The sequence below is a fragment of the Eptesicus fuscus genome, chromosome 5, assembly GCF_027574615.1.
Source record: "Eptesicus fuscus isolate TK198812 chromosome 5, DD_ASM_mEF_20220401, whole genome shotgun sequence".
NCBI lineage: Eukaryota > Metazoa > Chordata > Mammalia > Chiroptera > Vespertilionidae > Eptesicus > Eptesicus fuscus.
This window is the reverse complement of record NC_072477.1, coordinates 39,960,767-40,104,945: the sequence shown is the minus strand read 5'-3', so window position 1 is coordinate 40,104,945 and position 144,179 is coordinate 39,960,767. Positions and strand designations below refer to the sequence as shown.

General features: G+C 42.4%; 1 protein-coding gene across 5 annotated transcripts; it reads left to right on the top strand.

The window, feature by feature from the left end:
- The first annotated feature begins 26,320 nt into the window (after nucleotides 1-26,320).
- On the top strand, nucleotides 26,321-106,833 carry FRMD6 (FERM domain containing 6). Of its 5 annotated transcripts, XM_054716071.1 has the most exons (16): nucleotides 26,321-26,437; nucleotides 27,722-27,817; nucleotides 27,957-28,039; nucleotides 66,363-66,606; nucleotides 74,665-74,755; nucleotides 77,745-77,848; nucleotides 78,826-78,902; nucleotides 81,767-81,953; nucleotides 85,512-85,667; nucleotides 88,973-89,038; nucleotides 89,821-89,889; nucleotides 92,461-92,635; nucleotides 96,957-97,292; nucleotides 98,714-98,845; nucleotides 101,728-101,819; nucleotides 103,958-106,833. In XM_054716071.1, the coding sequence occupies exons 4-16, from the start codon at nucleotides 66,508-66,510 to the stop codon at nucleotides 104,240-104,242; spliced, it is 1,869 nt and encodes a 622-aa protein (XP_054572046.1). In that variant the 5' UTR covers nucleotides 26,321-26,437; nucleotides 27,722-27,817; nucleotides 27,957-28,039; nucleotides 66,363-66,507; the 3' UTR covers nucleotides 104,243-106,833. The 5 variants fall into 5 exon arrangements, with proteins under 5 accessions (XP_054572046.1, XP_054572047.1, XP_027997575.1 ...); XM_054716072.1 differs by lacking the exons at nucleotides 27,722-27,817; nucleotides 27,957-28,039 and adding an exon at nucleotides 26,630-26,663; XM_028141774.2 differs by lacking the exons at nucleotides 27,722-27,817; nucleotides 27,957-28,039 and having other exon boundaries at nucleotides 77,745-77,824.
- The last annotated feature ends 37,346 nt before the right edge of the window (nucleotides 106,834-144,179 follow it).

Here is a 144,179-nt window from a genome sequence, read left to right as displayed (position 1 = left end):
GTTTTGCATATTTAGAATGAGGTGAATTTGTGGATGCTGGTTGTGGGGATAGTTACATATATATTAGTTTCCCATTTAGCAGCAACTAATTCAGAAGAACTTTGATAATTTCTGTTATTGCGTTGTTAGAGAATAAATGACTGAAACTGGCCCTGTAGCCCTTCTGGGGTTCACCTTACCATTTTTCCTTAATGATGGCAAAAAATAGACATATTTCTGCCCATGACAGGAAGCAGCACCTGGATAGCTACTCCCTGGACCCCGACTAGGATTTAATTTCTTTAGGGCCATGGGGGGCTGCCACAGGACAAATCACGATAGCATTCAAATCTCTTTGCTCCCCAGTACAACCCCCACCACATCCACCAGGTGGGGGTCCTCTCTGTTCTTCAAGGAAGCTTTGTCCATGCCCAGTTCCAGGTCTTTGCAGAATGCTCCTTTCTCTTCTTCCCCAAACCGAGCCTTCTGCCAGCTCGCCACGGCCTCACTCCATCTGCGGAGGCTTCTCCATTCTCAGCAGCTCATAACCAGGTCCTTCTCTACATTCCCCCAGCACTTACGTTCTTAAAACTTAATTCTGTTCTCCTTTTCTCTTTCCTGAATCATGAGCTCCTGAAGAACAAGGTTCGTGCCTTATTTTGGGGGGTTGTCATATCCTAGGTTCATGTTAGGCATTGAATAGGCAAATGATCATTGTTTGTTCAAGCTCCCCTCCCCCCGCCCCCCAAAAAATCATCTAATTCTTGGTGGTGCTCCAAGGATTGAGGAAGAGCAAGAGAGTATGATGAAAAGCACAGGAATTTCCAGTCAGACAGAATTTTCTAATCTCCCTTGGTTCCATTTTTGTTTTGTGTTTTCCCGAATATAGGAATAAGAAGACCTAACTGCCAGCTTATCAGGATTAGAGACAATAAATTTGAAAATGCCAAGTACAGTGCCTTTTCTCTAGTGGGCTTTCAATAAATGGAAGTTGCTATTGGTTACATAGCAAGGCCTGGGAAACGATTATCCTATTTTGTATTAGATTGTCAAGCAGATGAAAGGGTTTCTAGATTTCTCTTATTGGAGGAAAATACAAGTCTACTTGAACGCATGATCAGAGAACTATAGAGGGGAAGTGGGAAGGGTTGCAGTATGTTACCGGCTTGTCTGTGTGACTTTGTCTTTGCTTCTCATCCTCAGGGTCAGGACTGAGGTTTTCTGCATAGTAACTCTAGCAGCAGCCACATCTTCATGTCTGAAACGTGCCAAAGAGAGATTTGTAAGGGAATTTGATATATAATGATTTACCTTGAGTCAAATGACTAGTTTTAGTTACACGTAAATGTATATGCATTCTATCCGCTGTGTCATAATGTTCTTGATCCATCACCTCCTCTGTCTTTTCCTCAGTGGAATGAATGCCAAAATGTTTGCATTAAATGTAAACCAAACCAGGAGCTCTCCCCCTCCTGGGAGCACTCCCTCGCCTTCCCCTCTCCTCCCCTCTCTCCTTCCCCTCCCCCTCTTCTTCCCCATAGGCCCCTTACCATCACCTTCCTCACTCTCAAGCTCCAAGGGCCCTTCCTTGGCCTCTATAACTTGTTTCCTAAGCCCATTTCTTCTACAAATTCTTCTACCTCTGTGATTTCCTAGATAAATGTTCTCTTATTTTTTGAAAAAAGTCAACCAGCCCTAGCTGGTTTGGCTCAGTGGATAGAACGTTGGCCAGTGGACTGGAGGGTCCCGGGTTTGATTCCAGTCAAGGGCACATGCCGGGGTTGCGGGCTCCATCCCCAGTGTGCAGTGTGCAGGAGGCAGCCAAGATCAATGATGTTTCTCTCTCAACGATTTCTCTCTCTCTCTCTCTCTCTCTCTCTCTCTCTCTCTCTCTCTCTCTCTCCCCTCTCCCCCTCTCTCTAATCAATAAAAATATTTTTAAATAAAATTAAATTTAAAAAGTAACCAAACCACAGTGCAGTTAATTAGCTCTAACTTAAACATGAATGGCTCTTGTATTTTCAGCTCCTCCAGTGATTTCCAGCAGATGAAGAGTCTGAAATGCCCTGCTGTCTGGAGGACCTGTAGCTGGGATTCAGGTGAGCACCCTGTAAGAGAAGAGAGTTCTGTTCAAGTCTTAGAATAACCTGGTGAACAGTTTATTTTATTTTTTAATATATTTTATTGATTTTTTTTACAGAGAGGAAGGGAGAGGGATAGAGAGTTAGAAACATCAATGAGAGAGAAACATTGATCAGCTGCCTCCTGTACACTCCCCACTGGGTATGTGCCCGCAACCAAAGTACATGCCCTTGACCGGAATCGAACCTGGGACCCTTGTGTCCGCAGGCCAACGCTCTATCCACTGAGCCAAACCAGTTAGGGCAACAGTTTATTTTATAAAGCAAATCTTCAAAGAGCCGACTCATTACTTATTCCTAAATGAGTCAGATGCCCTTGTCCCCCTGTGGCTTCCCCATTTGTAAAAATGATGGTGACAGTTTTTACAAGATATTATCATGAGGGCTATCAGATGCACAGTGTGGTGACTGAGGACACCGGGTTTGGAGTCAGAAAGATCTGGGCTTGATCTTTCTGATCTGGGTTGTGCTGCTTATCCACTGTCACTTCGAGCAAAGAGCCTTTGTATGTCTTATTCTTCTCATTTGTAAAATGAGGGTAATTATCGTCCCTGTTTCATAGAGTCATTATGAAGATTAAATAAGGTACCTGGAATATCACATGAACTCAATAATTTTAGCTATTATTTGTAAAGTACCATAAGCTGCTTATTTAAAAGAAAAAACACCATATAATTCAAAATCCAAATTATTCAACTGGCAGATAGGTTTGGGAAAGCATTTTCCATTTTAAATACATTTTGAATAAACTTTACTCCAAATAAGTACTGTGCATCAAATTCTATGATATTTAGTTGACTCACTCAATTCTATAAATATAATAGAGAAATATGCTAATTAACCAGGACACTGTAACGGGTTGACAGGACAGGAGGAGTTTGCTCGCAGAGTGTCAGGGGCGGGGCGGCAGGGGCCTCCGTGCATCTGCGCTGGGGGAGGGCCTGATCAGCAGCAGCGGCTGCTTCAAGGGCCAGAGAGGGAGGCCTGCTGTGGCTGCTGCGGGGCCCGGGGAATGAGGCAGGGCCGGAACGGCGACTTGAGGGTAGGTGGTGCTGCACGATTTGAAATCGCCTACTGGGCTCCTAGTAGAATTGTAATCATCAGTATCAGGGATGTATCACATTTATCTGCATGATAATAGTGCTCCCTCTCTCATGATAATTTCACTCTGAAATACTGAAGACTAGATTAAGTGAAAGGGAAAATTATTGAGTTATCAAGCCCCGAACTAGTCAAACTTCACTACTCTTTGAGATTCTCACCCACATTCATTTTCCTCAACAAGGTAAATTGAAAATTAAGGATCTTAGCTTCTTAGGTATACGTTTGTCAATGAGACCTATTCATAACTGAACAATAATGATTACAAGATAAGATTTCCTTGGTTTGAACTGTTGCATACAGGGATTAAGACACTTCAGAAGAAAGTCAAGCCAGATAGGACACATTGGTGCACAGATGACTGTTGGACTAATAGATGGAGAAGCACAGCCCGGAGGAGATTGGAAATCAAGAAAAAGCAGAAATGGGAGAGGTTGGGGCGAAGAGAGACTACGGCCAAGACAGGAAATGGCAGGATGGGCATATTGGGTCCTGGTTCTCAAAAGATCCTGCCATGCAGGTGCCCTCCCATCTCCAGGCCTGATGTGGGTAAAGAAGTAGCTTTTGGCCTGCTCAGCTTCTCTCTGTGCCCTCTCTCCCATGGCTCCCATCATCCAATCCTGCTCCTCCCCTTTGCTCACTTTTCCATGCCTTACCCAACTGGGAGAGTGGAGCACTGAGGTTGTTTACCATCAGTCACAAAATAATGAATATCAGAATTGAAAGACAGATGTGTGCTTAATTCCAAGACCACAGCCTGATTATGATGTCCTCCAGAACTTCTGAATGCTACTGTTGATATGGAGATCATCTCATGAATTACATAATAAGCATGCTTTTAAAGAACTTTATTGAGGTGTAATTGACATACCATAAAATGTATCCATTTTGAGTATATAACTTAATGATTTTTAAATAAATGTATAGAATTGTATAATCATTACTGCAATCTAGTTTGAGAACATTTCCAACATCCAAAAAAGTTCTCTTATGCTTATTTTTAGTTAATCACAATCCCTAACTCCAGTCCCAAGTGACAACCAATATTCTGTCTCTACAGATTTGCCGCTTCTGTACATTTGAACAGAATTGTGCAATGTCTTTTGCATCTGGCTTCATTCACTTACCATAACGTGTTTGAGTTTCACCCGTGTTGTAGCTTGTATCGGTAGTTTGTTCCTTGTTATTGCTCCATAGTACTCCGTTGTCCATGTACCACATGATAGACATTTGAATTGCTTCCAATCTTTGCTATTATAAGGAATGCTGCTATGCACATTCACATATGTCTTTATGTGCATATGTTTTCATTTCCACATGGGTAGATTCTTAAGAGCAAAATTGCTGGGTGGGATGGTAGGTTTAACTTCTTAAGCAACTTCCCAATTATTTTTCAAAGTGAAACATAGTTTACATTCCCACCAGCAGTGTAACAGGGTTCCAGTTCCTCCACCTCTTTGCCAACACTTACTATTGTCTTTTTAATTATACCCATTCAAGCAGGATCATGAGCGTTCTCCAGTGACCAGAGTCCACTTATCAACTTGGAACAATCCCTTTGATGTCTGTACAAGCAGGAAAGGAATGCTTAGCTGCTGTTTCTTGTTTGGGCCAATTAGACTAAGTAAAAAAAAAAAATTAATAACAACCTATCACTTGATGTAGGCAGGGGTAGAGACTTGGTCTTTTTCCTCCAACCAACCGTCCATCTGGTTCTCCTACACAAGTCCTCCTCTGCTCCAGCAAATTGAACTGGATCCCTAGGAAAAGTCTCTCATGGTCCATGAGGTTATTTCAAAGAAAACCAACAAATTCAGGGAAGTTGTTTATTTTTTATTTTCTTCCTTAAACAATGGGATTTGATGATAGGCAATGGATGCAGGCAGAGGAGAAGAGAAGAAAGCAAAGAACCCAACTTCCCACACATTGGATAGGAGATAAGCATTTTCATATTTTTTTTCATATCATAAAATGCTCGTAACCCTTGAGAAAGTGCTATAGCCACCATTTCATAGGTGAAGAAGTGAAGGCTCAGAGAGGTTAGGGAAACTGCATAGGATCACATAGATAATAAGTGAAGCTGGGATTCAAGCCCATGTCCTCTAGTTCCAAGCCAATTTTATTTCACTATGACAACTGAGAAGAAATAAACAAAGGAGGAAAATTCGAATGAATGGAAAGGAGGAAAATTCGAATTTCATGTAAATGTTAACTAATGAAAAAATATAACAATTAGATTTAATAATGGTCAATTATACCTAAACTAGAGGCCTGATGCATGAAATTCTTGCAAGGGGCTCAGCTTTGTCCAGAAGGTTGTCCGGAAGGATGTCCGGTCTAATTAACATATTATGTTTTTATTATTATAGATCATACTGCCAACAATGATCTGGTGGTGCAGGCTTTCTGTTATTTCCACACTTTGGTGCCATATGCACATACCAAGTTCAAACCCTGGGACTAAGGGCCCAATTGGCAGCGTTGAAGGAATGAGGAGTTGTATTCCTGCTTGTTGAAAAGGCATTTTGATTTTCTCCCAGCTCAGAAAAGATTGTTCATTCTGAACACTCACCCAGATAGTGCAGGAAAAATCCACAGAGACATTTTTATCACCCAGCGTGAGCAACCGAGAAATTCCAGCATTAAACTGGTACATTGTTTGAGTACTCATTCTGCTTCCCTTGGGTAAGTGGAATCTTTACTGATGTCATTCCACCCACCACCCCCTAGCATCCCTGCCTGGTGGCTGTGATAGCAACTCACAGACGGAGTACAACATTAGGAGGAATTACAGAGCACTTGAAGGAACATTCTCAAAGACACACCTTCACAGATTTCCCAGTGGAGGCCTTCTTAATCTCTGAATTTAGGAATATTTGATCTGTGTGTCTCTTACTCCATTTTCCCCCCACAAATGTTTATATGGTCATCATGAAAGAAAAAGTGATAACTCGTGTTTAGGATATCTAGCTTTAAGAGAGAAATGATGCTGCTTCCCTATAGTTCTCCTATTTCTTAAAGCATTTAATTAGGGGTTGTTCATGCTTAGGTCGGGAATGTGGTTAAGAGAGACAGGGGATAGGAAATGAGGATGTGAGTAACATACTGTGACGTTACTTTTCTCTAACAACAGCCAGCACAAATGCTGGTAATTAGGGATTATTTGGATTTTTACCAACCAAGTCTTCAAATTTTAGGGCTTTAAATTAAATCCTGTCTCTGGCAGTAGCTTGTTACTCAGCTCATATTATGTACTTAATAGCACTTACCTTTGAATGGGAATAAAAATACCAGTTTTATACCATAGATCTAAGAGTGAGAAAAAATAACAAAAGTGATTACAAGATATTTGCCAGAACAAATTCTTACTGGTGTACCTACTACAATCAGTAATAATAATAGCACACATCAATGCACTTCCCAAACCATGTGCCAATAGATGTTAACAGGTGATCCTTGGTGGGGAAAACCCAACTTCACAGGTTTGGGAAACACTGAGTGAAATTTGTGCAACACCAAAGAGCCTTTAATAATATTAAATGTGCATTATGAGCCTCCAAGTGGGGGAGCCTCCAATATGGGGTATTTCCTGAGTTGCTTGAAAAGAACAACTTTTAACCTCAAGAATATTTTGTAAAGCATTATGGGGAAAGATGGCACAGAAAATTTGCAGTTGCTTTAGGAATATAGTTTCTTGTCTGTCTAAAGTTCACATACCCAGGCAGCTCTCTGCATCTCACCCACATCCTGTCCCTCTAATGTCTCCAATAAGGACCTAGAAACACAGAAGTATATTGAAAGAGGGGTGATATTTATCTAAATATGAGTTGTCTCCTCGAAGCCTAGGGGACCAGCCTGATTGAGGCACTCACTGGTTAATGGTGGTGTCATGTTAGAGGGGAATTCTTCATTAAAAAAAAACAACAAAACTAATGGTTGGTTGGTGTGGATCAGTGGTTGATCATCAAACCTATCAACCAGGAGATCATGATTTAATTCCTGCCTGGGTTGCAGGCTCAATCCCCAGTGTGGGACGTGCAGGAGGCAGTTGATCAATGGTTCTCTCTCATCATTGATGTTTCTATCTCTCTATCCCTCTCCCTTTTTTTTCAATAAAAATATTTTTTAATGTAGTGATGAACCTAGAAATTCAGTACATGCAGAATCCATGCTGTTAATCCATATCATCATACTTTTGAAATGTTATTGCAGAAGGTTCACAGAACATGCCTGGACATCATGCCTGAAGTTCATATAGTCTGCAGCGTGGCTAGCCATGTCCTAAGCTATAGTATCTGCTAAATATGGATTTGTGAGCTGTTTTTGGTTTTTCTAAAATGCATTGAAATCAATACCACTTTTTTTTTTTTAAGGCTTATCTGATACCGTCTAAAATAATGTGGCATACCACAAGCAGTACTCTTAATACACCTTGGGAGACATGAGCCTAATTTAAGAACAGCAAGAATATATTAGATCCTTTGCTAATAGAAAATAAAGGGTAAATTATTCCTAGAGGGATAGAAGTATGCTCTAATTATATTTGGATGACCTATACCTCGCATGGTGTCTAAAACACAATAGGCATGCCATATACATCTGTTTGAGTAAATGGATAAATGCTTATCATATGTCCGAATTATCTCTATCCCCTATTCTCAAAACCAATTATTTGTCAAGGTAAAGGCTTTAATCAGAGCTCTTAGCCCAGGAAAATTAAGTTGCTGAGCCTGCCTTTTGTAGGAAATGTAAAATCATGAACCTCGAATACGCTTGGGGAATCCCAACACATTTCCATTTAGCAATGTCTATAAAAAAATGTAGATAAAATGACTTAAATACATGGGTATTAGTTTGACATTTCTGAAAACACTGAGAAAGGAAATGGAAAGTCTCTCTTGTGAATTTGGAGGCAGCTTGCTGTAATGAACAAAAGTAGGCAGAAAGCCTGGGCTTGCATCTGGCTCTGCCACTAGATAGCAATGTATAACCTGGTAGTCAATCTCTCAGAGCGTCCGTTTTTTTATTTATAAAATGAAGGTGAGATTCAATTATCTGTGAGTTTCCTTTCAGCTCTAAAATTCTGAGTCTAGTTTCCAATTATCATTCCCCCAGAGGCTCCTGCCCAGTGCTTTGTGTTAAGCTTCGGGTCCTTTCCAGTATCAGGCCAGCAAAGTCTGTCATGGCCCTGTGCATGGGCCCAGCGCCATTCTGAATTACATGGGCCCAGGTGCTGGCAAACAAAATCTTTGGCATATAAGTAAAAGCTTTTGGTTATTCAAGTTTACACAGATTTATTTAGAAAAAGAGCTTAAATGCTCTCATTTCCTTTAACAGTTTAATAACAGTTATCACAGCACCTGATATTTAGTTGTCAAGAACATATGGGGTGGGGCAAACGTAGATTTACGGTTGTTCTGTGTGGAAAATAATACAATAATTTATAAATAATAATACAAGAATAAACTCCGTGTTTCCTGTACTTACAAGTGTAAACCTACTTTTGCCCCACCGTGCATTCTCTGTGGATTATTTGGGTTTGAATCCTGGCTTTAGAACTGCCTTAGATGTGTTAGGGATAGATGTGTTAACTAATCCTATGGTGGTAAACATTTCACTATATGTGTATCAAGTCATCGCACTTGCAATGTTATCTGTAAATATATCCCAATAAAGTTGGGGGAGAAGGGACTTCTGTATGACTTACTTACCTCATTTTTTCTAAGTGATTACAAGAAAAAAATAATAATGCTACCTACTTCACAGGCTTGTGGGAAGCACAAAAACTAAATTAAAAAAATACTTGTAAGGCACTTAGGAGAGTGCCTCATACCTAGTAACTGCTCAATTCAGCAGCTACAATTGATCTTCTCCAAATATGTTGTCTAGGGAAATCTTTTTGTCCTGCTAAAGAACACAATAAAAAAATTCATCTGGTATGTATGTAGCTCTTCACTCTGACCTATTTATGTTCACATTTGCAGAATAAGGAAGGAAGGCAGGATGCTTGGCCTGACTGCTCCCCATCACTTCTTCCCTAGAGTTCTCTTCAGCTCTCCCGTTGACTAAATTGCTTTAATTCATCAAATTTGTCTAAGGTTGACTGTTGTTCTGTCTGGCTGTGTGCTGTTGGCCTGTTCTGGGCAGCGGTGAAGCAGCAGCCATGTGAAATGCTGGCTCCTGTTGAAGACATTTCGGGAAGTTCCTGTACTGTTTTTGTGAGGCTAAAGAGATAAAGCCTGTGGTTTAAAAACTGCAAAAAATGCAGCTCAAATACAAATGTCCAATTTAAAGATAAAATCTAATGGGGAAGGGCCAGAATGTGGGCTGTGACCCCTAGAAGGTCTCTCATTGTGATAAGATACTCATTTCCCGTGGCTCATGGAGTCCAGTATGCACTGTTCTACACCATTTTTCACAGTCTTCCCTCATTATCTGCAGGGTGTTGGTTCCAGGACACCCTGTGGCTACGAAATACCATAGCTGCTCAAGTACCTTATGGGAGTTAAGCTTTGAGGAAGTCAAAGTTATACATGACCCGGCCCACGTGGCTCAGTGGCTGAGCGTGGACCTATGAACCAGGAGGTCAAGGCTTGATTCCCGGTCAGGGCACATGCCTGGGTTGCGGGCTTGACCCCCAGTGTGGGGAGTGCAGGAGGCAGCCAATCAATGATTCTCTCTCATCATTGATGTTTTTCTCTCTCCCTCTCCCTTCCTCTCTGAAAAATATATATTAAAAAAAAAAAAAGTTATACATGGATTTTTCAAATGCCAGAGGGTTGGTGTCACGCATCCCCATGTTCTTCAAGGATGAACGGTCATTGTTCTGTATGTCCTGATTCTGCACTCTGAGGATGGCCCGAGGGGGAAAAGGAGAGACCCTTCCCCAAGGGGCTGAGAAAGACAAGGCTGAGGCAACTGTAGGCAAGAAAAGGCCAGATTCATTCTGAACCATCTGCTCACATTTATAAACATTTAAAATAAATAGCAATTGTATTTTACATTAAAAAATACATTTTTGGTCTTTTTTCAATAATTAGGAGGAAATTTTATTTATATGATTATGTCTCCCATTTAAGGGAAAAGATAACATTTTAAATAACAGCCACTAAATCAAAATCCTTTAAAACTGTTTCTACTCTATAATTGATGTGTCCCCATTTAGCATGTAAATGAATGATGTTAAATATATGTGTCATTCCTTTATTTTAGAAAGACACATTTGCAATTTTTTTTTTTTTTTTTGGAAGTGTAACATGTAAGAGTGATGCCACTGGCTAGAAATAGTTGCTGGGGTGAAAAAAACTGACATAAAGCAAATGGCATGTTATCAGCACAGAACAGCACAATTAGTAACCACATTTTGCTCTGCCACACACACACACTTGCAATGCTGTGTAGCTAAAAACCAAACTTTCCAAAAGGGAAATGGAGAACATGGAAAACATTTTCTTCTTGTTAATTAGCATAACAAGTTACAAAGCTAAAGGGATTTTATTTTGAAGTAGGAATTACTAATAGTGGGGGCAATCTCAGGTGAGGATAAAGATAAAATACCCAAGTCAAGTTGATATCTTTATGAACATATTCCATAAATCCAGCTAAAATTTTAAAAGATCATTCCAATTTAACTCATCTCTCCCCAAATCTCCTAAAAGATTTTAAGGGGTGGCTCTCCTTGAAACTCAAGGAGGTTTATTTAAGAGTTCTCCAAGTTGCGAAAGTAATAGGGAAGGCTTAGATTTAAGAAATCAAACGTGTGCCAAATTCTTTGCTTGAGCAAGGAGCCGAGTGAGACGGCGTGGTGGCCAATCTTCAATGCCAGTGGGAATAGTAACTAGGTCCCTACCACCCCACTCAGCCGGGGAGCCTCCCGCTGTGGGTGGTTCTACATTGTTTGAATTCCTCGTGGAGACTCTCATGGCTGACAGCCACTGCTCCTGCTCCGGGAGCCACAGCTGACAGAGGAGGAGGCTCTTGTCACATGCTAGATTTTACAACCTGGCTCTAGCAATGATAAACAAAAACATAGAGACCAAAAGCTAAGGTGATTCCAGTGACTGCCAGTCACTTCCCCATAAATAACCTGAACTGTCTTATTCTCTCCTTTATGCCATGTGTATGGCTCAGATGAAGTCACTGGCGACTGGAAGGGGAAAAGCTGATTTGCTGATAGATGCAGAAGGTATACAACTTACCAGAGAACTCTGGTCATTCTTCCTTTAGTTTGATCAATTTTAAACACAGGCAAACGTAAGCTGTTAGAGTGGAAGGGGTATCATCTAGCGCTGCCCTGTTGACACCTTCTTGGCAAATAACCTCATGCAGTTCTTTATAATTATTCTTACATGCATCTACCACTGGAAACAGGGCTGAGAATTTTGTCCCCAGCCCTTCCTGTCCCGTATGCAAATCCAGGTTTGAATCCATTTGAGTGAGCACTTAGCTTGGGTACTTTTCAAAGTACTCTGATACCAGACCTTGTTGCCTGAAAATCAGACATTCTGCTAAAAAAGTGGACATACTAGTGTCAGATTTTTAAAAAAAAAATTATTAAATCTTGGTGTTTCCATTATTTTCATGTGACTTTTCTATTTTATTTATTTTTTTAACGATTTAGAAGCTCCAGTTTTAGTGGGCTATTTAAATTTGGGTACATTACCTGTGCCCTTGTTTGTTTGTAAAAATAGAAATTCTGATGGTACTTATCTCACAGGGTGGCTATTATGATTACGTAAGATAATGAACTTAAAACACATGATCAATAAGCAACCAACTGTCATTATTTTAAGAGCATTGCATTCCTAGGAACTGCTCTTTTGAAGTCACTTGTCATTCACAGAACAAAATGGTACCTATCCATGAAACCTCGCACTTATCTATGAGGTGTCACCTTGCAAAGCCCTGAATGGGTCAGCGCAGTGGGGATGAAATATACAGATGTTTATTAGGTAGCATTTAACAGAAAAAAAGCTAAGAAATGGGAAGAAGTAAAATTGGGATGCTTGCGCGTCCTATTCAGTCTGTATCCCATTTTCTCAGAGCTGCCCTTCAGCATATTTTTGAAAATGTTAAGACTGTGATTCATTTACACACGATTGCATTGATGTGGAAGTTTCTGAGGACTAGATGCAATTATATTATTCATTAAGACTGGTAGGCGCCATTGCTTTATCTTTAGTCGAATGGCTTCTTATTGACCAAATTTATCATCACAGTTTTAGTTACTACATTCATATCACAGAAAATTAAAAATAAGCAACCCTTCCCTAATTGGAATTGGATGCACTGACATCAATGTCCTGTTGTGATAAAGAGATTACTAATCACATCTTAACACATTCTCCCCCCAGTCCTCCTCCCCCTCACTTTTTATTTTTGTAAGAGAACATTTATTGGGTAAATTACAAGGTAGAAAAAGGAATTCCTAGAAGAAATGGGCTTAGGAAACAAGTTATAGAGGTAAAAGAAGGGCCCTTGGAGCTTGGGAGTGAGGAAGCTAATGGTAATGTGCCTGGGGCTGGGAAGGGGAGAGGGAAGGGACGGGTACTGGCGTGCTCCACTGAGGGAGAGTGAGTGGCGGGGGAGGGAGGATGGGGGGGAGGACCCTCCCTCATTTTTATTCATTGGAAGGAGATGGTAGCGTTACAATATTTAAAGCATTTTGGGGGCTCCAATTAAACATTTCAAAAGTATCTTTAATCTAGCCTCTTCATTTATAGCTTACTTTAGCATAGCATTAATAGAGCAACTACCCATATAGTCACAAGTGGGTGTCAGAATGATTTGGGGAGTTTGTTTCTGTTATTTCAATTTTCAATTCCCTGCCCTGTCGCCAGTTCTTAAATGGTTCTGATACATTTAAGTGTTTGGAAGCTACTACCTAAAATAAATCAGCTAATAAGTCTAAGTGGAAATCAGGCAATATTTGAAAAAGGTACTTAATGATGTACTTTTTTTTAAGATAACTTTTATTTAGAAAATCACAGAGGTAGAAGAAGTAATTCATAAAAGAAATGGGCTTAGGAAACAAGTTATAGAGGCAAAGAAGTGTAATGATGTACTTTTTATACCTATTCTTGGGTTTTGCTTTCATGAAAATTTGTATATACTTAATACATACTCATATATTCTTTATCATAAATGCTAGTAACATGAATAATGGAAATACAAAGACAAGGAAATGGCTCATCAATTTGAATGTGATAAATATGATTTATGAAAATGATTTTTCATAGCCGTATCAATCCTTTCAAAATTTATTTCTATATGTTTGGCAGTAGCTTAAAACACACATGGTTTAATCTATTAAATACATTTCTATTACACTACTTAAAAACAAAAGTTAGAAAATTTTTAAAGTAATTACAATTCTTATTCATTGTGAGAGTTAATGACGGGTTAAACTATACAGTTGACAATTTATTAACATAACTCTTCTTTAAGACTAACCTTAGTTCAATAAGTTGACTCTTCGCTTAGTGAAAAGCCTTAGTGTTTCTTTTTCTTCAACTTCACTATCATTTAACTCGGACGAAGACGTGTTCCAATACCTCTGGTGACAAAGAGGATGTGTTCTACCACATCAGAAGTCTTACAGCCAGAGGCAGGAATCACACCAATGAAAAAAATGCTTTTGTCAGATACTGGGACAATCCTATTTATTTTTACCAGGTGATACAGGAAGATATAAAATGTGCATCAAGTGTCTTGGGGCCAACAAAAAGATCCAGGTAAACTTAGGGGAAAAGTAGATGGATAAACTGAGCCCAGATATTACACACAATAGGTCCCAAATGATCCTTCACCTTCAGCAACTCTCTTCAACAGGCTCAGCCAACATTCCCAGATGAGACCCTCCCTTTAACCCAACTCACAGGGCTCCTAACTGTTCCAGTCAAGTTCTCCCTTTAGACCAGTGGTTCTCGACTAGTGGCAATGACTCTGCTATGAGATGCCCTGCACCGTAGGATATTCAGCAGCATCTCTAGACTCTACCCACTAGACCCGTGGTCGGCAAACTCATTAGTCAACAGAGCCAAATATCAACAGTACAACGATTGAAATTTCTTTTGAGAGCCAAATTTTTTAAACTTAAACTTCTTCTAACACCACTTCTTCAAAATAGACTCGCCCAGGCTGTGGTATTTTGTGGAAGAGCCACACTCAAGGGGCCAAAGAGCTGCATGTGGCTCGCGAGCCACAGTTTGCTGACCACGGCACTAGACACAACAGTAGCATTGTGTGCCCCCGCCCCCACCCTTTCCCAGGCACTTGTGACAACCAAACGTGTCTTCGGACAGGGTCACATTCCTTTGGGGACAAAATTACACTGCCTTTGAGAACCACTAGATTCGATGTAGCAAAATATGGGTTTGAAAAGTAATTTGTTTCACAAATATCCTCTCCCCCTTAAAAATGCTGAAATTCCTTTAATAAGGCCACATGTCTTTCTTTCCACAATCATAGATTACAAGGCTTAAACTGTGGGTATCAGTTTTAGGTAACTTTGGTGGGAACACATGTCAGCTAAAGTGAACTAGTGGTTTTCAGAACCTTCCCAGGCCTGCTCAGACAAAAAGGTAAAAGAGCTAAAGCCCACCTGAAATGCCCGCTTTTTAGAAAGAAGCCTAAGGACAAACTTCCAAACCTTGATCACCTTACCTGAAATAATGTATCCCTCCATCGAACATGTACCTCGTGCCTCATCAGGGTCGGTGCTAGAGGCAGTGTGAAATGTACGGTGACGTCAGCATTCTGTAGATGGAAAGAAGGGTCTAGGTCTAGAGATTGCTAGATACTGACTATTTAGAGGCAGAATGGACAATTAGATGGAGAAGACTAAAGCCCTAGTGAGAAAATGCCTGATCAACTCTGGCCGGAAGCAAAACAGTGTAGGGAGAAAGAGCATGAGGTTAGAGTCAGAGTTCCTGAATTCAGACCCATACACCACCATTTAGGTTCTTTAAGATCCTGGGCACCTGTAAACCAGAAATAATGGCAGTTGTGAGGATTCAAAGAGGTAATACTGATAAACCTTTGAGGCCAATGACCACCACGGAGTGAAGCTAGGTTGGGCCTTGAGCATGGCAGGGTTTCAGAGCTGGACGAAGGTCTTGAAGAGAGCCACCAAAATCTGAGCCGTCACTGTAGTGAAAGGGAGAGGGAGCCAACAAGGAATGAATAAAAGGTTAACTGAGCATCTGTGACTACTCCACCGCCGCAACTGTTGTCCTGGGAATGTGACTAATCAACTGCTTTATTTTCTTTAGTCATCCTTAGTGACTCTAAAGCAAAATGCACTAAAATGCCCATTGCATTGACCTGAATTTTTGGAACAGTAAGAAACTATATTAGAAGGGCATGAGACTAGGAGGGAGAGTATATTCAAAATGGTGAGCCCAGGTATTAAACGCAAAAGGAAATCAGTGAAGCCAAAATCAGCTCATAAACTGAAAGAACTGGGAGGGGTTCAGTGACTGAGAGTCTCAAGGTCAAACAACAGCTCTGGTGGGAAAGGCAGGGGGCGGATGTGGTGGACAGAGCAGTTACCAGTCAATGTGTTCGGAGATGGAGCAGCTTCGGGCAACACAAGGCTCAGCTCAGCTTCCCATGGAGGTGGGGGGACGGAGCAAACGGAAGAAAGACCCGTTATCTTCCTCTTGATCAACTCAAACCACTCCGTTCCCAAGGATACCTCATCAAAACGCTTTGTTGGCAAGGAATTCTATAATCTATTAATTGTCCTCCAACAGTCTTCTTAGTAGCTCAAAAGGCTGCAGGGTGAGTAGTTAAAGGTAGGGGAAGGCTGCAAAGAGAAATAAAATATACTTTAAGGAATATCAGTCGATACAGAATAGTAATAATTATAGCAGATATTTATACTTCAAATCTAAACATTGTCTGAACTGGCTGATACATAGTGCCCCATTCAAATTAACCAAAAGTCTTCTTAAGGGATAGTTCCTTTCTCATTATCACCTGGATGTCTGTCCAAGAAGCACCTCAAAATATGTCACTCCTTTCCCATTGTCACCTCAGTGCCTCTCTCTTTTCTCCACCCCACCCTTAGTATGCTCATGTGCGCACGCGCGCGCGCACACACACACACACACACACACACATACACACACACACACCCTCCCTACACATAATTTTTGGGATTTATTCATTTAACAAATATGTACCAGATGCTGTTCTAGATTCTGGGATTCACAGCAGCTAAAGAGATTGGGTCTGTGCTCACATGAAGCATGAACTAAAGGGAGAGACAGGGAACACTTGAGATCTTGCTTCCCGGCATGTGCTATCAATTTGGCTCAGATAAACTCTTATACAAATTCAAAAAAATAAAAATAATAAAGGGAGAGACAGTTAACAAACAAGTGGACATATTCATAAACAATTTCAGATAGTAAAAAGTGCTATGAAAGAATAAGTAATGTGACAATAAACTTTTTTATATTGATTTATATATCATATTAAGTCTATATGTACATAAAAGTATCATATATTAGAGATATATCCCTATTATCCTTTAAAAAATTAGGGTGTAGCCCTAACCAGTTTGGCTCAGTGGGTAGAGCGTCAGCCTGCAGACTGAAGGGTTCCAGGTTCAATTCCGGTCAAGGGCATGTACCTTGGTTGGGGCATATCCCCAGTAGGGGGTGTGCAGGAGGCAGCTGATTGATGTTTCTAGCTCTCTATCCCTCTCCCTTCCTCTCTGTAAAAGATCAGTGAAATGTATTTAAAAATAAAAATAAATTAGGATGTAAGTGATAAAATTATTATCCAATCAACAAGGAACTATTGGCTGAACAGAAAAATCACTGATTTGCTGATTCTGTATTTCTGCTCAAGAGATCACATAGAATGTTTAGCTCAATCACATATGAATCATAAATACATAATAACATTTTTAGAAGAAAGCATGTTCAAGAAGGTCTTACCTCCACCCCTCGTTTATCTTCAAAGCTAGAGAGCTCCCACACAGCACTTTTCGCTCCAGGCTTCTCAAAACTGAACATCTGGGGCTGAGGGCCTTCGAGAACAATCTCACAATCCTTAATTTCTAAGTCAAACTCCATGGTCTAATTACCAGTGTTCTTTCTTCAAAGAACTAGAGCATAGGATTCTGTTTAGGCTAATAGAACGGATCATTAGGCTACCCTTGGAAAAGGAAAATGTGACCACTGCCTTGCCTATAGAAGAATTTCTTAGGATTTTCTGGCATTTGGTTCCACAGCCAAGCCAAACAGGAGTGAATGTAGATTTTGTTTCTAACCTAGGATCAGGTGAGAGTAAAACAGGGACCTAGTGTGAGTGTTTATAAGTATTTTTTTCCTTTCATCCAGTCAGTTACTACAACCAGCACATCAGAACCTTGTGTTATAACCAAAATCCCAACCACCAGAGATGGTTGGAGTATCCCTTGGAGACCCCACCACCACAGTCCTACAGCCTCAGGGAACTTCCTGTGAAATTCCAAACTAGCACATCCTCTTTGCACTTTTCTTCATCATTCTTTAAGCAACTAAAAACAAGCTTACGTGCATGTTTGTGATGTGTACAATCTACTCAAGGTAACCAAATTCAAACCAAATGGAAGATTTCATAAACCCTCTTTATAAATGAAACTTTTGTTGTTGTTCTCAAGAAAGCCATGTGGGCCCGGCTGTAAGCCTGTGTTCTGGAGGATGGATGTTCACATCTTCCCCTTCAGTGTGCCTGAGGTACACATAGATAAAATGTCATAAAATACTTTAGAGAATTTCAGTGACATCATGTTATTGTTTGTGTCAGAAAGTGACGCTTCCTAGAACATCATTATCAGATAAATATAACCAGAGTGTGCCTGAGGCCTTAGACTAACCAGCTTATCTCCAGATTCCTACTTCCTTTCCTTTCTCTTCTATCTCCCCAAGGAATCTGAGCTGGAAAACCAGCTCAGTCCATTGTATAAACACACAAAGGGCACACACATCCTGCAGTTTTACACTGTTGGGGGTCTACCCCTTGTCTCATCCCTTCTGCTAGACATCTTCCTGTATGAGGACCCATCTACCTGTCCTCAATCTTCTTTCCTATAATGGGAAGCCCCGTGCATAAGACAGCTGTACAATTTTCACACTAAATTCCTCACCACATTTGAGTTAGCAGCAGTATCCCTCAACCTAGCACTTGCCTTTGACACTGTGCCTTTTTAAAAAAACAGATTTTAACGCAGAAGTTATTTTTTATATGCTTTTATTGATTTCAGAGAGGAAGGGTGAGGGAGAGAGAGAAACATCAATGATGAGAGAGAATCATCACTCGCATGCCCTCTACTGGGGATCAAGCCACAACCCAGGCATATGCCCTGACCTGGAATTGAACTGTGACCTCCTGGTTCATGGGTCGGTTGACCCTCAACCACTGAGCCACAGCAGCTGGGCGTCACCACGCCTTTCAACACCAAGACCTTAGTGCAGGCATTATCCAACCGTGTGCAGCTAACATCTTAGCAGCACCATTTAGAATTGTCTCTCCTCAAGAGGGAAGGGCCTGGTCTGGCGCACCCAGTCTTATCAAACCTTTTGTCTGGAGTATTAACGCCCTCAAAGAACTGGAATGTGATGTTTATGGTGAAATTAAAACTATAATAGAATGGAAAGAAAGTAGCTCTTCAAATTCATCTAGTAAATGTTTAACATGCTGTATTGAAACCAAACTTTGTCCCATCAAGTTATCCTATTTTTAAATATTCTCTCAACATTTGATGGCCAAGAGAGCTGAATTTAATTTTTTCAACTGTGTCCCTAATTTGGGTAAAGGTAGATCTTCCAGAGTTAGATTGCTACATAATATTAATCCCGGTGCTGTGTTGGCTCTACACAGCACAGGGATTAATGATTTGTATTCCTGGTTAGGGATTCATGGTACACAATAATGAGACCGATTAAATGGCTAATAATAAAATCTCCTGACTTTTCTTGAGCCTGAAATCTCTTTTTGTGTTTTTATTTTATAGAACATAGTAATATACCAACTGTGAACAATAAAAAGTACACTTTACTAGTAAATGTTATACTACGAAAAACTAGAACTTCATCACTGCACTATGAAGCTTTCGTAAGCGATTATTTTGTCTTTCAAAGTCTATACATTAGCTAAATGGACATTTATGACCTTAGAAGAGGACTTAAATGCATTTTGTTTTTCTTTTTCTTTTTTTAAAATATATTTTTATTGATTTCAGAGAGGAAGGGAGAAGGAAAGAGAGATAGAAACATCAAGGATGAGAGACAATCATTGATCAGCTGCCTCCTGCACACCCCCTACCAGGGATGACCCATAAATTATGCATGTGCCCTGACTGGGATTGAACAGTGACCTCCTGGTTCATAGGTCGACACTCAACCACTGAACCACACTGGCTGGGCTTGTTTTGATTTCTAAATGAATTTCAGTAATTGCCAAAAAGAAAAATGAAACTAATTTCTTTATTATGCTCTTCAGCCAAAATAATAAACAGTATTTATTTTGGGAAAGTATTCTTTAAAAGCCAGTATGTCAAATTACTGGCTTCTCTCTCTTGTTAACGTAAAAAAGCACACATTAAAACCTGTAAAGAATTTTTGTGAGTTTATTTGAGCCAAACTGTCAACATATGCCAGGAAGCAGAACCTCAACGAATTGAGATAATGCTCCGGAGATTGGTGGGTTACATCTGTATTTATACATTACAATCAAAGGAAAGGGACATAGGTGGGTTACATGAAATCCATTGGTGATAGACTAGAGAGGAGGGAGAAAGCAAAGTGGGGAAACCCCTGGGATTGGATAAAAAGTAAAATGATAGACACATACTTAGGTGGGTGCAGGAACAATTTACATGATAATGAAGGAATTTGTGGTATCTGTCCTGGCGCCCTGGTTGTGCCCCAACGGGTCCAGAAAAAGGGAAGTTACAAGTTACCCAGACTTTTCAAAGGGTATGTTATTATAGATGCAAAAAGACAGATAGGGCCCTGGCTGGTTTGGCTCGTCAGCCTGCAGACTCAAGGGTCCCGGTTTCGATTCCGGTCAAGTGCATGGTTGTGGGCACATACGCAGTAGGGAGTGTGCAGGAGGCAGCTGATCCATGTTTCTCTCTCATCGATGTTTCTAACTCTCTATCACTCTCTCTTCCTCTCTGTAAAAAATCAATAAAGTATATTAAAAAAAAAAAAAAAGACAGATAGGCTCAGTTAAGGTAAAGGTTGACCTTGTCAGTGAAGATACTGGCCTAGGATGTAACTGCCTACCATAACTGCTTTTAGTTAAAGTTTAATTTCAGACCATCCTTTGTGGTTACTTTAGGTCTCTGAGTTTGCAAGACTGCCATGCAGGCCTTCCCTGAGTTTGTCAGGTCAGCATGTGGCCCCTTTCGTCCACACTCTGACTAGAACTTACTAGTATATTTTAGCATTAAAACATACTCTGAGTCCCAAATAACCTTCAATTATGTATAAGAGATGAAAAAGAACTAACGTTTTTTCTTCTAATACATTGAAGTAACCTTAATTCTCAACATACTATTTGGTTTTCGGAAAATACTTGTAAAAGAATGTGAATTATAGCAGTTCACATCTCTTCATTTTCTATATAATTGTGTTCCTTATATCAAAATGTGTGTACATATCACCCACCAAGGATTAAGCCTCTTGAATTACAAAATGAGGCTATAATAGCAGATTTTGTAATCAAAGAAAACACGATAATTTCAAGAGAAACATCAAAAGTGCTTATTCAAAGTAATGTCTATCGCTAGCTACACATTTCCCCCATCTTTCAGGTAATTTGTGGATACCCTCCCAATAGAACTTTTCTTGTTTTGAGGCAAACCATTCAGAGACCTAATTTTCCACTTCTTTGTACGCTCTGAAGTGATGCTCAGAAAGTGCGTGTTCCATCGATCGGAACAAGTGGTAATCTGAAGGAGCAAGGTCTGGTGAATACAGCGGGTGGATTAATACTTCCCAGGCAAGATCTTTTAATGTGTCTTTAACTGGTTTTGAAGTGTGTGATGGTGTGTTATCATGAAGCAAAATTACTTTGCTGTGTCTTCTGGAACATTCTGGTTGTTTCACGATCAAAGCGAGGTTCAAATTGATTATTTGTTGTTGGTAGCAATCAGTATTAACTGTTTCACCTGGTTTTAGAAGCTCATAATACACCTCACCTTCCTGATCCCACCAAACGCAGAGCATTGTCTTCTTTCGAAGTGATTTGGCCTTGCAGTCGATGTTGATGGTTGACCTGGACCAACCCATGATTTTGTGCATTTGGGATTCTCAAAATAAATTCACTTTTCATCGCCAGTCACAATTTGATGCAAAAAAAACTTTCTTTCGTGCTGTTGAAGCAACGTTTTTCTGATGACTTTTCGGTTTTCCATTTGTCTTTCGTTCAGTTGATGTGGCACCCGTTTTCCTTCCTTTAAAATCTTTCCCATTGCTTGTAAATGACCGGAAATTGTTTGCTGAGCAATGTTTAATCTTTCTGCAAGTTGTTTTTGAGTTTGACACGCATCTTCATCCAATAATGCTTGTAATTTTTGGTCTTCAAACTTTTTTGGTTGACCTGGATGTTCTTTGTCTTTCACATCGAAATCATCACTTTTAAAGCATTTAAACCAGCGTTCACAAGTACCTTGAGATGGAGCATGTTCATCATAAGCTTCCCGAAGTATTCATCAGCACTTTTCTTCAAAATAAAGTAATGAATTAAAACTTCCCGCAAATGCTTTTTTTTTTTACATGAAATTTGTGTAAAATTTAATTGTAAAAATATCTATGATGTTAACACCTTCAGCAAATTTGACATAGGAAGTTTTGAAGCTTGTTGTCAATACAATAAAATAGCATACATATCAAATCGCTTATATGTTAACATATGTGTAACTCCATCTATTGAAAAAAATCCGCATTATTAACCGGCACACCTAATACTTTAAAAGCGTCTCTGTGCACTTGTTTATTCTGTGCCTTTTACCTGAGATACCATAACCCATGGTTCCCACCTGTGTCTCCACTTAGAATAACCTGACATCTTGAAAACATTCCCAAGTCAGGTCAGGTCCCAGACCAACGAAATCACATGCATAGGACACAGGCATCTGTAGTTTTTGAAAGCCCCCAGGTGATTCTAATATATGAGAAGTTTGAGAACTACCACCTCAACCAACTGGTTCCCAGGCAAACTTTTGTTTACCCTTCCCATCTAGTTGATAGGGAATGTCTGATCCCTCCCTGAAGGTCCTAAGGCTAGCCTTCCCACTATTTCTCCTGCAGATTTTTACCATACCAAGCATTAAAGTCTATTATAACTATTTACTTCCACACCTGGCTCCTCAAACTACTATAAGACTCAGCAATATTTTTATCTTTGAATCCCAGAATCTAACTCTGTCCCTGGTATATGGGTGTATTTGATAAATTCATAGAATGAATAACTTCTTCCTAAAAAAGCCAAAAGCAAAATTATAATTATGACTAGAGGCCCAGTGCATGAAATTAGTGCACTGGAGCAGGGGGAGGGGGTCCCTCAGCCCGGCCTGTGCCCTCTCGCAGTCCGGGACCCCTTGCTCCTTACTGCCTGCCTGCTTGCTTCTCCTTACCGCTCGGCTCGCTGCTCCTTAGTGCTGCCGAAGAGGCGGGAGAGGCTCCCACCACTGCAGCTGTGCTCGCCAGCTGTGAGCCCACCTTCTGGCTGAGCAGCGCTCCCACTGTGAGAGCGCACTGACCACTAGGGGGCAGCTCCTGCGTTGAGCGTCTGCCCCCTGGTGGTCAGCGAGCATCATAGGGACCAGTCATTCTGTTTGTTGTGCCTTAATGGTTGCTTAGGCTTTTATTATATAGATATTTATATGCCATGGAAAAATAGTTTAAGATGTGTTTAGAATGATGTTTCATTGATGGGCATTGTTTCATATTTAGGAAAATATCCCATACCAATAAAAATAAAACTATCTCAATGTCAAAAAATCATGAAATATAATTTTGCTTACAAAATTACATTCTTTTATATATTTACACAGAAAAACATTTCCTGTGATAAATATCTAAAACAACCCATTCTTGCCTTGCCAGTGTGGTTCAGTGGTGGAGCGTTGAACCATCCACCAAGAGGTCACTGGTTCCATCCCCGGTCAGGGCACATGCCCGGGTTGTAGGTTCAATCCCCAGAAGGGGGCGTATAGGAGGCAGCCAATCAATGTTTCTCTTTCATCGATGTTTCTATCTCTCCCTTCCTCTCTCTAAAAAAACCAATAAAAACATATTTTAAAAAATAAAAATAAAACAACCCATTCTTGCCATGGCCGGTGTGTCTCAGTAGTTAGGATGTTGGCTCCAGGACCTGAAGGTCTCAGGTTCAATTCCCAGTCAAGGGTGAGACTGTGAGAAACACAACCAATCCATGTGTTTCTCTCACATTGATGTCTCAATGTCTCTCTCTCTCTCTCTCTCTCTCTCTCTCTCTCTCTCTCTCTCTCTCCCACCCCTCTATTCTCTAAAAATCAATGGGAAAAGTATCTCAGGTGAGGATTAACAACAACAAAAAACACCCCAAAATAAAACAACCCATTCTTTCTCAGATCCACTTTCATCTTAAATGGAATTATGTTTTCTTTCATTTTTTCTTCTTTTTTTCCTCTCTCTCTCTGTGTCATTGAGTGACAGCTGCCATCAGCACACTCCCAGGGCAACAATGCAATAAAGGCTTTTTTCAGCACCACTTACCAAATCCCGGCCCCACTGACTGGGGAGGACCTGGGAAAGTGATAGTATGTGTTGTTTTCCAAAGCATTCCTTTCAGAATTTTATGATGTTTCAGGGGTTTATAAAACCGATGGTAAGAGTTTTAAAGTACTTAGTTTACTAAGTATTATGTAACAATCTATGTTCATTGTAGTATTCACACTGTACTACAATGTGAATACTCAGGTCCTCTGCTTCCTCGTCTCGGTAATATGATGATTATGATAAAAAACATTCACATAGTAAATTTTGCCACAATCTAATTTTAGACAATAAGCCCAATCGTGTTTTTAAAAAGGCTGTTTAAAAATATTTTGCTCCTTGGGTTGCCTAATTTAGTTTATATTGCAGCAATGTTTCCCAAGCTAACAATATGTTGCTTTTTATTCGCTAAATTTTTTTTTAAATGAGAGAAAAAAGTTCAATCCTCCACTTTTAAATGCCTACATTGTAATCAGCTACTGTTAACCAATGCTTAATTTAGGCTTCTAATTAACTACAACTAATTTAAAAAGCAGCAATTGGAACATAGTTCTTGTCCTTTCCATAATGAAGTCATGACTCCAAATCATAGGTGCAATATCCTTAGAAACCGCTCTACTTTATCAGAAATAAGCTCCAAACGTATTGCCAATTGTGAAAAGAGAAAAGATCAGCGTTCCTAATACTCAGTTCTAATGTCATGGTTCCTAAAATGTATATGCTGTGAATGAGACTATTCCAAGTGAACTTCTGTTGTAATGAACACAAAACTGAATGTCTTTGCCAAGAAAACAAGGTACACAGACTGGCGTACTTTAAACCAGTGATGTTCAACCAGCGTGCTGCAAGAATCTGTGAAAACATGCAATGCCTGACTAGTCAGTCAGGGCCATTGGCCTCTTTTTTCCTCAAAATGACAACAGCCAACACAGCAATAGCCGTCTGGTGTGAATGAATCAAATTTATACCTATTTCTTTTGTTTGTTAGATGGGCAAAAATATATATTTTTTGGTGTGCCGCATTATTTTAGTATTTTTTGGTGTGCCACATTATTTTAGTATTTCATTTATGTGTGCCATGAGATGAAAAAGGTTGAAAACTCACAGCTTTAAACCAATAAAGGCTAGTTTTACATATTTATGTTTTGACCAAAAGAGCGGGGCAGTTTTAAAGTTGGCTTCTATCAGCATAAATCTGATTTTAGGTAGTGTCCTTTCTCAGGTCCTCCTCTGTCTCCTGGTCTCTCTCCCAGTTGTCGTACCCTGAACATACACCCCTTCTCTCCTTTGGTGAGGGGCCCGGTGCGGCATGACTGCCCGCCCTGGCCAGGGGTTACAGGCTCCACCGTCAGCCCAGGAGCTTCTGTGGTCGCGGGCCTGGGAGCCAGGTCGGAGGCTGGCTCTCTCTCCCATGGTCTCCAGGTCCCTAGCTGTGGGTCCCAGCGGGCGCAGACTCACAGGAGAGGCTTAGCTCGCCACTTTCCCAGACCCAACAGATGGCAAAAAAAAAAAAAAAAAAAAAATCCTCGATTTCAGCGCCATAAAAACATCTTCCACTGGCCCTTTGCGTCATCCGTCGCTCTCTCCGGACACCATCTGGAGCGGGCAAAGAGAATTCGGCGGGGCCACAGGCACAGAAAATACAGCAGACAAGGGCTGTGTCCACCTGAAGAACCGGAGAGGCTGAGCTAGCCGGGGGCTTGGCTTCCGCGGCAGCGCCCCATCTAGAATAAAAAAACTCTCGAGGGTGCGGCGTCCCGAGTAATGAATGGGTGGGCAGGTGGGTGCGGGACCGGAGGGCAGACGGGAAGCTAGGAGTCACGAAGCCTCCCTCGCTGGAAACGCCTCCTCTGTGAGTGAGTGGCCTGCCCTCCATCGTTCCGAATTAGTAAGATGATGCTGAGGCCAAACAGCCACCCCCGGCCAGCCCGACGGAGCTGGGAAGGGAGCGTCCCGGGGAGCGGGGCCCGGGAGGCGGAGAGGGCCGCCGGGCCAGGAGAAGGGGCGCGCACAGGGTCCCCTCGCGCCGGGGTCCTTCGCGCGCGAGGAAAGGCCTAGATCGCCCGGGTCCGCACACCTTCGGCGGCTCCCCTCCCTCCCCAGGACCCCGGAGGGGCGCTTCCCTTCGCCTTTTCCCGCCCCCGGCTCGCGGCACCCCTCCGCGGGACGCTTGGTTGGGTCCGGGGCGGGGTCGGCAGGCGCTGCACGTGCGGTCGCGATCTCCTCGCTCCCCTCCCCGGGCTCCGCCGCCTCCCCCGCCCACCTCGGGGCGGCGAAGGAGGCGGGGCCTCGGGGGGCAGGGCGGAGGCGTGGGCGGGGGGCGGGCCGGCACCCCGCGCTCCCCTGGCTGCCCGGGCCCAAGGGCTGGGAGATCGGGGTGAGCGCAGCGCTGGCAGGAAGGGACCGATCGCTGTTGTGAGTCCAACGCCTGCTGGCTCCAGACTTTTCTTCAAGGTACGAGCCGGAACCCGGCGCCTCCCCGCCCGCCCCCTACCCGGCCTCTGCGCCCCGGCCGCCCGCTGTGCCCCCTGCCGGCCGGGCGACGGCGGCGGCGGCGGCGGGACGGGCTTTGGGAGGGTTTCAGAAAGTCGCGAGCTCTGGCGAAAGCCGTGTCCCCTTCTCCGCGTCTTTCTTCTTCTTCTCCAGGCTTCCTCGGCCCTGGGCGTCGGGCACCGGGCTGGTAGGTCGCCTTCTGCGAGTCAGAGCGCGCCCACGCCGGAGCGGGAGGTCGGGGCCCCGGGCAGCCGAGCCGGGCAGCGAGGGAGACGCGGAGCTCCGAGGCTGCCCGGGCGGCGAGAGCGGGAGGCCGGCCGGGCTGCTGGCTGCGCCCTGGGCTCCAGGCGTCGCGCTCCGCTCCCCAATGCACCCCGGTGCCCTGTTCTGGGGGCGCCTGTCCGTCGCGCGCCCCGTCTCTGTGACCGGGCGCCGGGGCCAGCCCCCGAGCCCTGCATTCCTGGGTGCGGTGCCTGCCGCCTGTTGTGCGCGCCTTGGGGCCGGGCTGCCGGACTGCGGGGCTGCGGGAAGGGACCCGCGCGCAGCATCTGTCCCAGGGTCCCTGAAAGTGCCTAGTCGGGGGAGCCGGACATTGAGTTGGAGCTCGGCTGCGCCAGAAGGGGGCCTCGGTGGGATGCGAGAGCGGGGCGCAGCCTGCAAGATTTTGGGTTCCTGGAGGAGCTTGTGGCGCGCAGGCCCGGCCCCAGGAGGCGGAGGGGACCCCGAGCCTCTCCTCCAGGATGGCCGGGGACTGTCAGGGATGGACAGCGGGGGCCCCCAGTGTGCGGTCCACAGGGATCAGAGCAGCACCTTGAGTCCCGGGACGGCTTCATCAAATGGTGAGGGCGTTTTCTTTAAAGGCACGAATAAATGGAAAGCTGTCAACATAAGCATATTTTAAAGTTTGAGTGAAAGCTGGCAGATTTTCAGGCCATGCAGTTGTTTGTCCAGGGAAATATTAGCTTCTTGACACCCTTTTCGTTTTTACTTTTTAGCACAAATCTGTTTGCCAGTATTTCCCTCAGGGGCTGTGCATTGCCCACAGCGGGAAAAGGAAACTTCAGCAATGTTCTCGGGTTGCCTTTGACTTCGAGCCCTGGCTCTCCAGTTTTTTTGTTTTGTTTTGTTTTTAAATGTTCAGAAAAAGTATCTCTTGGCGGGTCTTCCATGTATGATTCAGTCTCTTCTTCTCTGGAACCCGACGTTGTTTGTGTATGGGTTTTGTAAGCATCTCTTTAAATTTAGTTTTTGCAGGAAATACTCCCCTTTGCCACAGGGTGTAGTTTACGGATTAGAAAATACTGCTGGAGAAAGCTGCTAGTGGCTTCATTTTCCAAGAATGTAAGTCATTTCCTTTCTGTGATTTCAGGGAGTTGATATTTCACAGCATCAAAACTTTGAGGGGAAAATTTTCCGTAATACATCTGTCATTAAAAACACTTTTTTTTTTTTTTTTGACTTTGGGATTTTTCTCCTTTAGAGCAGCGCCTAAATTTAGGCTCAGCAATGATCAAGGATAAGAAGTTTTTCAGGATGAACAGCATTTTGAGACCACTGTAGAGAGTAAGTTTAACAACCACGGAGACCTGCAAACAGCCTGCAGGATGGAGAGTGGGGGAGGGGAGTCGAGAAGCGAGAGGCAGGGAAACAGATGCGTGTGCTGTTGTGTTCCTTGTCGTATAAAACTTCTAGAACTGAATCATTGTCCTTGGATGTGGTTTTGAGAAATAAAAGTACTGTGTTATGTTAAAAATGGAAATACTCCACAGTATGAGACAACTGACATTTTAGTATACTTGTAAACAGACTGGCTTTATATTTCATATTAAAAATGGGCCTTTGGGGTTATTGGATGAGGAGGGTCCTCCAGGGGATATCTCCTATCAAGTTATCTGCAGGGTATCTTCTCCAGAAAGCAGACTGACTGTAATATGAACTAATTTCCCCCTCTGTCCCCCGCTTTGAATTGCTTGTAAGAATGCCTGAGATCTGACACTTACGGACCACAGTTAGCCAGTTAGCCAAAACTCTTGCAGTGCTCAAAACATTTTAAGGAACAAGAACTCTTTCTCTATTTGCACCCCCTCCTTTTAGGAGGTCAACAGGGGTAACCTACCAGCTTCAAACACATAATTTCCAACTGCAAGATTTAAGATGCTCCTAGCTCCATAGGAAAACAATACAGGCCAGGGTAAGACGGCGTTTGAAAGCAAAATGTCTGTTAGTGTAATAATGTTTAGCTGCAAGTTCTTTAAAAACTCATTCAGCTAGGCTAGCTGAATTTGGGGGGAAGGGGAGGTTTGTAGAGCTTTGCTAGTTTCTGTACTTTGTTTCCACTTTTAACTTCACTTGTAAAGGTTTTGGCTTTCAGAACCAATGACATAATAGGCTGTGTAGCCTTCTTTGTGGCAGATGCTTGAAATGAAAGTTTCAAACAGAATTGTTTTTGACTGAGCTGTCAAGTTCAGAGTTTAGTGTAAATGAGTCCCGTCGCACAACTAACTTTTTTGATAAAGGAATTCTTTGTAGTTTTCAACTTGGATGTTGCACATTTTGATTTCTAAGCCTACGGGTTTACAAAAAAAAAAAAAAATCTAAAACCTGCAAACAATTATTTTATTACATGAAAGCCAGTACCAAGAAAAGATTAATTCAGTCCAGATGTGAAAATGTATGTGAGTTTTAGATTTGGATGATCTCAACAAGTTCCTCCTTCTGCTGATGAGGCTGCCTGGATCCCAGATGGCATGCGCACATTATCCTTTCGGTGGTTTTCTGGGTTCAGACCTAAATGTCACGGGCCTGTTCTAAAGTCATTTTAATATCGTCTTAGGCATTCCAAAGAACAGAAAGTTTTCTGCGTTTATGCAGAGATGGGTTTTTCCAATTACTCATTAATACAAACCTCATAAATGCTCTGGTTTGGTAGATGAAGCCTATTTCGTAAGTGAGGAAACTGTATCCTGATGGGCAAAGCATAGGTTTGGCTTTCAGTTATGCCAATTTCAGCTCTCTTCTTTTAAAGAAAAAAAAAAAAGTTTTTTAAGTGTATTTACAACCTTCAGTAGAATCCTGAAAGATTGTGTTTTCTGATATAGCATTTGGTCCTGGTATGATGATCTTCTTCCCCTCTCCTCTATGCCAACAAGAAACAATACACACAATTTATAAGAAAACGCCAGCATTTTTCAGCCTGTACTCCCAGCACCAGAGTTATAAAGGGTGTTGTGTTACACACTTAAAATTATATATATTTTGAGAAGTCTTCGTATGATGACATAATTACACATTTTGGGAGTTTGATTACATTGTGATTGTGTATAAAGCAATCAAGTGTAGGAGGGGGTGGGTAGGAAAGATGTAGTGAAAGAATTTTAAGAGTGGTGAAATTTTAGTTAAACTGTATCTTTCCTAAAACACAAACAGGAAAAATGGCATTGCTGGCCTCTGTAGTTAAACTTTGATATAGGGGTATTTGAGAAGGCTTTTGAATAGCACATTATCCTGAGGAAGAGGCTTTGGGGGCCTGTAAAAATAAGTAAAAACAAGTTAAAGGGATAATTTGAGAGGAAGGAGGAAGTAGAATGCTGGGCATTGAATTGCAAGGAAAATCTAAACTTAGAAGGATGAGTATTTAAAACAAGCCTGAAGTCAGGAGAACTTTGTATTTAAAAGTGGGAATTAAAGATTAAGATCTCTTCAGCTGAGAAAAAAGGATTAGAATTAAGGTTCTCTGTAAGGTCTGTATTCAACATGAAATAGTGCTAAGTGATACTTATCATGGAAACTTTGCCTGCATTCGTGTTGAACCACTAGTTTGGTGTTCACTAGTGTTCAGGAACTGGATGCTTATGATTGTGTCTCCCCGCCCCACCTCACCCCACTCCACTTCCCACTTCAAAGACTGGAAACATTTTTTTTTTTTTTTTTTTTGGCTAAGCTCTAATGATTCTGCAAACATTCAATTTGTGCCCCAGCATTTGGGAGAACTACAACTACCTGCCCCCATGCTCTGGGACCACAGGAGCTCTACAGAAGTAATGGCAGAAGTTACCACGGAGCTCTGAGTGAAAACAAGCAAGCTGTGCTCCCAGTTAGCTTATGTGAATTAGTGATATAATTACTTCTAATGCAAGTTTACGTACTATCACTTTTTATGTGTATCAAATGGAGTGATCGATCGTGCAGTATACCACGTTGATCAAAGAGGGATTATTGAACACTGGGAAGGGGAAAGAAATTACTGATCTGACAGCTGGTTGTATTACCCGAGGAAGAGAAAAAGGTGGTGCTGAAACAAATTCACAGATGAACACACACAAGCTGAAGGAGAAGGTGGGGTTTGCGGGAGCTTCCTTGTAGTTGTCTGTAACACCATCTTCTTTTTTTTTAATATTTTATTGATTTTTTTACAGAGAGGAAGGGAGAGGGACAGAGAGCTAGAAACATCGATGAGAGAGAAACATCGATCAGCTGCCTCTTGCACACCCCCCACTGGGGATGTGCCCACAACCAAGGCACATGCCCTTGACCAGAATCGAACCCAGGACCCTTCAGTCCGCAGGCTGACGCTCTATCCACTGAGCCAAACCGGTTTCGGCAACACAGCATCTTCTTGAATGCCTTTCCCCGCCTGTGGAGTTGGAGCTGTACAGCAGGAAACTAGGTGGAGATTTGGGCATTATCTAGGTGATTTTGTTAATGTGATAATTAGGATAATTCTGGCCAAAAGCATCTATTAAGAACCTCAATATTCTGGGATATCCTATATAATAATAAAAGGCTAATATGCAAATCGACTGAACAGTGGAATGACCAGTCGCTATGATGCACACTGACCACCAGGGGCAGATGTTCAACGCAGGAGCTGCCCCCTGGTGGTCAGTGCACTCCCCCAGGGGGAGTGCTGCTCAGCCAGAAGCCGGGCTCACAGCTGGCGAGCGCAGCGGCTGTGGAGGGAGCCTCTCCTGCCTCTGTGGCAGCACTAAGGATGTCCCACTAAGGATGATGGCTCCTGGAATGGGAGAGGACGCAGGCTGGGCTGAGGGATGCCCCCCCAGAATTTTACCTCTTCAAGCCTGCTCTACCTCTACCCCCCCCCGCAGTGCACGAATTTCATGCGCTGGGCCTCTAGTTTTTAGATATTTTCTAATAACTTTGCCTCTCTCTCTCTCTCTCTCTCTCTCTCTCTCTCTCTCTATATATATATATATATATATATATATATACACTAGAGGCCCAGTGCATGATTGAATCATGCACGTGTAGGGTCCCCTACATGCTTTCGCTTTCGATCTCAGGGGAGCTGGGTGCACCGGCTCGGCGGAGGCTTCTGAAAGGCCTGGTACCGGAGCAGACAGGCACCCAGCTCCCCCGCTTTTGATGGCCCGCGGTGGGACGTGAGCTCGCTGCCCCAGAGGCCCCTTCTGTTCCGCAGCACAGCCATGGCGCAGACGCTGGCCCAGTCGGCTACCCCGGCCATCCCAAGTCCCGCCCCCTGCGCCTCCCGCTGGCCCAATCGTGGGCGTAGCGGAGTGATGGTAATTTACATATTACCATTTTATTAGGTAGGATATTATAGAACTTCAAACAGTACTGTTTTACTTGTATATGAAGACAGGAAAAAGCAATATTTTAGACTAACTTTTTGCCATAGCTTCATGTGAAGGAGGAAATCATAAAAATCAAGCAAATTCTGGATTAATATATTAGGATATTAATGAGGTTTCTACTTAGCTTCTCAGGTGGTTCTGTGTCTACTTAATACTAAATGAAAAGGGATTATTTTTCTTCCTGGAGGTGGCTGTCTAGTTTTAGTAGATTGCTTTTTTTTGGGGGGGGGAGGGGGGCGTTTCCCATGGCATAATTTCTTTGAATGAACTTGTTATTGACTAGTTACATACACCAGAAAAATGCACACATTAGAAGTGTAAGCAAAAAGTGATCATCCCCAGGCATCCCGCATCCAGATCAAGAAACAGAACATTTCCAGCCCCAGAAGCCGCTCCTTAGTCAGAACCCCTGATGCGGCGGGGGGGTGAGGGGGGAAGGGGGGGTAGCCACTCTTCTGACCTTTATTGCCAGTGCTTGGTTTTCACCTGTTCTTGGACTGCGTTTACATGAAATCCAATATGAGTTCCGTTTTGAGTCTTCTTTGGCTCAACATAGTGTCATGTCCACATTGAGGCAGGTAGCAGTAGATGTTTTTTATTTCTGTGAATGGAGATGCCCAGTTTATTTATCCATCCTATTGATGGACATTTGAGTCGTTGGGGGCGGACGTAGTCGGGTGGGAACTTTTGATAGCTCAAGAAAAAACAAGCTATTCGGAGTTGAAGGAAGAGTATAGTCTTAAGATTAAAAGAGAAAAAATGCTTCAGAAATGTGAGAGGGGGAAAAAGGCAGTATCACGAAAACACTAAAGGCTCAACTCAGTCCACAGAACCCTAGTGTCTCAGGGCCTCAGTCTGCAGTATCCCACTGCAGAGTGCCAGATTTCAGTTGAGAACTGGGAAGAGGGAGGGCACCTTCAGGTGTTAGCTAGCCCCATCACCTTTAGAGGGATTGAGGTCCCTTGAGATTGAGTGGCTCATACGGAGTGACAGTCTGTCTAGTCTTGGCTAGTGCCATCTGCGCGCTGAAAGCCAGCCCCCAACTGTGCCCACTAGCCTGGAGGACAGGGAACCCTCCCCTGATTCACACAGAGGTGTCCTGTGGGCAGGTAGACTTAGACCTGCCCAGAGAAAATGGAGGGGTAGTTCAGCGAGGCAGAATTTTACCTCCTCAAGCCTGCTCTTCCTCTACCCCCATATACAACCCTTGGGACTTATTTGTCCCCCTTTCTCCTTTCTCCCTCTCTTCTAGGGCTCTCCAGCGAGACCTTCATTTATGAGTGCCAAGTAGGTGGTTTCTTGAGGTCCCTCCTGACTCACTGTTTCATTGATGCATAAATGATCAGGATGTGGACCCTAGAGGACTGCTTTCTAAATACTTTTAAAATAATTCATTTTTAAAAAATATACATTTTATTGATTTTAGAGAGGAGATAGAAATATCAATGATGAGAGAGAATCATTGATTGGCTGCCTCCTGCACACTCCCTACTGGGGACCGAGCCCGCAACCCAGGCATGTGCCCTTAGCTGGAATCGAACCTGGGACCCTTCAGTCTGCAGGCTGACGCTCTATCCATTGAGCCAAACCAGCTAGGGCTAAAATAGTTCATTTTTAAGAAAATGCTGCAAAAATGATCTCTTTTTTTTTTACCTCTTCCTGCCATTATGCCTCCTCCCCCTCCCCCAACCCCTCTCCCCATGTTATTTTAATTCTTAAATATCCCTGGAAACATCCGGTCTCTACCTAAAACAACAGTGACATTCTGGTGCTGAAGGCTGTGGCAGTCCCCAGGAAGCACTTACTGTAAAACACAGGATTATGACTTCACTGAGAAATCTAATAGATAAAGCAAAGTGCTCGGGAAGGATAACTTGCTATAGATCATTTTTTTCATGTTTCCCTAAAGAGGAAAAGGACGTTTACATGGTTCAAGAAAAGGCTCAGAATTTCAACCTAGGCTCATTAGAACGGTGAAAACCAGGTAAAACAGCAGACGTTTTATAAATGGGTAGTAAATAGATTCTGCTCAAATAAAATACTGCTTTACCAGCAAAAACGTAGCATGTTCAATCTCAGAAAATAAAAAGAATGTGTTCAGTATAGAGCCACAGTTCTGACAAGTTGCTCACTGAAGTTACTACAGAAAAGAGGCATGGGCTATGAAGACGACATGGGAGAGAGGCAGTGAAATATGATAGTCAGAATGAGGTCTTTTATTTTTTTATATTTTATTGATTTTTTTACAGAGAGGAAGGGAGAGGGATAGAGAGTGAGAAACATCGATGAGAGAGAAACATCGATCAGCTGCCTCCTGCACATTCCCTACTGGGTATGTGCCCACAACCAAGGTACATGCTCATGACCAGAATCGAATCTGGGACCCTTGAGTCTGCAGGCGGATGCTCTGTCCACTGAGCCAAACCGGTTAGGGTCAGAATGAGATCTTTTAGATCAGTCCTCTGGGGCCCAGATCCAGGCTCCACTGTCCTGCAGTGTGCAACCTTGGGGAAGTCACTTAACCTCTCTGAACCTTCTTTCCTCATCTGTTAAATGGAGACAATAATAGTAACTACCCCACAGCGTTGTTTTGCTTATGAAATGAAATAGTAGTGCAGGTAAAGCAACTAGCGTGGCCTCACACATAGTAAAAAGTAAAGTAATGTTAGCTCTTATTACCTAAGGCAGACAGAAATGATGTATAGAAGGATTTCAAGTTTTCCTGGGCTTCCTCTAGGCTTTTGTTAATAAGTGGCTGTTCACAAGATTTTATTATAAAGGGTGGGGCAAAAGTAGGGTTACAGTTGTGAGTATGTGAAACACAGAGTTCATTCTTGTATTATTATTTATTAATTATTGTAATATTTTCCATTCGAACAACTGTAAACCGGCTTTTGCCCCACCCCGTACTCTATTCATTGATGGCAGTAAGTAGGCAACAAAACCTAGTATTTCTCAGTTACAGTCTGTATTGCTGCACCAAGAACAGCTGGCCCATTCCACTGACCGCTAATTGATCGAGTTATTTTTCCTAATTCTCTTTTAATTCCTAGCTATCTCAGTTGCCCAGCTTCTACCTGCTGGATAATTATTTCTTTCCAGATGCCAAAAAGTAAATCTACAGATTTAGAAATTCTCTTTATGATGATTAATGTTATGCAAAGTAGTTTTAAAATTAAAAGAGTACCGGTGGCCCATGTCTTTTGCTCCTGTACCCTGTATATTTCACGAGTCCTTTAAAAGAAAGCCACTGTTATTGGTACAGTAGAAGGCAATTCCTCCCAGCTCCCTTCCCCACCGTTGGCAGTTTGTATAATATGGGTCAGTCCCCTTTATAATTTTCTGTTATGGGGCCCAGAGCTTAAGATTTTAAACCGTTCGTTCAAAGGAAATTAAGTAGTCTGAAAGTTTCAAAGGAAGTGTTTAAGGAAAACAAACTTAAGCACATTAGAGCACATTTACATCTAAACAGCATAATTACAAGCTCAGTCAACATAGACATAGGTTCTGAGTGATCAGATGTGTCATTCTGATCTGTTCATTAAAATGGGGGACCTATCCCAGATAATCCTGTTCCCTGTTATGTGTTGTGTAATATCTTGAGCTTTTAGTAAACTTAATGCTTTAAAAATGTTCACTTAAGTCCATCAAAAAACAGGTTTTACATCTTGTGACGTATCCACGTCTATGTTGAATACTTTGTGCAAGTCCTACCAATGTGTTTCTTGTCTCGGTGGGAGAACAAAATACGTGTGTGTGAAGACATTAGAGTTTCAGATACATACTAAGTGGAGTCCTGGTTTTAGGGAGCAGAATCAGTGAGGGCCCAGGTAGGATGTTCCTAGTTGCCCTGGGACCCCTGACTTTGTGTTGGGCCATGAGCGCAGGCTGAGACCTTTCTAGTCTTCAAGTACAAATGAGATTGTTTAAGAACAACAAAAATATTTATGATCTGGTAAAGGTCTCAAATATTAAAAGAAAACTATGAGATTGGAATTACTAAATGTTTAATTAAATTCATTTATTTCACATAATGTATGCCTCCTATGTGCCAGGCAGTGATCTAGGCCCCAGAGATAACACCAATGAACAAAGCAAAAAAAAAAAAAAAGTTTTAGGACCTTAAATCCGAAAACCAAGCAAATTTTGAAACAGTAAACATAACAAAACAAATTTTATATGAGTATAGGAGGTAGGAAGCAGGAGCATTGGTAATTTGAATTACAGCAGATTCTCAGATGTTTTGTTTAATGTCATTTCGTTATAATGTTGATGAGATGCCATTGGGATTTAACTTGTTTATATCAGTTATCCTATAGTAAGTTGATTTCATTATAGGTCTTTGCTTATATGTCTATTGACAACATTAAATGAGGACTTACTGTAGTGTGGTCAAGTTGGCCTCACCGAGGTGGCTTGAGGGAGGAAGTCAGCCATACAAGGACATCCGGGGAAAGTGTGTTCCAGCAGAGGGACTATCAAAGGCCTCAGGTGGAGGTGAGCCTGGTGTGTTCCAGGACCAGTTAGAAAGGCCACGAAGTAGTGGTAGATGCGGTCAAAGAGGTTTGGAGAGCAAATCATGTAGGGCCTGCATGGTGAGCCATGAGTGAAATGGGGAATCACTGGGGAGTTGTGTGCAGCGGAGTAAGGTGATTTGACTTTCATTTTAATAGAATCGCTGGCTACAGTGTGGAGATAGGAAAATGGAACAGGGTGGTCAAGGGTGGACCCTGGGATACAGGTTAGCAGCTGTTGCAGTGATCCATTGAGAGATGCCAGTAGCAGTGGAGGAAGGGAAGAGAAATGGCCAAGACTTATTTTGTCGGTTGTACCTGGCCAACTGTTTGAGGAGGATGAGAAAGAGAGATCCGAGTCAAGGATAACACCGGGGCTTTTTGCATAATTATGGAGTTGCCATGAACTGAGATAGGGATCTCATGGAAGAGCTGGTTTGGGAAACAACTACGAGCTGTTTTAAACATGTTATGTTCATCTTCCAAGTGGAGAAGTTGAGGAGGTTGTTGGATATAGGAACCAAGAGTTTAAAGAAGAGGCCTGGGTTGCAGATATACATTTGGAAGTCACCAACAGCACTCGGATGAGATAACTTGGGGAATGTGTGCAGACAGGGAAAGCAGTCCATGGATCAAGCTTTGGGTCATATCAGCATTTACAGTTTCTGGAGAAGAAAAGTAAACTCATAAGAGAATATCTTAAGCCTAAGGACTTATGCACACTTTTCCAACATAGTGGACATAATGGTCTCCATGTCCTAACTAACAGTGTCACTTTTAGAAGATATAGTTAATTCTGTTGACCCACACCCTGGGGAGAAGGAACTATGACTTATTTTTCTGTGATGAGGTACTTGGGCTGAGCCAGAGGTACTTCAGCCTTGAGAGGTTGAGCTGACAAGGAGGAAGTAAAGAAGACCGAGAAGGAGCAGCCAGAGGATAGGAGGGAAATTAGAAGGATATTCTTGAGGTTAAAGTAAGTGTCTCAGGGAGGAGAGAGTGAATCAGTGGTGCCATGGGCTGCTTAGAGGTCAAGTAGGATGAGGACTGAGAGGTGCTCGTTGGGTTTAGCAATGGAAGTCATTGGTGACATTGACCTGAGCTATGACAGAACACCTGAGCTGTATCAGTGGAGGATTGGAGACAAAAACCTCATTGGAGTGGACTGAAGAGAGAATGAAAAGCTTATGAGCCCGACCGGTGTGGTTGAGCATCGATCCATGAACCAGGAGGTCAAGGTTTGATTCCCGGTCAGGGCACATGCCCAACTTGTGGATTTGATCCCCAGGAGGGGGCATGCAGGAGGCAGCTGGTCCATGATTCTCCCTCATCATTGATGTTTCTGTCTCTCTCTCCCTCTCACTTCCTTCTCTGAAATAAATTAAAAAACATTTTTTTTAATAAAAAAGAGCTTATGAAACATAATTCTGATTTTCAGTTCAACTTCTCATTAATATTCATTGGATGTGAGTACATTTAACATGTCTGATAGAATGTAGGGTGGGACTTCGGAATGCTGGGGGCCATGAGGGTCTTCAACCGGCACTGACAGGGATGGGGAGCCTTTCAGCTTCCCCTGAGTTATTATTGGTAAAACTCTAGTGTGTGGATTGTAGTCTGTTTCTTCGAAATAGAAAAAAGTCCTACAGCAGGTTCTCTTCTTCTTCTTCTTTTTTTTTTAAATTGCATCCCTTTGGATAAGAACTACATAGTGGAAACACTGTCCCTTTGTTAAGACTTTCCTGTTTGTTTTGTTTTCTAGTTCAAGCCACTGATCCTTTATTTGAAAAGGATACAGCAGAGCCCCAGTGAGACATGTGCTTTGAGTTGGCTTCTGTTTCCGCAGTGGTGATAGGTTTGAGCCGAGGAGTCCCCGCACACATGGCAGTGCCCACAAGTCTGGAAGCCTTCATTCACAGGGGATGGATGGCTCAGGGCTGGGGCTCTCCAGGGCCAGAGTAAATGAAGTCATAGACACATCGGTTGCTTCATCTTTCTTTTTAACTTTGTGGATGACTTTCATTGTGAATATCATTTCAAAGCATGTGATTAAGCAATTTTCATAGCTCTGTATTTTATGTCATAATTATGCACCAGGACTTTGCCCTCCTGGGAATTACCTTTGAATTATAATGCTAACTTTCTATAATACTATCATCAGAACGAATCAGCAGGCCTCTGATACTAATTACCTTTTCTTTCCCTAAGCTGATTAAAATGCTAACACATAGGCCTTTAATGCTTAAATATTGTTTTGGGGTAGTTAAAAGCTTACAGTGCTTGTAGAATTAAAACTTTGTTACATGTGCTTGAGTGTTGTTTGGTAATAAAGTATAGTGATCGTTTTTAGAAAGTTGATAATTATGGAAAAATGCTGGAAAGAGCACGGGCTTTCATTGGCAGTGAGTTATGGCACGTTTTTTGAGAAGTGGAGCTCCGGTGTGTTGTGGCATATACACATCATGCCAGCATTCTCTTAGGTACCGCTCCGTCAACACTGTTTCATTGGTGTCATTCTGAATGTTTTTTCAGCTGAAACTTGTAAGTCACTCCACAGCTAGTTCAATGCACGTAATTGGCTTGTAACAGAAATACACAAGGCCAATGTGAAATAATTTGGCAGTGCTGAGCATTTTACACGGTAAACACTGGAGTGTGCGGAGGTGTAAAACTAAGCAAATTTTGAAATGCACGTTAAGTCTTTTAAGTCTGTGAGTGCAGGATGAAGTCCAGATCTCTTAGTGTGGAGTTCAGCATTCCAGACCAGAGTTGCAAGGCTGTGGCCCACCAGGAAGATTGGCTGCAGACATGTTTTGGTTTTTAACACAGCGTTACAAACATTTATTTGCCAACATTAAAAATTGAGAAATTTAGCCGAAACCGGTTTGGCTCAGTGGATAGAGTGTCAGCCTGCTGACTGAAAGGTCCCAGGTTCGATTCCAGTCAAGGGCATGTACCTTGGTTGTGGGCACATCCCCAGTGGGAGGTGTGCAGGAGGCAGCTGATCGATGTTTCTCTCTCATTGATGTTTCTAACTCTCTATCCCTCTCCCTTCCTCTCTGTAAAAAAATCAATAGAATATATTTAAAAAAAAAATTGAGAAATTTTATATTAAAAGTTTTTTTTGTTGTTGTTAATTCTCACCTGAGGATATTTTTCCATTGACTTTTAGGGAGAGTAGGAGAGGGAAAGACAGAGAGAAACATCAATGTGAGAGAAACACATCTATTGGTTGCCTCCTGCATGAGCCCAGGCCAGGGCCCCGGGCTCAAAAAGCCTGCAACCAAGGTACGTACCCTTGACCGAAATTGAATCCGGGACCCTTTGGTCAGGAGACCGACACTTTATCCATTGAGCCAAATCAACGAGGCTACATTGAAAGTTTTTAATTTTACACCTTCTTTTGAAAAACTGGAAGGTCTGACAATAATGTTTTGGAGCAACAAACCAACTTCCCCTTTATTTATTAAAAAAAATATTTTTATTGATTTCAGGAAGAAAGGGAGAGAGAGAGAGAGATAATAGAAACATCAATGATGAGAGAGAATCATTGATTGGCTGCCTCCTGCATGTCCCACACTGGGGATCGAGTCTGCAAACAGGGCATGTGCCCTGATCGAGAATTGAACTTAAACCTCCTGGTTCATAGGTCGAAGCTCAAACACTGAGGCAAGCTGGTGGGCCCAGCTTCCCCTTTCATATGGAGAGAGAGAGAGAGAGAGAGAGAGAGAGAGAGAGAGAGAGAGAGAGAGAGAGAGTGTTAGAGTTAGAATTCGAGTTCTGTAGTTGCCCACAGTCCCCAGCAGAGATCCTCTTGCTCCCAAAATTGAGACCAAGGGGCTGTTGGCACTTTGCATCCTGCAGGCTTCACTTCTTTGTTACCTGCTCCTGCAGGCAGGCGAGCTTGCTATCCCTATGTTGTACTTACTTGACTTATTTTCCAATGTCATCGCAAGGCTCCCTAAGTCTAGCCCAGTTGTTCTCCCCATTGTCCCATCAGGCACATACACGCTTAGCCTGGGTCACGCTTCCTGTCCTTCCACTGACCTGAGCTGCATGTGGCCTGTGTCACTTCATTGGAACGTAGCACATGCTCCTGTACACACATCTTTTTATATATATCATTTCTAGCTCCCCAACTATATTATAAGTTTCATGAGGGCGATGATTGTATCTTATAATTTACCAATGCCTAGCAGGTTTATTTTAGATTTACCAGATTGACCATTGTTTAGAATTAGCTTCCAGTGGACGGTAATCTGTTTTTATAATGATGCTATGAAAGAATCTATAATAATAAAAGTGTAATATGCTAATTAGACCAGACAGCCAAACAACCTTCTGGACGTCATTCCAGACGTCCTTCTGGACGAAGCTGCGGGGGCCAAGGCAGAGGTGGTTAGGGGTGATCAGGCAGGCAGGCAAGCAGTTAGGGGCGATCAGGCAGGCAGGCGAGTGGTTAGGGGTGATCAGGCAGGCAGGCAAGCAGTTAGGGGTGATCAGGCAGGCAGGCGAGCGGTTAGGGGTGATCAGGCAGGCAGGCAAGCAGTTAGGGGTGATCAGGCAGGCAGGCGAGCAGTTAAGGGTGATCAGGCAGGCAAGCAGTTACGGGCGAACAGGCAAGCAGGTGAGCAGTTAGGGGCATCAGGCAGGCAGGCGAGCAGTTAGGGGCATCAGGCAGGCAGGTGAGCAGTTAGGGGCATCAGGCAGGCAGGCAGAGGGGTTAGGGGTGATGAGGCAGGCAGGCGAGTGGTTAGGATCCAGCAGTCCCGGATTGTAAGAGGGATCCTGGATTGCGAGAGGGTGCAGGCCGGATTGAGGTCTTCCCCCCCCGCCCCCACCAACCCTCCCGTGCATGAATTTTGTGACTCGGGCTTCTAGTTGAAAACTAGAAACCTTGTGTAAAATCTAGTACTTCCTCAATAGGGCTTTCTTAATTTACTGCATCCATTCCTTTGTAGCTTCACAGTAACATTTATGTAATCTAAGTATTAATTTACTAAACACCTCATTTTTGCCAGTTCTCTGATTCGGTTAGTGGATGAAATTTCCAAATAAATGAGGCATTACTGCATACCATTTTATTATTTTGATATGCTTCTTTCTAATGGCTCATACTGTCTTAAATGTCTTATTTTTTCCCCATTCATTTGACAAATAGTTTTCTACAGAACACCTGGAGAAAGTATGAACTTGACAGGCATGGTAGTAACTGCTTTCCTGAAGCTTTTTACCTTTTAGCTGGAAAGGCAGATATTAATAACAGGGTATATCATTGTTCAGTTTCAACAATTATTACTAAAAAGTAGGGGGTGTTCTGAGCCCTTATGAAAGAGCGCTCTGGTCTGAGGGTGGGGGCTGTAGGAGTATAACACGACTAAATTCCAAACTCCTTGACTTTCTCATAATTCTGTAGCAGTTTGGAAAATATTTGGATTGTAAAAATTTAACCTTAGAGGCAAATAGATTAACAGATAATTTCTATAACAAAATAAGCTTTTTAAAACTTTTCCCAATAATTTACCATTGACTATACTCATTGTGTTAGTGATTAAGAAAGAATTATAATTTATAGCTCTAGAGTTTGGTGCCTTTTGCTTGGTACCTGAGTTGCACTCTGTTTAAATATGTGAACAAGAGGGAAATTGGGCTAGAAATTTCAGATATAGCTAACGTGCAAATCAACTTTTATTTTATGAAACTATAATTTTTAAAAAAGATGTTTGCAGTAAGGACTTTTCTTATGGCTCTAAAAAATAGGTTATAAAAAATAAACTTATTTCTTTAAGAGTAACTAGTGGATAGTACCTTTATTTTATACTACTAAGCCCATAACTGAAAAAGATTAATAGTTTATCAGTCTGATCCTGGAGTGATGTAATTATGGTGTCATAAGAAAACCTTAGCAGTGAAGTTGGTGACACATGTGAGCAAACCAAAAAATAGAGTGGAATTTTGTGTGGTTGCATATATTTTATCACAACAATCAGAATGCTTTAAGTATTCTCCCCCCCCAAAAAAAATAGAATTCTATACTTAACTAAACCCATCTAAATATAGTGTTAAAGTTAATTTTTTGCATAGTTTAGTGTCAAACTGAAACAAAGATCAGCTGCAGTCGTGCCATTTTTGAAATTTCTGTTGAGAAACTCATGTTACTTGTAATTATAGAAGGAGATTCACAAAAATTAACATAAGTAAGGAAGTTTTCAAATAAACCCAAGATTTCCAAATGTGATTTTAAGGAAATTTAAGATAAATTTAAAATAAATTCCAAATAAGATATTTTTAATCTGCAAAAAAGGATGTTGAACTGATGATTTGTAATATACTAAAGTATTTTACTTTTACCAGTACTGAGAGAAATGGAAAGAGAAATTTCCATGAATTTTATTTATTTATTTATTTTTAATGAGTTTTAGATATAGAGTAAAACCTAGCAGGGAAAGCTGGTATAAGTTATCTAATTTATAACATAACATTTTCTTTAATAATTGCCTTATGGATTTTTAAAATAAACTTATGTTTCTGACCAATAAATTTCCAGGAAATTTGTAATCAGTATATTATTGATATAGAATCTAAATTAATGCATTTTAATATATAATTTGTTTTCTACTGAGGAGATTTTGAAATATATTCTCAATTGCCAAGGGGATGGGAGAGGGTCTGAAATTTTGTTGGGGGCTTGGGTAGGCTGGTTCGTGGTCAACTGAATTCCATTTCCCAGTGCTTGAATCCTGACATGCTTTAGTGGTGACTCCTGATTATATATCTTTTCCTGGTATGATGTTGTTGTCTATGTTACGGAGGTTAGTCACATCTTCCCAGGTGGGCAATACTTATTAGCCATTTGAGGACACACCGAATGTTGTTTGTTTATTTATTTATTCTTTATTTTATTTTTTCCCCATCACCATTTATCCCCTCTATACCCTCTTCTACCTCCCTTCCGCCCCCCCAACCATCTACCTCTCCTGAATTCTTCCATAGTTCCTAGAAAACGGTTGGCTCTTGACTGTTAAGCCCAACAGTATGACAGCTTTATTTTATTCTGATCTGGCTAAGGTGACAGACTCGTCATCTAGATTTAGAACTAGAGCAAGTCAGTGAGGCATTTGACCCATAAAAGAAGTGACAGAAATGTGCTTACGAAAACTCCGATGCCTATCTCCCAAGTCTGTCGTATAAATAAAATATAACTCTTCCCATAACAGTAATATATATTCAGATTTAATGTTAGCATGGAAAAAAACACACTTTGTTGCTTAAATATTCAAAAGGCTACGAAAGATACAAATTTTGTTCCTTACACTCTCGAAAGACCCTAAGTAAAAATTGGAGTTTTGCCCTGGCAAGGTGGCTCAGTTGATTGGAGCATTGTTCTATACACCAAAAGGTTACAGGTTCGATTCCCGGTCAGGGCACATACCTAGTTGCGGTTCAATCCCCAGTCAGAATGGATGGGAGGCAAAAGATCGATGTTTCTCTCTCACATAGATGTCTCTATCTCTCCCTTCCTCTCTCTAAATCAATTAAAAATAAAAACATATCCTCTGGTTAGGATTAAAAAATAATTTTTAAAAGATTAGATTTTAAATATTAACATAGAACAGTGGTCAGTTTGCCACTCTGTTGCCTAATGAGTTTGCCGACCACTGCTGTAAGGCATTACCCTTACCAGTGGTCAGCAAACTCATTAGTCAACAGAGCCAAATATCAACAGTACAACGATTGAAATTTCTTTTGAGAGCCAAATTTTTTAAACTTAAACTTCTTCTAATGCCACTTCTTCACAATAGACTCGCCCAGGCCGTGGTATTTTGTGGAAGAGCCACACTCAAGGGGCCAAAGAGCCGCATGTGGCTCGAGAGCCGCGGTTTGCCGACCACTGACATAGAACATAACAGTATACTAGTAAATTATCTGTGATTTTTTTTTTTTTGGTTAATCCTCACCTGAGGGTATTTTTCCATTGATTATTAGAGAGAGTGGAAGGGAGGGGAAAGGACACAGAGAGAGAAACATTGATGTGGGAGACCCGTCCATTGGTTGCCTCCCTCACCCCCACGGGGGCTGGGGATTGAGCCTACAACCGAGGTATGTGGCCTTGACTGGACTCGAACCCGGGACTCTTCAGTTCGTGGACCAATGCTCTATCCACTGAGCCAAACAGGATGGGATTATTTCCTTCAACTAGATTTTCCAGCATCCTCATAACTTATACGTATAAGACATTTCATAGTTTTAAAAGGAATTTTTATATATGTACAAGATGTTTTGTAGTTTTAAAAGGAATTTGGAACTACAAAAATTTTTTTATTTGATCCTCAAAGTAATAGTCTGTATTTTACAGATGAGGTTAAATGACTTGTATGATTTGACACCTTTATTTGACAGTTTGTGACAAAATCAGAACATGATACTCTTATAACTGTGAGGCCTGTGCTTTTTTTCTTGCCACCAGTCACAGTTAACCTGTCAATAAAATATTTCTAGAGAATTTGCAAAGTATGGTGCAACACTGATGTTTTTTAGTGCCTTTCTAAGTCCATTTTAGTTTTTGACAGATCCTGAATCAACTTGTGTTCCTTAATTAGTTTACATTGATTATACCAGAGAATTTTTGTGTTAGTCTGAACTACACAGGGTCATCTTTTCAAACATATTGTACTTCCCAGGATAATGCATTTAACATGGCACAAAATTCCAGATTATTAGATTTTATCTGAAATAAGCAAGATTATGTATAAAATTTCACACTATCAATCCTTTGTTCAGAGCAGCAGTTACCTTGAAAAAGTCTCTTAATTGTAGGCTTGGTTAGTGAAATTAAAATGAAGGTGTTTTGTCCTAGCTGGTTTGTGCTCAGTGGTTAGAGCATCGGCCCGAGGACTGACAGGTCTTGGGTTCAGTTCCAATCAAGGGCTCAGCTTTGATTCCGGTCCAGGGCAGGTTCCTGGGTTGCAAGCTCTATCCCTGGCCCTGGAAGAAGCGCATGCAGGAGGCAACCAATCGATGTGTCTCTCACATCAGTGTTTCTCTCTCTTTGTCTCTTCCCTTGCACTCTCTGTAAAAATCAATGGGGAAAAAATGCCCTCGGGTGAGGATTAACCAAAAAAAAAGGTGTTTTTTAAATGATTTCACATTTAGAACTTTGTAATTTTTATTTTATTTTATTTTTTTTACAGAGAGGAAGGGAGAGGGATAGAGAGCTAGAAACATCGATGAGAGAGAATCATCGACCAGCTGCCTCCTGCACACCCCCTACCAGGGATGTGCCCGCAGCCAATGTACATGCCCTTGACCGGAATCGAACCCGGGACCCTTCAGTCCGCAAGCCGACGCTCTATCCATCGAGCCAAACCGGTTTCGGCAGAACTTTGTAATTTTTAAATTGGAATTAAGAAGGCTCTGAAGCTGTAATGAAATAGTGCTAATGTTTTATGGAAGTATATCTACCATAGCCCTTTCTGTAGGAAGTTTTACTTACATGTGGATTTTGCAGATGAAACCAATGTTAGCATGAGAGCATCCTCAATTCATTCTTTCATCCAACAATCATTAATGTGCCAAGCATTTTGCTGGAAATTCAATGCTGAAACAAGGCATGGACCTATCCTAGAGCCTGGTTGATGAGGGGGGACAGACAGACAAATGAACAATTATATCATGTGACAAGTGAAGTACTACTTATTTAAAACTCTGCTATTCAGTTTGTGGGTTTTTTAAAAATATATTTTTATTGATTTCAGAGAGGAAGGGAGAGAGATAGAAACATCAATGATGAGACTAATTGATCGGCTGCCTCAAAATGCCCCCTACTGGGGATTGAGCCCACAACCCAGACATATGCCCTGACTGGGAATCGAACCAGAGACCTCTTGGTTCATGGGTTGACGATCAACCACTGAGCCACACTGGCCAGGCTTTACTTAGTATTCTTTAAAGTTATAATCTTTTTCCAAATCACCATGAATTCCTACATTTTAATTTTGAGGTCTGGTTTAAACTTTATGAAGACATGGTTTTAGTCAGCTTAGCGGATATTTATCACTTGTGCTTATGTCCTTGTCATGCAGCAAAGAGCTTGAGGTAATGTGTTATTTAATATATAAGGCACTTAAATGAACATATGGGCTCATTAAAGTTTTTTTATATCAGATTTTTTATGGTATAAATTACATACAATAAAAATAAAGTTCACAAATTTTAAGTAGATAGTTTGGTGACTTGACAAATGTATATAATCATGTAAGCAGTGTCACAGACAAGATATAGAACATTGTTATCTTACCAAAAAATTTCCTACAGTCACTTTTTGGTCAAACCTCTTCTCCACCCTCACTTCCTCTTTCCTTTCCTTTCCCCCTTACCCCCCCCTCCCCATTCTTGACACTACTGCCTGTTATAGAATCCTATATAATAAAAGCCTAATATGCAAATTGTCCCCTTGGGCAGTCGTTCGACTGGGAATTCGACTGCTCGCTATGACGTGCACTGACCACCAGGGGGCAGCACGGAACATGGTGGGCATCAGCGATGCGGCGCTGGGAGTGGGTAGTAGTGAAGGTGCTGCCAGCCCTGATGGGCCCCGACAAAAGTGGGATCGTGGCAGGATGGTGGAGCAGGTGAGCCGGTGATGCCAGGCCAAAGCGGGTGCGAGCAGGGCCTGATCGCCCTGCTGATTGCCCCGCAGACAGCGACCAGCGGTGGCACTGAGGGAGCTAGGCAGAGCCTGGCCCCAATTGATCACCCCACAGACAACAACCAGCGGCCAGCAGGCCCTGATCGCCTGATCGGGGCTGGGCCCAGGCTGGGAGGGGAAGTGGGGGTGGGTGGTGGCAACCAACCTCCCATGGCGCCTGGGCAGGGGGCTGCGACCTCTCGCCAGCTACCTGGGGGTGGGGGTGATGGGGGCAGAGGTGCGGTGAGAATGCAGGGTGTCCGCTGAGCTTGCTCTCACTCCCCCTGCTACCCACCCCCAGGATGCTAGGGCTCATGCGCCAGGGGAACCCCCGCGCTCAGGTGCCAGGTGCCCATGAGGAGCCCGCCCCGCATGGCATCTTCCGGGTGAGCCGGGCCACAGCCACTGGGACCGCAGTGGGCAGTCAGGCTCCCCATGGGTTCACACAGGAGCCGGTCTGCGAGGCCGGCTGGGAGAGAGCGCGCTGCCCACCTGGCTTCCATGTGGTGCCACTGGGTGGCCCAGAGGCCCACACTGCTCCCGCAGCATCTAGCTGTGCTCACCACATCTCTGCGTGGGGACTCAGGCACCGTGACTCAGGTGGAGGGGGGCGTGTGAGGGCCCCAGGGCCCAGGTGCGGCCCAGGGCCCAGAGGTCAACTGGGACCTGCCCTTCCATGCCAGACGCTGGCACTTTGATCGCCAGCCAGGCCTAGTGACCACACCTGTGCATGAATTTCATGCACTGAGCCTCTAGTTTCATATAAATAGAATCATATAACATGTAATCTTTTATGCCTTGCTTTTGTATCTGGCTTCCTTTACTTAGCATAGTGTCTTTCTTTCTTTTTCTTTCTTCCTTCCTTTCTTTCTTTGATAAGTACGTTTTGTTGCAGTATCAGTAGTTCCTTTTTATTGTTGGGTAGTATTCAGCTTTCACAATTTGTTTATTCACTTCCATTTTTTTTTTATCTTGGGCAAATACCTAAGAATGAGATATCTGAGTTATATGATAAACTAATGTTTAACTTCATAAGAAACTGTCAAATTGTTATCCAAAATGGCTGTATCATTTAACTTTCCCTCCAGCAGTGTCTAAGAGTTACAGTTGCTCCAAACTCTCACCAAGACTTGGTATTACCAGTCTTTTTATTTTAAACACTAGAGGCCCGGCGCACAAAATTCGTGCGTGGGTACGGTCGCTAGGCTTGGCCTGTGATCAGGGCCATCTTCCCCGGCTGCCCCCAGCCGGCTCCACCCCCTCCACCACCCACCGCTGACTCCCCATTCGCCATCAGGAGATCAGAGCCTGCCGGTCGGTTGGGAGGAGGAACCGAGAGGTTGGCTATTCCATCTGCTCGTCAGCCCCACCCCCCATCGCCACCCACCCCTGTTCCCCATTCACCATCAGGCAATTGGAGCCTGACCACTGAGGGAAGGGACCGAGAGGTCAGCTGTTCCCGACTGCTCGCTGGCCCCACCCCTGCCACGGGTTGTCTTCTGTGTGTGGGGCGACTGGTGGGGCGGAGGCCTTGGCCTGGTGCCACCCGTGTCCCCCGCCACCCATCCCCCCGGTTCCCTGTTCGCCATCAGGCAATCGGAGCCTGCCGGCCGGGGAAAGGGACCAAGAGGTGGTCAGTGCGCCTCATAGTGGCTGGTTGAGTGGGCGTTCTGGTCATTCGGCCGTTAGGGTCAATTTGCATATTACCCTTTTATTATATAGGATTATAGTGGTATCTCACTATAGGATTTTTTATTTTTCTATTGACTAATGTTGAGCGTAATTTCATGGCAAATGATTATTTGCCATTTGTATATTTTCTTCGATGAAGTTGTTAGGTCCGCACTGAAAGGAGCTAGGCCAAGGGATGCAGTGAGAGTCTAAGAAGTTTTATTGCATTCTCTCACAGCAGGCGGAGACCAGTGTGTCCGTGTCAGCCCTGAGGGATGATTAGGTTCTCTTATTAATAAGAGTCAGGAAGTGGGTGCACTAGCAAGTCAAGCCTAGGGGAGGCACAAGTTGGTCAAGGGGGAGAGTGCCCAGGTCGGTCAGGCAGAGGGGAGTTCTTATCTTGCTTCTGCAGGCACTGGGTCGTCAGCCACAAGCTATGGGAAATGGTTTATAACAATATGTATTTCAGAAAGCATGTCCAAGCAGGAGAGATTAAGGGTAGTTCATCCTAACACAAGTGACTGTTTAAATCTTTCCTCCATATTTTTAAGAGATGTCTTCTGTTAGTTGTATATATTCTGGGTTGAAGTCTTTAATCAGGTAAATTTTTACCTTGGCACCTTTCTCAAAAATAAAATGACTGAGTATGGTTCTAATTCTTGATTCTTTCTTCTATTCATATATATATATATATATATATATACACACACACACACACACAGACACACACACACACACACACACACACACACACACATATATATATCTTTATTATACTGTTTTGATTACTGTATGTACCTTTAGAGTAAGTCTGAAAATCAGATAGTAAGTCCTTTGACTTTGAATATGAGTAGTGAGAGCAGGCATCCTTACACCATTAGGGGAAAACCATTCAATCTTTCACCATCAAGGGTAATATTAGCTGCAGATTTTTTGTTTGTTTGTTTTTATTAATCCTCACCTGAGGATATTTTCCCATTACTTTTCAGAGAGAGTGGAAGGAAGGAAAGGGGAGAGAGAGAGAAACATGGATGTGAGAGAGACACATCTACTGGCTGTCTCTCAACTGGTTACCTCCCGCACCAGCCCCATGAAAAGCCAGTAGATAACTTATAACTTTGCAAACCTTATCTGAAAACGAATTGTTATCCAGCTTTTCTTAGAAAATTCATGACTAGGATCAACACCATGTTTTCTTAACTTACTCTTCCAGGTGTGAAGGTCATAAGGAAAATTGGCACTCCTGAGTACTTTTTGAATACTTGAATAGTTTTGCCTTTGGACCTGAGATATGCTTCCGAGGCAGATGCTGGTAGGATCTAGCCTTTTGTGGTGGGAGTGAGGGAGTAAGATGCAGTGATGCACCCTTGGTGTTGGCCGTGGTCCTGTCTGAGGGATGGCTGACTTGGAATGAGACTGCTCCTCTGACTTCTCCAGGATGGAAGTCTGTAAGCCAGCCTCTGGACTGGCCTCCCCAGCATGCTTAGAGCCATCTGAAAAAGCAGGGCTGAGCAGGGGTAGGGTGGCTGCTGTTTTTCGTTTGATTGGTTTGTTTGTTTTTAACTCTAACCTTCAAGATTGAGCTGTGGTTCCATTTTTCATGGAGGATTAGCCCTGTTAGCACAGGGTAAGGTGTAATTCTGATTTCCTTCATCCACACCCTTGAAAACCAGACTTCAAGTCTCCCTGAAAGCATTAGAGGATGACTACTATCAGAAGGAATGCTGTCTTTTAGCAATATGCAGGGGGGATGTACAGCAGAGAACCAGAAAATCCAATGAGCAGGCAGGTCAAAAGGAGGCGACTTGACTGGGCTATTCAGTGACTCAGTATTGGATTTTGTTGACTTCACACACCAGGGAGCCCAGAGGTTCACTGTTAAATGGCCTTTATTTCTATTATCTTTGGAATATACATAGGTAACAATTGAGTTGACCTTGTTTTGTATCTTATTTCAAAACCCCTGTTGAGAAGAGTTCCAGAAATAAGACTGTGAATTGGTATATGGGAAATAGAATGCTACTGCATAAGTACCACTTGAAAATGAGGTTTCACACTTGGTGGAATTGTCAAATGTATGGTACATAGTTATCTTTCAGAAGTAATCTAAGGGAATTAAATACTGGATGGCAGGTAGGAGAGAGCCAGCTTCTGACTGAAGATTCCCCCTGGATCCCAGGATTGTTGCCTTAACAGATTGGATTCATGTTTCTCTAGAATAACACAAATCACCTCCATCTCTTTAGAATAGATTGGCTAGTGATTTGATGATGTCCCAAGGGAATGGGGGTTGGGTGTGTGTGTTGGGGGGGGGGCGGGGGGGGGGCATTGATCCTTAGGACTGTTGGTCTCTAGTTAATCTTCATCCAATTCTTTGTTTGGATATATGTGTCTTCATGGGTTGGAGTTGAATCCCTACATGACAATAACAACATTAAATATTTTGGAAAGCTATAATTAAAGAAGCCATATATAAAACAAACATTTTAATCATTTTTCTCAAGGGCTTTTAAAACTGTAAGGCAAAGTTCTAGGGTTTTCTTATGATTAAAAATAAACATTTTTCTCTCTGACTTTTTAAATGGATATTTTCAGATGTCTTCATAAGTTTATGAGACAACTTTGTCTTTAACTTATGTATTCACAGCAAACCCCCCCAAAAGGGTGTTAAATGAGGACTTTTACAGCATTATAAAGCCATGTTAGAATGTCCAGAGGAGTCTTTTACTTTGAAGTCTACAGAGTGTGCTTTTGATCTTTTACTGTGAAGAGTGCCTGCACCTTGAGTCTCACTTCACCCCATTGTGCACATTGGGCACATACATGCACAGTATGTGTATGTGTGAGGGTGTGTTCCGCGGCCAGCGCTACTCTTTTGGGTGTGTCCGGTTAACAAAATAATTTCAGCCCATAATTTTATGTGTGGGGGGGTAAAAATTGGATTCCTTGCACCTTAAAGGTTTTTCCTGGCTTCATAAACTTTTTTGGTTTTTGCATATAATTCTACAACTACCAGGGTAGGAGGCAGGTTTTATTAACAGTTGGGTATGTTTACTTTAGTATATCATTTTAGCATGTTTCTTGACTTTACTATTTAAATACATAACACATGAACTTTTTGAAAAGAGTCTAGATTCAGTTTCCTACCTGTGGGAATTTTTGAATAGAATTTAGAGAAGAAAAATCCTGGAAGGAACAGCACACCGGGTGCCTGCCTATAGCTAACTGGTGTCCTCTTGCCGGGTCACTGGCTCCAAGGGTCAGTTTCTTCACCTATAAAATTAAGGGGTTGGACCAGATCATCTCTAAGATCTGACACAGTGGTCAAGTTTTGATTCCATAGCAATTTATTATATTACTTTTCCATTTAGTAGTAAATAGAAAGCCAGGAATTCATAGATACACATGCCATTAAATTATAAAAGCTCCCATAAGAATTCATTAACACCACCAAAATATCTAAGGCTTTTTTTTTTTTCTCAGTTTCAGGGCCATGGAAATAATTGTGTATTAGGCAAAATAATACTTTATAAGGATTATTTTAATGTGTTATAGTTGATTTCATACTTATCCTATCTTCTGTATCTTTTTAAGTTTAATCAGTAGTATGTGGTTACAGCATTTTCAGCATCAATACATCTGATTTATTTTACTTTTTCAAGTTGTGAAGTACACACATAGAAGAATGATTATTGTGTCTCTGTGCATTTTAAACAATAATAGTAATAAAAGAACACCATTGTATTTACTGCCAAACTTAAGAAAAAGAATATTTCTCTAGCATCTTTGAAGCTCCTGCCTTTTTCCTAAAACCCCTCCCCTCAGGCGGCCCCTCCAGCACCACTATTGCACTTTTGAGATTAATAATCCCTTTGCCTTTCTTTATAGTTTTACCATATATGTAGCCCTAATTGGGTCATCACTTATAGTTACCTGTTTTTGAACTTTCTGTTCATAGAAAAGAATCGTACCGTATCCATATTCTTCTGCTTCTTGTTTTCTTTCCTCAACATTGTTTTTGAGATTTATGTTTGTCAGTATGTAGCTGTGGTACATTAATGTTCACTGCTGAATTGTTCTAATGTACCATATTTTAATTATATATTGTACTGCCCGTGGACTTTCCCATTTCCAGTTTGTACATTGCATCTCATCATTATTGTTGTTGTGAAGAGCCATTCAATGACATGGGAAAATCCTTGTGCAATGTTACAAGAAAGCTAGCAACTTTCCGAATGTTTAATTCAATCTTTGTTAAAGGCATTATGCACTCTCTGGAAAGAAATGTTTCATGGGAAACATAAGTAAAGTTAATGTTAATATTTTAGATATTACTGCCAGATAATGAGAATTTCACAGCAAAATCGTTACCTAGAAAACTGTCGTCCCTGTGTCAGGGAGTTGAGTGCAAGTCCCATGAATGAAGGAATCAAAGATTTCTTTGTGGAAATTAGAAGCAGATGCTTCTAAGTTGAAGGATTTTCCCCGAGAACAGCACTTTTTGTTGGCGATGTACTGCTAGAAATTCATCTTGGTTGAAAGGAATTTTTGTGCCTGGTTACTAAACCTGATATGACTTTTGAATACAGATGGAGGTAAAAAAAAAAAAATAGTTTCTCTGGTTTATTTATTTATAAAAACCATACTACAAATTTATCTTATTTTTTTATCATTTTTAAAAATTTCAATTACCGTTGACATACATTATTATATTAGTTTCAGGTGTACACCTAGTGATTAGACATTACATAATTTACTAAGTGATTATCCTGATAAATTTCACACCTATCTGAAGACAAACATAGCTATTAGAATATTATTGACTATATTATATTCCCTGTGCTGTACTTTACATCTCCATGACTATTCTGAAACAACCAATTTGGACTTCTTAATTCCTTCACCTTTTCATCCATTTCCCACAACCCCCCTCACATCTCTTGTTTGGGACTCTGCTTCCTGGACTTACATGTCTATTTCCTTCATTAAGTTAGGGAAGTTTTCTGTCATTATTTTTTCGCATAGGCTTTCAATTCTTTGCTCTCTCTTTTTTCCTTCTGGCACCCCCATGATGCAAATATTGGTATGCTTGAAGTTGTCCCAGAGGCTCCCTATACTATCCTCATTTGTTTTTATAATTCTTTTTTTTTTTTTTTTTGCTGTTCTGCTTGGGTGTTTTCTGCTTCCTTATCTTCCAAATCTCTGATTTGATCCTCTCCTTCATCTGCTTCACTGTTGATTCCCTGTAATGTGTTCTTCCTTTCAGTTAATGTATTTCTGACTGGTTCTTTTTCATGGTTTCGAGTTCCATTTTTATGTTTCCTATCTTTCTGTTGAAGTTCTCACAAGTTCATCTACTCTTCCCCTAAGTTCATTGAGCATCCTTATAACAGGTGTTTTTTGAACTCTGCTTCTAGTAGATTGCTTGTCTCCATTTTGTTTAATTCTTTTTCTGGAGTTTTGTTCTGTTCTCTCATTTTGGACATTGTTCTTTGCCTCCCTGTGTTTGTTTCTGTGTATTAGGTAGAGCTGCTACGTCTCCAGGGTTTGGTAGAGGGGCCTAATATAGTAGGTGTTCTATAGGATCCAGTGGCACAACCTCCCTGATCACCCAAGCTGGGTACTTGAGGTATGCCCCCTGTGTGGGCTATACACCCTTCTCTTGTAGTTGAGCCTTGATTGCTGTTGGCATGTCAGTGGGAGGGATTTGCCCCAGGCCAGTCAGCTGCAAGCCCGGCTGTGACCACTGATGTGGATCAGCTGTGCAGAGCAGGACTTATTTCAGCAGACCTCTGGTGCCCACTGAGTCCACTCCTCCTTGAATGGAGGGTACCAGGCAAGGCCAACCTGGGAGCCAAAGCCAGCTGCTGCTAGTGCTGGGCCTGGGCCACTTAGCAAGAGATATGGGCACACTGAGGCCAAATGCTGCTTGTTTGAGAGGTTTTAGGAAAATCTGAAGCTTGAGCCACAGCAGGCCATATGTATGGAAAAGCCATTAGAAACAGCTTGGGTGGGCCTGAAAGTTGGATGGAGAGGGCCTCAGGGAATCACCAGGGCAGGTCAAACAGTGTGAGCCAGGTTGATGAAGTCTCAGATAGGGCACTTGCCTGCCAGCTCTGTGGGGGAGGATTCATCAAAGGAACAATGGCCTCTGCCAGCACTTCTTTCTGGGAGAAAGCTTCCCCTCCACCCACCCCACCTCTGGGGTCTTGCCCTGATGCCTCTGGTGCCTTTAGAGCTGCTGCCCCAGCTCCGGAGCTCAGAGGGATGGAGCCTGAATAAGTCCATGCACTGGTCCTTGAAGAGGAACTGCCTGGGACTCCAGCAGCCTCAGCCTCCCTTAGCCTCAATCCCCACTGGTTTTTACAGCCAGAAGTTATGGGGATTTCTCTTCCTGGTACTGGAACCCTGGGCTGGGGTTCCTGGTGTGGGTCTGGGGCCACCTTTCCTTCTCAGGGGAGTCCTCTGCGGTCAAGATGTCCCTTCCAGTTTTTATCCACCGCATGTGGGTGTGGGACCAGCCCATTCCCCATCTCTGCCCTGCCTACCAATCCCAATATGACTCCTCCTTCAATTTCCTACTTGTAGGACTTCTATTCAGCCAGATTTCCGGCAGTTCTGAATGATAGTTGTTCTGTAGTTTAATTGTAATTTTGATGTGGTTGTGGGGGGAGACCAGTACCACATTTACCTACCTGCCATCTTGACCAGAAGTAGTTTCTGCGGTTTAAAACTCATGAATTTTATCATTGCCTTTGTTCTTGTTGTCTACCTAGCATTTTCCCTCATCTCCCAACTTTCCAGGGGTACCCAGGTTTTTGTTTTGATGTCCACGTACTTCAGGAGAGTTAATCCCAACTCTGGCTATAGCTCTAAAGGCGGGGCCTGGGCTGCAAAAGCTGACCTCACAATTCCATCCCCCAGTGATGGGCGCCTTAAGATCTGAGCCATCCAGCAGGGCGGGTTTCAGTTCTCTTGTTGATGTGACCACTCTCAGAGGCGTCAGCCTTCAAGTACAGTGATTTCAAGGTACCAGAAGGAAAGTAGGTCCTGGATGACACCGTGAGCTACCACATCAAACCACAAGCCCACCCATCGTTCTAGGCTTCCGGATACTTTGGTTTTTATAAATTTCCCTTATATCATTTTAACTAGTGTAACTGCTAATAGTTGGCACTTACATAGGGTTTGCCTTATGCCTTACAACATCCTGTAAAATAGATATTGCTATTATTTCCATTTTGCAGTTTTGGAAGCTGAGGTGTAGAGAGGTGAAGGAACTGTCCGAGGTCATATAGCTAGTAAATAGCTGACTCAGAGGCAAACCCGAGCAATTTGGCTCCAGAGTCTAACTTGGAGTTGACTATTTTTGTTCCTTTCAACTTACCGCATCCCAACCAATATATCTTTTTCTATGTTTGCTTTTACACAAGTTGGCTGAACCTGATATACATGGAGACTTTCCTAGAAACTATTTTATTGGCAGTGTTGGAGAATAGTATTCTTCCATTATGTCTGTCCACTAAATTTAAAGATAAGAAAAAATATACTCCCTTTTCCCCTGTAAATAACATGCAGAAAATATTCAAGAAGCTGTAGGATGGGGGAGTGCTTCTTAAAGAACATGATTTTAATCTTAATTGGCAGGAAATTTATTCACATTTCTGATGAATTTCCAAATAATTTATTCAGCACATCTTATTGGGTGCCTCTGACAGACCTAGGACTACCCCAGGATTAAAGGCATAAAGATGCTGATGGATCATGTTCTTGAGGAGATTCCAGTCCTCTGTGGGGAGACAGACTTGCCAGCAAGTACAACGATGATACGAGTGCAGGAAAAAGCATTAGACAGAAGACTCCCAGCAAGAGCCTATCAACTGTCCTCTTCCCCTCCCGCTCCCCACCATGTCCCATTATTTCCTGGTTGCCTAACAAAAAATAACCTGTCATGTATGCTCCACTCTTCCTAAATTACCTGCAAATCATGCAGTCATCCAGTTTTACCTCACAGTCCTTGACATTTTCATGTGCATGTGAATTCCCTGTGCACATGTATTAAAATTTGATTTTCTCCTGTTAAAAAAAAAAAAAAAAAAGAGTGCAGGAGAACTGTCCCTCAGCTGCCCACCGATGGGGAGGCATGCTTCGGTGGCTGGAGTTCCCCAGAGTGTACCAGGATCCTTAGCTCTGTGGGAGGTGGGTGGTGGGTGAGATAAGAGGCAAGGGAGGATATTCCAGGCGGAGGAAGCAGTGTGGTCAAAAGCATAGACATATGAGAGCAAGACTTGTTGGGGGGACCATGAGGGAAAGCATTGCAGGAATGCAAAGCATGAGCTGTAGAATGGTCACACTGAGACACGGAGGCTGGAGGGGACCCGGTGGTGAAAGATCGCTGTGCCTTGGAGGGTAGGTGTTACCCTGTGCAAGTGCTGTAGCCCTCAGCATGTGAGCGGGGTGTGACACGCAAGGTGGGAGGTGCAGTAGCACGAGGTCACGCTGCCGGCGTTGTGGGGGTGACAGATTTAAAGGACAAGACAAGCACATTTAGAAATCCAGGTGAGAACACAGTGCGGAGCTATGGGAGAGGAGAAAGCCACTAGGATGATAGACTAGGCAGAAGGATGGATTTTTTTTTTTTTCTTACTAAGATTGTTTCTAAAATGTATACACAAGTAGCAACTAAATCTATCCCAACCTTTCCGACCACTGAGGATCACTTTTGTTAGCCTTCCTCCCCTTCACCTTCCTTGGGTCTTGTGTTTGGAAAGATTGTCTAGCAAAATAAATTATGTCATTTGTTTTCATTTTTTTAAATCCGGCAGTAAAACTAAATGTGCTATCAGAGGAAGCATTTAAAAATGAGATGAAGTTACTTAGGCAAATGATATTTTAATTTCCCTTGGGGTGTCACCATGGGGAAATGTGCCAATTTTATCAGGCATTTTGAAATATTTACTAGTAAAATAACTCAGAAGACCCCCATTATTTCTTTTATGAACTCCAGCATGGAAGCCACTGTAATTGTTGATTAACAGAGTTATAGGCTTATTGCTGTCCTGCTTAGAGAGAGCATACCAGAGTTGTGCTTTGGAGAAATGTGTTTTTAATCTCAAGTGTACAAAAAGGGGTGGTTTCATTGCCCCGAGTACCACTGTGACCATTACCCTTTGCTTTGCTTCTATAACAGAGTGAAGCAGGTGAGTATGGTCATCGCAGAAAAAGAGCCAGAGAAGAGCAACACTTGGGAGACGAGGAGTCAGAGTCCCACAGAGTGCAGACTGTTGCCACAGCTAGAGAAAGGGATTGGTGAACTTAAACAGAATTTGGGGAAAATGCCTTTTTTTTTTTTTTTTTTTTTTTGCAGCTACTATAATATATGACAAATGGACAACACAGTGAAAGCACATTCTGTAAAAAAACTTTGTGGTCTTTACTAAGACAGCACAGCTCACCCACAAATTAGAATTCAAGATGCGATATTCTCTTGTTGCTGAAAATTTGTCATGAATTAATTGTGCTTTGTTTGCATTACATGAATTTATGCATTTTCCCATAAGTCACTTGCTGTGTGCAGTCCCCTTAGAGAACGGTGGTGGCTGAACAGCAAGCAACTCAACCACCGAAACGTTTCAGTTACTCAGATGTTTTTCTACCCAGAAGGTTTTTGCCATTGATGTATATTCATCAGAGTGATTATTCTGCTTTGTTGTAGAATGGAGAGAAACTTTAAACCTTAGAGCATTGTGGGGTGTTTTTTTTTTTTTCCCACGTCAATGTCAATCTTCGTAGCCAGTGATGGTAAACTTTCAATGAATTAATAAATAAGTGTGTCAAGCAGTAAATCAGCTTCTTGTTTGAATAAGCTCTGTTAGAGAGGACTGGGCTGCAAGTGGCAGAATTAGCGGAAGAGGACAGGCAATTCATTGGCCACCCTATGGGAATTCCTGGGAATGGTTTCTGGCTTCGGACACAGCTGGAGACAGGAGTTAAAATGATGTGATCAGGATTCTTTCGGAGCTTCACTTTCCTCTGTGATGTCTTCCTTCTCCAGGAAAATTCTTCCCGTGGAAAGATGATTGCCAGCAACCCCAGGCTCAAATTATTCGCACAAATAGGAATCCAAAAAGAGGAGCAGCCCTCTCCATCCCAACATTGTATAACAGATTTCGTGGAGGAATTCCGACTTTGCGTGGGTTAATGTGTGCCCCCTTTACACCAAGCACTGTGACGGGGGAATAGGGTACCTGTTAGGCCAGCCCTGGGTCCCATCCGTACCCTCCATCATCTCTCCGCCCATCCACGGTAGGAAACAGTTTGATGGAGAGCCGCCCTGGAAACCTGGGAGGGGAGAGGAGCACTCTCCAATGGGAAGATGGTGCCAAGTAGATTAAAACAGATGTCCTCTACGTTCCGGTCTTTGGTCGGCCAGCACACCTTTGAATGCACGTAGTCAGACACACTTTCTCTTTTTCATAAATTTCATAAATAAAGTTTCAAAGGAGTCACCACCTAACAATGTAACTGTCCCATTTACAACAACAATACATTTAACTTCCCCACCCCAAAGTAGACCCCCCCCCCCCCAAAGTTTAGCTGCTGCATCTGGCTCTTACGTTCTAGAGCTCCAGGTGAGATGTACAGTGTCCTTGCTGATTAATTGCAGATGTGCCTTCTCGTGGCCTGGCAACTCATGACTGTTACTTTCATGAGCCTTCCCTCAACAGCCTGATAGCTAATACTTCATGACCATTCTCTCCTGTAATCTTTCCCATAATCCTAGGAGGCCAATATTATAGATTTTCCAGCTGAAGCATCAGGCTCAGAGATTAGGTTACTTGCCCAAGGTTATAGAGCTAATATTGTGGAATCCGGGTTGGAACCCAGGTTTGACTGATTGGGGAGGTTAAGTCTGTCTTTTTAATTAATATTCTATTCATATTGTCTCTAAACACCTGATGTCCAACCATAAGAGAGGTGATCTTAAGCTTTTGGCAGTTCCTTATTTATCCACTAGAGCAGTGGTTCTCAACCTTTCTAATGCCGCGACCCTTTAATACAGTTCCTCATGTTGTGGTGACCCCCCAACCATAAAATTGCTTTCATTGTTATTTCATAACTGTAATTTTGCTACTGTTATGAATCGTAATGTAAATATCTGTGTTTTCCAATGGTCTTAGGCTCTTACCGGAAAACACAGATATTTACATTACGATTTATAACAGTAGCAAAATTAGTTATGAAGTAGCAATGAAATTAATTTTATGGTTGGGGGTCACCACAACATGAGGAACTGTATTAAAGGGTCGCGGCATTAGAAAGGTTGAGAACCACTGCACTAGAGCAATGGTTGGAGGGTAGGATGAGACAGTAACAGAGTCTGATGTTCTTTCTAGAAGGTTTGGCTCCAGAAGCTTGATAGATGTCAACTATTTTTTTTTTGGGGGGGGGGGGGGGGGGGGGTAAAACAGTAGCTGCAAAACAGGCCATGAAGTAGAAAGTGTTTGATTTAGTTACTCTGAAGAGAATTAATTCTGTGGTTCCAAAATAGCTCTAGTGAGCAAATGACCCTTAAGGAAAAAAGAAATCCTCATAATACAGAACATATAGACGATTGAAAATCAAGTGCCACTTGTTTCCAAGTTAATTTATGTATTTCCAGGTGCTCAAATCAAAATATAGGGCTGTCTAGGACAAGTCCCTGGCAATAACGTATATGTACTTATGCCAGGAGTTTGGCAATGAATGCACTGCATTATACTTTTAAGTTTCAAGAAGGCTAACCTTCAAGAGGTTGAAAAATTTGACTTCAAGATTCAAGCCAGATTTCTGAGTTTGAAATTGCTAATTTTTAGTTGGGAAATTAGTGTTTATTAAGAGTTGTACTGTTACAGTAAGTCCCCACTTAACATCGTCAATAGCTTCTTGGAAACTGCAACTTAAAGCCAAACAACATGGAATGAAACTAATTTTAGCATTGGCTAATTGATATATATAAGAGTTAAATTCCACAACATATTTCTGGTCATAAAAATATCACCAAACTTTTAAATAAAGGCCCAAAACACTTTTAATATTGAACATGAAATAAATGTAAGAAATGTTAATACAAACAAGTATGATCATTATTTTCCAACCTTATTCCAGTTCAGGGTCATGAGTGGCTGGAGCCTCCTCTGTCAGCTTGGGGCACAAAGTGGGCACCCACTCTGGACAGGACGCCCTTCCATCATAGGGTCACTCACACTCACCCACGCTCACTGAGACTGGGATGATGTAGACACACCAGTTTAATTCATGTGCACATCTTTGGGATGTGAGAGGACATGAGTACCCAGAGAAAACCTACCCAGAAAACCCTTGGGGAGAATGCAAACTCTACCCAGACAGTGGCCCCCAATGGGAATCATTTTTTTCTCAGCAATGTTGTAATGAAATGGACATTGAATGAAACATTTGAGGACATCCTGTACTTAAAAAACAGTTAGATGGTTAGAAGGAGCCCATAATGACTCTCTGTGGAAAGCTGTACAACAAGTATGTGAAACTCAAAGGCTAACAAGGGCCAAATAAACAAGGTTTAAGGTTGTGTGGGCCAGAAAAAACACCAAAAGCTTCAATTTTCATAGAAACGTAGGTTTATTTCGATAGAGACATGCTGAATACAAAGGGCTGAAATAAATGAGTAATTGTTAACATAAAATAATAGAACATTTTAATAAAAATTAATACTTTTTCTTGAACATTAACTTACCAAACACTGAATAACTGCACAAATAAATAAGCTTAATGCAAACAAACCTATTTTTCTTGTTCTCCGAACGCGAAATATTTCCTGTTGCGCACACCAAACAAGTCAGTCCAAGGCTAATGACGTGGCCATCGGCTGCTAAAATATTCGCTGCTGGTATTAGTGGGGAGAGATGGTGCGTAAGGCGTGTAAGGGAAATGAATGCAACATGATTATAGTAATCAGTCATTAGCGAACATTGTAGTTCATTATTAATAATTATGTATAACAGGATATTGTAAAAATTAAGTTACGAAATTTTTATTAAAACGTTTCTTACATACCGTTATATTGGCTGGGCCACAAAAATATTTGTTGTGGGCCGCATGTGGCCCGCGGGCCGAGAGTTTGACATGCCTGCTACAGTATCGGTTCTCACTATGGGTGGTTTTGCACCTGGGAACATTTGGCAGTGTCTGGAGGTATTTTGGATTGCCTTATAATAATCCTCTTATCAAATTATCATCCTTTCAAGTTTTTTTAGGTTGACAATCTCAAAGTTGAGAATCCCCTTTGCCTCCATTCAAAGTGAGATTATATTATGTGGGTAGGAAATTTCCCTTGACTTAATTTAAAAAAACAACTTTTTATTGTAGAGTACTTCTACACAGGAGTTGCAAAGATAGTACTGGGAATTCCTGTATACCCCACATGTACCCTCTCTCATGGCTATGGTACATTTGTCACAACTAATGAACCAATCTTGCTATATTACGGGGAGGGGGACAAAAGTAGTTTTACAGTTCGTGTGGAAAATAATACAATAATTAATAAATAATACAAGAATAAATACTGTTTCGTGTACTCACAACTGTAAACCTACTTTTGCCCTACCCTGTAGGATGAACTGAAGTCCATACCTTTATTCCAAGGTGACCCAGTTTTAAAGGTAATTTCCAAAAAATGGAAATCACCATTGAATGTCCATACTACGTAGTGGCTTCCTGATTCTTAAAAGAAATGAAGTAACTTTGTAATCAATGGTGCTTCTCCGGAAATAAGGGCTTTATAATAATATGACTTTAAAATCCAAGTGTGGGAATCTTATAGCTTAACATTTTATTTGTAAGTTGGTTATTAATAAAGATGGCAAGGTAGAGTTTGATCACTAGTAAAGCTGTTTTGTTGTTGCCTGGGAAATAAGATATTATGACATAGGATATTATGGTCTATTCTTTGTAGATAATCTACCCTAAGAACATTGGGCAGAAAAAAGGCTGCCCTGGAATAGGAAATGTGTCCCCCCCGCTCCCCCCCCAGGAATGAGCTGAAATTTAGGACACAGAATAAGTGGCCAACGAATAAAAGTCTTATTTCTACAATTCAGATTGGTATCAATTTATTCTAATTATTTTCCCCAGGACTGTCCAATTTAAGATTAAATTTTATACCAGAGCATATTAGAGATCTGGTAATTTTGCTATTTCAGTTGAACCTTTTAATCAGCTTTAATGCAGTCCTGGGTAAAGTAAAAACTTAATCCTACATTACTGCTTCTTAAATACTCTGCTTTTGTTAAATTTTCTTCAGTAAACCTCTTTTAGTCTTTTGTTTTTACTGCATTATTTGAACCAAGAAATAAATAAAAGTTGTACTCAAATGAAATTTTATTATTAATTAAGCTTTGGAAACATCCCAATCCTCAGAATATATTCTTTTTCCCCTACGTTTTTCTTTTCATTCTAGAAAGTAGGTCAGTAAAAATACCGCCAGTTAATTGGTTTAATTAGAAATGGAGAATTATAGGAGGAACTCAATTGGAAGTGTAGATTTAAATAAGAAATATACTGGGATTAATATCACAAGTGTTTGAATTTAAATAAGATTCATTAAGCATAGTTTATAATTTCTTCTTAAAAGATTTTAATAACAGAGAGGATTGTAATGTATTAATACAGAGGGAAAAATTTGCCATGAAATATAATCCTTGACAAGGAAATCATTTTAGAACTGTGTTTCTTAAACAGTATGCCTAAGAATTTTATTCTGCACCACCTTAATAGATATGTGGTGGGTGGGGGAGTATTCTCTGCCCAAGTAAGTTTGAGAAATATTAAGTTGAACAAATTTAAAAAGTTGCCTGCAGGACTTATCAGAGCTTTCAACCATTTCTGAATTTCTCTGAGAGACTACATCGAGGGTACCCTGCTTCGCCAATTTATTTATTCCTGCATCACCGAGTAACATTTTTCAGGAAAATGTTCTGAGTATACATATACATGTGACCTGTTTTAGGAATTATATACTTCAAATGTGTACTTCCTGATGTGTACTGTGGAGGCATTATATCCAACCCCGTGCTTCCTTCTGTTAACTGAAGTGTGATTTCCAAATGTGACTGTATGTCAGAAATAGCTGGGGAGCTTTTTTAAAAGATTAAGGTTTCTGGGCCCGATCCTGACCCTGGAGATCCTGATTGAGTAGAGGTGTCACTGTGCTCAGGATCTGTGTTTATTACAGATGTCCAGGTGACCCTGCTGCAGGCAGCGCTGGTCCTACCACGTGGGTGCTTTGGAACTGCTGAACTCAAAGTGCGCATGTTTTAGATCGGTGATGGGATTCGGTGCAGTGAGTTTGTGGTCATAGAACACATGGGTCAACCATCCCGGCCTGGAGAGAACTGCAGCAGGGTCACCTGGACCTCCATTGACCCTGTCGGGTGATGCTCTGGCTACAACCTAATGGGAAACAGTCGCTACTATCCTTTAGGAAAAGCAGAATACTCCGGAGGGAGCTTTGGTCACCGTCCCAGGGAGGGAATACTGTAAATAAGATTACCATTTGTTTACTTAGTTTGAGTAGCTCCCTTTTGGATAGTATATTATTTATACCTTAGACATCTTTTTTTATTGATTTTAGAGAGAGAGAGGAAAGGAAAGAGATAGAAACAGCGATTAGAGAGAAACATCTGTTGTCTGCCTCCTGTACGCCCCTACTGGGGATGGAGCCTGCAGCCGAGGCATGAGCCCTGACGGACCGGGAATTGAACCAGTGACCTCTTGGTTCATGAGTCAATGCTCAACCACTGAGCCACCCTGGCTGGGCATTTATACTTTAAAAGGAAATACTAGTTTATATTTACTCATGGTGTCATCTAAGAGTATATTCTCTCCCACCCTCCTGCTGATTACAGGTAGGCATTTAACCTTAAGAAGCAAATAGGCCAAGATTCTGTCTCATTTATGCTTTGATTTATGTGATCACTGATAATAGCTTTTCTATTAAAACTATATGGTTATAACTCTCTGCCTGGTAAAACAGTTCTCTACTCCTGGAAATTCTCTTTTGCTTCTCACAAATATAGGAACAGTGTAAATATAATGGTATTAAATAAGGAACACTATAAATATAGCTAATGGTTTGAGAGGCAACTAGTCTTAACATATCTTTGTTGACTAGTGTTATATTAGCAATAATGGATGAAATATTAGACACACTCCTTAAAAGTAGGCAATATCCACCGCTGTTTTGAAATTATTCTACAAGGCCTTGCCAGTGCAATGAGACATGAAACAGAAATAAAAAGACCATTATTGAAAATTGGAGAGGACATTTTCATTACTTGGAAATAAAGTCGTATACATTGAAAATCTGAGAGAAGTTAAAAAATAAAATTAACATGTTTAATAAACTGATTAGATGTCAGAGATATCCAAAATCCACATTTCTTTTGCATACAAACATAGTTTGATATATACAGTCTTGTTGTGTCTTTGTATTTTATTGGTTGGTGAGATAACAAATAGAAAAATTGTTTGCATTTTTTGTCAAGTGAGAGAATTAGGAGAGAGAGCAGTGCCATAAAAGGGAGAAAAACGTTGCAAGGAGGGCATGGCAGCCGTGGTTAATGTCAGAGAGGCATCCGTTACAGTGACTCCTCGGCTACTGCTGATGGTCTGGAGCAGTGGTCGGCAAACTCACTAGTCAACAGAGCCAAATGTCAACAGGACAACGATTGAAATTTCCTTTGAGAGCCAAACTTTTTTAAACTTAAACTTCTTCTAACGCCACTTCTTCAAAATAGACTCGCCCAGGCCGTGGTATTTTGTGGAAGAGCCACACTCAAGGGGCCAAAGAGCCGCATGTGGCTCGCGAGCCGCGGTTTGCCGACCACGGGTCTGGAGTCACTGGCTTCTTGGTGGAGCCAGGCAGGTGACGTGGAGGAGGGGAAAGCCAGACCAGAGTGGTTGAAGAAGGAATGCCATGCAAGAGCCAAGACGTTTATTTGAGTTTGTAATGGAAGAAAGGCGTTTAGAATTTCGTTGTTGTCGTGGCTATTTTGTCATCTTGCTTCTTTTCGGCGCCCTTTGTTATCTGTCCTGTGAGGCTGAAAACGCCTCCAAGGCGGCTCTGCCTCTGTGAGCCCTGCAGTGCATGGCTCAGCCTGGGATGTGAGGGCTTTGCGTTTAATTCATGATTGTGAATGAAAGTTTTACAATCATTACAGCAGCCGTTAGTGGGCAAGCTGTAGAATGAGTTTCAGGGCGTTCTCATTTATTCTGCTAGGCAGCCCTAGCCACGAGACACGCGTCCCTGTGCTGCTCCTCTCCCTGTCTCCTCACCAGTCTCACCGCCTTCATTCACGCCTGATTTGGGCTTTTTTGTTTTATAGCTGTGAAACCTCCATCGTGGCACATCATGATGCTTCTCCTACAGAGTGTGTGATGAGGAGCGGCGTTTGGCTGTGGAGTTCTCGGAACCAGCGGCATTGCCGGGGACTCGGAGCCCAGCGCTGACCACTAGAGAGCCCCCACACAATGAACAAACTGAACTTCCATAACAACAGAGTCATGCAAGACCGCCGGAGTGTGTGCATTTTCCTTCCCAACGACGAATCTCTGAACATCATCATAAATGTGAGTGGATCCCACCTTAGAGATCTTTAAATAATTGTGTTCCCACCAGTGACCACATTCAAGTTCTGACTTGGTTAATTAAGGGGTGAAGTTATTACAGAATGAGATCATTAATCACCTGGCGGGTTGGGGTGCTAAAGTAGTCCACACAGGTATGAACTCTGAATTATGGCTGAAGTGCAGCTGACTTCAATATTCTCTCACTTGGGGTAAAATTAGACAATTGTGGCTACTATATTATAGCAAAACCAACACTGCTATTTTTAAACGTTTTATAGAAATATAATTTTTATTGATATACTAGAGGCCTGGTGCACGAAATTCATGCGGGGAAGGGGGGGTGGTCCCTCAGTCTGGCCTGCACTCACTTGCAATCCAGGACTGCTGGCTCCTAATGCTCGCCTACCTGCCTGCCTGATCACCCCTAACTGCTAGCCTGCCTGCCTGATTGCCCCTAACTGCCTCTGCCTCAGCCCCCACTGCTGAGGCTTCATCCGGAAGGTCGTTTCGCTGTCCGGTCTAATTAGCATATTACGCTTTTATTATTATAAAAGATAATATGAATTTGCTTTTTAAATACTTTTGAGTTGTACCTACACACATGAAATAGTAATAAATTGCTAGCTTTTTAATGTGTTTTGATGATTGTTTTAATAGTAGCCTAAGTCTAGCCAATTTCATGAATAGGTTGTGCTTATGAACATTAAGCTGTTGTTTGTGCTTCATGAGTCAAAGTTAATTCTCTTTAGTTCACCTGGAGATTAAGGAATATGACACTTTTTTTTTTAATTTTAAAAATTGAGTTATAATTTACATGCAACAAAGTATAGGAATCTTAAGCATGCAGCTCAATGAATTTTTATAAGTGTATACATCCTTGAAATCATCATCCAACTTGAGATATAGTATATTTCCAGCACCCCAGAAAGATCTTTTGTGACTCTTCCTAGTCAATAATCTCCACCCAAAGGGTAACAACTGTTCCACCTCTATCGCCATAAAGTAATTCTGCTTGTTTCTGAACTCCATGCCCCTGAAATTATGTGCTATTAGAGGCCTGGTGCACGAATTCATGCACAGGTGGGGTCCCTCGGCCTGGTTGGTGATCGAGGCCTATGGGGGGGCCAGCTGGCGGGGGGAAGGGAACCCGGGAGGTTGGCCGGCTGGCCCCCCAATTGAGGCCGATTGAGGGGCTGGCCGTGGGGAGGGGCTGTGGGAGGTTGGCATTGGGAGTGCACTGACTACCAGGGGGCAGCTCTTGTGTTGAGTGTCTGCCTCCTGGTGGTTAGTGCACATCATAGCAACTGGTCGACCAGTTGTTCCAGTTGTTTGGTCGTAATGGTTGCTTAGGCTTTTATATAGATGTTCTCTTTGGTATCTGGTTTCTTTCACTCAACATTTGACCTGTGAAATTCATCTATTTTATTGCATGTAATAGTAATTCTTTCTTTTTCATTGTTGTATAATATTCTGTTGTGTGAATATGCCAATATCTTTAACTATTGTTGATGGGTATTGGTTATTTTAAATTTGGGACTATTATGAATAAAAATGTTCTGAACATGAACATTTTATGTGTATGCATATATGTATACATTTCTGGGCTTATACCCAAGAATGGAATCGTGGATCCCAAGGTATACATACATTTAGCTTTGGTAGAGACTGTCAAATATTTTTATGGTAATCAGTAGCATGCCTTGCATTTCTCAGTTCCTCTCCTTATTATCAACTTTTATTGATTGTATTCTGATGGAATTAAGGGGAAAAATTGCCTTAGCGCATGCCTTGAATTAGTTTTTTTTTTTTTTCTTTTTGCTTTATACTACTATATTTTAACCCAATTACTGTATAAAAGAATATTTCTAAATGTTATACTGAATACATATGGCATTTAAATAGCCTCATTAAGCAGTTTAGATGGGAAAAGGTTCTTGCTTATTAACTATTTTGGCTTTATCCTGACAATCACTACAGTTTCTTGATTTACTAATGTAACCTTGTTTTTGCTTATAGGGGTTGTCTGAAAATCAAACCTGCCTATTGAGTTAACTTTATCATCTGTTGGGCAGAATTTCTATTGATGAGGTACTACTCAGTGTACCCGAGCTGTTTTTGATGTGTGAAATGACAAACTATTATTTTTGCAGCATTTGGTTTTTAAAACCTAATAAAAATTGGCAATATATCTCTATTTCACTGTGGGCACTGGCAAAATATATTAAAATGCAATTTATTTATATATGTGACTATGCTATTTCAGTTCCTTTACACAGTTACATAAAAATGTACCCACTAAATTTTAAAAATATGCATAATCATATAGCATAAGCACTTAAGATACTTCTCTCAATTCCATTTCTATCATTTTACCTGTTGGAATATGTATACACGAGTTCATGTGTATTTATATACACACATACAGGAGATGGAACAAAACTTCACTGATCTCAGTTAAGTGGAAGGAAGACTAATCTGACTTCACGAGGAATATTAAAAGCTGACTATAATTTTCTAAGAAATTAATTTGTACTAAAATCTCAGGTGAGGAAGATAATTGTAGAGAACAGATCGGAAGATAGTCAGTCTGTTCATTGTTATACATCAGTGGCTTTAAAATTTTAATGTACATCAGAATTATTTGGTGAGCTTGTTAAATATTCAGACCACTAGGGGCCCAGTGCACGAATTTGTGTACCTTGAAAGGAACTGTGGGCCTCGAGGCTGCAGTGGGCACAGGGGCAGGTCTCAGCCCATCCTCCATGCCCCTGCCCGGCCCCTCCTGCCGCGGCCCCTGGTCCCCTGTCTGCAGGAGGCCCCGCTCCTGCCACTGCCGCTTCCACGTGCTGACAGCGCCAGCCCCGCTTACATCCACTGACTGCACAGAGCGATTGGGGCCAGCACCAGCAGTGGGTGTGAGTGAGGCCGGTGCCATCAGCTGGTGCGAGCAGTGGCTCCAGCGCCAGCTGTGGGTGCGAGCGGGGCTGTGGCCGGCAGCGGGTGCAAGAGGCGGCTGCCGGCCCTGATCGCCCCTCAGGAGCAGGAGGAGGTGGAGAAGCCCTGAGGGGCGATTGGGGCCAGCAGCCACCGCTTGCACCTGCTGACAGCGCCGTGCAATTGGGGCCGACACTGGGCACCAGCAGCGGGTGCAAGTGGCGACTCCAGTGCCGGCAGCAGGTGCAAGTGCCGGGTGGGACCATGGCATGTGGGAGCAAAGAATTTTCAGTAACCACCGGAGGCTCGCCCCGGTGACAGCAACCGGCACCCCGCCTTGGTCTGGCGCCCCTGCTCACCTGCTCCACCATCCCACCACAGCCAACGCCCACCATGTTCCGTGCTCTGCCACCTGCTGCCGACGCCTGCCATGTTCCCCACACGCCCCCTGGTGGTCAGCGCACATCATAAAACCGGTTGTTTGGTTGTTCAGCCGTTCGGTCTATTTGCATATTAGCCTTTTATTATATACTAGAGGCCCGATGCACAAAAATTCGTGCAAGAGTAGGCCTTCCTTCCCCCAGCTTCTGGCACCGGCTTCCCTCCAGCACCCGGGACCTGGGCTTCCCTCCTGCTGCCAGCAGGCACCCGGGACCAGGGCTTCCCTCCTCTGGCCACCAGCAGGCACCCGGGACCCAGGCTGCTTCCTTCCTCTGCATTTGACTCTACATTTTACTAGTTTTGTGACCTTTGGACAAGTTTCTTAAGCTCACTCACCTTCCTCACTTGCAAAAGCAACTTGCCCAGTACTCAGCACATAGTAGGCATTTGATTTATATTAACTCCCTTTCTGCCTTCCCTTTATGAAGAATAATTGAGGGGCAGTATGGTGGTGAAAAGTACTGAACTTTGTGAATGTACTGAACACACACTGACCTGAATTCAAATCCCATGTTTAGAAAATTTATCAAACCTCCCTCCGCTTCAACATCTTCACCTGTTATAAAATGAGAATAGTACCGGTGGTACCGAGTGATTGTGAGAATTAAGGGTTAACACATAGCATAATTTCTCATACATAGATGGTAAGCTGGTATTATTACTTTCAGTTCTTACTCAGAGATTAATTTTGCACTTCTTTAATTCCCTTCTTTTGCAAAACCAGCTGTGTGCCATATGTTGTCATAACAGGACGGTTTGAGTCACAGGGACCTAGGTAAAAACCCATAGTCCATGACTCGCTCTGCACCTTGGGCAAGTTCATTTTTTTGCTTCAGTTTCCTCATCTGTAAAGAGGAGATAATCTTACTCTCCTCACAGGGACATTGCAAGGATTCAAAGATAGAACCTGCATATACCCTAGCTGGTTTGGCTCAGTAGATAGAGCGTCGGCCTGCGGACTGAAGGGTCTCGGGTTTGATTCTGGTCAAGGGCACATGCCTGGGTTGTGGGCTCAATCCCCAGTAGGGGGCGTGCAGGAGGCTGCCAATCAATGATTCTCTCTCATCATTGATGTTTCTCTCTCTCTCCCTCTCCCTTCCTCTCTGAAATCAATAAAAATATATTAAAAAATAAAAATAAAAATGGAACCTGTATAAAGCACAGTGCCCAGGCACTCTGAGCTGTTTGTCTATTTCAGTTGGGGCGCCTTGTTAATGAAACTCACAGGGAGAGTCTGAACTCTGTTAGGCCTATTCTTCTTCCAGGGGGTGTAGATTCCTTGGCCGCGTCCAGATTCCTCTCCATCAAGCCATTGGACCCAAGGAGGGAGGGCCTGGGCTACGGCGTGTGGGAACTCCTCACTGCCAGCAACCCCATTGAAGGTTGCCAGAAAATAGCAGTTGATGTCTTAGAGTTGTGGTATCACAAATTAACTGTAGCAAAATCTATTTCATGAATGGTCTGATTTTTCATCATTTGTAACTAGTGCTTTACGCAGACAGTGTACTTCCTGACAGGCATAGCTGATACAGTGTTATCTTCTGCAGGTGGGATAAGTTTAGTGTCTTGATCATTCCGAATTCCCCATGAGTTGAACTGATAGGGGCTGTTTTAAATGACTTTAATCAGCAGATAAATATTAAATGTGGAAACTTGGAAAACTTGGGAAATAAAATCATGCCAAATGTAAGAGCCACAAAAGTTTTGAGTGATGTAAATTGTGACCAAGAGCTTGTACCTCTTCGCTAAGTCCAGAGTGAAGAGCTTTATTTAAAACATTTCTGCTCAAAACCATTGATATTTAGGATCAAATACTGTTTTTATTAAAAACTTTCATGTAGAGTATATCTTTAGATACTGCCTTAATTCTTACTACCTCATACTCTATAGCACTTTTTTAAAGTTTCCATTGCTCCCGAAGATTAAATAATGAAAGATTTCCCAACAGCTAACGTGTTGCCGTAGAAGACTCAGACTAAGCCAGCACGAAACCCAAGCTTGTTCTCACGGCAGGTGAGACTTCAGAGCACAGCGTTGCTAATTGCAGTTTTTAAACAAGAACACTGTGCTTACCTGCTAGTTATTAAAGAGCTTTATCAGTCGGCTCCAAGTGCTTGCTTTTAACATGCAGAACAATAATAATAATAATAATTATAGGGGAAGTACGGAGGAAATGTACAGCATTATTTGAACAGCAGTTACACAATACAACCTAGGTTATGTCCATGGACAGTTTGTGGTTTAAGAATTTTTCTGTGAACTTTTCATCACGTTTTTATCCTAAGTGCTCTGTGTCTGACATTTTTAGCTACAGTCAAAACTAAGAATTGGAGGTGCCCTAGACTGTATGACATTCTAAGTCTCAAATTTGTAGTATATAGTTCAATTTTATGTAACAACTGATATTTTTTCCTTTACCAGTCTGCTTATTGAAGCTTATTTTTATTTTTTTATTCTTTTAAATATATTTTATTGATTTTTTTACAGAGAGGAAGGGAGAGGGATAGAAAGCTAGAAACATCGATGAGAGAGAAACATCGACCAGCTGCCTCCTGCACACCCCCTACTGGGGATGTGCCCGCAACCAAGGTACATGCCCTTGACCGGAATCGAACCTGGGACCTTTCAGTCCGCAGGCCGACGCTCTATCCACTGAGCCAAACCAGTTAGGGCTTGAAGCTTATTTTTAAAGTGGAATTATGGTGCTATAGAACTCAAAATCCAAAGTCCTTTTAATGAATGAAGAGGATGATGGTTTCCTACTGGTACATGTGTTCTCCCAGTGGTGTTGGTGGGTTTGCATTCATACCTTTTCCCATTTACTACATGGTCTGCCTGCTTCAGTGGTCAGAGAGCACTCTGGAGTCGTGGGACAGAACTAAAGGAGCCCACAGGGAAATCAGACTCCTGGCTTTCATTCATCAAGTATTTACGGAGAGCCTACGGTATGTCCTGGATATAAATAGGACACCTTTCCTAAGCCCCCAAATTTGTCTCTGGCCTTAACATACAGACCTTTTTCGCTTTCCAGCGGATCAGGTGCTTTAGATTAGTTGCCGGCTAGTAATGGCTGTGGAAAAGAGTAGTGAGCCTACTTTCCTTCCTCCATTGGTCATTGTCACCATTCTGAACTGTTTGGCTGTCAGTTATTGAGGAGTCTCAGCATGTTTTTATTCTCCGAATCTGAGTTACATATTAAGGTAATGATAAAAAGTCATTAATTCAGAATGAACTAATTTAGAATTTATAGTAATTAAAACTCTAATTGTCATATTATCATTGAAGACAGAATTTGCAAGTTGTAGTACAAATGAGAAGTGAAATGCCACCCGTAATGGCTATAGCTGAAATGATAAACTATCACGTTACACATATTTTAACATACATGTATAATAGAATTACAGTACACAGATTAGCAAAAGTTGTGAATTGCTGCCTTTGTCACTTGACCTTAAGCTTTCTGGGTCTTATTTTTTTACTTCTATAAAATGAAGTAATGACCAATAGGGTCTCTTAAAGTCAATTCCAACTCTAATGAGCTTTAGTCATTCTGAATTCAACAAGGTTTACTCAGCACAATTTCTATCTCCCAAAACACTTCATTAAATATTTGAGAAGTTTTAAAACTATATCTTGTAAGGACTGTTTTATCATTCAACATGTGACTTTTCAGAATAATTTACTCCCAGGGTTTCAAATTAATGTGGTTTTATGATATTTGATTTATAGTAGAATTCAGAAAGGGAACCTGGTTTAGGTACCTAAAAGTATTTAAGACAATAAAATGATTAATTAAGATAAATAAGAGCTAGGCATTCATGTATTGTATAATATATGAGTATTTTGCTTAGGCCGTCACGAGGAAAACTTTCCTTATAAAGATACTTGCCAAATTTGATAATCTGAGTAGGCTGTTTTGGGTTCCTTCCGAAATACTTATCACATACCATAATGGGTTTAGACTAAGGCCTTGCCCATGTATCATAAGATTTATGAGTTTCCTACAGATTGCATTGGGACTTTTATTACCATGTTGTAAAAATTTGTATTGTGATAATCATTATTGAAACTCAGCCACAGATTAAAGTGGACGATTTTTTATATATCTATAATAATAAAAACATAATATGCTAATTAGACCAGATGTCCTTCCGGACAAAGTTGGGGCTGCGAGGGAAACCTGGTTCCCGGGTGCCAGAGGGAAGCCCAGGTCTCGGGTGCCAGAGGGAAGCCAGTGCCAGCAGCTGGGGGAAGACCTACTCTTAGACAATTTTCGTGCATCGGGCCTCTAGTGTGTGTGTGTGTATATATGTATTTTTTTTCTTTTTATTTATTTCAGAGAGGAAGGGAGAGGGAGAGAGAGGTAGAAACATCAATGATGAGAGGCAATCATTGATTGGCTGCCTCCTGCACACGCCCTACTGGGGATCGAGCGCGCAACCTGGGCAAGTGCCCTTGACCAGAATCAAACCTGGGACCCTTTAGTCTGCAGGCCAACGCTCTATCCACTGAGCCAGACTGGCTAGGGAAAAGTAGACACTTTCAATAAACCAACAGTTGTTTTGCTAGTGTCAGCTTATCCTTTCAAGGAATCTATTTAGAATGCATTTCATTGCCCAATTGTGGCTCACTGTGTGGACGTGGTTGAATTATTATCTCAAGTTGTATTTTTCCCCCCTGTAGGTTAAAATTCTGTGTCACCAGTTGCTGGTCCAGGTGTGTGACCTACTCAGGCTAAAGGACTGTCACCTGTTTGGACTCAGTGTTATACAGAGTAAGTCTTATCCCTTATCTCTCATGGATTCAGCCAACTATCCCAAAGGAAATGACATTTTATACCTATCGCTTACATTGGGCGTATATTATGAAATTGTGATTCCAGAAATACCCGTAAACTGGTCATCATTTTTAGTCTAGTTTTCATTTTTTAAACCAAAATCTTGTGTATTTTTTACAAGATTTTGAATCTTAGATCATGTATTTATTATAGTTTGAACTTAAAAATTCTTTCCTCTTTAGGAGTCTGGATTTTATGTGTTTGCTCCTTTATGTTTTAATGAACCAAGCTTGATTTTTGTTTCCCTGCCCAGAGGGAGCAGCTGGAGCTGGTAGGAAATGAGCTTGGATATTTTAGTAATTTAATTTCTTTTATAATTTTGGGCATGAAAAGAAATGTAGACACAATAAAACTGACTTTCCTCTATTCAGATTCACTTGCTATTGACTATATAACAAAGTGTCCTATTGATTTACTCTTATTTTCTGTTTGTTCCTCCTTACCCCTTCTCTTGTCTCCAGTCAGAATCTACAACTTTGAGAGACGGGATCGGTTTCCTCTGTATACTTTATGTGGAGAAGGTTGTCGAGGAAAGGGCTTCTCTACCCTGCCACCTTAGAGTTTAGGTCCCAGGGTTTACCTGCAGCCATTTCTTATAAACGTTCTTCTTTCAAATAGTAATTTAAAATTTCTCTAGGCCCTGGCTGGTGTTGCTGAATGGTTAGAGCTTCAGTGAGAATCGATCAATGTTTCTCTCTTACATTGAGGTCTCTCTCTCTCTCTCTCCCTTTCTCTCTCTAAAATTTAAAAGAAAAAAAAAATCCCTCTAATGTAATCTTCTAGGTACCAAAAACCTTTCATATCTTTGTTCAGTTTTTCAAGGAGAATTTTTTTGTGGAATGTTTTTGTATTTACACTTGGCTATGAATTATTTTTTGCTCCAGGAATTAGTTTAATGTTAAGGCTTATGATATCTTGAGAAAATGGTTAGTACCATAAAACGCTTAGATCTGTCAGATTGGAAAGTGTGTCGTGATTAACTGGTAAGCAAGGCTCTGCTTCTCCCACATGTGAGCTGTTTTCAGTGTGTTTAGGGGAGGCCAGAGCAGGGACCATGTCAGGAACCCACGAACCAACCATTTGCTCTTCACTTTCTTCCCAGGGTAGTTACAGCAATAAAAGCACAAACGCTCAGCTCCATCCCAGCAGTAGTACATACCTCAGTCGTTCTTTCGAGACAGGGCCTGGGCGGAAATAAGGCGCCCTGTGGGTTCTGAATAACTTCACGTTCACTCCGCACTGAGGGTCATTCTTCTTCCCGCATAAGCAGACTGTTGATCTTTGTTGTTGAACAAAGTCCGTCTAATAAAACCAGTTTACAGCTTCCTTCGGATTCGAAAGAAGGGTCTTTAAGGTGTTCTTTTTAACAGGGAGATTGTAACATGGCGAAAGAGCGTTGGAACAGGAATCCGATGACCTGGTTCTAATTCTGGTTCTGCAACTTGCTAACTATGTGGCTTTAGACATGCCGCTTGACTTCCTCCGTTTCAGTTCTCTCGCTTGTGGAATGGGAACTACTGTGCCACCTGCTTTGCAGGACCGGTGTGTGCTTGAGAATTCTTAAAGAACAAAGCTCCGGTCAGACTGTCAGATGGCAGGGGCAGTGGCACTTGAGAACTAGGCATGTGCTGTTATGGTGAGCAGCAGTCTCAGTTCTACTCATTGGGCTGCTTCTTCAGACGGGAACTCAAGCCAAACAAATCAGGTTCAACGGGAAGGTTGTCTGATCTTGTCCATTTCGTGTTTAATCAGTAACACAGGTGAGATGAGCGATGGTGTTAGTCAGTCTAAGTGGATTTAAGAAGCATCTCTCTCTTTCTCTGGGACCTTGTTCCTATCCCCGTCATTCACATTGGTTGATTTAATATGGCCAGCTATAGACAAAGAGTGGCTTCACCCTACCTGTTCTCTTCTGGCACTTTTCCAGTCGAACCCCAGCATTCAGCCAGGAGTGACAGTGTGGTCAAGTGTGTCATCCTTGGAGTGGTCCAAGAAATACACGTCCCTTTCAGAAGGAGTACATTTTTAAGTGGAGCTTCCCATGAGCCTGCCCCTTTGGTGAGGATTAGAGAAAAAGAAATAAGCTTTTAAGGAAAAAAAAAAAAAAGATTAAAAACTTTTGTGCAAGATAGGAATGCTGAAGGCTTTTCTTGTGAAATAAATCTCTCTTAAAAGAGTCTCCTGGAGAAGTCTGAAAAACTTTTATATTTTTATTAGCTTGTTTTCACATGTTTAGATCACTTTGACATGGGTTTTTAGCAGTCTTATTTTCTGCTCGTCTTGAAGAAATATTTTGGCATTCATTCTTGTTTTGCATAAGATTCTTCTCCTCTTCCCACAAGATCAATCCCAAAGGCAGTGTGAGTAATGGTTCATCATCTTGTCACGCTGTGTTTTATGGGGAGAATATACTCGAGGACTGCTCTTCATAAAGCACGGGTCAGGTCCCCCACTTGAAAATGTGTGATTATTATCAGCGTTATCTGATTTCTTATACAGCAGTGAGGATAGCGTTTCTGCACTGTTTCATTATTGTGCCCGTGTGAGAAGAGTCTTCTGAGAGCTAAACAAAAGCATGTTTTGGTAAAACCAAGTAACGTCCAGTATTAGAAGTTAGACTGTAAGCCGTAATGACCCTCGAAACTAACTACAAGTAGGAAACTGTATTTCTTCTGAATATTACATATTTTAATAGTTTATGTGCTGTATTACAAAAAGCAAAGTAATTCATAAAGGCCCTCATTAATGTCTAGCCCACAGGTCTTACGTCTTAGTATCTTGTTGCATTTTCTTGGTAGTATGTGAATTCAGAGTACATTCATAAATCTTGAGGCTTTCTTTGAAAAACCTATTTCTTTGTATATTCTTTTCTTTTTTTAAAAAAATTAAACATTTTTATCACCTGTCTCCTTTTTTTAATGTGCAGATAATGAGCATGTGTATATGGAGCTGTCACAGAAGCTTTATAAGTATTGCCCAAAAGAATGGAAGAAAGAGGCCAGCAAGGTACGACCATACGAAGTCTCTTGGGTGAGATTACATTTATGAGCAAAATTATTTTGATTTTTTTAAAAGGTTTATTTGAGCTATTCTACATGAAAAATATTGTAAACAACATTTTATGCAGTTGAGAATGGGAAAGGGAAATGCATTTTCAAAGTTCTAAAATGTCACATCGATGAAGTATTAATAGCTTACAGAATAGAACTAGGTTTGGGATATCTGTTTAAGTAATGCTGGACAATAACTTTTCAGTAATCATGGGATAATGCGTTGAAATGCAAAGTATGGAAAGGTACATGTTCCCTTTTGTGGCTGCGTTAGCGGTGCAAACCGATGTTCTAAGTAGTATTAGCAACTTTTGAATCTACTTTTACTATCCTTACGTTTGATACTTTGTTACTTCCTTGTGCTGGGGCCTTTTCTTCAGTAAACCTGAAATCTGTTGACACGGGGGAGCACTCACGGGGATTTACCTCGTGTTTTCAGGATCACCCTCCTAAGTCAGGAATAAATCCCCAGTGTCTGATCCTAGAGCCTCCAATTTGTATTTAAGAATTCTTGGGATAAACTGGAAGGCCACTTCAAAGCTAACTACAAAGTAAGGAGCATGAATGTCTAAATAAACAAACAGCATATTAGAATTTGGTATGTGGAATGTCAGAGGAACAAGAGAACATTTGTAATGAGGAGCAAATGGTCACCACAGGGGACAGCGCTGAGAAAGGAGCTGGATCTCAGCTAGAAATTTCCACTGGCATTTATTTTTATCTCCCCTTCTGTTGTCATTGGCATTACAGTGAATGAGTATCAGATACAGTAATGATGCTTTATGACTTCCTGGTTTTGCATGAATCTGGTATCCGTATGGGACAACTGTCTGCCTGCTGCAAGGCTACACTCACCAGGAGTAGATAAAACCTTTCCGTGTTTAAAACTTAGCTTGTAAATAGTGGTAAGTTATTACTTTTGAAAAATAGCTTGATTTTTATGTGACTTTGTTTTAGGGTATTGACCAGTTTGGACCTCCTATGATTATCCACTTCCGAGTACAATACTATGTGGAAAATGGCAGACTGATCAGGTATGAGGACAGGGAGAGAGTCTGAAGCTGTCTTTCCCATGGCACTCATCTTCCCACACAAACCAGCATACACACACACACACACACACACACACACACACACACACACATATAATTGATTTCTGAGATGAAGGGAGAGGAGAGAGAGACAGAAACATCAATGATGAGAGAGAATCATTGATTGGCTGCTTCCTGCACACCCCCTACTGGGGATCAAGCCCGAAACCCGGGCTTGTACCCTGACCTGGAATCAAACTGTGACCTCGTGGTTCATATGTTGACACTCAACCACTGAGCCACACCAGCCAGGCTGTCTCATAGGTTTTATTTTTATTTTATTTTTATTTTTTTGTTAATCCTCACCTGAGGATATTTTTCCATTGATTTTTAGAGAGAATGGAAGGAATGGGGAGAGACAGAGAGAGACAACATTAATGTGAAAGAGACATGTCAGTTGGTTGCCTCCCACATGCGCCCCAATCGGGGCTTGGGATTGAGCCTGCAACAGAGGTACATGTCCTTGACCAGAATCGAACCTGTGACCCTTCAGTCCTTAGCCCTGCCTGACGCTCTATCCATTGAGCCAAATTGGCTAGGGCAAGAGATTTTTTTTATTTTTTTAAATCTTTTTGCATGTGCATGTATCCCCAGGTCCTACAATAAAGGTACAGTTTACACTCAGCAAATACTTGTTAGATAAGTGAATGACTAGCTGACTCACATTCTCTGTACTCCACATTTTCTTTCTTTTTTAAAAATATATTTTTATTGATTTCAGAGAGGAAGGGAGAGAGAGAGAAACATCAATGATAAGAAGGGATCATTGATTGGCTGCCTCCTGTACATTGGACCGAGCCCGCAACCCAGGCATGTGCCCTAGACCGGAATCGAACTTGGGACCCTTTGGTCTGCAGGCCGACGCTCTATCCACTGAGCCAAACTGGCTAGGGCTGCACTCCACATTTTCAATAGCACATAAGTCACCAAAAAGATACTTCATTCAAGAAGGAACTAGCACTTTTGTGAAGAGGAGAGAAATGGATAAAAGGATTATATTCCTTTTTGTTGAGGGGGGGCGGGGGTTGGGGCAGCAGCAAGAACTCTCTCCTATAAAAACGCATGGGTGTTTACAGCCTGGTTTTCTTTTCACCGTGGGGGTCTTACTCTGTTCTTGGTAGTAGCTTTAAAGCTAAGATTATGCCCTGTGGAGTCATCTTGTGAGAATCTTAGATGCCCTTTGGCAAGGGCAGGTAATTGATTCTTTGTCTGGACATGGCTGCATGAGCAATACTATGCCCGTGATACAAACTCAGAGTTCACTATTTTAAAAGCAAGCTTAGGAGGAGTCAGTGCCAGAAACTTTCAGAGGTGATCTTGTTGGCTGATAGAAAATACTAGAAATGTGAACTCTGAGTTTTACTTATTTCTTATTAAACTTTGAGAAACCCCATGTAACAGACAACAGACACATTTGGCTAGTGAGTTACATGTGAAATTCGCTCTTAATATTTCTATCATCGCCATAGGCACATTACAAAGTAAAATATATTAGTCCAGAAAGAATTTTTTTTTTAAAGACTGAGAAAGTTTTTAGTTATTCTCAGTTTATATGAAGTTTATACTCAATTTACCTACTAAGTATGGAATGCACTTTACTCAATTTACTGACTAAGTATGGCATTAACCGCCTGGGGCTAATGAATGTTTAATTTATCCCAATACTTCTGCCCTTTCCCCCTGGGATGAACTAGTCCAAACACTGTGTGGTCAGCATTATAAAAAGAAGTGCTCTGAAAAGTACTCTGTGCCAAGGGGAAAAAAATTACATAAATGCTTTATTTTTATTCTCTTTTGTTTGTTTCTGTCAAATGCTTTATTTTTAAACTCTTCATACTTAAACACGATCTTGGTTAAAATAAACCCATATGTTTTTATTATCATCCGCTAATGAACTATGAATCTAAGGTAAAAACATTCAACCTACAATAATAAAGAGGCAAATAAGCACGTTAAACATACACCTACGTTTTTTCTTGCATTTCTACTTTGATCACAGAGTCCTGTGTGCCTGTGACATCTCTTGGAGCTAGACCATGTTCTCCCCAGTCAGCACTTCTTGCTCAACACGTTTAATGGGGACTATATTTATTTCTGACCTCAGTGGATTGTAATGAGCGCACTGCTCGTATTTCCATTTTTGAGGAGTATCATGGTTGTCATAACATGTGCCTATTAAAACACACCCATAAAGTAACACCCACTTAATAATAATAAAAAAAAAAAGATTTAAGGGAAGCATTTTTCAGTTCATTCATTCTGAAAGAGGAAAAAAAAAATCACACCATTTGTAGTTAAATTTTTTTTCTAGACAGTCTCATAAACATTTCTTAAAGGGGCCTTAGAGTATTTGTAATGTGCTCAGCTGAAAAACAAAAAAGAATAGCAAAACATGAAAGCCAGGGTTGGGTTGTCCCCTCGGATTTGTCCTTATTTATATTATGTGTACAGCATTATTGTAACAAAATTATTTTACCACAACAAATACCTAGGCTTCTATTATCATACTTGTTTAATGAAATATTACAGTGGAAGGATTCAGACCGTTTTTCCAGTCTCTGAATGAATCGACTGTTACAGGTCTTAGGAAATGTGATTTTGGCAGCCAGGGTAGTCTGACTGAGAGTTCAGTGAGGCAGCGATCAGGTGTTCCTACAACCTCCCCTTTTCTCAGTGCGTGGGGAAGGAGTGGGGAGCAGGGAGCAGAAACCGAAGAGCCCTTGTCAGCAGATGGATAGCAGGATTTGGGTTCTGTTTACATGCCATTGGATTATACCATCAAAATGTGTTTTCTTTTATTTTCCTAGTGACAGAGCAGCAAGATTCTATTATTACTGGCACCTGAGAAAACAAGTGCTTCATTCTCAGTGTGTGCTCCGCGAGGAGGCCTATTTCCTGCTGGCAGCCTTTGCCCTGCAGGCTGACCTTGGGAACTTCAAAAGGAATAAGCACTACGGAAAATACTTTGAGCCGGAGGCTTACTTCCCATCTTGGGTAGGCACTGTTTTCAAATTCTAAAGTGTTTTCTCCAGCTTGCTTCTACGTCATTGTGCGGTGACTCGCGCTGCTTCAAGAAATGGGAACCCAGGTGTTTTGTGGCCAGTGAAACCCTTCATGATGTACAAAATATAAGTCCGACTCTTATGAGCGTGATACACGCGCTATCTTCGTAGACGGGGCTGGCTTATCGTTAATGCGGAAGAAGATCGCTCTCCATTCTAAATATGCTGGGACGTGGCGTGTGCCAGCCCGCTTTTGGTGTTTACAGGGCCTTGATCTTATTTACTCTTAATTTGAGCAGCATTTTCTCCTTCCCAGTCAACCCCATTGTAAGTTGAAAATACGGTTAAGTCAAGATGCATTCAATACGCCTAACTTACCGAACATCATAGCTTAGCCGGGCCCACCTTAAATGTGCTCAGAACACTTACACTCGCCTACAGTAAGGCCGAATCATCTGACACAAAGCCTGTTTTGTAATGAAGTGTCGAATATATCTCCTGTGATTTTTTTGAATACTGTACTGAAGGTGAAAACCAGAATGGTTGCTTGGGTCCCCAGCATTAGTGAGCACAGCTGGAAGCCTGAACACAGCCTGGAGTGTGTTTGAAGCCTTGAACTAAAGCCAAAAAAAAAAAAAAAAAATGCTGGTGACACAGTGGGCACAGAGTGTCCATTGTTTACCCCTGTGACCCTGTGGCTCACCACCACTACCCAGCATCCCGAGAGAAGACTGAACTGCAGATCACTAGCTCGGGGGGGGGAAAATCATTCAAAATTTGAAGTTCAGTCTCTGCTGAAAGCATATTACTTTCACACCATAATCAAGAAATCATAAGTCGAGCCATCATGTAATTCAGGGCCCTTTGTCCCTGTGTGTGAGTAAACTCCTTGCTCTGACCACCATCTCCTTACTTCAGCAAGAAAATTTAGGTTATTCCAGCATGAACTATTCAACTGTACTTTTTCTACCCCAGCCAGTATGCTCTGTCCCCGTCCTTCCTCCAGGTCTGTGCTGTAACTTCTTTCTCTTACCTTTACCCTCTGCTCTTCAGTCAGAACATACACGACATGCTTGGTTTGCACCCTCATCCTGGAAGGAAGGAAGGAAGGAAGGAAGGGATGGAGGGAGAGGAAGGGAGGGAGGGAGGGAAATGCTGCCTCTCCTGCCTTCCCTTCTCAGTAACACTTCTTGAAAAAGTGATGTCTATTTGATTTTCTTGCTTCTTTGCTTCCCACATGAACTCCTCAACCCACCTCCATCTGCCTGTTCGCCCCACCGCTCCACTCATGGGCTGTCCCTCAGGTCACCAGTGACCTTTAAATGGCCAAATCCAGTGAACACTTTCACTTCCTGAATTTCCCAACTGCCCTTGACACGTCACCCCTCCCGATCACGGGAGATTTCATCCAACTGAATGCTTTTAGCAGCCACCTCTCCCCTGTGTCCGTGAGATCGCTGTTCACCCGGAGGCATCTCAGATTCAGAATGTGCCGGGTCAAATTCATCTTCTTCCCGCCACCTCAGTTCTGTTATTCCTGCCTCCGTGTTCCCAATCTCAGCTGGCGGCACTGCCGTCCACCCAGTCACCCAGAAACTTGAGAGTCACACAGAACTCCCTCCCTGATCACCCTTCCTTCTCCCCGTCCCATCTACTCAACCAGAACGTCCTCTTACATAAACAGCTGGTAACCCATCACCCAGCTTAAGAACTAAAATTCTCTTGTATTTTTGTTAACTTCCTACATGACTATCTATTGCGTCCCTTCCTCACCACTGTTCCTCCACCTCCCAGCTCTTGTGAGCACTCAACTATTGCTTTTGCTTCGAAGGACGCCTCCAGGGCTCCCAAGCATGCCTGAGGAGCTTTGCAGGCCATGGCCCCTGCCCGCCTTTCCAGATTCCTTTCTGACTGTCCCACGCCTTGAATTGTATGCGGTAGCATCGTCCAGTAATTCCCGTGTCTCCACACCTGTGGAGGCTCACACTCGGACCTTTCTTCCTCCAAGTCTTTCAGCCTGTGCAGCCCCTCTCCCTGTTTTACCTAGCTCCTTCCCACACTCAGCTCAGGGGTAGCTTCCTCTGGGCAGACTGGCCGGTGCCAGCACCCCTCCTCTGTGCTCAACAAGACCCTGGGTGGGGGTGTTTTACCTCTTATTCTCAAATAGCTGTTTATCTTTTGGCCCCAGCCCTAGTAAACTTAGTGTTTCTTGGTATGTTCTAAAGGTCAGACATGAATTTAACCTTTCCTGTTTCCTCAGCACCTCACATTAAGGTGCTCAATGTAAGTTTTTGTTGACCGCCTGACAGTTGATTGATTGTGCTTCAGTTGTTGGAAGAGAAACCACAAAAGGTGTCAAGCTTTTACATAGCAATGTCTGTTGGGCCAAAATTAGCCTGCCTTTGCATTCCCTAGTTGTCACCAGGTGCTCACTGAGCCTTGGGCATTTACGTCGGAGCTTCCCATCAATGCGCCGTGGCATCCAGAGTGCCCAGGTACCAGTGTCCTCAACCCTTGGGGTCACCAAAGTCACTGCTTCGGTGCCCTTACAAATACTGTTTTCTCTGTGTTCTCTGGCCTGAACAAGGTTGACAAATACTGACATAGATGATCTGCATGTAAAAGGCATCTAGAAAGAAAAATCTGTAATTTGAGTTCTCAGTAAAACTTGAAAATTGGCCAGCAATTTATCATGCTTAATTCAATAGAAAGAAACAAAATGTCAGTATCTATAAAACATTTCACTAGTAAAACTAAAAATGCTCTAGTTTTTTTATTCTGATGATTTTAAACATTACTCTAGTTTACGTTGCGTAATGCCACAATTGATAATCCTTATGAAACCAGGTAGGACCTTTAACTAATCGACACCTTTGTCTTAGCCTGCAGCTGCTAGATGCTGGGTACTTTTGACATCTAAAAGCTCAGGCTACTATCTGATGAAAATATAAGCCACAGTGAATTACAATGAATGTATGAAATAAATTGTTTTCTTATAAGTATTCCAATAGACTATTCATATCAGCCTCTTACGCAAAAACCACACGTTTCAGAGAATTTCTCGCAGTCCCCTGCCTTTTTTTTTTTTTGGATTAACATTTAGAGTCTCCCATGCTGTGGCTGTGATTTTGGAAGAGTTAAGTAGGAAGATGTGCTGACAGGAGATGTATTTCATGGTATCAGTAATTTTGCAAGGAGAAGCAATGATGTGTACAAAATTTTGCAAGTTTGCATGGTTTTGTTTTTGGTTCGATATTTTTTTTGGTTCTTGGTGAGTTGAAAGCCAAGAGAACATATTTTTCCCATTTCTTGTGATTTTTCTTCGTAGATACTCAATACTGCAGCTCCATTGACTTTGTCACTTGGAGTATTGGCTGATTCAGCCTAGTACTATAACCGATGGTGAAAACAGAGTGAAAGTGGGAATTTTCTAGTGGATGTTAGCTAGTTTATATGGTTTATTTAGGTCCCTGTCCTTCTGTCACTTCCGGGTGAGGGTATGTACACCCCCCGACAAATGTTGCATTGCATGCCCGTTGTATTCCAACAGGTTGTTGCCAAGAGAGGGAAGGACTACATCCTGAAGCACATTCCAAACATGCATAAAGATCAGTTTGCACTGACCGCTTCCGAGGCTCATCTTAAATACATCAAAGAGGCCGTCCGGCTGGACGACGTGGCCGTTCACTACTACAGATTGTATAAGGTACAGACGGCCGCGCGCCTGCTGCTTCCGAGAAAAAAACTCCTTCCCCATCACAAGGGGCTTTTACTTAACCTCTCATCTCACTGTTTAAAGGGCTTTCAAAAGAGTTTCACGTGACCCGCTGTTTGTCACCGCAGGCCATCTCGGAGCGGCCTGGGAGAAGGATGGAGGCTCTCCTGGTTCTAATGTCGCGATAACACGGGGGCTGCATATTGTGAATCTGGCTTTTCGGTGAAAAGAAATACCATGGTTGTTTTTCTCCTCTCCAAATCTGCATTTCTGTCTCGGGGAGTGACATTGGCAACTGCTTCGATCATGAGTTTTTAATATTCCCCAAAGCGAAGTCATACAGCATCGTATCCATTAGTGACTAGAGCATCACAGCGACAGCTAGTGCTTATTGAGTCCTGTGTTTATGGGGCACCCTTTCTACTTATCCTTTAAAAAAATCCTCACAATTCTGTAAGATAGGAACTATAATCTTCATTTCACAGACGAGGAAACAGACTAAAGGTCACAAAACTAGTAAGTGGCAGAGCCAGGATTCAACCCAGGTCTGTTTGAAGTCAGAGCCTGTGTGCTTTCTCCACCGAACTCTGTGATGTTTGTCACTCCCTTTGGTGTCCTCTGTATCCCTCGCCTCCTTGTTTCAGAGGTCAGAGGTCACACACCCAAATAACAATTGGGGCCAGGCTCTGCAGGGAATCCCTCACACTACATTTATGGGATCCTGTCTTCTCTCCTCCCCAGTCGTGGCCATATTTCACTCCTGAATCCCCACTTCTGTATCCAGAGGTATATTCTCCAACCGAATAGGATGAAGTGGTTCAGAGTGTGGTCTATTGAGCCTAACTTGTGGGATTGACTCCTAGCTTCACCTCTCATCGTGTGACCTTAGACAAGTTACTTAACCTCTCTGCTTCAGTTTCCCGTAGTTAGATGGGGATGGTAATGACCTACCTCTGAGGTTCATTGAATAGGTAAAGGACAGTGGGTAAAAGGTGCTTCAAGCAGTTGTTACCTTTGTCACTGTTACTATGCTTGGTATCACTCCATACCCTTTGCGGTAAAATTAGCACCACTACACCATTGGATATACTGATGGCGAGCATATTGCCTGGTTCAAAAACTTAGGAAGGAACCAATGGATGGTATTTCTTCTCTCTTCCATGTTTAAGAGGTGCACTGTTAATGCCCTGTCATCCTTGAAAGGCATAATTGAGCTCCATCGTATCTTTTTGGCTAAATTCCTAAAGGACTTAGCTATCTGTTTGTTTTTTTCCTTAAATTTTGTTTGTGACAATTTATAGGAGAAAATTCAAATAAGTGACATTTTTTACAATCAGCTTATAATTTTAAAATGTATGAAAAGTATTAATAATGCATTGAAAAGACTGTGGCTTTGGAATCAGATGTCCTATATAATAAAAGGCTAATATGCAAATTGCCCCCCCCTCCTCCCAGCCGGTCCTGCCCCTGCCCGCCCCCCATCGCTTCTCCTCCTCCCCCTGATCTGGGTTGGGGCCGGCCTGCCAACCTCACATGTCCCCTCCCCCCTGGCCGGCCTGGCCCAATCAGGGTGGGCTGGCCAGATCCAACCCCTGCACAAATTTGTGCACCGGGCCTTTAGTCACTTAAAAACCCTGTATTACCACTGATTATAACCGGATCCTAAGTAAATATAACTGTAATCCTGGGCCATCTATTAAGTGGGAATGATTCCATACATTTTCAAGGTTGGGAAAAATTCTATGAGATAATGAATCTGAAATAACCAAGTGGAGTGTCTAGTACATTAGTGATTCTTATTTGATAAAGAAATTTAGTATTTAAAAAAATCTTATTGGCCCTGGCCAGATAGCTAAATTAGTTAGAGCAGCATCCCCTAAAGTTATAGGTTCGATCCCTGGTCAAGGCACATACAAGAATCAACCAATAAATGCATAAATAAGTGGAACAAATAGATGTTTCTCTCCCCCCCCCCCCCCACTCTCTTTCTCTTTCTCTCTTTTTCTAAAAATCAATTTTTAAAATCCTATTAAGAACTATTTAGTGAAGTAGATAGCCTCAATTTATCTTGTATAAAAATCTTTCAAACTTAAAGTGCGGTACTTCTACATGGCATGGAAAATGATTCTAGTCTGCTTAAAATGAGATAATTAATCATAGTAATGTAACTGAATGAAGTGGGAAATAGATATCATTGCCTCATGGGCAGAAATTTTATTCTTCGGAGAAGTCAACTGGAAGCCACTGAAACTGCTTCATTTAAGGCCTGGTTACAAAATGGAAATAAGGTAGATGGAGGATAGGAAACATCCTGAAAAAGAATAAAAAAGAATTTTGTGCTCCCTTTCCAGCACTGCACACCTCATACATGCACAGCCAGTGTTTTTATGAGCACAGTCTTACTTCAGGAAACAATGAGAACGGCCTTGAAAGGGAAATTGGCCTAAACTCATAGTGATGGATTGGTTTCTCTTACTATATGTGCTTTTCGTGATGTAAAAATATGTTGGTTGGACAGAAACAACCCAAAGAGTAAAAATAGGCTATGTCTTTTCTTTTCTGTGCCTGGTGAGGATGCATTTTCAAAAAATACTTCTTAACCATGTTCATGGGGAAATGGCCCTATAATAAAGATCTGTACATATTTATTTTTTTTACTGAGAAATCTTATAGTGAGAATAGTTTAGTTACTTAATAATATTATGTCTCTTTTATTTTATACTCTATGATTTATATATACTTTTACAGATGAGCACTTAAAAAGATGTGGCCCAAGTTCTAAGTACATTTTTTTTTAAGTGTTTATTGTTGCAAGCATTTCATATGTCCCCTTTTTTTCCCGTTGATCCCTTCTAGCCCACCCCTGACCCCAGGCCTTCACCACACTATTGTCTGTGTCCATGGGTTATGCATAAATGCATATAAGTTCTTTGGTTGATCTCTTCCCACCTGAGTACATTCTTAATTGGAGAATTTTTTTTCCTTATGTAGTTATACTTTATTGTTTATAGTTTATGGGTTAGCTGGTAGAACGTATACCATTTTGGTAAGTAATAATTGAACATTTAAAAAATAAGTACTTTAAAAAAAATTTAACCGATATAAAACTTTTACAGCTTTATTATTTGTCCTCATGAGAGACCCTTAAGTATTTAGGCTTGCCTGTAATCTTAGCTTCTGAGCTGGGAGATTTACCCAGTTTTTAACATATAAAGTCTGGTGCATCTCAGAATGTAACTATGATTTTATACTCAAGGTTCTAACGTAGACGTTTTCGTAAAATTGTATTCCCCCAGGATAAAAGGGAGATTGAAGCGTCTCTGACCCTCGGGCTGACCATGCGGGGAATACAGATTTTCCAGGTGAGTGAAGGAGAGAACTGAGTGGCCAATAGGCACTGCTCTGTCTCACAGTGACAGTGTGCCTCTGTGGTCCTGTGATAGCTTCACCCGCCTTTGGTGGCCATGGATTGGTCGTTGCTTCCCGTTTGTGTGCACAGATGTGGACGATGTGGGATAGACAAAGGGATCCAGTCCAAACCATGTAGTAACAAGTCTTCCAGAACAGAAAACAAAAAGCCAAAGATTGGCCCCCGTTCATAACTTTTCCTGTGTGTGTCATTGACGTTGAATATACTCTAGTATATTTTTGTCCTCTGGAGCAGTTATAGTTCTAAAGATGACATACTCATTTTCTGATAAAGCTTGTCCCTTGAGTAAGTAGGTGGGATGGTGCTACAGCCATTGACAAGGGGGAGAAAAAGCCTCTTTCTGGGGGAGCTAGGAGAGTATCAGGATAGCTTTCCTTTGATGTAGGCAAAATATCCACAGATGAAAGTCTGAGTACCTTGTCTCATCTCCCGAATGCCCGAGTCTTTCGGACTTTTTATTTAAATTTAGGGATAGGCCAAAAGCGGAAAGATTGCCTTGAAAGGGCCAGTTAATGATGCAGTCACTCAGGAACCGGAAACTACTGAATCGTATCACTAATCTTTTAATTACTGTCTGCACATCTCCAAAGAGAGATGAGGACCTCTTTCAGATTTTAATTAATGTATTTTAGTTTTCTGGGAGATAAGTTAGAGTAATTTTAGTGTCTGTCTGTTTCATCAGTAACTCTATATGCATTATAATTCTTCCCACAGAATTTAGATGAAGAGAAACAATTACTTTATGACTTCCCCTGGACAAATGTTGGAAAGTTGGTATTTGTGGTAAGTTTAAAATAACTGGCTAAAATAAATTACTCAGTTGTTTGTTTTTGGAATTTTGTTGTTTCTTGTTTTTTAAGACAATATTGTCCCAGACCCAAAAGTTGATATTTTTAAGAAGTCAGCAGTGAAGATAATTAGATTTCTTATATCCTTTTGTCACTCATCAGTAGTACAGCTAAAATTAAAGAATTTTATAGCAAAATAAATTACTAATTTTAATTTGTGTGCCTGGTCTTCACCACACTACCCTAAGTTACTCTACTTGCAAAAGAAATGTAGTGAGAAAAGTACAAGATGAGTTCATCAAGTAGAATTATTTTAAAAGTGTACAGCAGAGGGATTAGAAAACAGAAAACCATAATCACAGGGTAAGTTCTCTTCGTGTGGGGCCGGCCAGTTCCTTTGGAAGTTACTTTCTTTGAAGAAGGAATAAAGAGTGATATAAAAAGATGTTTCTATTAATATCTGACTCTTTGAAACTCATCATTATAAAGAAAGGTCTATAGTTCTTAACAGGAAAAATACCTCTATTTTTAGAATATTGAGGATAGTGGCCTTTTTTCTTAGAGCAAATTCATGATTTTTCCAGCTTTTTCTTTACTTTGCTAGCTATCTCCATTTCTGAATAGAGTTCAAAGAATTACAGTTAATAGTGTGTCTGTCTAGTAGTCATTAAAATCCACAATTTTCTTTTGTTCAGAAGCTACTGAAAAAATACACAAAGGAAGGAGGAAGATAAGGATTTGTGCACATGGCCTCTCTCCCCTAAGGAAGATGGCCTATATAAATAAAGGGGTGTATTGCCAAATAGCACTGGGCACTGATTCCACACTGCCCTGTGAGTCAAAGACCTGTTCCTGACTTTACATTACTTTAATTACTTGGGCACAGTTCAATCTGATTTCACTTTACTCAGTGTTAAGCACGGCCTGCCTGCCTCCTCCCCACTGGCTCTCCTTTGTTCCAGCTCTTTGTGAAAGGATCTGAGCTGTTTGAAATGAGTGCATTATTGCCAGACTTGCCCCTTTCATGTCCCACACTAAGTAGTCATAACATGCATTTCTGAAATTGAGTGTTTTAAGGGTCCTGGACTCAGTGAATCTAGTTTTGCGTCATACTCATCTGAGGAACGTGTTGAAGTTATAGACTTTTGTGCCTCGTCCTCCTCTCCTAGAGATTTGTTTCGGTGACTGTGGAGGAATCTACTTTGACAGACTTCCCAGATGCAGCCAGCCCAGCCCTTGCCTAGTTGTGTGACCTTGAGCAAATTGCTTAACCTCTCTGTGCCTTAGTTTCTTCAGTTCAGATTGATGGTGAGGATTAATGAGTTACATCTGCTTACAGCTTGTTAAGTATCAGTTATTACTGTTCTAGCATTGGGATCCACTGGTGGTCTTTTAAAGAAGTCCAGAGGTGAAAAATTCTATCCCTGTCTGAGTTACACAAACCCATATTGCTTTGTACCAACTTCAAGTTAGAGTATGCGTTCGACTTCAAGTTAGAGTATGCCTCCCTCTTTGCTTCACTTCTCCTCTCCGGCTGAGAATCGTTGTGTCTGGAATACTCCTTTTTGTAGTTCTGCTGCTTTATTCATTATTAGGAAAGTGAAAGAAATTCAAAATATTCTAGAACTGTAAGGAACTCTGCCAGACTCTTGCCCTCAACTTCGAACTTTATGTTAATGATCCCAGACTTAAAGAATGTGATCCCTTATATCTCTATTGATAGACACTTGTAGCTCTTCTTTCTCTTTCTTGTCCCATCCCACCACTGTCTCTTCCAGCTAGAGAAGTTTTATATATATTTTTAAACCCTAAATAGGTAGCCAGTATTTTTCACCATCATAATTCTATTTATTTCCTTCCCGGAATTTATCATAAGCTATAATTATTCTGTGTGTTAATTTACCATCTGTCCCACCAGAATGTGTCTCCACGAGGGTGGGGAGCTTGTCTGTCCCATTCACTGTAGTTTCCTCAGTGTCTGTCTAGCGCAGGGTTCGGTACACGGCACGTGTTTCACAAATATCTGAATGCATTCTGCTCCTGGAATTTGTTTGCTGAGTTAAGTGTTGGGATTGCATTGGAGGATGCTGCATGATGGGCCCTTCTCTTCTCCATTGTATAAATGGCCTGACCAGCCAGAGACACCTAAGATCTTCCTCAGCTGTCGTACCCAGTCAGTGATTACCAGAAGACCCTTGCCAGAGCCTTTCCTGAATTTTGGGTAACCCTCTGTCTGTGACAGTTTTGAAAGGGAACACAGTAATTTATGTCTCAGCAAATTTTGAATGGAGCTTTATACACTAAGTCCTCAAAGTCATCCACAGGTACAGCGACTTTAAGCAAAATGACGTACGGCACAACCCATTGTACTGTAGGCTAATTGACAGAAGCAAGAGTTGCGTTCCCATAGCATCTCATCAACGCTGTGACGGAACGACGTTATCCGAGGCCCTGCTGCACATCTTGTTCTGAATCTGTAGTTTTCCTTACCAAGTAGACAACGAAGGGGACCTGGGCAAATCAGAGACTTTGCTTCCCGCGTCTGATTGATGCTTTCCCTCCCCAGGGTAAGAAATTTGAGATTTTGCCAGATGGCTTGCCCTCAGCCAGGAAGCTCATCTACTACACGGGGTGCCCCCTGCGCTCCAGGCACCTCCTGCAGCTGCTGAGCAACAGCCACCGCCTCTACATGAACCTGCAGCCCATCCTGCGCCACATCCGGAAGCTGGAGGAAAACGAAGGTATCGCAGGCTCCTGGATGGGGAAGCAGGTGGTGCCTTTGCCACCGTGACCCCTGACTATAGAGCTGCCATGAACTGGGCTTTAGGCTCCTGCGGGGTGGGATGTGGGGGCCAGGTCTCTCCAGATTCGGTGCAGCGTCCTCTTTCCATCCCAGCACGGTTCCCGAAGGCAAAGGGGTAGCCGTGGTGCCAGCAGCTGTACCCGCCCCAGATGCCGAGGTGATCCCTGTCATTTAGCTGCCCCTTGTGTGGTCTCTTTAACTTACCCCACGCTTGGCTTGAAAATGCTTGTGGAAAGCCACCATGTGAAGGTTCAGGCCAAGGTTTATCTGCCCCTCAGAGCTCCGTGTAGACACGGATCCACCTTGGTTCTATTATCCGCGGGCAATCTGAAGTTGCTTCCAACGAAGTGGGTCACAGAAATGGCTGTAGTCTCTCCTCTTGACTGCGGGGAGGCCCCCACGTCTGCCCTAGCAAGAATGACAAAGGAGGGGGAAATTTTCATCTGAGGAGTTTATCAGCCAGTCCTGGGGGGGCTGGGCCAAGACACAGACAGGACAGAGCAGTCTATTAGGAGCCCCAGAGTCCTGGGCCAGAGGAGACACATGGTGAAGAAGAGGGAGGCAGAGAGGGCCTCTAGGAGCAGGCTTCAACTTGACAGTATTAAGCTCGTGGTTAACCCTTGATCTTGAGTTATGGCACCCTGGGGTTACTCCACTTAACACTCCAGCTTCTGATCCCCCCAAAATGCTACTTTGCATATTTGTTTATATTTTAATGCCTTCCGTTTTATTTTGCAAATTCATGTTGTACTAATTCTTGGTAATGCGATTAGATGAGTAGATTTTAGGGGTTTGCATGATCATTAGGATGCAGATTCATATCGGAGGTCCATGTCTGAAACAGATTTTGACCCCTCAGACCCAACCATTCCCACAGAATCAAGGCAATCCCTGCTCTCTCTGGGCAAGCAAAAAACCTTATAGAGGTTTGCACATCTGATTGATATCTTTCCAAAGCTGCCTCTGTCTAAACGAGACCCCATTTGGAGATGTCACTGTCATTTAATTAGCGATTGGAACGTGAATCATCTCCCACTGTCTGCCACCACGCTGCACCTGTCTTCGGAGAGAGCGGGTAAAAGTGTCAGGTGTGTTGGCTTCCTCTGCTGCCAGGCTGCCAGTTCTTCTCCAGGTGACTCATCGGTATGACAAATATATCTCTCCGATGCTGACATGAATATTAAAGAGAATTCAGACAGGAAAAGGTGCCAACGAAACTTGCGAGAATGGGGAGGAGACTTAGTGGGGTGCAGAGCCCATTGTTTGCCGAGTCAGCCTCGTTCCTAATTGGTGCCTTGAGAAGTTCATTTACTCCACCTGCAGCCTTTTAGTAAATTCTTGTTTAGGGGACTGTAAGGGGAGCTCTTTAGAGCCCATAAGAGGGAATGAACCATACCGTCTAAGGTAAACTACCCAGCCTAGTACCGGGTGCATTTGCGGACTTACATGTACAGGGCAATGAAGGAATGGAAAAATTGTAAATTGGATCTTTTATTTGGGCAAGTGTAGATAGATTTGGAAGGGAAGTCTTTTTTTGTTCTTCTTCTTCTTCCAAAGAAAACACATTTAATTTCTTCTACTTAGAGATTTCTCCAGGTCTGAGGAAAAACTGAAACTAGTTCCTCTGGACCAGCCTTGGCCTGAATCCACTTCTCTCGCCCGCACTTAAAGCCCTTTTCCAATATTGGCTCAGCAAAAGGAGCAGCACAAAAAGAATCTTATTTTTCTTAATTACATTTCACTTAGAGTCACCTTGTCTGAAATACTGTTTTAGCGTTGTATAGCAGAAAATAATCACAAGAATTCTTCCATAGTATTTAGAAGAGAAGAAGTGCCTTTGTCATTAGAAATATGTTAAGCCAACTTTATTCAGTAGCTAGAGCTTATTCTTAAGACATATATACAGAAGTCACATCGACTGCGTTCTATTTTAAAATCATGCGTGAAAACCTTTGCGGTCGCTGGGCTTTTCCCACGGAGGGAATAAAAGCACACTGGCATGTTGACCATCTTCGCTGTGGATGCCAGTGATTGCTAGGGGGACGAAAAGTTGCATTTTGCACGCCTTAGAACAAATTTCTGCATTACTTCAGCATTTCCCTCACTTTGTAACTGAGTGGTGTGAAGCTTCTTAAATGTTTGCAGAGGGTATAAGTGATGTAACATTCGCTTCAAAGGAGACAGAAGCCAGCCTCGTGGTGCACTCTGATAGGAAGTATATGTACCCTAGGCTCCTAGCAGGATTGCAGACTGGCGACTGCTTGTACCCCAGGGCGTGTACTAGTGAGTATGGGAGACTAGGATTGGCCCCAAACCTACCGGGAAGCTGAGGTTAAAAAGATTATTTGCAAAGATATAGAAAAGCTTTTATTTTTATTTATTTAGTTAGTTAGTTTTTAATATATATTTTTATTGATTTCAGAGTGGAAGGGAGAGGGGGAGGGAGATAGGAACATCAATGATGCGAGAGAATCATTGATCAGCTGCCTCCGGCAGGCCCCACACCGGGGATTGAGCCCACAACCCGGGCATGTGCCCCGACTGGGAATCGAACCATGACCTCCTGGTTCAGTGGATCCTCAACCACTGAACCACGCCGGCCGGACTAGAAAAGTTTTTAAATGATCAGATCCACAATTCCCAATTGCCTCAGACCTCCAATAAATACCCTATAGAACTTTTCCCCTATTTTGTTTTATTACCTTTTTGCCTTCACTTGCCACCCTTCCGAGGGTCACGTGGCTATCTATTATTTTGAAAGTACAGTAAGTAGAAATTGTATGAGAATTTCGCAGACGCTTTCAGCTCTCATCTTCATGTCAACCAGTTGCCTGCAGAAAGCAGGAATCGTTAGAACCCAGGCTCACCGTAAAAAATGGGTTGGATGCACTTCTGTCTCAGTGGTGCGTGTTGGGCTGTGATGTCCAGTCCCACTCTGCTTTCTCTGTGGCCACACACACATGCCTTGGTGTCTCAGCCCGATTCCTTAGAATTGTCAGGAAGGGGCTGGCGCCCAGAAATGCACGCCCAGCCTTCCCCTGGCATCTTCCCCATTATGCATCCAGCAAAGCACATCATCATCTTCTCTTTCTGCTGGCGCTCATTCCCTCTCGGGAGCCTGTGGCGACGATACTTCAGAGCTGGGACCAGACATCAGCGGGGTGTTTTTACTTAACCAAGAAACAAGACAATTCAATCCGCGATCAGCCCCCTGAGGACCCAATTAGTCTCCTTGTTAGCAGCTTCTGAGATAATATCAACTTAATGTTTCCCAAATGCACTCTCCATGGTTAGCATTGTTCTAATGTGTCATTTCTCATCCGTATTAAAAATACAAGGAAGCTAAACTATCTTTTTGTTTTAAATTTCTGACGTGAAGCACAAAAATAACATTTTGTGTCCGGTGTGCCCCTGCACCTCCGCTGTAGCCTTGTGCTCGGATGTACTGGCTGGTTTAGCACTTGATGACAGGGACTTGCAGTGATGTGTCTCTGCATTAAAGAACAGCTCTGACGCGTTCGGGAACATTTTCACCCATCAGAGGCCATGTGACACACCAGTCGTGATTACTGCGTTTTCTAACTAGATGAGAAAGTCTCACTAACTCAGCCTCGATGGAGAAAAGCAGTCTTCGCTAATGTAAACCTAAATTCTAGAATTACCTGAAAGAAATTCTCAGAAGGACCGTTTTATTTTAAGTTGTATTCAACAAGTTAGAGCTAAACAAACAGTGGACCGAATGAACAAATGAAATGAGTGGCAATTAGCATAATTACGTGTATTCAACAGTCTCCCATAGTAGTGCTTCTGAAATTACCTGGGGGGAAGGAGCAGGTTTTTTTAAATTTCTAATCCACTGTGGACTGATACTTCTGCAAAGTACAAAAATCACCGTGGTGGCTGCCATGACAATGTCAGATTGCTCAAACACTTTCTAAATGTTTATTCTCAATTACTGAACTTATTTCACTGTGGGACCAATGGCAGTTTGCTGACACGAGGTGGTCGGTCGGCCACGGAGCAGCCTTCTTCTCTGGTGTTTGAAGCTCTAAAACCCTGAGTAGTTTAAGCGCTCCCCTCAAATGTGTCGTCCTGGATTTTGTTCACTGGGCAATGTTCTTAGGTGGAGAGCCTGTCAGAAGATTCTGAGAGTGAACTTGTACTTGATCTTGGCCTGATGACTGACTCACTTAAGCTCCCCATCCGGTCCCCCTGTCTTGGTTGAGTGTAATGACCATCGGTTGATTCTTCCCACACAGAGAAGAAGCAGTACCGGGAATCTTACATCAGTGACAACCTGGACCTTGACATGGACCAGCTGGAAAAGCGGTCCCGGGCCAGCGGGAGCAGTGCGGGTAGCATGAAGCATAAGCGCCTGTCTCGTCACTCCACCGCCAGCCACAGCAGTTCCCACACCTCGGGCATCGAGGCGGACACCAAGCCTCGGGACCCGGGGCCGGAGGACAGCTACTCCGGCAGCGCCATCCACCGCAAGCTGAAGACCTGCAGCTCGATGACCAGCCACGGCAGCTCCCACACCTCAGGGGTGGAGAGCGGCGGCAAGGACCGGCTGGAAGAGGACTCGCAGGACGATGGTAACCTTTCCCCCAGGCCCGCCAAGCCGACAGGACAGCCCCCGTCCTTATGGCTCATTTCTTTTTCTCTCCTAGTTGTTTTTCAGGTATTAGTTCTACAGAAGTGATACCTGCAGAACAACTAAGAAGTAGTAAAACAGAGAAGTGTCATGCCACCTTCCCCAATGACTTGATTGGGTTGTTTGTGAACAAAACATCCCTCTAGTCAGGAACCTTTGCCACCACAGGGTTGGGTGGTTGTAGATTCTAAGTTTTAGGATTTTATGTGGAAAAGTTAGTCCCACAGCCCTTGGGTCTGCATTTCTGATTTCCACATGAAATAAGCATTGGTTAGGACAACAGATTGGATTCAATGATAGTGACATAAATGTCTGAACTTTCAAAAAAAAAAAAAGTTTTGAGTCCAGGCCATTTGATTAATTAGTATTTCTTAAATACTTCTCATATCACCAGAACGCTAGGGAGTATAAAAGAAACACAGCACCTGGCCACTTAACTCTGTGGTGAGGAAATAAGATAAAGATGGACAGCCTACATCAGCCAAACTTAGCATTTGTTTACATCTTTTTTATTATTTTTCTGCCTCAAATAAATGCTATAGCATTCAGGTTTGGGGAAGAGATACTGACTCCATTAAGGAAAGCTGCAGAACATGTTTGGTTACTATCGAATTCATGTAGTAACCAAACTGAGTCACTAACTTCCCTGAGACTAGGCAGCTGTGGGCAGTGGGGAGCTCCATGAACTACTCATTCTCTCTGTGTCAACAGTCTGCTTTGGCATTAGCCAAATGACCCATCGGTCTCCGTTTGCCCGTGACCGAAGCATGGTAGGATAGCTTTTCTTCTTTCTTAAAGAGTAAACAACTGTTGACAAATCATGGTGTTGGAAGACCTGTGGAGAACATAGCAGTCTTGTGAGAAAGAGAATAAATAGTATCTGGTTGAGAATTGACCCAAGAGTGGACTGCTGTAAAGCCTCATAAGCCAACTTATTTTCAAATATGAATAACTAGAGGCCTGATGCACAAAGATTCGTGCAAGAATGGGCCTTCCTTCCCCTGGCTGCCAGCACTGCCTTCGCTCTGGCCCAGAGCCACCTTTCTGCCTTCGCTCTGGCCCAGAGCCGCCTTTCTGCCTTCCCACGCTGCCCAGAGGCCCGGAGCGGCTGGGGCGGTGCAGAACGCCTGCGTCATTGCCATGGCCACTTGGCGCCTGTGTATGCAAATTAACCCACCATCTTCGTTGGGTTAATTTGCATACTTGCTCCTGATTGGCTGGTGGGCATCGTGAAGGTACAGTCAATTTGCATCTTTCTCTTTTATTAGTGTAGATTATATAGCCTCCCTCAGAATGTGGCTATGCATTATGGCGATCATTTCCCTTTATGCCGCTACATGTCTTTTCCTTTTTCTGTGTCAGAAATAGAGATGTTGGTTGATGACCCCAGGGACCTGGAGCAGCTGAATGAAGACTCCCTGGAGGTCAGCCCGGACATGTGCATCTACATCACGGAGGACATGCTCCTGTCGCGGAAGCTCAATGGACACTCTGGTGAGCTCTCCCGGGGAGTTCCCCTTAGCAGTATGGGTTTTATTTTTAACCTCAGTTACCTTCTGTTCTTGTCACATGTCATGAATTAATCTCTGTTCTTTAGAGAAAGATGCCTTAGTACAAGTACTGTCCAAGTGGCCTGGATGCTTATTGTTATGCTGCTCAAAGCTTTGATTGAGTGAGAGACCCTGTTAGGGCTGGAGTGACTGCCATTGCCCTGTCAAGACCCACAGTCCCGCCCTAGCTGGTGTGACTCAGTGGATAGAGCGTCGGCCTGTGGACTGAAAGGTCCCAGGTTCAATTCTGGTCAAAGGCACATGCCTGGGTTTCAGGCTCAGTCCCCAGTGTGGGTCATGCAGGAGGCAGCCAATCAATGATTCTCTCACCATTAATGTTTCTATTTCTCTCTCCCTCTCCCTTCCTCTCTGAAATAAGTAAAAATATATTAAAAAAAAAAAAAAAAAGAGCCACAGTCCCTGATGCTGAGCCGCTCCCATGTGCGTGGGCAGGGAATCAGATGAATAAGGCCAGCACAGTCCCCCACCCTGACACTCACTCTACAAGAGCGTGAGGGACCATATGGGAGAATCCCACTGGCTGGCCTAGCAGCACCCTGGCCTTCAGGTGCTCTGCCAGGAACAGGCCTGCGGTGGTGGCAGGATCCTCTGCCTGAACAACAAAGATCAGCAGGCCGGTGCTCTGGGCATGCTAGCTTAGTTCTTATACCCAGCTTTCCTCCCTTCCTGCCCATTTGTTTTATTGGGTTGAGTTTTTCTTACAAGTAACATTTCAATGTGTATTAAATATAAAATCATAATTATATGCACATTATAGGTACACAGACAGCACACTCGCACTCACTGTGCGTGTGTGCATGTGTGTGCATGAAACAATGTACACGAAAGTGCTTGTGTGGAGTGGGTACAAGGGAAGCACTTAACACAGAAAATTATTTCTATAGGTTACTAGCAGTGGCTGAATGAGAATCACATTACAGTTTTGTTTTGTTTTTAATAAGGTGGGAAGGTACTTAAATTACTTGGCCTTAAGGACTTGACCTACTTACTTGCTTCACCTGTTTGTAAGAAAAATGTCAGTGATCTTCCCATACATCTCCAGCTCTTGTTGGCAGTTTTACCTTCTGAAACATTTCTTGGGGATGCTTCACTCACATGCCACCGTCTCATAAGGAAGTGTCAGCCCTGGATTTGTGTTGCCCCTGAGCACTGGGGTGACTAGGGACCCTGCTGATCTTCCCTGTGGCCTCCCATTTCAGGTTCTTACCAGTGAGGGGGATTGGCTGCAGGAGGTATGGCCACAGTGTCCCTGTCAGTTAAGAAGAGCGTGTTTTGTGTGCAGGCCCGCTACTTCGTGCTTTTCATGCACATGCTCTTTAATCATCATAAAACTCTATTGGAGGGGTCCTCAAACTTTTTATTTATTTTTTATTTTTTTTAAAAATTTCTTTATTGATTAAGGTGTCACATATTTGTCCTCATCCCCCATTCCCATCCCACACCCCACCCCACACAAGCCCCCACCCCCCAGTTGTCCTTAACCAAGGGTTAGGCTCATATGCATGCACACAAGTCCATTGGTTGATCTCTCCCCTCTACCCCCACCCTCTTCTATCCTCCCTCTGAGGCCCGACAGTCCGATCGATGCCTCCTTGTTTCTGGTTCTGTTCTTGTTCATCAGTCTATGTTGTTCATCATTTCCCCTAGATGAGTGAGATCATGTGTTACTAGAAATATGCTTATAAGAACTAAATATGAGACGAGCAATAATAGTTATGCTGACAGGCATAACTATTATTGAATCAGTTATGAATCAGTTATGAATCAGTCTGTAGTGAGTTTCTTTCTGGACCAACAGTTCTTTTGAGACTCAATTTCAATGTCCACCAGTTCCTTATGTATACATGTCAGCACTGACTTTTCAGTTCTGGATGGTGGTAATGCAGGTCCGACTCCCTCTGGTTTGGTCTCGCCCGGACCCAGGGGCATGACCTCACCCGAATTCAGGGGCGCGCGGCCTCACCCGGACCCGGGACCCAGCATCACCTGGGCCCCGGGGTGCATGGCCTCACCCGGACCCGGAATCCAGCCTCATCCAGTCCTCAAACTTTTTAAACAAGGGGCCAGTTCACTGTCCCTCAGACCAATGGAGGGCCAGACTATAGTTTAAAAAAACTATGAACAAATTCCTATGCACGCTGCACATATCTTATTTTGAAGTAAAAAAACAAAATGGCAAAAACACCCGCATGTGGCCCGCGGGCCATAGTTTGAGGACGCCTGCTCTATTGGAAGGTGCTGCTGTCAGCCCCCTGTATATGAGACTCAGGGTGGTTAGGTAACTGGCCAGGACACATAGCTGATTACTTGTCTGGGCCGAGGATCAACCCAGATCTGTGTGACTCCAGAGGCCAGAGCCCTCACACTTACCCACTGCACATCCAAGTGGACCAAACCGAGAAGTCACTGTCCAGGTGGGATTAAGCTCCAAGCTGGTGTTATGTGGAAAGTGGGAAGATTGCAGGAGACCTAGCAAAGACACTCCTTTACCCTGCGGTCTTTGTTTTTACTACTAACTTCATCATAGATAGCTTCGTTAGAAGTTTATTTCAGAAAATTCAGGCTCTAAATTTCTTCCTATACTCAAACCCCACATTCATCTCAACCCACCCCTCACCCCAATTTCCTATAAGATAGAGGATAAAATGGGTTCCATCCTGGTTGTCTCCTACCAAAGAATCACTGTGAAATTTTTCCAATAATGGTTAATATTTGATCTTCCTTTTTCAGTAGCAGCAGTGTCTGTGGCAAGAGGTCTGAATAATGTGAAATCTTCATTGCTTTTTTTTCTCTGTTTTACTTTAGGGTTGATTGTGAAAGAAATCGGTTCTTCCACCTCCAGCTCCTCCGAAACAGTTGTCAAACTTCGTGGCCAGAGCACCGATTCTCTTCCACAGGTATGGAGGGAACTGAACACTTTAAATAGCAAGTCAGCATGCAGATTTATATAGAGAGGCGAAAATTAAAAATCCTGAGGAAATGATTCTTACCAGATACATGCATTACGGTTTCATTCTGAACTGACTTCCAGTTTGCTTTTCCCATTTAGCTTGGAGTGGGTTTGGCTTTGGATAAATTATGCACCTTGTGTCACACTCCAGGTGTCCAGACCTCAGGCTGACTGTGTGTGTATGTGTTGATGGACCACAACAACGGGTCAGGCGTGCTGGGTAGAGGTGTATCTCCACACTCTGATTCTCCCGTTCAGAGTAAACTTTCAAAGTATACTCTGGGAGGATATTTGATAACCTACTCATACTAATGATGACCTAATCATACTCTAAAACTCAAACGGTTGCAGTATTTGGATAAAATGTACAACTCATATTGACCTCTATTTTCTGAGTGCTTGCTATCTCTCCTTATATGTCTCTTTCTTGGGTTCTCTCTTTTTTTTTCTTCAGTGTATTTCTTTTATTTCTTTTTTTTTTCCTCTGCATTCTGGTAATTTTTGCCTATTGCCTTTTTCTCTCTTTTTTTTTTTTTCTTATTTGCCCTTTCTTCTTTCATTTATGTAGTCATAATGTGAAATGACATGTTATTAAATATTTTTCTGAGCTCAGCCAGTGTGGCTCAGTGGTTGAGCATCAACCCATGAACCAGGAGGTCACAGTTCGATTCCCCGTCAGGGCACAGGCCTGAGTTGTGGGCTCGATCCCCAGTAGGGAGCATGTAGGAAGCACCCGATCAGTTATTCTCTCTCATCGTTGGTGTTTCCGTCTCTCTCTCCCTCTCTCTGAAATCAATGAAAACATACTTAAGAACAAATATTTTTCTGAAAGCTCTACTGCGTAACTTTTAAAGCAGTATGTGCCACATGATTAGGAGGAATGAACTCCAGGGTCAGACTGCCTGGGTTTGCACCCTGCTAGGCCACTAAGTGTTAGCTCTTATTGTACATAAATGTTTGTGGGGCACAGCTAAGGATCAGAGTCCTCACCTAGGAAGTGGGGAGAGCATTCCTGTGCCTGCCTTAAGGATTTGTGCTGATGACCTACGGAATTCTCCGTGTGAAAGCACATGGGCGCCTGGGAGGACATGAGTACAAGGGATGGTCATCTCCAGGGAGTGCTCCAAGGTGACACTTTCTGGTAAAATATTGTTGGGCTCGGACCCTCTTCTCTCCTCCTGGTACTTTTGCCTCTTAATTCTAACAGCGTTGTTGGCCTTTGTGGTGTTCCGCAGCATAAGCGAGAGATAATAATGCCTCGTTTCCATTAATAACCCATTTAGTATCTTCCATTTATGTAATTATCTGAGCCATTTTTCAAACTATTTATATGTTCAGCCGGTACCACCTCTTGGGATAACGAGCTCCAGAAGTCTGTAACCCGCTGCGTGAAGCCTTTGGCAGAACACAGCCCCTTGGGGCGTTCAAGAGCTGCCTCTCAGGCCTGGCACCTGCCTCCCAGCCTTCTCTGCACCAGGTTATTCTTCCACCCCAAGAATTCTGGCTTTTTTAAAAAACAGTTCTCCAGTCTTTGTTTCTGGAGAAACAATTAATTTGTTTTTCCATTTCCTATTAACATAATAACAGACCTCAGCATGAAAGCATTGCCACACTGAACTGCCGTATTCCAAAGAAACAGCCTCTTTACCTATACAGCCTTATTTTAAGACAATTGCTTGATTTCTGAGATGCTCGAGAGAGTTGGATTCGTGTTGCATTTACTTCTCTATGCCTTGGATTATTCATTGGTAAAATGGGGAGAATAATAGCACCCGCCTCATAGGGCTCGTCTCATAGGAAGATTGAGTTGATAATACACGTAGCGTGTTTATATCAGGGCCTACCACCACATAATAAAGGCTCAGTACACGTTAGCTGCTATTCCTGTTATTGGTGGTGCTGATATTTTTCTTCTCAGGGGTTCGGGTGTTTCAGATTAGAAACCTCTCTGACATACAGGGGGTTCCTTCACCCTTTATGTAGTTTCGCCGCCTCTCTCTTTAAAACAAGGCAAATACTGGTATTGCTAACCTTTCCCTTGAGCCTGTCCTCTTCAAGTTGTTTCAGACTTCCCTTGTTTTGCAGACTATTTGTCGAAAACCAAAGACTTCCACGGATCGGCATAGCTTGAGCCTCGATGACGTCAGACTTTACCAGAAAGACTTCTTGCGCATCGCCGGTCTGTGTCAAGACACTGCTCAGAGCTACACCTTTGGCTGTGGCCACGAACTGGACGAGGCAGGCCTCTACTGCAACAGCTGCCTGGCTCAGCAGTGTGTCAACATCCAGGACGCTTTCCCAGTCAAAAGAACCAGCAAATACTTTTCCCTGGACCTCACTCACGATGAAGTTCCGGAGTTTGTTGTATAAAGTACGTCTGCGTGCAGCTATACGGCAGGCCGCCCGCTGTTCCCCTGGGGCCGTGAAAGCCATGAGTTCTTTCTTATTTCTCGTGCCATATGTCCCTCACCCAAAACACAGCTCTTTCTTTATATTTGCGACGGAAACAAAGCCTTGGGACAATTGCACTTTAAGTATTACACAGACGTGAAAGAGAATGTACAGCAAGACAAGTGCCTGGAGTTCATGATCCTGTGGGAGGAAATGTGCTTTACTGGTTACCGAGCCTTCAGAACATGGAACCGTGGTGTGTTTGCTCATCGTTCTGTTCTTTTAGTTCAATCACACGTAATAACATCATGGTTTTTATCATGGGGATGATGTGAGGTGTGTGTGCCTGTACATTTTTTTTTATCACTCCCTCATGAAATGCCCGTGTTTTGAGGGAGGAGAAAAGAGTCTCCTTTTTCTGGAGAGACCGTGGCCTAGCCCACACCCATTGCCGCCTCACTGGGGCTGTCCCAGCGTGAACACTGGCGAAGCAGTCAGAATCAGTGCGTCTAGCAAGCCAAAGAGATGTGCCTGACGGAAGTGCAGCCCAGGGTAGGACCGGCAGGCGTGAGCGAAGCAGTAACCGAAGACCCCATGCTGCGTGCGGCGCCTGTGACTCCTCTGTGCCCAGTGCCACGTCCTCCTCCTGCTCTTCCAGAAAGGAATAGAGCAACTGTGTTCATGTCACAATGTATTTTGTAGAGTTTCCAACACTGTTTTCTGTTAAAACGATGGAAATGTCTTAGAAAATGTTCGTGCTTAGTGTTTGTTTTTCAAATAAATCAAGAACAAATTATGGTAATGCTAGTTTCTGCTTAACCAGAAATACCCTAACTCTCCCCAGATGTTATTATACATATATAAATACATGAGATAGTGCGTGTTTATACGTGTGTAAAGCTTCCGTGACTGTCTTATGTACGTGGCCGGTCTTGTTGAATAGGGAGGATGCGTCATTGAATGAATGATCCCTACAGACAATCAGTTGATTCATATAAAATGACTATTTCTCATGTGTCTTTCGCTGTGATTCTCAACCCTGGTTGCATAATAGAATTATTTGGAGAGGTTTTAAAAAAAATGTCTGGGTCCCACCTCCAGTGAATTTAATTAGACCCAGGCGGACTGCCTTTTCCTGTAAAGTTCTCCAAATGGAGCCGGTATCAGCAGAGCTGAAAACCATGGATCCAGAGGATGTCTTTCTTATTTTGACATAAAAGCATCCAGAAAATGTTAGTGTTTGAGAAAGGGCCATTTTAAAGACAGTTTCTGTCACTGCTCTTAGGTTTTAGAAGGAAACCAAGTCCGGGGAATGAACTCGTCAGCCTTTAGATGTAATGGCCTTGCTCGCTCTTTACGAGAGAACTTTAGCACAGTGTCTTTCTATGAGATGTTTTTAATGATTTCATATTTAAAGCATTTGTTTACCATATTTTGATATACCATTTTTCTACCTACCAGGTTTTATTAAAAAAAAAAAGAAGCAACACTATTATTTTCTAAAGAAACAGTCATATTTTTATACAAAGTTAAGTTTTCAGGTAACAAAGATATAGATTTAGGAGACGGCAGAACACGCAGTGTTACCCATGGATGGGAGTCAGTATTACAGACACACACGGGAGCACACTCCACCTGCGTGGTGCCCCGCATGCCCACGCAGGCGTGGCAGGGCCGTGTGCACACAAGCCTGGTCAAGTCAGTCTAACTTGACACTTTAAAAGGAAAAAAAAATTCTGTAGAGTTCTATAGACATGGAATCATTGTACTTTTATCCAATGTTTTGAAAGAACCAAAGTTTCAGATATCAGAATGTATAAAAGTATCTCAGCCTCTGTATAAAAGGGTGAAAGTGCAAAAGGATCATCTCGTGACTGTTTTTCTTAGACATCATCACGAATTCACCGTTTCCTGTAGATGCTGAAGGGACAGGTCCTGGGGAAGTTGGACTGGAAAGAGCCCCGGTCACAACGTGCCGTGTTTCCTCAGCTTTCAGTGTTTCTTGCAAAGATCAAGAAAAAAATAAAGTAAATGTATTTACTAGGTAGCGCTTTTTACTTTATTTTCTCTCAACTTCCACCTGAGCCACGTCTTCAGGGTTCTGCCAGCACAGTTGGTGGTTTTGCACACCTTCTTTCTAATTGGATTGATGCGTCGTCTTGTGGGTTTTCAAGAATGAAACATGCTGAGGACACTTTTGTTTTGTGATCCACTGTTTGCAGCAGAATTATATATATGTATATGAAAATCCATTTTGAATACCTACATTTTTGTATTTGGAAATTGTTTTAAAAAATAAAAATAAAAAGTATAAAGCTGTTATTTATTCTGCATTTGTTAATGTCCATTGCTAAGTTAGTGTACCGATTTGGTATGCACTGCTTCTCCATTTGTATTTGCAACAGTGAGCTTTCTATCTACACAAACTGTAAAGAATCCTTTCTGTGAAAGGATCGACATAGCGGGATGATACCAAAAGTGTGTAAAGAACAAACTGCATTATTTTGTAATTATTCTTATAGGCATTTCATGGTAAGATCAACAGTCAATAAAGTTACTTTTTATTTGTCTTCGGGTGCTTTTTGTGTTATTAGAGTTCTCAACTAAGCAAAAGGTGTTTAAGAGTGAATGTTTCCTTTGTGTCTTCTTTCCTGTGATAGAGCACATTAAAGGACAACCTCACGTTCCCGCGAGATGGATGCCAAGCCCTGCCCTGTGCCGGACCTGCTCTGCCTGCGCTGGAAGTGCACCTGTTAGCGTGTTTAGTCCTCGTATTCGCAGAAGGCAGGTACTATCGTTGTTCTTAAGTTAGAGCTGAAGGAACCAAGGCTCCAAGCGGCGGAGTCCAGTCAGAGAGGCTGTGACAGCCACTATTCAGTTCCAAATTATGGGGCTGAAAAAAACTCTTCTTCAAATATATTTTTTTTTTTTTTAAAAATTAACTACTATAACTTTTGCCCTTAAAACAATCATCATTGGAGTGTTGGTTTTAATTTTTAAAAGCTTAGTGGTTGCATTTACCTAGTTATTTCTAAAATAAGTTTTTATTGGCTTTAGAGAAGAAAGGAGAGGGAGATAGGAATATTGAGAGAGAGAGGCATCAACATCAATTGGCTGCCTCCTGCATGCCCCTGCATGCTCAGTGGGGATTGAGCCTGCAACCTGGGCACGTGCCCTGACCGGAATCGAACCAATGACCTCTTGGTATATGGATCGACATTCAGCCACTTAGCTGCACAAGCTGGGCAGTGGTTGCATTTAAAAGCAAGCATTCATAAGACTGAGTGTGAGGGCAACGGGCATAAAGGACAGAGCCCAGAACTTCGAGTCCATGGACAGGATTCTGAAATGCCCTAGCCCTCCTAAAAGAAAATCCATTACCTTATTTTTGCTCCTGTTTTCTTGGCTACAAAAAAAAAAAATTTTAAAAAAATGGGAATAATAATTCAAAGAACTGTTGATGATTGAATAAAATAATAGGTATAATATGCACCAGATGACTACAGTGGGAAAAAGGAAGGTTTTCAAATCTGATGAACATTGAACTTATATAGAATTGAGACCTTGGGTCACCTGGAAGCATAAAATTCAAAACACAAGCTTTCTAGTGCAGTGTTATGAATTTTGCAGAGTATCTGGTAAATTGTTAAGTAAATGGGAGGCAAGGGGAAAAAATAGTTGTTTGCCTACTATGTGTCTGATATTACACACATCATGACTAATCCTCACAACTCTCTGAGGAGGTGTCACTCCCATTTTGTAGCTGAGAAAACTTAAAATTGTCCAAGATCCTACAGCTAGTAAATGATAGAGCAGAGTTTTTAACCCAAACTTGTCTCCAAAAGCTTTGCTTTTTGTATTACGTACCATGTTACCCATGGCTCTAGAGAAAACCTTGAATCTAATGGGGAAGACAGACTTAAAATTTTGATGGTATGATAAATGAAATGTCTGTTCATGCACTATTTTGTTTTTAGCACCCACTCACTCTGGCAGACACACTTAGGCTATATAGGTATTAGCACAGGCAGTGAAGATGTAGGGAGTGGGAACAGGAGTGGGAGGATCAGAGAAGGTTTTACTTGGAAGAAGAGACTTGAACGGGGACTTCTGGCAGGATGGGGTAAGGTACCAGCTGTCCAAGCAAAGGCTCAGAAGCTGGCCACAACTGCTCATTAAGAGATTTGCGAGGACCCACAAGGGACCTGTGACTTGATGAGACTCTCTCCAGCCTCATCATGAAAGGCCTTGTGCCCCCAGATGAGGACACAGATTTTTCTGGACGGGAGGATCCATTAAGAGGGTGTGAGAGGAAAGATGTGTCGGGCTTAAGAGAAATACTGGGAGCAGTGCTAGCCAAAGGTGGGGAAGGGACAGCAAGACTAGGGAGATGATGAAGATCTGAACTAAGGATGTGGCAACAGGGAAAAAGGGGGAAATTCAAAAGCTATATAGGAAGCACAATTACAGGACTACCACACACACACACACACACACACACACACACACACACACACATGATTGTTAACATCCTAAGCTAAATATTAGAGACAGACAGGCAGTTTTACCATACTTGGAAATGTCCTTGGGAAGACTAAAGAGTTACTGCTTTAAAGCACAAATTAAAATCTACCCTACATGAATACTTTGAATATTGGCACAATAGCTACCACCACTCTAGTCTAGCAGTGGTTCTCAACCCTGGCTGTACATTAGAATGACCTGGAGAGCATAAACAGCAATGCCTGGGGCCTAGAACAGAGCTTCTGATTTATTTGGTCTGGGGCAGGCATGGTACTATAAAAGTGTTGCAGGTGATGCTAATATGCCTCAGGGTTGCAAACCATTGATCATAGGTGTACCCAAGCAATACAGGTTATCTGCTCCTGACTTAGCATGATGCATACTTGGGATGGGATGTGTCTCCAGAGCATCAGAGTACATTGCATTTTGTGGGACTAATGTTGTTTTTCCCCCCAATATATCTGTCAGTGGATCAGTGTTCAAGTGAGGCACTAAGCTCACTGTTTCAAAAAGTCCACATACACCCACATGTTAGAGACTTGGGTGTTACATACATATGATTGTTTAGAGGAGTAAAAAGGGAGGGGTGTTACATGAGTATAGTCAACTGCTTTAAAATCTCCGTTACTTTTATTTGCCTCATCATTGCTCTGATGCTTCATACAAGTTGATCCACACACAGAGGTATAATGAAAATAAGCTATATTTCACCCACCCCTTGGTTCTTAAGAGCTGTATTTTGAATTAAGGGAGGAGCCTGACCTCTGAAAAGTTCTGCTTAGAAAGTTTGAGCCATTGTAGGTGATGGATTTATACATGCTCAAGAGATTAATTGAAGATCTATACACATGGCACAGCTGTAAGTAACCAACTCATTACTTAGGATGTGTGCTTGCCCATCTGGTGTGAACTGTAGCAGTTAAGGTGTCTTCAGTTTATTACTGTCCTTATGGCAAGAGATGGATTTCAATCAGTGCTTGCTAGACGCACTGATTTTGGCTGCTTTGCCAGTGTTCACGTTGCGACAGCCCCAGTGAGGTGGCAATGGGTGTGGACTAGGCCAAGGTCTCTCCAGAAAAAAAAAAAGACTTTTTTTCTCTTCCTTCAAAACATGGGCATTTCATGAGGGAGTGATAAAAAAAAAAAAAAAAAAAAGAGAGTTCCCGACGTAGGAAGGGCTTATGTTCCAAGTTTGCTTCTAAATTTGCTGTTTGATATTTAGAACACACATCCCCAACTTCTCTAACTAGCTCACAAATGCCTGTTTGTCCCAGAGGGATTATTAGAGATCATGCTTTCTGTGCATCAGTAACCGTCTCTTAAAGAAGAGACCCAGAGCATAAATAAGGTAGGTGGAAGCACCCCACAACCAGACAGAGATGAAGGCACCCCCAATAGACCAGTAGTTCAATCTTTGGGGTTTACTTCTCAGAGTTCATCCATGCCCATCTATAAATAACAGTAGAAGAAAAGCCTCAGGCAAGCCATGCCAAAATGAAAAAGCTCCATGTCAATTTCTATCACCGTGGGGTTCCATGATGGCTGCTCCTAGTGTTTTCTCATCCAGACTCCAGACCCCAGTCCGAAGCCCTCAGCCCTGCTCTGCCATCCTGAAAGAGTGATCAGGAACTAAGCCAGCAGGAGATCTGGTAACAGGTCCCTTCTTCTTCTGATCTGCAGGTGGGAGGAAGAGGGTGGGTCTAGGATCCACACGATTGAGCAGAAGCCAGGTTCTCCTTTCGTGACCCCACGGTGCTGCTGCGGCAGTGTCTAAATAAGATGCTATCAGAGCGAAGTATACTGGGGCCTTTAGATGCGACACCAGTATGAATGTGGAAGATCATAAAACTCACTGGAGAAACTAAAAAGAAGACCTAAGTAAATTGAAATACCATGTTCCTAGAAGAAAAACTCAATAATGTAAATGTCACATTTCCCCATCAATTCTAATTAAGAACCCAAATGAAACATAATGAAAAAACATTGTGGGGAAAAAACAACATAAGTCCCACAATGATGGAGTAATAGGGGCCAGTTTTAACCTCTCACCTGAGACAACATATATGCCGTATATAAAATGTCTTTTAGACATTTAACAATAGGCAGTGCAGCAGAGCAAGCTCCATAAAGAGAGGAGCAAGATGGGCATCATCATTGTCCTAGCTTACTGTCTGGAGAGGTTCCAGGCCACAATGAAGGAAGAGGAGCCCAAATAGATCCCAGTGGTCTCCCTGAATTGAGATGGCTGAGGGGAGAATTTAGGGAGGCCAATGTAATGAGTTCACTGGGCAGAGTACCAGAGAGAGTGCTGTGCAGAGCAGGAGGGAGGAGGAGAGGAGAAACAGAGAGAGCACACATACAGTAGGTTCTTCTCAAGTCCGCAGCTGAGTGCTGATCAGCATACACATGTGAGGAAAGCATTTGGAGCTGGGGAGAGAACTACAAGGAAGGAGCAAAACAATCCCTGGAGCTCACATAGGGCCAGAAGTAGTTTGTGTTTCCACCAGCTAGAGTGAAAAGACCTTGCACTCTGTGGGCATCTTATGAAGTTCTCAGAAGGGCATTTTCTAAGACTGACAGTTGCACTGGTCCTGCCTAACAAGGCTGAAAAAGCAAGCCTTTTTTAATATTGAAAGAAAAGTGCTGTTAACTTAAAATTAATTTTATACCAAAAAATATAATTTTATACCCAGCAAAAATCTCTTTCCAAAAAAAATTGAAAGAGAGACTTTTTCAGGCCTGCAAGAGCTGAAAGAATTCAGTACCAGCAGATCTACACAAGAAATGTTAATACAAGTCTTTCAGGCACAAAAACACACACAAAGCTTTATGTGCATAAAGAGCCTGAGAAATGACAAATATGTAGGTAACTATAAAACACAATTTTTAACATTTTAAATTCTTTTAAAAGTAATTGATCATATAAAGAAAAATTTAAAACATTGTATTACAGAGTTTATAATATATGTAAATAGTAAAATGTATGACTGCCTTAGCAAAAAGGCCAGGACAGGGAAATGAAGTACTCTGCTGTTATTTCTTGTACTATATTTGAAGTGATGTAAAATTTCTTGAAGGTGGACCATGATAGTTTACAGATGCATACTATAAACTCTAAAAGTAAAGAGGCATAAGAGATAAAATAAAATAATTACTAAATCAAAAGAAGGCATAGGGAAGGGGGGAGAACAAATAGGACAAGTAAAAAAGAAATAGAAAGTTGGTACATTTAAACTCAACCATATCAATAATCAGTTAAATGTAAAATTCACACAGATATTTATAAGGAATAGCCAAGATTTTCTTGAAATATAACCCAATGACAACATATTTACTTTTCCAAATGCAGAGCACACTGTAGAGTATCTGTTATTAATGATACTGACTCAAGGGTTGGCAATTTTTTTTCTCTAAAGAGCCAAATAGTAAATATTTTAGGCTTTGCAGGCCAAGTGTTCTCTGTTGCAGCTACTCAACTCTGCCTATAGAGCATGAAGCAGCCATAGATAATATGGAAACAAATGAGCATGGCTGTGTTTCAATAAAACTTTAATTATCAGTCAGGAGGCTGACTCAAGCCACAGATTGTGATTTGCCAATCCCTGATTTAGAGCAACATAATAGACCAGGAGCAGACAGTATGTAAGAGGGAATTTAGGTGGCATTTCAAATCATAGGGGAAAGAATGGATTATTTTATCGTTCAGAAAAATGATCTGTACTTTTGAAAAATAAAATTAGATCTCAACTTTGTACCATTCACAAGTATAAGTTAAATAAAGAGCTAAACATTAAAACTATAAAAGTATTATAGGGCAATAAATAAAAATACGCTTATAAACTTGGAGTGGAGAGAAGAGAAACATGTACTATGGTCTGTGTCAAATAAATACTGGCACGATCTTATTGTGGCACAGTATGCAGCAGTTAAAAATAAGTGGTTTAGAAGTACAGACATTAAAAGATCTTTATCATATGCTGTTAAATGTGAAAAAGGCACAATGCAGCACACTAGTTATGAAAAAAAAGATAAACTATGTAATTATATGTGTGTGTTTTAATGTAAATAAGTGCATGAAAAATGACCTTGAAGGACATCTAACAAACTAAACTATGGGTAACTGAAGAAGGGAGTGATTAAAGACAGGGGAGGAATGAGGACTTGGTTTGTTTATTTCTTTGTTTTAACTCCATATTCTTCTCAGAAAAAAACAGAGACAATGTAGAGAGTAAAAATACTGTAGAGAAAACAACCTATTATTAATATTCCCAGAGATATAGAAAATATTGCACTCAGAAAATTGGAAAACACTGCTGGTAAGAGCTCTTCAAAATATGATAGCCAAAATAAATGTTCCAGTGGAAGATAAAGGAAATCTCTCAGAAAGCAGAACAAAAACATCCAATGGTAGATGTTAATATACATGCATACAGACAAATAGACAGCTTATGTGCACGCATACATTAAATGAAGAGGAAAACTTACAAGAAAAAATTTCAGAACTTGAAGACATGCATTTGTAAACTAAAAAAAAAAAAATGCAAGGAATGCCTAGAAAATGAGTGATAAAGACTAATCCAGGACACTTCATCATAAAATTTTGAATACTAGAGATAAAGAAAAAATCCTAAAATTCCTCTGACCCCTGTTTGAGGTGTTGTTGTTGTTGTTGTTGTTGTTGTTGTTGTTGTGTGTGTGTGTGTGTGTGTGTGTGTGTGTGTGGTTTTTTAGACTACTTTTTGAGAACAGTTTAGGTTCACAGCAAAACTGAGGGGAAGGTATAGAGATTTCTCCATGTACAGAGGTTTCTTGTATACTCTTTGCCCCCATACAGAATAGGTTTTTTAGAAAAAGAAAGGATGGGAGAGGGGAAGGGAAGGGAAGATAAAAGAAAGAAAGCTATATATAAGCAATCAGGACACAGAATGGAATCAGTGTTTTCAACAGTAACACAGGAAGCTGGAAGACAATGAAAAATGCTTTAAAAAATTCTGAGGGAAATGATTTTCAACCTAGAATTATATAATGAATAATCAAGTATAAAAGTGCAATAAAGCCATTGAAGTTTTTTCTTTTTAATTATCTCTGGTAGATTCATACTCAGAAAGGTACTCAAGTATGTGCTCCCACAAAATGGGGGAGTAAATCTATTAAGAGGAAGTTAGATATGAGATCCAGTAAACAGGAGCCCCAGTACATGAGGGAGTTGAAGGGAAGACACAGGTTTAAAGCTGAGCAGCCAATCCACATAGGAGCAGGGAAATGAAAGGTTCCAAGAGGGGTATCTCGGTGGGGAGCGGGGAGAGGGGTGGGGTCGAGGGGAGATAAAATAAAACTCACAAATCACTCAATGCATTTGACCAGGTAGATTTAGTAATGAGAGGGGTTCTATAGTTCTGTGAAGAACATGAGAAATTTTGATGATACTAGTATATACATAGAATAACTGAACAAACTAAAAGAGGAAATTATTAACTCTGAAAACAAAAAATTGAAGAAAAACATAATAATAGTATCTAAATGGGCTCAGCAGTGAACACTCGCACCATCATAATGTAAACACTACTGTAATATCGGTTGAATAAAAATATGACATAACTATTGGGAGGAGAGGGAAATTCTATGTGTGGTGGAGAGTGAATGTGTGAAGAAATGCTAGCTCCTCATCTTCAGTAGGAAATTGACAGATAATATTCCAAACTGAAAAGCAGTATACAAGGGTTATAAGAATGTTACTTAGAAATATAGAGGCAAAAACTTTTCTTCTGAGCCCAACTCAAGAGGTGAAAGTGTTAGTGTCTGTGGAGGGAAGGGAGAAGAAATTACTCTTTTTTTGTTGTTGTTGGAGGCTATAGTACATTTGAGTTTCAAATTATATAGATGTATTACTTTTTAAAAAATATTCTTTATTGATTTCAGAGAGGAAGAGAGAGGGAGAGAGAGATAGAAACATCAATGATGAGAGAGAATCATCGATCAGATGCCTCCTGCACGCCCCACACTGGGCACTGAGCCTGCATCCCGGGCATGTGCCCTGATCTTGAATCGAACCGCGACCTCTGGATTCATAGGTGGATGCTCTACCACTGAACTACACCAGCCGGGCAGATGTATTACTTTTTTAAAAATGTTTTAAAATTTATTTTCAGGATGACAAAAATTATTCCAGTCACCAGCATAGAACCCTGGGCTCCCAGAGACCATAAAGAGAGAAGGGCCAGCAGATGGAAGCCAGGTGTGTTAAGCAGTGGGCTGAGAAATGTGTCTCCAGTGAACAGAATGCATGGGCGCCGAGCCCAGGGGGAGGACTGGAAGAGTGAGGCCGCTGTTCCTTTGGAAGTGGGCTCCTACTGGCAGCGCACGCAAGCTATTCCGGGAGGTGTTGAGATATTAATGAAAAGAGCTTTGGGGCACCACGAGGGAGCTGTGTGTAGTGACAGCGCCAGAAGGGGGGAGGACCTCTCTTGTTCCCTGCACACTGGGAAGTGCGGGGCTGATGCCCAGGGAAAGTGATCTGGCTCTCGTTTCCCCGGTGAGAACAGCCAGCAGATGGGTGTCTGGTAACCCAAAGCCTTTACTGAACCGGCCCAAGTCCATTGTTCCACCAGGCAGGCGGCCGGGGCTGACTTAGGTTTCAGCCACAGGCCCCTGGGGCCTGATGACAACCTGTGGGGCAGACGACTGAACCCGGGCCTGGCATTGGAGGAGGGGGTGGAGACACAGAGGGTGTCAGGGTGGGAGGGTAGCTAATTAGGAGGTTGTTCTTCAGTCGATCCCTAGTTCAAAGGTTCACAAACCCAAATGATTAGCAGAAGTTCCAAAGAAGCTTTTTAAAGAGATAGCTCTATCTCCCAGCCTCACACCACACTTACTGATCAAAACCTCCAAGGGGAAAGCCCCGGACTCTGACACACCCATTCCTTCTTCTACCCACTCCTGACCATGGGCCAGGTCCAGAGCACTCCTGCCTGTGGCCCTAAAGCAACCGGTCCTCTCCCCCTCTGAGCTGTTCTTCTTCCTTCTTTGTAAGCAGTTCAGAGGCAGAGAGAACTTGCCGGAACCCAGATGTAAAGGTCTGCTTTCTGCCAGTGGTTGGCAGCATCTGCCAGTTGTGAATTTGGGCTGCAGGAGAGCAGGTGCTTCCTGGGAGGGGTGGGAGCAAAGCTCTTCTATAGATTGTTGCCGTTTTTCTGCATCATCCATCTTCAGTGAGAACCTCTGAAAGATCTGAGACGTGGGCAGGGGCCCATCGGGGCTGGCCAGGCTGCTGTGCATTTTTTTTAAAAAGTACATGTTTTTATTGATTTTAGAGAGAGAAGAAGGGAGAGGGATAGAGAAATAGAAACATTGATGAGATAGAAACCATCAATCAGCTGCCTCCTGCACACCCCCTACTGGGGATCAGCCGGAAACCATGTGCCCTGACTGGGAATCCATCTGTGACCTCTTGGTTCATAGGTCGATGCTCACCCACTGAGCCACACTGGCTGAGCAGGCTGCTATGCTTTTGTTCAGCACCAAGAGATGGAACCCACAATGGCAATGGCTGGATGGGCTGCATGCGGTTATGGAAGACATGAGCTCTGCTTTCAGAATCCATTTCTTCTTCTCACCCAGACTGGGATAATGTGAGAGGAATGCTGGAGAGCCAAGGGGATCCTAGAGAGTGAACAGAAGCTCCTTCCCCCCAAAAGTGGACATGAAGTGGTGGCTAGATTTTATTTTATTTTTTTTAATTTGAGCCACTAGGAACTGTATTCAGGTTGTTGGGCCCTCCGTAGCTGATTTCCCATTGGGTTTTGGTATTTGTCGTCACAAAAGCTTCCTCACCAAGGCCATGCTAATCCAAAATCTTAGACCAGATTTTCTAAGATGAAGATTCGTGGTAAACTTAGGAACTGAGGAACTTTCAGAGAACCTAATCTCGAAAAACTGCACCAGGTTATATACTGCATGAGGGCAGAGCGATTTCTTGCTCACAACTGTATCCTGAGGCACCAGCATCATGAGAACTAGGAAAGGGGCTTAATGAATGTTGAGTTAAGCAATGAGTGAAAGTTCGGTAGCCATGGACCATGGTGCCAGGTAGGCTTGGTAAAAACCACAAGGAGGTCCTCTCTACCTGAAACCCTCTTCCTCTGGTCTGTCTCTTCACCCCACCTCCCAACCCCTGGACACCCCACCTGAAATTGGCTTCTCCATTGCACCTGTAGCCCTGGTCATAATCTCCAACTCTCTGACTCACTATTTCATTTATACATTGTTCTTTGATTATCTGCCTCCTACACCATAATGTCGGGATTAGGGCGATGACCGCATGCACTCACTTAGCCCTACCATAGCCCCTAGAATAGGTGCTTGGCACAGCAGCATTCCATGAATTTGAGTTGAGTGAATCAAGTAGGAGAGAATTTTCTTAATTTTAAAACATACCTTTTATTGATTCTAGACCTGGGCTGCACCTTCCAGTGGGTGTGCATATTTGATGTTGGATTTTGCTTCACTCCTCCCCAAAAAGCTGTGAGTACATCAGGGGGCTCCTGTTGGAGGTGGTTCTTAGCACCAACAAGAACACACAAGGGTTCTCTTAAGCAGAGCACGAAGCTGCCTCTAATTCCAGGATGCTGTTTCTGAGCAGTGAGGAGGAGGGAGGAACATCAAAGGGAAAAATAAGGGAACCAGCGCCCAGAAGGAACTCGAGCAGGAGAGGCACTGGGAGCAGGCAGGGCGGCCTGCTGTGGTCTTCATCCTGCAGGGGCATTAAGAATTGTCCTCCACCCCCAGCCTCTTCATCCCACGTCTATTCATGCAGCCAGGAGTAGCTGTGTCTCCTCAGGATATACATCTGATGGCCTGCAGCCCTGAGGACTCTGCCTGAGTCCTGGGTGTGGCACGAAGCCAAAGGCTCTGCGTTGGGACTGCCCCCACTTGAACATCTGCTTCAAGCATCATCTGTTGAAGTGTGGTCCTGCACCACCTGCAGCAGAACCACTTAAGAGTCTGCAGAGAATGCAGATTCCTAGGCCCAATCCCACCACCCCAGAATTGGCCTCCACAAGGAGGACTCAGAGTCTGCTTTTAAAAATATATATATTTTCATTGATTTCAGGGAGGAAGAAGAGGGAGAGAGAGAAACATCAATGATGAGAGAGAATTATTGATCGGCTGCCTCCACTGGGGATCGAGCCCACAGCCCGGGCATGTACCCTTGACCAGAATCGAACCCGGGATCCTTCAGTCCGCAGGCTGACGCTCTATCCACTAAGCCAAACCAGCCAGGGCTCAGAGTCTGCTTTTTAATAAGCTCCTCCCTTCTCCCCCTCCATGATTCTGAGGTGCGTGGTTCCCAAACTTAACAAGTGGAAAGGAGGGGATGACTTACTTGGGGACTAACTCAACTCCCGGCAGCTTCGATTGCAAATGGGAAAGGAATCCCACCAGCCACTTGTTGGCTCAGCCTGGCCGAGTTGGGGTGAGCTCCCTGGCACGTGGGGCGGGGCCTGGGGGAACAAGGACAGTGCTCTGCTTTGGGGTGTCCACTGTCTGTTCTTAGCTTTAGCCTGACCCCTGGTGGTCAGCGAGTGGTTTGGTAGGAAGAACCCAGAGCCTTTGACTTTTTGGTATTCTGGGGAAAAGTTATACCCTTATAAACTCCACCTCCGCTTGCAAGGCTCAGTGGCCAAGCCTGGGATGACCCGAGGAGGGAGTGATGTGCAGGTTATGGATTTTCCAAATTCCTTGTTTTGTCTCCATTATGTACTCATTTGTTGGCATGTGTACCCCTGAATGTCTGTAGGTGGCACTTTAGCTGCATGTCTGCATCTCATCTGAGGGAGGAGAGAGAGAGAGGGAGGGAGAAAAAAGAGAGAGAGAGAGAGAGAGAGAGAGAGAGAGAGGGGAGGGAGGGGAGAGAGAGAGAGAGAGAGAGAGGGAGAGAGAGAGAGAGAGAGAGAGAGAGAGAGAGAAAAGAAGGAGGAGGGGGAGGAGAGTGTTTTCAAAATACATTAATTTTTATAAAAGTTGGGGTGGGTAGCCAAGGTGAACAAACTGGCAACCAGACACAGGTAAGCTGTGGCTTCTGCCGGTGACGCTGATTGGTGCCTTTTCCTCGGTCCAGACCCGTCTGCTCCCCTGGCTGGGGCCCCTGAGGGTGGAATGGGCTGCTCCCCTGCTGCTGCAGCCCTTTCTCTGTCCCTCTGGGTCTGGGTCTCAGCATCCGGACCCCGAACCTGGGCAATCAACTTCCTAAAGCTCAGTCCCACCCAGGGTGCTAGTCCATCTAAAAACAGGCAATTTAAAGACGCCTCTCCAGTGATAACCTCTCTTTTTCCTTCTAAATCTTGGGAATTTGGATTCCATTGGAATAGATCACCTGACTTTAATGATGAATAATAATATGCTTTTGTGTTTTCAGAACTGAAGAGAGGCATACCTCAGAGCTATTGAGGGTTCCATCCCAGGCCGCCACCATAAAGTGAGTATCACAATAGATCCAGTTCTTTCTCTTTGCTGGTGGAGTCTTTTGCCTTCAATTTGTAAAAAGGGCAACATCTGTGAAAAATCCTGCAACGTCCGTGAGGCGCAATAAAATGAAGTGCAACAAAGCGAAGTGTGCCCGTATAGAGCCCAAATCAGGAAGTTCTTATTCTTTTGCCTAGTGACCACAAAGAAAGATTAAGTACTGTCACAGGGTAGCAAGCACAGAGAAGGGGCAGCTGGACCGGGAGAGACTGTGGTGGAAGGGAAATGCCTCTGAGAGTCGGGAGCCTGAGCTGCTGTCGGGCTCACGCTGCGCAGCCCATTTATCCAGGCATGGAACACCCTCTACTGGAGCCCTCCATGAGGCAGGCATTGAACTGGATGCCGGGAAGACAAAGAAAATAAGACATATGGTTCCTGCCCTCGAGTTATTTTCAGTTTTGTGGGAGGCAGTGGAAAGACATCTAAACCAAAATTTGTCACACTGTTTGGGCCGTGAATTTATCTGGCATATTTAGCTTTTTGACTTGCTGCATGATCATCAGTGTCACTCATTCATAGAGTACGTAGAATCATATTTAATTCTCACAGTCACCCTAAAAGAGAGGGGGAGCCCTATTATCTCTCCATTTTATAAATGAGAAAATCGAGTCCTTAGGGAGATCAGAGTGTACCAAGGTCAAATCGCTGCTAAGTGATGGGACGGTAGCCGAATCCAGGTCAGCCTGGAATCCAAGCCCCTGCTGCTGCCCAGCGGTGGCAATGTCCTGCAGGGTCTTCCACCTCTCATCTTGTCCCTGCTGTTCTCTTGTTTAGAGTCAGCTCCTCACCCTCTCACTTACAAACTTATCTCTGCCCACCTATCCATCCCGGCACCCTTTCCTCCAGGCTCAGAGGATAAGGCACATCCTCTTGTCGAAGCTCACTCATCACGCCGCACATCTCCTCCAGCCCTCCTAGGACTGTGTCCACTCGTCTCCTCTCTCCTGGGCTTTCTAATACTTACCCGCTACTCCTTTCTCTGCAGCCCATAAACATAAAGGCTCTCCTTTGCTAACGAAACCCTTAGACAAATAAAACACCAAAACGGAAGCTCCCTCTGCCCTCTAGCCAGTTCAGCCCTGTCCGGTCCCCACCCCACCGGCCACCATCCCCATCACCCATCTCTCTCCTCCCCTTCTCATCCAGTGCCATCCAGAAGGTAATCCGCCTTGACTGTCTCCATTTTCTCAACGTCCCTTCACTCTCCTGTCCACTGCCACCCCCTTCTGCAACAGGGTGTGGGGCGTGGCAGTCTCCCCCTTGCCAGCCTCTTTGCTGCATCTGAACCCATTGAATCCTTCTTCCTCGAGGGTCCCTAATCACGTAGTGTCTCTGGCAATGCACTTCCCTGCTTCTGCTTACACCTCTCTACCATTCCTCCTGTGTCTCCTTTGTGGATGTCTCTTTCCCTTCTGCTACTTATCCCTCAAACGCCGCTGTTCCCAGAAATCTCTTCTTTACCTCTGCTTTTCTCCCTCTTCACTCCGTTCCAGGACAGTCTCCTCCACTCTCCTGGTTTGAACTGTACCTGTCTGTTGCTGTCTCCCAAATAAACACTGCCAGCCTAGAGCCTTCCCCAAGCTTCCGCTGTGTATATCTGCCTGCTGGTCGTCCCCACCTGGATGTCCTTGGAGCACTTCAACTCAACAGGCACAAAACCAGTTTTATCACCTTCCTTCTAAGGCAGTGGTTCTCAACCTTTCCAATGCCGCGACCCACACGTTGAGAACCACTAGCAGGGTCGCCTAAGACCATCGGAAAACACAGATATTTACATTACAATTCATTAACAGTAGCAAAATTATAGTTATGAAGTAGCAACGAAAATAATTTTATGGTTGGAGGTCACCACAACATGAGGAACTGTATTAAAGGGTCGCAGCATTGGAAAGATTGAGAACCACGGTAATCTAAGTCAACTCTTCTGCCTGCTGCCATTCCTCCTATTCCTGTAGACTAGAAACTTAGAGTCACTCTCGATCCCCCGCATTCAGTTGGTTGATAAGCTCTTCTTGAGTGAGCCTTGTAAATGTTCCTCTCTTTATCATTCCCACTGTCCTGGTCAGGCCACCATCATTTCTTGCCTGAATTACTGCAGTCGCATCCTAGCTAATTTCCCTACATACAGGAATATCCTTCCTAAATCTGTCCTGTACCTTAGGGGTTCTATTTAAAATATGAACCGTCTTCATCAAACTCTTCTGCGGTTGTCCATCACTTGGAGCAGGAGCCCTAGCCTTTCAGTATGGCCCACTAGGGACCTATGTCCAGCGGCTGCCTGTCACAGGGCTGTTTCTTCAATGACTCCGCCACTCACTCTCTGGCACAGCAGAACTGCCTATGCCATGGACTGCGTTTTGTTCTTCCTCGCTTTAGGCCATCAAGACATTCTCTTGCTTATAACGTGAGATTTATGAGCTATGGAGGAGGCTTTCCAAATGCATGAGGTTCGGTAATATGCTTTTTATAAGCTGTTTAGCTTCTATGTGAGGAGGAAGGACGTGGAGAGAAATGATTGCCCTATTTGTAGAGGGGCTACATGGAGCCGTGGCTCTGAGACTAGGCAGGATGCCTATAGCCCAAGCACAGGTGTATCTGAAGTGAGATGGAAATTAATTCCACTCCTGTATTCCTTTCCTGGCATAACAACAAGAAATGATGCCTGCGGTGAACATGCAGTGGCAGAACATGGGGACATGGGAACAATGTGCCCTCGCCGTTGTGGGGAAAGAGCTAAGGAATGCACGCACATTTTGTGGGAGGAATTCGGTGGTTTTAATGTGTAGTCAAGGTTCAAATAAATGCTGGATCAGGAGCAGAGACCCCTGGCCTAGCCCATTTTGCAATTAGAGCTCTGACAAGGATATGGCCACAGAAGGAGCAACAAGGCGGCAAATCTTACAATTTCCAACCAATTCTCCAGGTTCTCCCAAAAACAGTCTCCCCTTTTCCCACTGTCTCCTGAGCCTCCACAGAGTCTCCTTTCATGATCTTTGGTGTTTCCGTACCATTTTAACAGTGAGGCAAGCAACTTTTAAAGCACAAATGCATTTTCATCTGATTTGAAGCAGGCCTGACTTCAGACTTCCACTGCCTTGCTAGCCTTTCTCTTCTGAAAGAAGAGAGTCTTGTGCCATCTTGTGGTGGAGGGCCGCCACAACAACAGTTATGCACCCACAGCATCCCGCCCAGTCCAGCACCAGGGTTCCTGGGTGTAAAGCTCTAGAAAGAGTTTTGGTTCAGGGGCAACAGCAATCAGAGAATGCACCTTGGAGAGGCACTACGGGCTGAACTAGTCGTTAATAGCATTGGGTTATGGTCTAAAGAGATGTTTCCTGGTCTCTCACCAGTATGATTTCATCTTTAGGTGCCATTTCCCCAGAGTTAATAAATGAATTCTGATTCATGATGTTTCTTTATTTAAAAAAAAAAAAAAAGACCTTGCACAGTGGCAAGAACACCAGAATGAGCGCTAAGACCCCTGGTGTCCCATCACCCTTCTGCCACAGACAGGTGAGCTAGCAACAGAATACAATAGAAAGGGCATTGGCTTGGGGCCAGGAGGTGCCTATCCAAGCGCTGCTACAAAGTAGTGTGTTACCTTACTGAGGGAAACTTACTGAGTACTTTCCTGGTGCCAAGTGCTGTCCAAGGTACTTCTCATGTTTCTTCGGTTTCTCACAGCCAACCTACAGGACAGTGGCTCTGTAAGTGAGGAAACTGAGGCTCAGCAAGGGGGAGTGAGCTGTCCAAGGTCACAGACCCAGTGAGTGAAGAGTCAAGGTCTGATCCGAGATCTGACTCCAAAGCATACAGTCCTTCTTTTTCTAAATGTACATACTTTTATAATGTTTTATCCTGTGGATGTGTGTGTGTTGGTGCAGGGGCAGGATAGGGGTGTTCCCACCCAGGCCAGATGGCTTGAATGTACTGGGTCGCTTGCTGATCGGGCAAGCTGTCTCCACCTGAGTGCTCCACAAAGCTACAGACACTATGTTGGTGCTTTTGAATTCCCCGTGTGTTCTCATTTTTCCCCTCATCTGACGTTGTTTATAAAGGCATCTTAAGAGATGAAAGTACCTAAGCTTGAAAACTCATGTTCTTTGATTTCTGAACATAAAAGATGCAACCTAGAGAGAACCCTGACTGAGGGATTAATAGGAACACGAAGTCCTTTCCAGGGAGGACAAGACGCCCTACTGGCCATTGATGCTGAGCTTCCCTAAAGGCTGTCGCTGCCGGTCTCACCTGATGCACCACCTCCTTGAGATGTTTATTATTGTCCCCGTTTGGCCCCTGAGGGAACTCGTATGGAGAGTCTAAGAAACTTGTTCGAGTTCACACAACTATGATTTAAACACAGTCCTTTTTATTTTATTTTTTAAAATATATTTTATTGATTTTTTACAGGGAGGAAGGGAGAGGGATAGAGAGTTAGAAACATCGATGAGAGAGAAACACCGATCAGCTGCCTCCTGCACACTCCCTACTGGGGATGTGCCCACAACCAAGGTACATGCCCTTGACCGGAATCAAACCTGGGACCCTTCAGTCCACAGGCTGACGGTCTATCCACTGAGCCAATCCAATTAGGGCAACACAGTCCTTTTTAAAAACAACTTTAATTAAGTATAATTAACATACAGTGGAGCTCACATGAAGTAAAATTTGGTAAATTTTGACAGGTGTAAAATGATAAAACCATCACTACAATCAAGATAATGAACATATCCATTATCCCCACAGATTTTTCTCAGTTCTCTTGGGGGTCCTTCCACCTTCCCCACCCCCAGCTTTCTCTCCACCCCCACACTGCCATCCCCTGACAGCCATTGATCTGCTTTCTGTACTATAACTTTAATTTTATATAATTTTACATAAATGGAAATATTTATATGGCATGTACATGCACTCCTTTTGTTCTGGTTTTGTCCATTCAGCATACGTACCTTGAGATCCGTTCATGTTGCTGCGTGCATCACTAGTTCATTCTCTTTTATTCTCAAGGAATATTCCTTTATATGGATAAACCACAATTTATTTATCCCCTGATGGTAGATACATGGGTTATTTCTCTTTGGGGCTATTATGAATAAAGCTGCTGTGAACATTTATGCCCAAGTTTTTGTAATGGACACGGGCTTTCATTTCTCTTAGGTAAATACCTAGAAATGGAATATCTGGGATAGAAGAAAGGTATGTTTTTAACTTTTTAATAAATAGCTAAGCTGTTTCCCAAGTGCTTGTACATGTCACACATCAGCAGTGTATGAGACTTCCAGCTTCTCCACATCCTTGCCAACACTTGGTATGGTCAGTCTTTCCCATTTGACGCATTCGCATAGGTCTGTAATACTATCTCGTCGTGGTTTCACATTACAGTTTCTTAATGACTAATGGTGATGTTAAGTGTCTTTTCACGAGCTTATTAACCATTCATACATCTTCTTTAGTGACGTGTCTGTTTAAATCTTTTGCCCATTTTAAAAATTGGGTTGTTTGCTGATTATTGAATATTGTGAGTTCTTTATATATTTTGGATATGAATATTTATCAGAGATGTGATTTTTCAAATGTTTTTCACATTCTATAGATTGTTTTTTTTGTCTCTTAATGTCTTTTGAAGAGTAGCCCTTGCCTGTTTGGCTCAGTGGATCGAGCCTTGGCCTGTGGAAGAAAGGGTCCTGGGTTCAATTCTGATCAAGGGCACCTACCTTGGTTGTAGGCTCCTCCCTGGCCTGAGCCTTCATTGGGGCTCGTGCAGGAGGCAACCAATCAATGTGTTGCTCTCTCATCAATATTTCTTTCTGTCTTTCCCTCTCTCTTCCACTCCCTATAAAAATCAATGGAAAAATATCCTCAGTGAGGATTAAAAGAAAAAAAAAAAGAGTAGAAGTTTTAAATTTGATGAAGTCACAAAAGTTCTAGAGGTTTTATAGTTGAGGGCTTTACTTTTAGGCCTGTGATTTATTTTGGTTATTATGATTTTTTTAACCAAAAATGAGATGAGACATATATTGAGGTTCTTTTTATTTACCCACCTTTCTTTTCTTTTTTTGCAAATGGATGGATATTTAATTATTCTAGCATCACTTGTTGAAAAGACTACCCTTTCTCCACTGAATTTCCTTTGCACCTTTCTTGACTATCAATTGGCCAGGTATGTGTAACTCTATTTTCATAAACTCTATTCTGTTTCACTGATCTGTTTGTTACCTTGTTGCCAATACCATACTGTCAATCACTATCCTATATAATAAAGATGTAATATGCAAATCGACCATCATGCCCTCACAAGATGGCTGCCTACAACCAGACCGGCAGGGGGGTTAGTGAGGGACGACCAAACAACTGAATAAGCAGGCTGTGTGGGGCGACCAGGCCGTCAGGGGGGTTAGTGAGGGACGACCAAACAACTGAACAGCAGGCTGCGTGGGGCAACCAGGCCAGTAGGGGTGTTAGTGAGGAATGACCAAACAACTGAACAGCAGGCTGCGTGGGGTGACCAGGCTGGCAGGGGGGCCATGAGGGGCAACCAGGCCAGCAGGGGGGGGGAGTTGGGGGCGACCAGGCCAGCAGCGGCGGGGGGGGGCAGTAAGGGGTGACCAGGCTGGGCGGTGGGGCAGGGGCAGTTAGGAGCGACCAGACCGGCAAGGGGGGTAGTTAGGGGTGATCAGGTCAGCACGCAGAGGCAGTAAGGGTCAATCAGGTCGGCAGGTGGGGGGCAGTTATGGGTGACCAGGCAGGCAGGCAGGTGAGCGATTAGGAGCCAGCGGTCCAGGATTGTGAGAGGGATGTCCGACTGCCGGTTTAGGCCTGATCCCCGGGATCAGGCCTAAACCGGCAGTCGGACATCCCCCAAGGGGTCCCGGATTGGAGAGGGTGCAGGCTGGGCTGAGGGGACACACACACCCCCGTGCACAAATTTTGTGCACCAGGCCTCTAGTAGCTTTACAATAAGTCTTGGAATCAGGTCATTTAAGCCCTCCAGTTTTGTTCTTTTTTAAAGTTGTTTTGACTATTCTTGGTCATTTGCATTTCCTTACCAATTTTAGAATCTCCTTTTCAATTTTTATTAAAAAAAAGGACACTTGAGATTTTCTTTAGGATTGCATTGACTGTAAGACTCACCTCATTTTTATTTTATTTTATTTTTGTTACCATTTGTCAGGAGTTGTGGTCCTTTGTTCCCTAGTGTTTATATTTTAAAAACCACTGTTTCATTTTTTGTAATTTTTTTTTGGCTGTTTCAGACAGGAATTGTAAACCCAGGATTTTTATTCCATCTTCTCTAGAAATGGTAGAACAACAAACCAAGGCCTTTGACCCCCCAAATCCTATGTTCTTTCCAGAAGAAGCCTGATATAAGAGAGGGTGGATGTAGTCTCACCTTAAAATATATACATAAAAAGTTGTTTTACTCCTGTTTCTGCCTTCAGTAAATGCTTAAAACCATGCCCCCCACACACACTCCCTGACAAGATTGGGTCACTACACATCAGTTTTTAAGTTTCCAAGTTTTGATTCTCATACATTCAATTTATTACTTTTATCCATTTTTCTTTTTAATTATGGAAAGTCACAAAAAACCTGATTTGGTGGCAAATGTACTCATTTGGAGAAGATGGAGAAGGTGCTGTGTCCTCTGAAATTTTGATGGTTAAGTGATTTCCTGGTGTGGAGGACATAGCCATTTAGTATGTATCTATATACATAAAAGCCTAAGCGACCAAATGACCAGACGACCGGTCGCTATGATGCGTACTGACCACAGCGGGAGTGCCACTCAGCAATCTTACTGAGTGGCAGTGGCAGGCGCAGCAGGACTGGGATGAGCGGGAGCAGCTCAGTGCCTGGTCTGGGCTCAGGCTCCTCCTCAGTCGCCTGCCACTTCGTGCATTACTATATCCCCCGAGGGGTCCTGGATTGCGAGAGGGTGCAGGCCAGGCTGAGGGACCCCCACTGGTGCACGAATCTTTGCACCGGGCCTCTAGTATCCTAATATATAAAAACCCGGGGTCCGTAAACATCCAAAATGACCGAAGGCTCGACCAACCGGAAGTCAGTCCTGCAGTCAGTGCTGGGTTGCACTTCCCCAAATGGAAAGTGAAATCCAGGGCTGTGGGGTGGTTGTACACAGAAGCCCTAATAATCTACCATATGTACTTGTCTTCATTAACTTTTTGGAAATGAAACCTGTTGGGAAAGCTAATCTAATGTCATCCATTATATAAGAAAAACAGAAATTAGATAATTAATGTGAATGTGCTGGTGCCAAGGCAAAAGTAATGAAAAATGCCTTATGACTATTCCTTCCTTCAAAGCAGCCCTTTAATTAAGATTTCTCCCACCTGCAAAACTAATTTCATGTGAAGCATTTCAATTCACACTTCCAGAAAGTAACCCTTTTGCATTACAGGAAATTTATGTTTATTATCCGGGAAGGAAACGAAGCCTAAAGGCACAGGGAGATAACTCAGCGTGGTGTGAACAGTAACATTTTCAATTCCTTGGACTAAATTTAGTCTTACTGATTTTTCACATCGACAGTCAGCCTAAGAAATATTGTTGGAGGTTATGAGGCTGGCTGTGGGTTTTACCTCCGGCTTGAACATATTGATGAAAATAGAAGCCTGAAAACCAGTAATGCTTCCAGTTGCCAGCTTCCATGAAGATGGGGCCCCATAAGCGCGATAACCACTCAGATTATTAATTATTCACCCTGAAAGCCAGTGATCACTAGAACATATAGTACTGACCCAGCTGCTCAGCTCTCTTAGAAATGACTTAATTGCACAGTCAGAACAGCTGCTAGCGCCAGCCAAAGACACAGCGAAAACAAAAGGGGGGCGGAGGACAGTTTAAGGAGAAACAAGGCAGGATTAATTTGTGGTCTAGCTCATTAAGAGCTCCTGCTGTCATCCTCTGCTGAGCCACCGAGCCGAGCCTTCGTTTTAGCAAATGATCACCTCCCTCCAGTTACATTTATTAGTTCCCTTGATTTTGCAAAAATCATAGCAACCCGTAGGAGTCATTAAAAGTATTCGGAGCATGTAATTCTTTCAAAGTGGGAAAAGCTTACCCAAGGAGACCAGGGATGATCCACAGGGCTATAGCCCTTCTCTCTGGTGGGGTTAAATCTCCCCTTAGAAATGGCTACATATGCCCAGGGTACCTCTCACATTCCTTCCATTCTCCCCTCCCCCTTTTCCTTCCCCTCCTCTTTCCATCTTTCCTTTTCTCATCCCTTGTCACCCTCTGGCCGCTGGAGTGAACTGGATGGGGTATCAGGGATATGGATCTGTAGCTGCTGTCACTACACTTATCAAGCAGTGTGCATGCATCATTCTTTTTTTTTTTTCAATTTTTTTTATTAAGGTATTATATGTGTACATATCTTACCATTGCCACCCCCCACCCCACTCCCATATATGCCCTCACCCCCCAGAGTTTTGCATCCGTTGGTTATGCTTATATGCAGCATGCATCATTTATTTAATCCTCAACAATAACCTTAAAGGAGGCATTTCTCTCCATTACACAGGTAGAGCAATTGAAGCTTAGAAAGGTTGTATAATTTACCTAAGACCATTATACTGGTTCTCAAGCAATTTCTTTCTGTTTCAAAACCACTCTTCTGTGACCTCTGAGACTGGGACTCTGCAAACCACCTTTCTGCTTTGTCAGTGGCTCTTTGTTGGCTAGAGAGACGTGAAGGCTGGGGAAGGTGCCTTGTCCTATTTGCTTCCTGGTACTATCACCACCACCCCCAGTCGTGTTGTGTCACCTCAGCAACAGCAGCTTTCCACATTCCAGAACTAGCCCCTCAGACGTACGAGCGCTGGTCAACCAGCACCCTCTTCCCAGAGGTCCGGGTCCCAGTTATAAAGGGCCCTGCTTGGAGCCTCCAGTTTCTGAGCTCCTCCTCTTGTCTTTGTTTCCACTTGTTCAGGGGCAGTGGCTGCTTCCCAAAGTTACTATCTCTCTGGTGGCCCAGTGACCCCTTTTTACCCTTTTGGGTCTCTAATACTCATACTCCAATCCCCTCTATTAAATTATTTTCTGTTAAAATGACTGGTTTGGTTGCTGACTAATACACACACACAGGAGCAATGGGATTCAAACGTGAGTCTGTCCGACTCCAAGTCCAGAGCCTTATTCCTCCTCTGTGCTGCTCCCCCGCCTCGTCTGCAACCTGCTGACAAAGATGCTTTGCTTGACCAGACTTTACTTACACTCCTGAGCCTTCTCCTGGGGGCATCTGTGCTCTGCCTTGAAAATCAAGTTTAAGCAAGAACCTTGTAGTCAGTTTAACCAGAACCCCACCCTCAATAACTAATCAGGTTCCTCCTCCCCGACATTCCCCAGGTGATGTTGGCCTGTCTTCAGCAAGAATCCCCTTAGATCGGTTTAGCCAGAACCCCCTTCCACCCCTTACCCCTGATGTTTCCTCTTGGTAACTTTCCACCCTCTGCTCTCCCCCTCTCCCCCCTAGCTATAAATTCCCACTTATCCTCGCTGCATTGCAAGCTGAGCCCTCACTCTGTCCCCCATGGCAAGATTCCATGGCAGTAGTTCCCATACCTTCACAATGGCCTTGAATAGTCAGCCTTCCCATCTTTAACAAGTGCCATGAAATATTTTTTCTTTAACACGGACACGTGAATAATACTTTGAATCAGCTGTAATTGAGAACTCCAGTTGTAGTCTTCAGTACATTTCTTGGGGTAAGTCCTAAACATTGTTGTATTGATAACTGAAGTTTCCATCCACTATTAAATGGTTTGGGAAGCACCTGGCATCGTATAAGCAAATCTAAAATCCTCAGCTAAGTAAGGTGGGAACTCTGATGAATCGATTCCTAAAAAGATCAAAGAAATGACACATTTGCAAGTCATAGGATTAAGGAGAACTTAACAGCCCTCTGAGTTTGGATGGGAAAAAAATCTCATTTCTCTAAAAGCAGAACTTATATTTTCCACCTTGTCTTGCTGATCATTCCATTGTGCAGAGGAAGAGGAAGAAACAAAAGGAACTACTCTCCTAGATTTCATTCTGACCTCCCAGGAAGAACTGGCTATTGAAGCAGAAGAACAGGGACCCCAAGGGCTGGGAATCTGGGAGTGTCTGTCACATGGAGGATTAAGATGACCAAGGGAAACCATTCTGAAGAGCCTCTGACATGGGTTCTGAATGTCAGTACACAGCTCTCAGAAGTGTAGTCTAATCCTATAACCAGACACTCTGAAAAAGAAACCAGTATAAAGAACTGCAGGATCTCAAAAATAAAATCCTGAGGATACAAGAGGGTGGCTCTTGATAAGGAGGGAAAGGGATTGGCCTCCAAAAATGCCAGTGTGACTGCACAGAGAGCAGTTTAATGAGCTTAACTCTCCAAGGCTAGGCAACAGATGGGGGAAGTGCACAGCTCGTGACCTGTGGGTGCCGCTGTTTCAGAACTGTCTAGTGATGAACAATCCAGCTTGCTGCCTTGCAGATACTTCCGGTCCTCGGAGGAGACAGACAGTACACCAATCAATAAACCAATAAAAGTATGAAAGATGACAGGTAAGTACAATGTGGTGAACTCATTAAAGTTGACGATATTCTACCATTTTTGACCTTCAAAAGTGGCAATTGCGTGTGTTGCAACCTACTGTGTTGCGGGAAGGATGAGATTTTACAGGAGTAGCGAGAAGAGGCCTCTCGGAGAAGGTGGCATAGGATCAGCGACCTGTGGACAGTGAGGGAATGAGCCATGCAAAAATTCTGGGAAGAGTGTTCCAGATTTAGGAGGAAGTACGTTTCAAGACTGTGGGGTGGGAATGCTGGGTGTGTGTTAGCAACATGTGGGAGCCCGGTGTGGATCCAGCAGAGGTCTGGGGGCAGAGAACAGTGAGAGAGAAGATGAGAGTGGCGACAGAGACAGCTCACGGAGAGCCTTCCATGACCCGCAGGTCATGACAAACTCTTGGAGCTTTCTTATGGGAATAATAGGGGAAGCCCTTAGAGGTATGAGAACAGAGGTGATGTGATTAATATTTTTTAAGGGTCAATCTTGGGAACCCTAAAGAGATTAGACTGTAGAGAGGTAGGCATGAGAGCAGGACACCCGTTAGGAGGCCGTGGCCAGAAAGAGCTGGCGGTGACAAGGAAGGTGGTTAGCCAGGAAGGAGGTGAGGAGTGGTAGGCTTTCGGGTGTATTTTGTTTTTTTTTGTTTTGTTTTGTTTTTTAATTTCTTTATTGATTAAGGTGTCACATATTTGTCCTCATCCCCCCATTCCCATCCCACACCCCTCCCCACGGATGCCCCAACCCTCTGTTGAACTTAACCGTTGGATAGGCTCATATGCATGCACACAAGTCCTTTGGTTGATCTCTCCCCTCTCCCCCCAACCTCCCCTATCCTTCCTCTGAGGCCCGATAGTCCGATCGATGCCTCCTTGTTTCTGGTTCTGTTCTTGTGTATTTTGAAGATAAAAGTGACAATGTCTGCAGATTGAATTAGATGTAATAGCTGAGAATAAGGGGTAGAAGATCACAATAAGAATTCAGGCCTGAGCTACTGAATAAATGGTGCAGCCATTTATTGAACTAGGTAGTTGGAGAAATGAGTTCAGAGTTTTAGGAAGAAGATAAGATAGGCGATATACATTGGGATGTTATCAGCATACACGTTTATTAAAATCATGAGATTGGTAGAAATCCCCTGGGGAATGAATATAGGTAGACAATAAAAAAGGTCTAAGTACAAAATTGCAGGGCATTCCAATAGTTACCCGAGAGGAGTTGTCAGTGGGGGCAGAGGGGAGACATATAAATTATGCCTCCACGTCCCTGTTCTTACCACAACCCTATTTGAAAGAGGGACCTTTCAAAAGGCATAGGGGAAGCTGGAGGAGGAACCACAGGAGAGTCCTCAGGCAGCATCCGTTCAAATAAATACGATGCTCAACTCCAGAGAGTCCTCCCTCCAGGAGAACGAGCCCCGTGCTACCACTGCTCACGGACATGGTCAGCACTACAAACCAAGCATACGCAGGTCTGTCACCCAGATATAGCAAATGTGAAAAAAACCCTGGCCTTTCAGATGGTATCTATGTGTCGTCACATAATAATTTTTTGCATGGAACGTCTTCAAGATTCTATTTCTTCTCTGGGTGTATATGAGAGCTATAAATTCATCAATAAAATGACAGATCTCAGTAGAATTTGGATAGCTAGGGGATAGTATTTCCAGGTGTTCTTGAGGGGAAAAAAAAACACTGGACTTTAAATAATTAAGCCAAAATGATTGCATTAATTAATTTATATCCTTAATCACTAATTTCATTTTTTTATATTTCCCCTGACTTTTGGGGGAGGAATTGTCTTGGTCTCAAAAGCAGACTTTAGTGATCAAAGGGTTTGAAAATCCACCAGAGATAACGAGTCAAAGATATTTAAATGGAAGGAAACATGCCAGCAATTATTCGGTAATTGAAAGTTTTTCCCATGTTGGCCCTTGGTTAGCGCTTGGCCTGCTGGGCTATCAAGTGGGCAGGGAGAGTAGCGGCTTTGTTCCCTCCTTTCTTTGGCGGTACTGACGAAGTAATTTTAAAGTTTTTATTAAATTAAAACACTGTAGTAACAAAATAATCTAACAGAATTAAAAACTTGTTATGCTTCAGTAGAAGAATTTTCTTTTAAAAAAATTTAGATATAAGTAGCATATAACATTGTATTAGTTTTAAGTGTATGACATGATGATTTGGTACTGATTGCAAAATGATTACCACAATGAGTATAGTCACCATCCATCACCACACAGTTACAAAATTAATATTTCTTATGATGAGAACATTTAAGATTTACTCTCTTAGCAACTTGAAAATATACAGTAGAGTATTGTTAACTATAGTCACCATGCTCTACATTATACCCCCAGGACTTATTTATCTTATAACTGGAAGTTTGCACCTTTTGACCATCATTACCCCCTTCACTCGCCCCTTACCCCCTACCTATAGCAACAACCAATCTGTGAGTTCAGGTTTTGTATGTTTTTTTGTTTTAGATTCCACATGTAAATGAGATTATATTTTGTTTGTCTTTCTCTGCTGACCATCCATATCATTGCAAATGACAGGATGTCCTTCTTCCTTATGGCTGAATTATATTTTTATCGTGAATATATGAATATCTGTATCTTTATATCTCACATTTTAAAAAAATATTTTTATTGATTTCAGAGAGGAAGAAAGAGGGAGAGAGAGATAGAAACATCAATGATGAGAGAGAATCATGTGCCCTTGACTGGAATCGAACCTGGGACCCTTCAGTCTGCAGGCCAATGCGCTATCCACTGAGCCAAATCAGGTAGGGCTACATCTCACATTTTTAATCCATTTTTCCGTCAATGAAAATATAGGCAGTTTTCACATCTTGGCTGTTGTAAATAATGCTGCTGTGAACATGGGATGCTGATACCTCTTTGACATACTGATTTCTTTTCCTTCAAGTATACCCCCATAAGTGGGACTGCTGAATCATATGAGAGTTCTATTTTTAAATTTTGAGGAATTTTCATACTGTTTTTCATAGTGGTTGAATATATTTACATTACCACCAAAAATGTACTAGGGTTCCCCTTTCTCCACATCCTCCTCAACACTTGTTATCACTTGTCTTTTTCCTAATAGCCATTCAAACAGGTGTGAGGTGATTTCATTATGGTTTTGATTTGCATTTTCCTGATGCTCAGTGATGTTGAACATCTTTCCATGTACCAGTTAGCTATTTGTATGTCTTCTCTGAAAGTTAAAAAAAAAGTCTATTCAGATCCTCTGCTCATTTTTTAATTAGATTATTTTGTTCCTACTGAGTTTATGAGTTATTTGTATACTTAGGGTATTATTTGCAAGTATTTTGCCCCATTTCCTAAATTGCCTTTTCTTTTTGTTGATGTTTCCTTTGTTGTACTGAAGCTTTTTAGTTTGATGGAGTCCCAATTGTTTATTTTTATTTGTTGCCTTTGCTTTTGATGTCAAATCCAAAAAGACTGTTGCCAAGACTCATGTCAAGAAGTTTACTCCCTGTGTTTTCTTCTGGGATTTTTATGGTTTCAGGTCTTATGTTCAAGTCTTTAATCCATTTTGACTTGATTTTTGTTTATGATGAAAAATAACAGCCTAGTTTAATTCTTTTGCATGTAGCTGTCTGGTTTTCTCAACACCATTTATTGAAGAAACTTTTTCCCATTGTATATTCTTCACTCCTTTTTCATAAATTAATTAACCATATGTGCATATGTTTATGTCTATGCTCTCTATGAGGTATTTTCTAAGATAACTCCATGTGAAATTAGGAATACATTTCTACTGGCAAAATTTATTGGTGGTAGCTATACAATTCCCACAGAATGCAAAATGAGGGGTGGAGGAGCATATTATCTTGGTGCAGAAAATATGGATACTGCCTGGCCTTTGTGGCTCAGTTGGTTAAGCGTTGTCCCATACACCAAGAGGTCGCTGATTTGATTCCAGGTTGGGGCACGTGCGCAGGTTGCAGGCTTGATCCCTAGTGGGGGACGTGCAGGAGTCAACCAATTGATGATTCTCTCTCATTGATCTTCCTTTCTTTTCCTCTCCCTTCCTCAAAAAAAAACACATTTTTTTTTTTTAAAAATGTGGACACTTCCATCAAAACATTGACAATCCAACTTTCTTAGTTAAAACCCATACAAAATATCTGAGACTATTAAAAAATGAGTGAAAATTGTGTGCAAAAATATTTTATAAAAATTGAACTATTATAATATGGATGTGGAATTTTAACTGAAATATTCTTGAATTCTTCTGCATATTTTTTATAATCAATATTTATGGACAGACCACATTGTAAAAGCTTACATAGAACTAGGTAATGTTTCTGAGTAAGAAAGTAACCTTGTACTCTGTAATCATGTATGCATCTTATAATCTTGTATACATTTTACTAATATGTATTGATATGCATTTTAATCACATTTCAAATTAACCAAATTAAAGCAATAAAATTAAAGTTAAAGATTTATCAGAAACCCTTCAAAAGCTGAAATATCTGCCAAAAAAAAACACACAAACAATCTGAGCAGACTTGTTTTGCCTAGTAGGTTATACTTCTACATTTAACATTTCTGAAGAATGAAGTCCTTTATTTTATATCTTTAGTGCCGTTACAACCAATCATTAAAATAAAATAAAATACTCCTCATTAAAAAGAAGGCCAAAGGATGATTTAGCACAAGCCCAAAAATAAAATGAAAGAATGTTACCCTAAACTTCATATGTTATAAAGACTCTCCAGGGGTCATGGCAAGGGGCAGGAGGAAGTCTTTACACAGCAAGGAAAATAAAAAATAAAAAGAATAGAAAGAAAACACTGTCAGATTTTTAAAATATAGGATAGAGAATTGATATCTCACAAAAGATGATATCCAAATGGCCATGCAATATATGAAAAGCTTTTAAGTTGCATTTGTCCTAAGAAAAGTGCATATTGTAATACCACTATATACTACCAGTATTGACTATAGTGTTAGTGATAATGTGGATAAATATCTAGTGTTAGTGATGATGGGTATAAAATGGAATCTTTGGCATTACTGATGGGTTTGTAAATTGGCACAATCACTTTGGAGATCTGTTTGGCATTCTAGTCTAAAGTTAAACATATGCACATTTTTGTCCCCAAGCATAGTCTCTATTCTTTACTATTAAGATAAAGGGAAAGAAGAGAAGAAAACAAACATTAGGAGGACCTTTTGGGGTTTAGGCCAGACTCCCTAGGACCATGGTCGGCAAACTGTGGCTCGTGAGCCACATGCGGCTCTTTGGCCCCTTGAGTGTGGCTCTTCCACAAAATACCACGGCCTGGGCGAGTCTATTTTGAAGAAGTGGCGTTAGAAGAAGTTTAGGTTTAAAAAATTTGGCTCTCAAAAGAAATTTCAATCATTGTACTGTTGATATTTGGCTCTGTTGACTAATGAGTTTGCCGACCATTGCCCTAGGAGAATCTCTCTTGACCAAAGGACTGTAACATGCTATCGGAAGATTATTTATTCCCAGAAGGTTCATCCATAAGAGCCCCAAACTGGAAACAATCCAAATGTTTATCAACAGTAGAATAAATTGTGATATACATTGGAATACTACACAGCATATATGATATAAATTATATATAATATAAAAGCGTAAATAATACGTACAACAACATTGATGAGTCACAAAAACATCATTCAGTAAAAGAAGCAGATCATAAGAGTGCATATTGTATGATCAAATTTATATGAAGTTTAAGAACCAAGACATTTGTCCCAATGATAGAAGTTAGGAGCATGTTACCTCCAGGGAGGTCCGGGTGGTGCTAGAAGTGTTTTATATCTTGGTCTGATGGTGTATACAGGTAGGTGGCCTGTAAAAATTCAGCCAGCTTTATACTAAGATCAGTGCACTTCACTGAATGTATGCCCTATTTTAATAAAAAGCAAAAGTGAAAACAAACAGGGAGAAATGTCCCTATCAGGACTGAAACCATTGTTTTGAAGCCTCCAGCTTCAAATGGTATTTAACAAATAGGTCACACTCTGCTTTGTTAATGGTCTGTACCTCAGCTCCCTTCTTTCAGTGGACCCCACTGAAACTTGCCTTCTCATGGGTTACTCCCCCCTGGCCTGGGGGTGGGAGTACATTAAATGCTGTAAAACTACTTCTCTAAACCTCTATTTTGAATTGTAAGAATTTCTTATACAATGACACCACTGGAAAGGATAACAAATCCAAAATTCATCTGGGTATTTTCCGGTCCTGTGATATTTTCTAAGCTGCAGTATGGATGAGTTGCTTTTTAAATTCTGTGCAGTAAAGAGGTTTCTTAGCAGCCTCGGCTGAAAGTACAATTTATCTCAAAATATCTGTTCCAGCCTTCAAATTCTGCTCACAGCTATCTGACTAGGAAGCCAATTACATTAACAGTATTACAGCTCCAGTTCCACCTCAGGAGGGAACTAGTGCAGAGCTGCTATTCCTCGTCCAAGGCTGGCCGAGGCGTCTCCATTCTTGCCCAGTGCCAGCATCTGAAATGAAAACAAGAAGCCACATTCTACCTTGAAATGCCCATCCAGTTTCTGAAATGAACAGAAATCCTGTTCAAGATGAGAATTATAACATTCTTAAGACTCCCACTATTTAAAGCTGGCTGTATCACAGACCCTAGAAAATACCCTTTCCCTTATTTTAGCAATAAACATTTCAAGCTACTTTCTGTAAAGCACTGTGGTCAGAATACAAAGCAGGTAAGGCCCAGTCTTTATCTTGATGTGGTGTATCAGGGGGAACACGTGCAATGTGCAAATGTAAACATACTATGGTACAGACTATGTCAAGGGTTAAAAAAACAACAACGTAGTTTAAACAAAGTGCCTTGAGGGTTCAGAGGTGGCCGAGATCACTGCAGATTGGGAGAAATAATCAGAAGTCCCTCTTGCCAAGTCTCTGTCCCCTTTCTACATTTAAATAAAGAGCAGTTAGAGGGCAAGAATAATTATAAAGAAATTCAAACCCTACTGGAACCTCTTGAAGAGTTTCAAAGGGAACACCAGAGATTGACTATAGTTAACTCTGTGTCCCCTCCATTTGCCTCTATTTCCCACATACTCTGGCTCCAAGAACCAAGCTAGCAAAAGGATGGAGAGTGGGAGAGACAGCGACAATGCTATGCTAATACTCTTACCCTGTAAAAGATGGCTTATGTCATTCCCTACCTTTGATTTTGTTGCTCTTTCTTCCTCTCTGCCCATTGAAACAATAAAAATACGAATATCTAGTACTTGGCTGATACTAATGATATGGTTAGTCTAACTATTTTGTCATCATTTAACTTTCACAACTACTCTGTGAGAGGTAGATGTAACTCATGTCCATTTTATAGAGGAAGAAACCAAGGCACAGAGGAATCGAGTAGCTTGCCAGATTCACACAGCTGGTACATGGTAGAGCCAGAACCTGAATCTGGATCCTGAGCCCATGCTTCATAACCTCCAGATTATATTCATAACCCAAGGCACTGCTCCTCGAGAAAAGCTTCCATGACAATAGGAGCTCACACTTACTGCCCATACTCTCACTTAGCCTCAAAGTATCTCCTAACGTTAACATGTCATCTTAAGCCAAAGCAATCTTGAGTAAGAAGAACAAAGCAGGAGGCATCATACTGCCTAACTTCAGAATATACTACAAAGCTACAGCAATTAAAGTACTATGATACCAGCATAAAAACAGACATTTAGACCAAAGGAACAGAATGGATAGCCTAGAAATAAATCCATGCATGTATAGTTAATTCATCTTTGATAAGGTGCCAATAACACACAATTGGGAAAGAATGGTCTCTCCAATAAAGGCTACTAGGGAAACTGGATTTCTATATGTAGAAGAATGAAATTGAACCCTTATCTTACACCATATACAAAAATCAACTCAAAATGGATTAAAAGACTTAAAACTATAAAACTACTAGGAGAAAACACAGAAAAAACTTCTTAAAATTGGTCTGGCCAATGAGTTTTTGGATGTGACCCTAAAAGCACAGGCAATAAAAGTAAAAATAGACAAATGGTACTGCATTAAACTAAAAAGCTTCTGCACAGCAAAGGAAGCAATAAAATGAGTGAAAAGAATGGGAGAAAAGATTTGCAAATCAAATATCTGATACAGAGTTAATATCCAAAATATATAAGAAACTCAAATAACTCAAAATAAGAAAATAACCTGATTACAAAATGGCTCAAGGACATGAATAGAATTTCTCAAAAGAAGACATACAAATGGACACCAGGTATATGAAGGATACTCAACATAACCAATCATCAGGAAAATGCGAATTAAAATTATAATGAAATAATACCTCATGCCTATTAGGGTAGCTACTATCAACAAGACAAAAGATAAGTGTGGAGGATGTGAAGAAAAGAGAACCTTTGTACACCGTTGGTGGAAATGTAAATTGGTACTGCCACTATGGAAAACAAAATGTTCCTAAAAAAATTACAAATTGAATTACTATATGATCCAGCAATCTCATTTTATTGCAGCCACATTCATATAGCCAAGATATGGGAACAACCTAAGTGTCCATTAAGGAATGAATGGATAAAGACAATGTAACACACACACACACACACACAGTGACTATTATTTATCCCTTTAAAAAAAAGGAAATATTTTTATTTGTGACAATGAACATGAGGATTTATGCTAAGTGAAATAAGCCAAACCCAGAAAGACAAATATTGTATCTCACATATCTAGAATCTAAAGGAGTCTCACTCTTAGAAGCAGAGAGTAGAATGGTGGTTCCCAGGGTCCTAGGGGTGGAGACATTGAAAAATGTTGGCCAAAGGGTACAAGTTTCAGATATGCAGGATGAATAAGTTCTGGAGATCTAATGTACAGCAGGATGAGTATAGTTAATAACACTGTATTGCGAACTTGATATTTGTTCAGAGAGTAGATCTTAATTGTTCCTACCTTCCTTAGTCACTATGTGAGATGATGGATATGTTAATTAGCTTGACTGTGATAAACATTTCACAATGTCCACACATATCAAACATCACATGGTGCATCTTCAGTATATACAAGTATTGTTTGACAATTAACCTCAGTAAAGCTGGAAAAAATATGGGTAAAATGAAAATGTTATCTATTTATGTCTGTGTCATCTCCATATATATATAAAAGCCTAAGCGATGCTATGATGCACACTTGACCACCAGGGGGCAGATGCTCAACACAGGAGCTGCCCCCTGGTGGTCAGTGCGGTCCCACAGCCAACCTCCTGGGTCAGCCAACCTCTCACGGTCCCGCCCCCCTCCCCCCCCCCCCCCCCCCCGCTCCAGATCCCCCCAGATAGCCAGCACTAATCACCCAGATCAGCTCTGATCACCGGCCAGGCTGAGGGATCCCACCCGTGCACAAATTCGTGCACCAGGCCTCTAGTCTATATTATAAGCTATTGAGGACAGATTGTGATCTCCAGGGTCCATTAGAATCTAATATTGTCAGGGTGCCTCAGCCAGAATATGGGATCAATAAACATCTGATTCTCTTTTCCTATATCTCAGCCCCGCTTCCTCAGTGCCTAGCACAGTTCTAGATCCATACTTCATACTACAAAGACACTACTTGAAAACAGTAAGAGCCCACAGTTACACTGCTACCACTTTTATCTCTCAGACTACACTTTGAATATTTTGTGCTGTAAAAAAAGAATAAATAATGGCAGGAAAGCTTATTATAAAATGTCCAGATAAATTATGGCAGACTAATAGCAATAGCATCTGAACTAATGCAGTGGTATGATTACTCTTAGCCTCTGAGTGAATTTAAATCTTTTTTTTTTCCTTCCTCTCTCTCTTTGTGAGAGCAATGATCAACCTGTTTGTGTAAGAAAGGACCTGGAAAAATAAGACTCGCAGCCACAGAATATGACTAATGGTCAGAGAGAGAAAATAGCAATACCCACAGAGGTCTGTGCTCAGCTCCCAGTTCATTCCTGCAGTTCCGCCCCACTCCCCTCCCAACACGGTCTGTGCTTGGGGCTCTGCGTTCTGTTGTGTGTAGCAGGAGCTGCTGGATTCCCTGCACAGGCTCTGCAGCTGTAAATCATGCCTCTCAGGGCTGAGTGTGCTGTGTGCCATGATTGGAATTGCCAGTACCCAGAATCCTGCAGAAAGCTTCTCCTGTGGGCTTCTCCTTTGAATCAGAAAGGCGCTCTTGTAAGAAAGGGTACTTAAATATTGGGGTCCAAGGCTTGATAGGATAAAGTTGAACCACTAAAAAATTAGGAAAACTGAACTTCAGATGATTTTTGAGATTACCTTTTAGTGTATAGGATGTGGAATTCCAACTTTACAGAAATAGGGGTTCTATCGTAGGGGGAGCACTTTCTGAAACTGACAAAGACGCACTCTCCCCTAAAATATTCCTCATGTAATCAGCTAAGTTGAGGCTTTTTGATGCAAGGGTGACTCCATAGGGCTTATATGAATCCTTTCCTCTAACACCTGTTGCCTGGAACCTAAACCCGAGGCCCAGCCTGAGTCCTCTGTGCTCTGTACCAACTAAGAACTAGGTCCACCGTTAGTATTTTACTAATAATAGATAATATTTATGAAGCACTTACTGAAGCCAGGCAATGCTCCAGCACTTCGTATCCACTCACTGAATTCTTACAACAACCCTATGATGTAGGATGTATGCTCCCACCTCCTAACTAAGGCTTGAACAAATTGAGAGACAGAGGTATATAACTTGCTCAAGCTCAAGGGTAGGTAGGTGGTAGAGTTGGGATTTAAACATGGACAAATCCAGCCCTGGAGCCCACCCCTTAAACACTGTAATGTGGCTATCTTAAGTTAATGTTGGTAGAGATGGGGAGAATAAGGGGAGAAAATACATGGAAGAAATGAGATGGCCCAGAGGATTAAAAATGGCCACAGGGCCCTTGCTGGTTTGCTCAGTGGTTAGAGCATTGGCCCGAACCTAAGGGTCTCAGGTTCGATTCCCAGTCAAGGGCTTGTACCTCAGTTGCAGGTTCCCTCCCTGCCCCAGCCAGGCGTGTGCAGGAGGCAACCAGTAAATGTGTCTCTCTCATCTCTCTCTCTCTCTCTCTCTCTCTCTCTCTCTCTCTCTCTCTCTCTTTCTCTCTCTTTCTCTCTCTCTCTCTCTCTCTCTCTCTCTCTCTCTCTCTCTCTCTCTTTCTCCCTCCCCCCTCCCTTCCTTCCACTCTCTCTAAAAATCAATGGAAAAAATATCCTTGGATGAGAATTTAAAAAATAAAAGAATAAAGATAAAGATGGCCATAGGGTCTTTGCCACCCTTCCCTTCAGGAAATGGAATATCCCTGGGCTGGCCCTGCGACTTGCTTTGACCAAGAGAATGTGGCAGAAGTGAACGTGTGCAGAATACAGGCCTAAGTTTTAAGAGGCACCATAGCTCTGCTTTCTCCTGTTGGAAGCCAGATGTAAGGAAGTGTCACAGAGCAGGAAGAGTCCGTCCATCTGGTGCTACCGAGCCAAACACTAGACACGGAGAATTGCAGTGGAGAAATATTGGCTATTTTATTATGAATGCTTCCATCCAGGAGAACAGGCAGCTAATACTCAAAAGCTTGAACTCCCCGATGGCATGTGGGTTGCAAATTATATAGGGAAAAATCACAAGACACCGTGTGTTAGGGGTTGGGGGTCATGCTACAAGCTGATTGATCCGAGGTGAGGTAAGGGTAATGAATCATGTCTTGAGGACAGCTCTGAGGTCTGTTCCTACATCTCTGTCTGGTTTCATGGGAAAGAAGCCAGGGGGTCATTCTACCTTAGGGCTCAGGAAATGAAACATAACTTAGGTCAGGGTGTTGTGTTCAGCCTGCCATAGGTCCCAGCATGTGACAATTTGTCAGGTCTCAGCTACTGTCTTCTGCTACCTGAGGGGTTGCTAATTAACCAGGGGAAAGGCTAGATTTCTGAGGGATATATATATATATATATACATGGAGAGAGAGAGAGAGAGAGAGAGAGAGGTGATTTCTAGAGCTAGGGCTTAAAACTCAATTTAATTAAAGTCATGAGGACCCTTCGTTTCAGAAGTCCAGATTGTCCCACTGGGGAGGAGGTCATGTGGAGACGCCTGAAGGAGAGACAGCTCTCAGAGGGAGGCATGGGGAGGAGCATGGAGGTGCCCCAACTGACAGCACAAAGCCCCCAGTCATCTTCTCCTCTTTACCTACATCCACTACTTAGCTGACCTCAGTAAGTCCCAGGGTGTTAAACACCACCCCTTTGTTGATGACGTGCACATGTATATCTCCAGAAGTCTGACCTCCAGGCTCATTAGTAGATAAACAACCGCTTACTGAACATCTTAAATATCTAAATAGGCATCTCAGACTTTTCATTTCCAGAACTAAAGTGTTCATCCCTTACTCCCGAAATGCCCTCTCCTCACAGTCTTGTCATTTCAAGAAATGGTAACTCTTTTCTTTCAGGCCAAAAACCAGGGCAAGTCATTCATGACTCTTCTTCTCTCACATTTCGTATTTTCATCCACAAACCCTAATTCTTTTAAATGTTTTCTAATCCTAATTATTTCTCACTATTCCCACTGTTTACCGTCCATGTTCAAGTCACCGTGCTCTCATTCCTGGACATTAGCAAGAGCCTCCTAACTAGTCTCTGTGATTCCACCCTGGTCCCCCATGGTCTTTTCTTGACACTGTACCCAGAAAGGTTTTTCGCATAGTCAGACCATGTTACTCCTCTGCTCACAATCCTCCAGTGCCTGCCACAGCCTGCAAGGCCTGGCCACAGTCTCTGTCCTTTGCCCTCAGCTTTCTGATTTCATCATACCACTTTCTCTTTTAAAAAAATATTTTTATTGATTTCAGAGAGGAAGGGAGAGGGAGAGAGAGAGATAGAAACATCAATAATGAGAGAGAGTCATTGATCAGCTGCCTCCTGCACACCCCACACTGGGGATTGAGCCCATAACCCAGGCATGTGCCCTCACTGGGAATCAAACCATGGCCTCCTGGTTCATAGGTTGACATTCAATCACTGAGCCACACCAGCTGGGCCACTTTCTCTTTTCTTACTCCAATCATTCACCTCACCCTCTTTGCTATCCCTTAAATACTCCATCACAGTCCTTCCTGGGCACTTGCTAGTCTCTCCTCCCAGAACACGCGCCTAAGATAGCTCAGTGGCTCCCTTCCTCACTTAGGTTTCTTCTCAAGTATCACAGGATGAAATAGGACCTCCCTGACTTCCTGTGGCTCCTGTAATGACCACAAACT

Coding starts and splice junctions, on each gene's coding strand:
- FRMD6 (XM_008139054.3), top strand. CDS start 66,508: ATGAACAAACTGAACTTCCATAACAACAGAGTCATGCAAGACCGCCGG. Junction 77,849..78,825: donor GACCATACGAAGTCTCTTGG/GTGAGATTACAT, acceptor ACTTTGTTTTAG/GGTATTGACCAGTTTGGACC. Junction 78,903..81,766: donor GAAAATGGCAGACTGATCAG/GTATGAGGACAG, acceptor TTATTTTCCTAG/TGACAGAGCAGCAAGATTCT.